Genomic DNA, 144,179 nt, shown 5'->3' on the forward strand with positions numbered 1-144,179 from the left:
CACGAGCGCGTGCGCGCGCGCGCACACACACACACACACACACACACAAACACACAGGTCATGTACATATTGTACAGTATGCTGCTGTAGCTGAACAATAGTGCAAGTCAAGACTGTACAATAGTTATCCTGGTTCAGAGTCATGTCCTCAGTCATTGTAGTGGTGTGTCTATAACCACTAGATGGCAGTCTCTTATCATATCAAAGACCAGAACTAACCAGATGCTAAAAAACCTTCTTTGCCATTAGGGTGTTTATTTATCCAGGAGAATGATTCATGATGTTTCTTATTTTCTGTCAACAAGCTGTTGTAATACTTGAGAAAGGAGTGCATTGGTGGGTATGGGGAACAGGGAAGGTGGTTCTCACAGCCAACAGTCTCATGTATCTTATGGACTTGGAAAACCTCGACAGTAGCGACCACAGAGACCACAGACAATCACACTGAGATCATGTATGTAACTAACCTCATGGGGATACAATTAGGTCAGAGCGCACGCAAGCACACACACACACACACACTAACATGATGTTCCTGTTTCTCACATTCACCTTGCATTCATCACTATTAGCAGAGGAAAAGGAGAATGAGACAGAGTCACTGTTGTGGTCACTGCCTTTTCCCTTTAACTAAAACCATTAGGAAATAGACAATTCTTCTCCATGTCAACAAACACTTCACTGATAGAAACAAATGTCTGAATAATGGTTCAACAGGACACAGGCCAGGAAACATGATTGATAGGCACATTTCCTGTGACAGATCTCATCTGAAAGAGAGATAGAGATGTAAACTGTTCTTAGAAAGCTGAGGGATGGTATGTACATACGGTGCTGCTGGGTGGTTGAAGAAAAAGCCTAGATAATCTTCTAGAGAAACAGCATTGTCTTGTAAATTAAACCCACCACCTGCAATATTAAATGTATACCCCCAACAAGTACTAGAGATCAAAAGTCTGAGCTGAAATGCAATCTACATTATGTCCAGACCAGAAACAACCTATACTGTATAATCAAATTTTTGCTCTATAACAGATACTCAACAATAGTGTATTGTTACAGTACATGACAACAGGTTGTTTAGCAAGACCATTGGCTGTATTGTGGTAGGATTTAGACAGCATTATTGGCCTTTTCTCAGAGCTTTACAGACGGTATAACACAGTCATCCTCTGTGAGTCCTTTAAACATGGAGCTTGGCTGTCTTGCTGTGGTTTAATTTTAGTCTGTTTGTTTTGGGCGGGCTCCAGCTTATGCTGCAGATGGACGCATTCTCACAGAACAGCTCCTCGGCCTGGAGGCTGGAGATTGTTCCCACTCTCTGCCCTCCGCCCTCCACCCGGTCTCGTCTGGTTTGGGGCCCCGGCCATGCTCATGCCCCCTGGACCCGCTGGACCCGCTGGACCCGCTGGCCTACCAAGATGTTGTGTTGTCTAGTATCATGTCTCCGTGCCCCAGTCATATACCGTCTTATTTTTGTGTTGTCTCTTTTTCTCAACCTCAGAGTGCCTGAGACATACAGACAGATTCTGTAATTTCTCGTATGTGTGGGTGTGTGTGAACTGCATGCGTGCGCATGTGTGTGTGCGTATGTGCCACAGCCATACTTAATTGCAGTTCTGTACCATTCATATTCATATTTCCTCTTCCAAACACCCCAAGGTTGTCTAGCACAACAACATGAATAAATCACTCATTATAGTGGAGTCTGGTGGCCAATGAGTTGTCTCGTCCTTGTTTTAAAGAAGGGGATTATAATTATAAACAGGGGCTGGCTGGAGGGACTGGGGTTCTGGGGCTGAAGGGACTGAGGCTCTGGGTCTGGTGGGATTGGGGCTCTGGGACTGGAGGGACTGGAGCTCCGGGGCTGGGTGGACTGGGGCTCTGGACTGGATCTCTGCATCTGCCTGGTCCCTTGTGGCCCTTATGAGGTTCCATAGTGAGGAGCCGAAAGAGACTAATGGTGGAGCTTTTCACACTAACAGACTACAGCATGTATCCATGTATGACACACACAGATCTGAGACGAAGGATTAATCATACTGGTTTAATGATCCTCTCCCATTAGTGGGGTGTGGGGAGGGAGGGAGGGCAGTTAACCAAGCCGGTTTTTGAGACTAAACTGACTGGAGATTGATTTTCTACAGTGGATAGATGTTCATCATTCAGACTGGGAGATACAGTAAGAGGAACGAAGAGGGAGGGAGGGAAGCACCTTGCTGAACAGCAGACCACCGACACCAGATACCCCACCATGGTTACAGCCAATAGCCTAAGCCCATCATCCAGTAGCTGCAGACAGTTGGAAACCCAATATGAACATCACTAACCATCTGGAGAAAGGACAGCAGTGGACTTCTCACATATGCTTTAGACCTTATCTGTGTACTGAAATACTGCCAGAATGTCTTTCAACTCCCGCCACCCCCATGTACTGTATGTAACCATGCAGATCAGGGCAAAGAGACGACAGGTCAGCGATTACTTTGTGAAAGGGAAAGGAGGGAAGGGAACTGTTTTAGCGGCTCAGTGGGAGCATGAAAGGGCTGCTGGCCCCTTCCCCCTCACAGAGGCCTCCTGGGCACCATTAACGCCCTAAGAGGGGGGCATTTCCAAAGTTGGGTAAGGGTGGAGAATATACAGCATCTGGAAAGCATTATGTTGTTACTGCCCAGGGGTGAGACATAGGAGGAATAAACGCATAGAGAATGTGTGTGTCTCAGTGTGTGTGTGTGTTTCTCAGTGTGTGTGTGTGTGTGTGTCTCAGCGTGTGTGTGTGTGTCTCAGTGTGTATGTGTGTGTCTCAGTGTGTGTGTCTCAGTGTGTGTGTTTGTGTCTCAGTGTGTGTGTATGTGTCTCAGTGTGTGTGTGTCTCAGTGTGTGTGTGTCTCAGTGTGTGTGTGGGTCTCAGTGTGTGTGTGTGTGTCTCAGTATGTGTGTGTGTCTCAGTGCGTGTGTGTATGTGTCTCAGTGTGTGTGTATGTCTCAGTGTGTGTGTGTGGGTCTCAGTGTGTGTGTGTCCTGTAGCTCAGTTGGTAGAACATGGCGCTTGCAACGCCAGGGTTGTGGGTTCGTTTCCCACGGGGGGCCAGTATGAAAATGTATGCACTCACTAACTGTAAGTCACTCTGGATAAGAGTGTCTGCTAAATGACTAAAATGTAAAAATGTGTGTGTGTGTCTCAGTGTGTGTGTCTCAGTTTGTGTGTGTCTCAGTGTGTGTGTGTGCGTCTCAATGTGTGTGTGTGTGTGTAGTTTTACTATCCTTGTGGGGACATTTTACCAGTCCCCACAATAAAAAAGTATTTTTTGATTAAGTTTAGGGTTAGTGTTACAATTCGAGTTAAAGTTAGAATTACGGTTAGTGTTAGGGGTTAGGGGTTAGGTTTAGGTTAGGGTTAGGAGTTGGGGTTAGGTATAGTTTTAGGGTTAGGTTTTTGGGGTAGGGTTAAGGTTAAGAGTTAGGGTTAGGGTTAGGGAAAATATTGTTTGGTCCCCATCAGGATAGTAAAACACGTGTGTGTGTGTGTATTCAGTTACATTTGTGGGTCAGAGAATATATGAGTAATTTTCAAAAGACAGAGAGAGAGGAGGATGGAGGATGCTGAGAAGGAGAGAGGGTGGGGAGAAATGGATCGAGGGATAGAGCGATAGTGTGTACATAGGCAGTGAGAATGTGCGAGTGTGTGACCTAGCGCCATGCAGTGTACTGTATGAGTCTTTTTTTTCCTGCTAGTCGTTTGAAGACTGGACCTTTTCACTGGGAGGCAGGATGTAGAGATCAAGATCCTTGGCAACAGAACAGTTCCATCTGGGTCTGGGCTAGAAACAAAATGGCTTTGTGTGAGCGTGTTAGAGAGAGAGAGACACCCTTATCCCATCCTCACCCCCAGCCAGCCCGGCCCAGCCTCAGGCAGGGTACACAAGGTGCTCCCCCCTAAACAGTCGTCCCAGCAACCCAGGCCCAGCCAGCTGCCCTGGGCCTGGGGAGAAGGAACAGAGTAGCTAATGGCTCACACACAGCACATGACCTTCACTGAGACACATGCAGACACAGAACAGGTCCCACTCCAATCAGCAGCACACACTTATATTATCTAGAATTTCATGGAGAGGGGGATGCCAGCTGATTGAGAACAGATTGTGATACAACAGGTTACATAGGGGTTACACGGGACAGGGAGGGACATTTGACGTAATACTCATTTTAGTTAGTGTACTCTTTTATTCAAAGGAACTATTGTGGGGATTTGGGTGTTGTCAGGAAGATATTCTAGGTTGGTTCAACATCGTCAGATACGAATGAAGCAGGCCCCAGGGAGAAATAGAGCATGCTGGATTTTGGAGTATACTGATCCATATCTCTCCCCATAGATCATAAGACTGATCACAAAGCAGATACTCCCCTAGTCTCCATTCACAGAGCAATTTACTGTTATAGAGCCATCTGTGATAAATGATAAAAGGAGAGTTTCTCGGCCAACTCTGGAACTCGCTCCCCCATTTCGTGAGATTTTCCTGGCTGTGGAGCATTCACACCCCCACCCCCTTGGAGTACATTTTTAAGAGCAAGCAGAGCCTTCTCCATAACATGAGCACATGCTATGCTAGGCCAAGTGCCCGGGGCACACTGGAGACAGGCGCTGGACGTTAAACCTACCTCCCCCCCTACCCCTGCACCACCAGCTCACTCCCCAGCCACGCTCCACTACCACCTCACATCCCCTCTAGTCCTCTACCTCTCTCTGCCAATCCATCTCCTCCACTCCCTCTTTCTGCCCCCCCCCCCCCCCCCCCCGCCTCACTCTCCACCCCCTCCCTCTCTTCCACTTACCTCTTTTCTCAACCCCTCTCTCTCTCCTCCACCCCCTCCCTCTCTCCTCCCCTCCCTGCCATCCCTCGCTTGGGCTGTTATTGAGCAGGCATTTCACTGACACTCCCTTAGAGACCGGTGACCTCATCACTGGGCAGGAAGTCAGGGGTTCGTGTTCCTCCTTTTGTGAAAGTAATCCCACACTTCTCTCAATATTTTATTGAGGAGGGGGCTGAGCAGAGTGGAGAGAGGTCTGGGAGAGGGAGGGAAGGAGGGGGTGTGGAGGCCCCTAACTCAGTTGATTCTCAGTAGTGCTCACTGCTCATGCCACATCATCATGATCACTTGACTGTACTTATAGACTAGAGCTTTAACTGCATTGAAAACACAGGAGGCTGGTGAGGGGAGGACGGCTGATCATAGTGTCTGGAATGGAGTAAATGGAATGGTATAAAACACATGGAAACCATGTGTCTGATGTGTTTGATACCATTCCATTTATTCCATTCCTGCCATTACTATGAGCCTGTCCTCCCCAATTAAGGTGCCACCAGCCACCTGTGATTGGAACCAAAAGGCCCTCTGTGAAAAGCGTTTCTAGATCCAGGTCCAGGTGTCTTAACTCTCACAACTGGTCTAGACTGGACTGCAATGTGGAAGAGGAAGGACTGAAACAGAAAACAAAAGAGAAGACAGATTAGACATAGAGAAGTTGTAAATGAAGCACAAAATATCAAAAGGAATGGAGAACAGATTAGTCTGATGGCTTAGACACATGCTGTAGGCTACTGTATCTTTCTGTGAAAACCCAAGTCAATATGCTATAAAATATGTATGTTGAGCCAGGGTGTTAGTGTCTATGTTTTGTGTGGTAGGTTGTGGGTCTAGTTTGTATTTCTATGTTGGCCTGAGTGACTCCCAATCAGAGGCAACGAGTGTCAGCTGGTTGTCTCTGATTGGGAGCCATATTTAAACTGTCTGTCTTTTCATTTGTGTTTGTGGTTTCTTGTTCTTATTTGGTTTTGTGTTAAACCGTAGACATCACGTTATCGTCCGTTGTTTTGATCGTGTGATCAGTATAATAATAAATATGTTCACCTTCAACGCTGCGCCTTGGTCTCTCCCTGACGATCGTGACAGCAATGCTGATTCAACTCTTGTACAGCTGCTTCTCCTCAGGCAGCAGCAGCAACAGGAACACACCCACCTGGCCTGCTGCCTTATCAACAGAGGAGATGTGGGGGCAGTCATCAGCTCTTTCTCTCAGGGGGCCCTACTGTGGACTATGAAGATCACACACACACACACACACGTGCACGCGCACGCGGACACACATACGCACGTGCACATGGACACATATATACATTAATACATACACACACATCTTTGAAAATGTGAGGCTTTTTACAGCATTCTAGAAAGGACCTCTGTCTTCTGTCCAAGAAAACCATTCCCCATTTTGAGAAACGCTAGACCTGTAAAAAGAAGGATCATTCCAATCCATTCCAATTTTTAAGTTATTCTAAAGAAGAAAGGGAAAGTATATGACTCCATTTTTTATTTCATTCATCGTTGTTGTCTTTGAAGTGGCAGCAGTGGGTCCGCACCAGTGTGCACATTAGATTAGAGTAGATTCGATTATTCGTCACATTACATTAAAACTACCAACCTCTTAGCTTAGAACAAACACTGTCTGTAAAGGCTATCAAAGTCATTGGTTATTGTCATTTTGTCTATGACTACATTAGTGAGAGTGTTTTTTATTTTAATTTTAAATGTAAAGTATCAATACATACATTGCAATGGTTAGGCCTATTTAAATACACTGAGTATACCAAACATTAGGTCAAGCTCTACAAGATTACATTTCCTTTTCAATTTCTCACAATAAGTTTTATCTAAGAAAGAAGATAAGAGAGCGAAAAAGAACGAGAGGGAGAGAAAGGGAGCGGGAGAGAGAGAGAATACTGAGAAAGCAAACTTTTGATCAATGCCTACAGTGTGTTTCATCCAGCATGGTGCTGATGTGTGAGAGCTGAGAGCAGACATTCATGGCAGATCGATTCAGCACTGGGGGGGGCACAAACATCAGGATTCTGAGGCTAAACTTTGCACGCACAATCACTCACAAGAACAAAGTCAAACTGACACACACTCACCTATCATTTATACCACTTTCACAGACACACCTGCATTCCCTCCTTCCCTCAGTCTCCAGGGCAGTCATCACCAGTGAGTCTATACATGTCTGTTACCGCCAGGTCTGGCTTTCCGCTGACGGTGCACAAACACGCACACTGCAGCTCCAGAGGGGTGTGTTGGGGCCTGGCCACTCCCGGCCCGCACCACACAAAGACAGCAGCTCCACAGAAAAGGAGAAAAGCAGACAGAGCAGGCCAGGGGAAAGAGGGGGGCAGAGAGGAGAGGAGTGGGGGTGAATTCACTGAGGAGGCTGTGGAGTCTGAGCACTCTGCCTGCAGGGACATTGGTGGGTCTGTGCCCAGATGTGAGGGAGGGATGGAGGGAGGGATGGAGGGATGGAGGGAGGGATGGAGGGAGGGATGGAAGGAGGGATGGAGGGACACAGAAGTGACAGTAAGATCCAGTGTGTCTGAATCCCTGCCAATCCCTCCAGTCATTCTCATGGTCCTGCTCTGCTGCCTCTACAACAAATCTGTTATGTTTCCAAGACACTTCATCACCCACCCACTGCTGATTCTGGCACACTCTACCATAGAGCCTTCTCACATATTATAGTGTTGGAAACACACTCTTACGTACACACACACACACACACACACAGCGAGTTAGTGGAACAGAAGGCAGCAGCAACACATACTCTGTCGTCCTCTATCTTCCAGAGATAAATGCTAATTAGCAGTGACACAGTCGTCCAATGATAAGGAGATACTATAAAAAATAGTGCCTCATGTCTTAGGAAGTGAATGTCATCAGTTACGCTCTCAACCAGTCCTTTCTGCATTGTAGTCGATGTGGAGTCCCTGTGGTTTGATAGCATTTCTCTCCTCTCTCTCTCTCTCACTCTCTCTCTCTCTCTCTCTCTCTCTCTCTCTCTCTCTCTCTCTCTCTCTCTCTCTCTCTCTCTCTCTCTCTCTCTCTCTCTCTCTCTCTCTCTGTCTCTGTCTCTGTCTCTTGTCTCTGTGCCATGATTCATGCTGTAGGTGAAACAGAACATTCACTAAAGAGCTACAGGGATGAAATAATCAGCAAGAGAAAAGGGGGGTGAGTGAGTGAGTGAGTTAGGTGGGGAGGGAGGGAGGGAGGGCAAGAAAGAGAGCAGGTAACTGTGAGGAGAGGAGCAAGGTCAAGGGGGAGATTGGAGCGAGAGATAAGCAAAGGTTGGTGGGCGCCTGGTGGCTCCAGGTCACCGATGTCAGCCAGAGCGAGGAAAGGTGGAACGTCATGACTCATTGCTATGTGGGAAAGAAGGAGGGAGTGAGAGAGGAAATAGTTTTAGGTCTGTTTGGGATAATTGAAGTGCATCCCTCAGCTGGAGTTGCTTGTGGAGTGTGCGAGTGTAGGGAGAGACGAGAGGGAGAGGGAGAGAGAGAGAGAGAGAGAGAGAGAGAGAGAGAGAGAGAGAGAGAGAGAGAGAGAGAGAGAGAGAGAGAGAGAGAGAGAGAGAGAAGGAAGGAAGGAAGGAAGGAAGGAAGGAAGGAAGGAAGGAAGGAAGGAAGGAAGGAAGGAAGGAAGGAAGGAAGGAAGGAAGGAAGGAAGGAAGGAAGGAAGGAAGGAAGGAAGGAAGGAGAAAGGGAGAGAAAGAGACAGAAAGAGAGAGAAGGAGGGAGGGAGGGAGGGAGGGAGGGAGGGAGGGAGCGAGAGAGAGAGAGAGAGAGAGAGAGAGAGAGAGAGAGAGAGAGAGAGAGAGAGAGAGAGAGAGAGAGAGAGAGAGAGAGAGAGAGAGAGAGAGAGAGAGAGAGGGTTCAGTGCCTGGGCAGGTCTGGTTCTCATTAGACCAGAGGGTTTGTTTGTACATGCAGAACGTCCCATAGGAGCAGGGGAGGCAGAGGAGGGCTGATGATGTCACTCTGCCCCATTGGGCCACTACAGAGGGAATATCAGCTGCACTGGTTCACTCTCTCACCCTCTCACCTCTCCAATCCCCTCATCCCTCCATCCCTCCCTCCCTCCCACCCATTTGGAAATAATTGAATCAAAATGCTAACTTCTAAACTGTTTACGGATGTTCTCTGTTTGTGTGTTTTCATGAGAGCTGAGCTGAGAGTTCCTGTCATGACTCCTCTTCTCCTTGTCCAGAACAGAGGATCATCTGCTGCTGCCCTTTGATGGATGTGTCATTCACATGTGAACGAACCAACCTAGCCCTGCAGATTAATCAGCCTACTGCCTCACTGCGGCCTAATGGGCATGTGCAGACAGGTCTATCATTCACATGGCCCATGGGCTGGGTTGTATCAGAGCCAGTTACACACACATACAAGCACTCCTTTTACACATTATAATTACAGACCAATCAATTACTGATGGGACTTTCCATAATTTCATGAATCATAAAAAAAGTATCTTATGTGTGGGTGCTATTATTGAGAGCTATTATATTGCATGCTATCCCCCAGCTCATTTTTGATCACCGCTGAGCACCATCTTCATAGTTTGTTATTTTCACCATGACAACAATGGTTTCCTTGGTGTTTGTGGCCTAACTGTTTCTCACTTTTCCCTCCTGGTAGATGGCCGTTAGAGGTAGCAACAGCCTCAGGCACAGAGGGATGAATGGAAAGCACCACGGCTGATTGGGCCTATAAAGGAGTAACAACGACACTATGACTAACACGCAGCAGCATGAATATGTTAATAAGGCCTGTAGGGTCTGATTGGAGCAGCATGACTCTGACTCAACTATGGTGCAAAAGACAGACAGGAGCATAAACAGTTGTGGTTAGAGTAGAGACAGAAGAGGAAGCGAGACATCCCACTCACTCATTTTTTTCGGTTTCAACGTGAGTCAATGAACTAAGTAGACCAGACCCAACTGCTATCGCATTGGTGTCTATGGGAGAGCCACCCCTTAAGTAGACCAGAACTGACCATTTTTTCCAATGGTAAACAGCCTGAGTGAACTACCTTCATTTATCCACCATCTTTGGTTAGAGTGACTGTCTGAATCAAAGCTGAAGAGACACCGGGTGAGGTTGGGGTTAAGGAGTGGTTGAGGAAATCGTCTCAACTGGAGCGCGCTAGAACGTCACATAAGGTTGAACGGGGGAAAGTAGGGGGGATGTGGCGGGAGGGGTGATGTGTAGCACTGATTTATAGAGCCCAGACCAGAACTTCACTCCAACTTTTCCTGGAATTCGAGGCCTTTTGGGGGAGGGGGAGAATAGGCAGGGTGTTAAGGGGTGAGTGTGGTCCAAAGGCCAGGGAAGGAGCTATATTTCACCCATGGCCGTTAAATCAATTCTCCTCCAGATGGGTTTCAGGAGGTTGAAAGCTAATGAACAATCTCTTCCCCCTGCCTTCCCATTGCATAGAGTTACACACTTCCCCCTGTCTATCCCTATAGGGTAGATCTGTTTCTCAAAGATGGAACCCTACGGTTCAACTGTGTTAATTGAGCTAAGGGGTCAACAGTGCACATGATTAGGTAATTAGGTAACTATTTCCCTGGCTCAAACAGTCAGCTGAAGACAGTAGAGGATAAGTGGAGCGGTTTGTAACAGTCCAACTGATTACAATAGTTCAGAATGAACAGTGTCACGGATCCCCCGGTACTGCTGCTCACTCCGTTCACCAGCTCCGGAGGTCTACGTCACCGGCCTTCTAGGTGTCACTGAACTAGATCATTACCACCAACCCCGGACTGTCTTGTCTCATTACGCACACCTGGTTCCCATTCCCCCTGATTAGTATGTGTATAAATGTGCCCTCTGTTCCCCATTGTCCTTGTCGATAATTGTCCCATGTCCGTTGGTCTCGTGAGTACTTTGTATTACGGGTTACATACCGTGGGATTGGGCACTTGTTATTACGGGTCTCGTCCCGTTTATTATTTAGAGGTTTACACCTCGCTCTTTTGTTTGGGTTACATCCCTGTGTTATAAATTATATACACGTGTTTGTTTTGGGCTTCGTCCCCGTCGTTGTTCATGACGTACCTTGTGTTGGGTAGAGAAAATAAAACCCCTATTACGTATTCCTGCGCCTGTCTCCTATCATTATACAACGTGACAAACAGTATCCACATTGAGACAATGAATCAGCCACACTGTTGTTCTGTTGGCTGTGGATGCACATACACAGAGGCAAGCATATGTAACCTTATACGTACATAGTTTCTCTTGAGCATCTGCATATGAGTTTGTGTGTGTGTGTGTCTGTGACTTGTGTGAGTGTTTGTGCATGCACGTGTAGGTGTGTGTGTTAGTGTTATACAAAAAGGACAAGAGTGTATCTCTATCAGTGTACTGAGCTACCCTTTGAACCAGTTTCTCAATGAGTCACACCCGTGGCCAAAGAAGTTGTTGTCAGCACCAATACCTCCTGTGCAACAGAAAGAGGACAAACCCTCCAGCAAGTTAACAACACCCACACAGAGCCATGGCGTATTAGCATTATGAGCCTGTTGCTGTTATAGTTTCACCATGGAGTCGTAAAACTATCAGACCTATCTCAACCAATCTGCTTCAATTTAACATGATCACTGATAGCCCTGGAAAAGGGGTTTGTGTGAGACCTTAATTAAAGGCAGCTTTCTTTTTGTGTTAGCTAGCAGCAATGTTCGTCACTTTATGGAGCATTCTTCAGGACAGCTGCACTGTTGCCAAACTCTGACTTTCAAGATAAACACTGGATGTTTTCCAGCATTACGGCTCGGTCCATGGTCACGTAACACTTCAAAACAACCACAGCTTGTTAGACACACACACACACACACACACACACCTCACGCTCATGGGGTAGTGTAGTAGGGATCTGAGGCTGAACAGGCTTGGTTCTAACAGGGACCTAATGTGCACCCAGTCTCTTACAGTTCCCATAGGCCACCCCTAATTCCTAGTGAGGGAAGTTCCCATAATTCCTTGGAGGGATGACTGCTCTGCTCGGCTTGCCCTCCTCACAATGAACTCTGTCCCATGTGTCAGCTACTCTCTTCTCTCATTAACAAACCAGTCTTCCTGGTGTGTGTGAGTGTGTTGCAGTGACTGTTCTATCTGCTGCCCTAGATGAGCTTTGACTTTTGTTTGCCATTGAGTTAATGGCATGACTCACATCGTACTAAATCTCCAGGCATTACCCAGTCGGTCCAGCTGGCAGGCCTGGAGGTTGAAAGTGGGTTCTCAAACTAAACTACTTACAGTCTTCATCATGTGGAAACCTCAGTCACAGTCTCAGTGTATGCCAGGCAGACAGCTCTGTTTGACACCGTGACTCCCATCATATTATTCAATAAGAAATCTAATATGGCAGCCCACTCCGTTCATCCGTCATCATCTACTTAAGCTGGAAAAGTGTCGGCTCGGTCTGGCCTTCAGCGAGGAAAAATCGACGTATTAATGCAGTATTGCCAGAGTCAGCTTTCCTCATCAATGTTCAATATGATTGAGAGACGCCCAGGGTGTTAGTTTTGTGTAGCCCATGTGTTGGTGGAATCTTAGCTTTGAGTGTTTAGAGCACACTGTGTAATAGATGAGTGTTTACAGTTAACATTGTGTTTATACAGTGGTGTGTATAGTGTGTGTAGTAAGGGAGCTGGCGTTCAAATTTCTATTCTCTGTGCTCCTAGTCTTTCACTCCTTTTCTTTTAATTAGCAATGTGTTTTACCGTTTTGATTGGCCGTGGCCGCCGTGTTATTTTAGTTTTGATTGGATGTGGCCGGCGAGGTCATAATGTAATTACGACACAGCTGTAGCAACATCACCAAACTTCGCCAAAACCCTCCTTCCTCCCCTTCCCCTCCTCCATCCATCCCCCTCTTCCATCCTCCACTCTGGTCTCCCCTCCCCTGGCCTGGCCTGTTCTGGTCTGCAGCACAGAAGAGCCTTGTCCTGCTCAAGGGCTTCCTGCTCCCTGCTCACTGTCTCAACACCCAGTTTCCAGGTCAGGGGGAAGAAAAGAGGAGTGGAGGCAGCAGGAGGAACAAGGGAGGAGAATCAACACAACAGACCCAACCTGATGACGACTGTGGAGACAAGGTGGAGAGAGAGAGAGAGCAGGAGAGAGAGAGAGAGAGAGAGCGAGCTGGAGAGAGAGAGAGAGAGAGAGCACGAGAGCGAGAGAGAGAGGGGGGAGCGAGAGAGAGAGAGAGATGATCTCCCACCGTCCCACGCTATAAAAACTCCTGACCGTGGTGCAAAAAATAAACAGTGCTATTAGTGACTATGAAAATAGCCGCTATCCCAGTGAGATGGAAAATGGGTGGCCATAAAACACTTAAATCAAATCAAATCACATTGTATTGGTCACATACACATTTTTAGCAGATGTTATTGTTCCTATCTCCAACAGTGCAGTAGTATCTAACAATTCACAATAATACACACAAATCTAAAAGTAAAATAATGGAATTAAGAAATATATAAATATTAGAACGAGCAATGTCGGAGTGGCATTGACTAAAACCCTCCTGTGACTGCGTAAAGAAGTGAAATGAAAACGGGAGTCGGAAAAGATCATGACTTATTTGGCCACCAGCAGCGGTAGTTTGTTAGGGTGACCGTAGTGGTGACCGTGGTGACCGTGGAGACAGAGGTCTGGGCGAGTGGAGTGGAGAAGTGTTCAGTTCCTGTCTGCAAGCCCATTATAAACATGGGAGAGGGAAGTGAAGTGAGATGGCGAAGGGAAGAATGTGTAGGAGATCAAAGTACCAGACCCCAAGGTGGTGGTTGTGGTGTGTTGTGGTGAGCAGCAGGGGAGCTACCGCTGCACAGTCAGTAAATCTCTGCTCAATTTTAAGTATGTTTCAAGTGTGATTTACAATAACAACACCACTCCCAGCTCCCTGGTGGAGGCTAACTAATGTCATGGTCCCTTTCATGACAAACTGCTGAGTGCCGAGACATGCACATCAAAAGACAAATCTGCACTGAAAATAATGTGAAATGATATTTTATATACAGCATCAACTTATCATAGACATGGATGGTAAAACTGAAATAGCTGTGTCATGGACGGTCTCAGCTGGACAATTGGTGTCCTTTGTGGCCATTTTCTTGTCTAGGTGATTGTGAATGTCTGGTGTTGTGTCCAGCTCCTGCAGTGTGTCTGAGCTGTCTATAGACTGCAGTGCTCCAGGCTGTGTCGGCAGCGTGTGAGATTTAGACCCTCACTGTCTCCCTGTCATCTCCTCTCACAGCCTTTGTTATTTTACGATACGCACATTCCACCACCCTGTCACTCTGTCTGACTTGCTGTCGATCACACAAACAAACATAGACACACACTCACAGATATCCCTTAGTCATCTTCACATTAGTTTTCCCTCTTCACTGAAGTACTCTTGTTAACCTACTGAGCTGAGCCGAGCTGTACTTCACTGGCCTGGTTACCATCCATCACAGTTGCTGGAACTGTGCTGGAAAGGACAAAGTGGGAAGAAAATATCCGAGCCAACACAGTACGATTCAGGATGGCACAATAGTGTGAAAAGGACCAGGGTGTGAAGGAGAGTGCATGGGGGACATAGAGGGGGTTTGTCTGGTCTGGACAGCAGAGAAAAAGAGAGGGAGAGGGAGCGGGAGAGAGAGAGGGAGAGGGGGAGAGATTAAAGCTGTGCTCTTGTTATGGCCTGACCCTGATCCTTGTTATCTGATGACCCCAACATTGACCCCTGCAGTCAACCCGCCAGTCCTGCCCTGAGGGAACAGAAGATAAGGGAGTGGAGAGGGGAGAGATGTGTGTGTTTGACACGTGTCGGCACAAACACTCTTTTGTAAAACCATTTATATAAACAAATACTGCATGCACAGTCATCCCATATGTGCACAAACACACACACACACACACACACGGGTGAGAGCAAGGTACACTGCCATAACCATTGATCTAAACCTGCAAGTGTATTAAGCATTTGAACTCACACACAGGTCAAAGAATTAGCTGGAAATGTCAGTGTTGGGTTTCTCTACCAATGACAAGGGGAGACACTGATGGCTGCCATATGGTTTCAGATTTTGCCCTTGTCCTCTCTGATGCCTCTGAAGATAATAGAACCCCATCCATGACATTCACCTCTCACGCTTAACTGACTCCTAAACTCAGTCCATTGTTCCGGTTTTCTGTGCTTGCTGCTCTTGTCAGTTTTAGGCTTGAGAAGTTGAGAAGGATGAATGAAAATTACTGGGGAAATAGACCTATTTTTATTCCAGCTGTTAGGAATTCCCCTTAATTACAGCACAATTGTGTCTTTGTTTACATCTCTGACGTAAGTAACGCCCTGGACCAGAGCTGTAAGGGTTGGTGTGAGGTGTGACCCAGGTGCGGTGCAGGATATACAGTAGGCAGTAGGCAGAGATGGTGAAACAAGGATCTTTACTGGTGGTCCCGAAGCCAGGATACTAAAGGATGGACTTATCACGATAAAACAAAGGTGGAGCAAATAAGTCTCCAAAAACTGGCTGACAGCCAAAATACGAAATACTACTTAAGACTGATACAAATAACGAAACAGGGAGAACACTTCTCAAGTACCTGTACACTTCTCAAGTATCTCCAATCAGACACTGAGTAGTACTGCTGGACATTGAGAAACTAGCAGAGAAAACTGAGCAAGGGAACACAGGGAAGTGAGGGCATAAATACACAGGTGAACAGGTAGACACAGGTGACACCAATAGGATAATGATTAGTCCAGACTGTGAGTGAGGAGGTGCCTAAGGTTGTCGAAGGATGACACCTAGTGGGTCGCTCCGGAACTGCGACCCCCTCCTGTAACACAGAGTTGGCTCGTAGATAGGTGACACACACAGAGAATGAGAATCTAAGCTGACTGACAAGAGTTGTATGACAGAACAAATGACAGGTCCTGTTTAGGAAAACATTATCTCTGAGTTATAATGTTAATAGAGCCTAGCGTAATAATGAATGTGTGGATTGGAATGTGTTTTCATAATGGTACTTGAGCAAGGCTCTGTAAACACAGGGCCTAAGCTCCAGGAAGCCACAAAACTCATGCCCCCCAACCCCTACCTCGTGTCCCTCATCTCCCAATCCCTGTGTCCGTACCGTCCCTCACCATGGAGCTCTCTGGACCTCCCTGCCCTCCTCATCTCTTTCTCCACCCTGTCAGAGGGAGAGAGGTGATGGCAGAGTCACACACACTGAAATGGAACATAATAGACATGACCCAATACACCAGTACAGTAACCAACACAGTGACCCATAACAACACATCCACATACTCACACGCATGCATAAAGTGGAACATGGGAACAGTCTATTTAGTCCAGACTATAATAATAGGGGAACTCTATACTCCTGTGAGAGATTCCTGGGCAGAAGGGGTGGAACCCTTTAACATTGACTACACACTGAGATCCACTGCACCACGGAGACATCTCACTCATACCCACAGAGAGCTCTGCTAGGAAAATAAATAGACAGATCATATGTTCAGAGAGACTCCCCTCACACAGCCACACAGAGAGAAAACACAGAGACACACAGAGAAAACACTAACACAGGACACGCACAGGAAGCAAACAGAAGATAGGTACTGCAAGGCCTGGCAGTTATTTTAAAAATGTATAATAATAATGTGCCTATAATTAAATCTGGTGAAATAAGTGACTTCACATGCCTTCATGTACACATCATGTACATAACTAACAAAAGTACATACGGTTTAATTTGTGTGGGGGGAAACAAAGCGCCCTGCATGTGGTGTAGACAATGAGGTGAACCTCACCTCACAACAAAGAGATCAAATATTTCTAAGAACTAGAAGTCTATTGTGTAGGTAAAAGAACACTAGATGATCAGGTTAGAGATAAGAGGGGACGGTAACACTAGAGGTCTTTATGGGGGAGCGGGAGCAAGGGGGACCTGTTTAACCACATAACCTGTGAACAACAGACAGACAGACAGACAGAGACAGAGGCAGAGAGAGAGAGAGAGAGAGAGCGAGAGAGAGAGAGAGCAGAATTAGGCCAATACCCGCTAATTATCAAAATCCAGAAAAGAGCCGTTAAATTCTATAACCACTTAAAAGGAAGCGATTCCCAAACCTTCCATAACAAAGCCATCACCTACAGAGAGATTAACTTGGAGAAGAGTCCCCTAAGTAAGCTTGTCCTGGGGCTCTGTTCACAAACACAAACAGACCCCACACAGCCCCAGGACAACAACAACAACAACAACACAATTAGACCCAAACAAATCATGAGAAAACAAAAAGAGAATTACTTGACACATTGGAAAGAACAAACAAAAAAACAGAGCAAACTAGAATGCTATTTGGCCCTAAACAGAGAGTACACAGTGGCAGAATACCTGACCACTGTGACTGACCCAAACTTAAGGAAAGCTTTGACTATGTACAGACTCAGTGAGCATAGCCTTGCTATTGAGAAAGGCCGCCGTAGGCAGACCTGGCTCTCAAGAGAAGACAGGCTATGCGCACACTGCCCACAAAATGAGGTGGAAACTGAGCTGCACTTCCTAACCTCCTGCCAAATGTATGACCATATTAGAGACACATATTTCCCTCAGATTACAGCGATCCACAAAGAATTCGAAAACAAACCCAATTTTGATAAACTCCCTTATCTACTGGGTGAAAAACCACAGTGTGCCATCACAGCTGCAAGATTTGTGACCTGTTGCCACAAGAAAAGGGCAACCAGTGAAGAACAAACACCATTGTAAATACAACCCATATTTATGTTTATTTATTTTCCCATTTGTACTTTAACTATTTGCACATTGTTACAACACTGTATATATACATAATATGACATTTGAAATGTCTTTATTCTTTTGAAACTTCTGAGTGTAATGTTTCCTGTTAATATTTATTGTTTATTTCACTTTTGTTTACTATCTACTTCACTTGCTTTGGCAATGTTAACACACGTTTCCCATGCCAATAAAGCCCTTAAATTGAATTGAATTGAATTGAGAGAGAGAGAGAGAGAGAGAGAGAGAGAACGCCATTGTAAATACAACCCATATTTATGTTTATTTATTTTCCCATTTGTACTTTAACTATTTGCACATTGTTACAACACTGTATATATACATAATATGACATTGAAATGTCTTTATTCTTTTGAAACTTCTGAGTGTAATGTTTTATATACATAATATGACATTGAAATGTCTTTATTCTTTTGAAACTTCTGAGTGTAATGTTTACTGTTAATATTTATTGTTTATTTCACTTTTGTTTACTATCTACTTCCCTTGCTTTGGCAATGTTAACACACGTTTCCCATGCCAATAAAGCCCTTAAATTGACATTGAATTGAATTGAGAGAGAGAGAGAGAGAGAGAGAGAGAGAGAGAGAGAGAGAGAGAGAGAGAGAGAGAGAGAGAGAGAGAGAGAGAGAGAGAGAGAGAGAGAGAGAGAGAGAGAGAGAGAGAGAGAGAGAGACAGAGAGACAGAGAGACAGAGAGAGAGACAGACATGTGTCATGACCAACACTTAAGCCACTAATGGGTGATTTGGAGAGAGGAGAAGATCATCAGACATCCAAGAGCCAATGTTTACTCTGTCTGTTAAGGAGTATGGGGGGAACAAAAACACACGGCAATGACACACACACACACACACACACACACACACACACCTCCTCTACAACCAGCAGCACACACAGCCTGCTGTCTCCATTGATTGAATCACATAGAGCCTCAGGATACTTACTGATGGTTAATGGCACAGGTTTTAGTGATTTTTCACAGTGGCTGGAAGCAGCTGTAGCTGAGGCCTCTGGCTGGGATTCCTGTTCATCTACAGTAACACTATTGATTTGAACATCCAGAACTCATATTGACAATTCTCAGAACATGCCCTATGCTGTATTCATAAAATAGAGTGCAGAATATGGTGTAGAACCATGATCACATGCAAGCATGCAAAGCCCTTTTAGCTGTGTCCTGTTCTCTCATGTTCTGACTGTTTGCAGCACTACCCTAGTACCAAGATAGAACCAAAAATAGGGGTATTGTATGTAGTATAACTGCTTTGAGGTAAAGCATATTTGCGCTAGAAAAGTAACATGTTTCGAGTTACTGGTAAACCTAAACTAAAATGAGGCCACGAGATAATGCTAAAATAACCCTGCGCCCCTTCTGTCTCAATCCTCAGTTGGTGACAAATATGTCACTCTGGAGACTAACGGTGACAAAAGTGTTACAGAACCAAAATGAGCTAATTTCCCCATCCTTTGACCTGAATGTGAATACTCAGAGTATCATTATGCATGTCATTGTGACCATCAGGTCTCATTGTATCACAAGAATGGGTTACAGATGCACATGACTTAAGAAACATTCACAGCGCTAAAAATATAAAGTCTAACTTGAGGTACTTTGAAGCATCTGTGGAGGAAAGAGGAAGGCTTATGTCCAGGCTTTGTGGCGCTACTCTCTAACTTCAAATAGAGGAAGTGATGGGAGTAAGAGATCCTTCCCCTGCTTTTCTCTACATCTGTAGTTATATATTTATTTCAAATCCAAACAAGGTAATATTAACAGGAATATACAGTGGATTTCACCCAGCGATCCTCATGCAGAATAGTAACAGCATATTTTCTTAGTGTTGTCTTGACTGCTCTTTGTGCAAAGGAGGAAAACTAGACCTTGTGCATTCAGTGTACAGTAAATGATGGTCCCCCTTAACTAGTTTAACCCTAATTGAAATTCCCGTACATGACGTTGACAACAGCCTTGCATCTGTAAACACCGTAGAAAATAGGTTAAATGTATACCATTTAGCCATGGAAAGTCCCCTTTCACTGAAATAGAGCATGAGAACAGTTATGCTTGACTGTTGTGATAACTTCCCTAGTGAAGGCTGGCCAGCATCTAAAAGTAGAAACAAAGGAAACTCAGATCCTATCTCTAATACCACTTTGCCTTGTTGGGTCTGAGAGGAGGTATGGAGATGAGTTGAGAGTCACAATATCTGCTCTTACACAATGGGACATTTTGCTTGCTGTAAGGGTTGGTGTGAGGTGTGACCCAGGTGCGGTGCAGGATATACAGTAGGCAGAGATGGTGAAACAAGGACCTTTACTGGTGTTCCCGAAGCCAAAATTCTCAATAACGGACTTATCACGATAAAAGAAAGTCGGAGTAAATAAGTCTCCAAAAACCGGCTGACAGCCAAAATACAAAATACTACCTACGACTGAAACATATAACGAAAAAGGGAAAACACTTCTCAAGTACCTGTACATTGGTCTCCGATCAGACACCGGGTAGTACTGCTGGACATAGAGGAACTAACTGAGAAAACTGAGCAAGGGAACACAGGGAAGTGAGGGCATAAATACACATGTGAACAGGTAGACACAGGTGACACCAATAGGATACTGATTAGTCCAGACTGTAAGTGAGGAGGTGCCTAAGGTTGTCGGAGGATGACACCTAGTGGATCGCTCCGGAACTGCGACCCACTCCTGTAACAGTGGTGGAGGCGACGGAATGTTGTTATCAGCCCTGGTTCCAGAATTTCCCTCCTGGGCACCCAGGACAGCTCCTCCGGCCCATAACCCTCCCAGTCCACCAGAAATTGGAGACCCCTCCCCACCCGCCGGCAGTCCAGGATCCGGTTCACAGTAAACGCTGGCTGCCCTCTGACGAGGCACAGCGGGGGAACAGGACGAGGAAGGGGAGCCATGGGACAGGTAGTGACGGGCTTGAGGAGGGACACATGGAATGTGGGATGCACCCGCATGGTGGGGGCAAGTTGCAGGCGGTAGGCCACTGGGTTGACTTGCCGGACCACTCTGAATGGCCCGACGAACCGGTGGGATAGCTTCCTGGACTCCACGCGGAGGGGAAGATCCGCGTGGAGAGCCACACCCTCTGTCCCGGGCGAAAAACCAGGGCCGGGCGACGCCTGCGATTGGCCTGATGTGACCTAACTGAGGCCCGCTTAAGCGCCACACGTACCTGCCACCAGGTGCGGCGACATCGACTGATGTGGGCCTGGAACGACGGGACCACCGCCTCCTCCTCTTGCTCGGGGAATAGGGGGGGTTGGTACCCGTATTGGCACTGGAAGGGGGACAGGCTGGTGGAGGAGCAGAGAAGGGTGTTGTGGGCATACTCCGCGGAACGCCAGTCGCTGACTCCACGTCGCTGGGTTGCTGGAGGCGTAGCACCTCAGCACCCCATCCAGATCCTGGTTGACGCGCTCCGTCTGCCCGTTCGACTGGGGATGGAAGCCGGAAAACAAGCTGACGGAGGTGCCGAGTCAGTTGGCAAACGCCTTCCAGAACCTGGAGGCGAACTGAGGGCCCCGATCCGACACCACATCTTGGGGAAGGCCGTGGACCCGGAAAACGTGTTGCACCACCAATTTAGCTGTCTCCTGGGCCGACGGGAGTTTGGGAAGGGGAATGAACTGGGCAGCCTTCGAGAACCGGTCCACAACGACCAGGATGGCTGTGTATCAATCAGAGGGGGGTAGGGCGGAAATGAAATCCAGAGAGATGTGGGACCAGGGATGCTTGGGGATAGGAAGAATACCAGCCCTGCCGCGGGCTGATGTGAGCTCTTCGTGCGTGCGAACACCGGGCAAGCAGCCACGAAGGCACGCGTATCCCCTTCAGTCGATGGCCACCAGAACCTACGATGGCTGGTGAGGTGGGACGTGTGCGCCCACTGAAGCAGTCGCAAGCGCGCAGCCTTGTGTACGTACATCCTCCACGATGGACCTCCGCCCGGATCGGGCTCCCGCCGTAGCGCTGCTCTGACCAGCCTATCGATTACCCACAAAACTGGTGCAGCAATCAGGGCCTTGGGGACAATGGGGTCGTCCCTCTCCACCAGGTCCACGGGGTCGAAATGGAATGAGAGAGCATCAGGCTTGGTATTCTTCGACCCCGGACGGTATTAAATGGTGAACTGGAACCTGGTGAAGAACAACACCCACCTGGCCTGGCGCGAGTTGAGCCTCTTGGCCCCCTGAATGTTGGCCTCCTGCTAAGTTCTTATGGTCAGTCCATACGACTAATGGATGGGCGGCCCCCTCTAGCCAATGCCTCCACACCCCCAAGGCGAGATTGACCGCTAGCAGCTCACGGTTCCCCACATCGTAATTCCGCACCGCCAGGGACAGCCAACGGGAGAAAAACGTGCAGGGGTGAGTCTTACCGTCCGTGAGGAACCGCTGGGACAGGATTGCTCCCACCGCAACGTCTGAAGCATCCACCTCCACAATGAACGGCAGAGACGGATCAGGATGCTCTAGGACCGGGGCCGGTGTAAAGCGCCACTTAGGCACATCAAATGCGTTCCCCGCTTCCGGGGTCCAGGCAAAGGAGCGCACGCTCGTCTGGGTGAGGGCTGTCAGGGGAGCGGCTAGGGAGCTAAAATTGCGAATAAATCACCTATAAAAATGTGCGAACCCTAAAAACCACTGTAGTTGCTTGAGGGATGAGGGCTGGGGCCAATCCAGTACTGCGCTGACCTTGGCTGGGTACATCCGTAGGTCCCCCTGGGTGACGATGAACCCCAGAAAGGAGACTGTCTCTGTGTGGAACACGCACTTCTCCGCCTTGACGTAGAGCTGGTGATGGAGAAGCCGTTGGAAGACCTGCCGAACGTGCTGCTGGTGTATATTAGGATGTCATCCAAATACACGAAGACGCTATAGTCAAGGAGGTCCCGGAGCACGTCATTGACCAACACCTGGAACACCGGAGGCGCGTTGGCTAAACCGAACGGCATGACTGAATGCCAAGCGTCACGTCTGGAGGAAACCTGGCACCATCCCTACGGTGAAGCATGGTGGTGGCAAGCATCATCCTGTGGAGATGGTTTTCGGCGGCAGGGACTGGGAGACTAGTCAGGATCGAGGGAAAAATGAACGGAGGAAAGTACAGAGAGATCCTTGATGAAAACCTGCTCCGGAGCACTCAGGACCTCAGAATGGGATGAAGGTTCACCTTCCAACAGGACAATGACCCTAAGCACACAGCCAAGACAAGGCAAGAGTGGCTTCAGGACAAGTCTCTGAAAGTCCTTGAGGGGCCCAGCCAGAGCCCAGACTTGAACCCAATCAAACATCTCTGGAGAGACCTGAAAATAGCTGTGTGTCACGCCCTGACCTGGAGAGACTGTTATTCTCCAGGTAGTTTGGTCAGGGTGTGAAAGTCTAGGTTTTGTATTTCTATGTTTGCCGGGTGTGGTTCCCAATCAGAGGCAGCTGTCGCTTGTTGTCTCTGATTGGGGATCATACTTAGGCAGCCAGTTTTCCTGCCTGGGTTGTGGGATCTTGTTTGTGTTTCGGTGAGTTTGGCTTGTTTGTGTAAGCCTTCCGACGTCACGTTTCGTTGCCTTTTGTTGTTTTGTCAGTGTTTATCCAGTTTAATAAACATGTTCGCATACCACGCTGCACCTTGGTCTGACCCGTCTCTCAACGATCGTGACACTGTGCAGCGACGCTCCCCATCCAACCTGACAAAGCTTGAGAGGATCTGCAGAGAAGAATGGTAGAAATTCCCCAAATACAGGTGTGCCAAGCTTGTAGCGTCATACCCAAGAAGACTCAAGGCTGTAATCGCTGCCAAAGATGCTTCAACAAAGTACTGAGTAAAAGGTCTGAATACTTATGTAAATTTGCAAACATTTCTAAAAACCTGTTTTTGCTTTGTCATTATGGGGTATTGTGTGTAAATTGATGAGGGGAGACAAAAATATTTAATCCATTTTAGAATAAGGCTGTAACATAACAAAATGTGGAAAAAGTCAAGGGGTCTGAATACTTTCCAAATGCACTGTATATATACAGTACCAGTCAAAAGTTGGACACACCTACTCATTCAAGGGTTTTTCTTTATTTTTACTATTTTCTACATTGTAGAACAATAGTGAAGACATCAAAACTATGAAATAACACATATGGAATCATGTAGTAACCAAAAAAGTGTTAAACAAATCGAAATATATTTTATATTTGAGATTCTTCAAAGTAGCCACCTTTTGTCTTGATGACAGCTTTGCACACTCTTGGCATTCTCTCAACCAGCTTCATGAGGTAGTCACCTGGAATGCATTTCAATTAACAGGTGTGCCTTGTTAATTTGTGGAATTTATTTCCTTCTTAATGCTTTTGAGCCAATCAGTTGTGTTGTGACAAGGTATTATTCTACAATGTAGGAAATAGTAAAAATAAAGAAAAACCCTGGAATGAGTATATAAAATATATATATAACTTGCATATATCCAAATACTTTTAAGTAGTATTTGATTTTCTGGGATGTATTCAAAATACTTTTAAATGTGATTTGTTTTTTCTGAAACCTATATTTGAATATCAAAGGAAATAATTTCCTTTAGGCGATTCTCTAATTCTGACTACCAATGGACTACCTTGAGTATTTGAAAAAGTTGGTATTTTCTAATAAACTACAAAATACAACTATTTTCTGCTCAGGTCTGCTTGCTAGACATTACGGAAAATGGTTTTGTTTCTCTCCATGTCTGTCTGTCTCTCGCTCTCTCTCACTTTCACATAACTACATATGGCTAGAGACAAGTCAAGTAACCACAGACTGTGTCACAACAATCCATGTTCACTTACAAGAAAGACATTTGACATTTACATTTTTTTGTCATTTAGCAGACATTCTTATCCAAAGCGACTTACAGGAGAAATTAGGGTTGTGCCTTGCTCAAGGGCACATTGACAGATTTTTCACCATGCAGGGGCCGTAATAAAAGCTGCCAGATGTGGGGAGTCCCAAGAGCCCAGTCACATTCTCACAGACAATGGAATGCTTGTGAGTAGCCCCAACAGGAAGTGAGGTCAGGGCTCTTGACCCCTCCCCTGAGCTAAGTGGGAGCTGCAAGGTTGGGGGTTCCTCTCTCCTCTGAGGCTCTGCAGTGCACTCTCTCTCAAACGTCTTGTCCCATCATAAACTCTCTGACAATGTGCAGTCAGTCCATAATGAGTGCTTGCTAGACATCCAGATTACTCACTGTCCATTCAAACTGCCAATGCTTAAGTGGAGGACGTCATTCACATGGAGGTACGAAAAGTATTGGTTTAGAGGGTAGGTACGCCATCATGTTGAAGAACCTCTCTCAGTTTCCAGAGACACAGAAAGTTTACTTTGAGTCTCTTTTTGATTTCTCCTAAACGTACAGTATTTCTATTTAAGATCATTTCACAATTCCCCCTCTTCTGAGAGAACCCCTCCCACGCAGCTGGTGGAGGAGGAGAGGTGTTAGGAAGAAAGGAGGGAGGGGTGACTACAGTTAGTGGGTGGGGGGTTGCCCAATCACTGCCTGTCTCCTCTTACTATGCAGCTCTATTCACTTTCAACTCACTCACCAACACAGGGTGAAAGCAGACAGACAGTATATGGACTTTATGTTTCATCTGTGTGCGTTTCATTACCTGGTTTCATTTGCCACCAAGATGTGTGTAATGTGTCATGTGGTGTGTGGCTGCCATATACAACACCATTACATTGATGTCACTCTGCATCATGGTACAGTAGCTAGGCTAGACTTCTGGCTTGATAATGACTGACAGAACATACCCAGACTCACCTCTCCCCTACCTTCTTGACTGACAGCAGACCAAATGCCAGGATGTATTGATTAAAGACAAAAACAAGAATGAGTCAACATGAAAAACTGACTCAATGCTTATTTACATGTTTTGCTATGAGCCATATCATAGTTAAAACGCAAATACATTGGTCAAAAAGTCCCTTCCCTTATGGTAAAATGAAATTAAAAATAATGTATGGGAAACATTGAAATTCTTCAGTATATGAATAGCCTGTATCCTTTTGGAACAGTATAACATTGATACAGAATGCGTGACAAGTTTTTGAACAGCAGTCGCCATGGAATTGATCAGCCCCAGAGACAGTATTTGCATTATTGTAGTCAGTCGGAAGACTCCTGGGATCTCTGGCTAGTTTAGATTTAGAGAAGCACTGGACTCACGTTCATCCAGGGAGCGCGAGGGCTCCGGAAGTGAGGTGGTGGAACATTAAGGACGAAAACATCTGGACTTCATTTGTACACTGGAGAGAGAGAAAAATTCACAATGCACAAATCCTGTAAATCTAATTAGTGACTATGAATAAAGGTAGAGGATTCATCTGAGCATTCTAAGTGAAAACCATTAGCCCGCAAATGGGAATGGTGTTCGTTCATATTCTGTAGTAGGACGTTTTTCTACAGTGGTTTTGAGTGGGGTAATGTGTGTGTGACCGGCGCGTAATGTGTGCGCGCCTCCCTGTCGTTCCATAGCCCGTGGAGCTGTTGTTCTCAGAGTTGGAGAAGGGACAATCACACGGACACTGGGAATAGAGCAACAAAAGAGAAAGTATGAGCCTAACGAAAAGTCGTATGCATTGTCTTTAAAATCTTTTGTATTGGGAATCATTCAGTCTTCGCAGTATAGAATTTGATTTCGGATTTTTTTTGTTAGGCAGTTGTTCCAGCTATGGATTTACCAATGACTAGACAAGCAACACTGTCCAGTCGTCATCGGAACTTTTGATTGTCCTCATTGCCCTCGACCCAGAAGAAGACCGCGCTCACAAATCAAGTGAACTTTTTGAAAAGGCATTTGATTTGGAGATAGGTAGCCACACGATAAAACTTTGTCGACAACAACCACAACTACATAGGCCTACTTTGGTTTTGCTGCACCCGCCGACTTCGCACATGGGGTAAGTGGTTTTATCCGTAAACCTACTAGCTAAATTGTACAATTGTGGCGAGTGTACACTCTACACGTGCTGTCGTTGAAAAACAAAGAAACTATCAATCAACGAACAATGTGAAGCGAGTCTGCAACACACGAGGGCGGTTATGAACAGAGCCTACTTTGGGAAAACATAGCCTATTATTTTATATTAGACTACCCAAAGACCAATTGCACTTATTTATTGGCAACCACTGACATCTAATCACACAGGATACTTTTAGTAACCTTAATGGTATTAGAATTGGGCAGCATGAATGTTTATCAGGATGCAGTCAAACGTGTTGAGAGGTTATCTAATATATACACAGTAGATAGTGTAAAAGGGAAACCACACACAAGTTCTAAGAGAAGCTTATGGGTGTCTTGGGGGATGCCTTATCAGTGTTTCTCATGGTTGTAAATTATATGGTTAATCAAACAACCAGAAAATTATCCGTCAATAAATGTATTGTTTTTATTCTCCTAGAATGACAGATGTTTTGGAACGCTGTGTTTAATGAGTAACATGTTCCATTAAATATTAACAAGCCACCGTGCCCGCTGCTGGCGGATTCACTGCTGCGCTATGTGTATTGTAGTTTGTCGAGGGGTGGGGGCTGTGCTCCCCTGGCTCTAGCCTCGCAGGGGGGCTCCTATACGTCTTGTAGCCGTTGCAAGATCCGCTGTTACCCCCTCGGGTGTTGTCGAGGTCCGCTCATCCGTCACTGTAAAGGGCGCATTGTCCTGAAAGGATGTATTAATAAGACAAAAGGCTCCATTATACCATCTCACCGGAGCGGAGTTGCTTGGTGTGCGTCCGCGGGATCGGGGTTCCCAGTGCCTGGTCGATTAAACCTCATTTCCATTCTAACATGTTTTTAAGTGTTCCAAAATGAATAAAGACTAATATATTTTTTAGCAACACTCTTCACTTCCATCTTAAAAGATAAAGAAACTGTTCATAATTCTATTGTAAAAGCTCTGACCTACTTGCCTCACACTTTCACAAACCATTACATTAGGCTATAGAAACCTATTTATAGTTGGCAGCCTAAGTCTCATTGTCATACTGTAAAATACACAATGAGTAACGATAACTTGGCTATATAAACGGGGTATCAGTACAGAGTCGATGTGCAGGGGTACGAGGTAATTGAGGTAGATATGTACATATAGAGACTAGGCAACAGGATAGATAATACATTTTACATTTTAGTCATTTAGCAGACGCTCTTATCCAGAGCTACTTACAGTTAGTGAGTGCATACATTTTTCATACATAAACAGTAGCAGCAGCGTATGTGATGAGTCAAAAGAAAGGGCAAAAGGTTCAATGCAGATAGTAGATATTTGGTTAACTATTTAGCAGGCTTATGACTTGGGGGTAGAAGCTGTTCGGGGTCCTTTTGGTTCCAGACTTGGTGCATCGGTACCGCTTGAGTCTTTGACAATTTTTAGGGCCTTCCTCTGACACTGCTTGACATAACAGTTTAGTGTGTTGAATATGTGGATTAAGATGTGTGGAACAGGATATGTCACAATTGTCTGGGTTGTCTGGATTGAGGTCAGTGTCGTGTTGTCTATTATGGTGTGTTTATGACCCATTCTGCACCTTGGCCAAGATGAATGAAATGGTGTTTGTTAAGAGCACAGTTTTGGGTCACAATTACAATTAAATGCATAACGCACCCTGCACGTCTCTGCTCTGTGAAAGAATAGCATTATGCAAAAACACCTTACACAGACACCCCCACACAGAATGAGGGTGTCGGTAATCTAGTCATGGGTAAGAGAAACACAGAGATAAGCTGATAAGGAGGAGGAACTAGTGTTTATTACCCTGATTAAAAACACCCATCCATCATTCTCTCTCTCTCTCTCTCTCTCTCTCTCTCTCTCTCTCTCTCTCTCTCTCTCTCTCTCTCTCTCTCTCTCTCTCTCTCTCTCTCTCTCTCTCTTAATTTCAATTTAAGGGCTTTATTGGCATGGGAAACGTATGTTAACATTGCCAAAGCAAGTGAAGTAGATAGTAAACAAAAGTGAAATAAATATTAACAGTAAACATTACACTCAGAAGTTTCAAAAGAATAAAGACATTTCAAATGTCATATGTATATATACAGTGTTGTAACAATGTGCAAATAGTTAAAGTACAAATGGGAAAATAAATAAACATAAATATGGGTTGTATTTACAATGGTGTTTGTTCTTCACTGGTTGCCCTTTTCTTGTGGCAACAGGTCACAAATCTTGCAGCTGTGATGGCACACTGTGGTTTTTCACCCAGTAGATAAGGGAGTTTATCAAAATTGGGTTTGTTTTCTAATTCTTTGTGGATTGCTGTAATCTGAGGGAAATATGTGTCTCTAATATGGTCATACATTTGGCAGGAGGTTAGGAAGTGCAGCTCAGTTTCCACCTCATTTTGTGGGCAGTGTGCACATAGCCTGTCTTCTCTTGAGAGCCAGGTCTGCCTACGGCGGCCTTTCTCAATAGCAAGGCTATGCTCACTGAGTCTGTACATAGTCAAAGCTTTCCTTAAGTTTGGGTCAGTCACAGTGGTCAGGTATTCTGCGACTGTGTACTCTCTGTTTAGGGCCAAATAGCATTCTAGTTTGCTCTGTTTTTTTGTTTGTTCTTTCCAATGTGTCAAGTAATTATCTTTTTGTTTTTTCTCTCTCTCTCTCTCTCTCTCTTTCTCTCTCTCTCACTTACAAAAGTTCAAAAATAATAAAGACATTTCAAGTGTCATTATGTCTATATACAGTGTTGTAATGATAGTTCAAGTACAAAAAGGAAAATAAATAAACATAAATATAGGTTGTATTTACAATGGTGTTTGTTCTTCACTGGTTGCCCTTTTCTTGTGGCAACAGGTCACAAATCTTGCTGCTGTGGTTGCACACTGTGGTATTTCACCCAATAGATATGGGAGTTTATCCAAATTGGATTTGTTTTCGAATTCTTTGTGGGTCTGTGTAATCTGAGGGAAGTATGTGTCTCTATGGTCATACATTTGGCAGGAAGTTAGGAAGTGCAGCTCAGTTTCCACCTCATTTTGTGGGCAGTGTGCACATAGCCTGTCTTCTCTTGAGAGCCAGGTCTGCCTATGGCGGCCTTTCTCAATAGCAAGGCTATGCTCACTGAGTCTGTACATAGTCAAAGATTTCCTTAATTTTGGGTCAGTCACAGTGGTCAGGTATTCTGCCACTGTGTACTCTCTGTTTAGGGCCAAATAGCATTCTAGTTTGCTGTATTTTTTTGTAAGTTCTTTCCAATGTGTCAAGTAATTATCTTTTAGTTTTCTAATTATTTGGTTGGGTCTAATTGTGTTGCTGTCCTGGGGCTCTGTGGGGTCTGTTTGTGTTTGTGAACAGAGCCCCAGGACCAGCATGCTTAGGGGACTTCTACAGGTTCATCTCTCTGTAGGTGATGGCTTTCTTATGGAAGGTTTGGGAATCGCTTCCTTTTAGGTGGTTGTAGAATTGAACGGCTCTTTTCTGGATTTTGATAATTAGTGGGTATCGGCCTAATTCTGCTCAATTTGGTGTTTGTCCCATTTTGTGAATTCTTGGTTGGTGAGCGGACCCCAGACCTCACAACCATAAAGGCAATGGGTTCTAAAACTGATTTAAATATTTTTAGCCAGATCCTAATTGGTATGTCGAATTTTATGATCCTTTTGATGGCATAGAAGGCCCTTCTTGCCTTGTCTCTCAGATAATTCAAAGCCTTGTGGAAGTTACCTGTGGCGCTGATGTTTAAGCCGAGGTATGTATCGTTTTTTATGTGCTCTAGGGCAACGGTGTCTAGATGGATTTTATGGTCCTGGCAACTGGACCTTTTTTGGAACACCATTATTTTTGTCTTACTGAGATTTACTGTCAGGGCCCAGGTCTGACAGAATCTGTGCAGAAGATCTAGGTGCTGCTGTAGGCCCTCCTTGGTTGGGGACAGAAGCACCTGATCATCAGCAAACAGGAGACATTTGACTTCAGATTCTAGTAGGGTGAGGCCGGGTGCTGCAGACTGTTCTAGTGCCCTCGCCAATTCTTTGATATATATGTTGAAGAGGGTGGGGCTTAAGCTGCATCCCTGTCTCACCCCACGGCCCTGTGGAAAGAAATGTGTTTTCTTTGCCCATTTTTACCGCACACTCTCTCTCTCTCTCTCTCTCTCTCTCTCTCTCTCTCTCTCTCTCTCTCTCTCTCTCTCTCTCTCTCTCTCTCTCTCTCTCTCTCTCTCTCTCTCTCTCTCTCTCTCTCTCTCTCTCTCTCTCCTCAGCTCACTCTCTTCAGTGTGCTGGTCATTAAGCTGAAAGCCTCTCTAAAATGTTAAAAGCTCCTGATGACATTAGCTCATGCCTAACCAATGGCAACAGAGTGCTAAACTAACTGAATGCTCAAATACACATGGGAGCCACTACAGACACAGAACACCAAATAAAGACGAGCAAACATTTCTCCTTGATAACATCAATTGAGAGGGGTGGTAGGCGGGAGAGGGGGAGGAAGCCGGTACATACACTGAGTATACAAAACATTAAGAACACCTGCTCTTTCCATGACATAGGCTGACCAGGTGAATCCAGGTGAAAGCTTATGATCCCTTATTGAAGTCACTTGTTAAATCCACTTCAATCAGTGTAGATGAAGGGGAGGAGACAGGTTAAACAATAATTTGTAAGCCTTGAGACAATTGAGACATGGATTGTGTATGTGTGCCATTCAGAGGGTGAATGGGCAAGACAAAATATTTAAGTGCCTTTGAACGGGGTATTGTAGTAGGTGCCAGGCGCACCGATTTGTGTCAAGAACTGAAACACTGCTGGGTTTTCAATGCTCAACAGTTTCCCGTGAATATCAAGAATGGTCCACCACCCAAAGGACACCCAGTCAACTTTATACAACTGTGGGAAGCATTGGAGTCAACATGGGCCAGCATCCCTGTTGAATGCTTTTGACACCTTGTAGAGTCCATGCCATGAGAAATTGAGGCTGTTCGGAGGGTAAAGGGGGGGGATGCAACTCAATATTAGGAAGGTGTTCTTAATGTTTGGTATACTCAGTGTATGTAGGTAGAGAAGAATATCAGGTGTGAAGGGTCTGTCAGCAGGTTCATTACTGGGGATGTTGTGGGAGTGCTGTGGGTTGTTTGGGGTGTGGATGGGAAGCCTGTGTTCAGGTGCTACCGGGGTGTTATGTTCTCCAGTAAACACAGATTTAAACACTCCCTGTGTGTGTGGGGGGGGGGGGGGACTGATCGGCGGCCGGCCGGCCAACAGGCTAGAGATAGAACCTGATCCAGGCGGCTGGCCGTCTGCGTTGGGACCATGTGACCTCACGGCTCATTACACTAGAACAAAACCCACCACGCCGCCACCGCTGACCGCTGACAACCCTCTTCACACACGTTCCCTTCACACACTCTCATCTCTGGCCCAAGTGACAGAGTCCTGGGGTGCTGCTGTTAACAAGCTCCAACACACCAGCAGTCAACCAGACAGACATGACAGCAGCATCCACACAGTGTAACCAGGCAGACTTACTGTTAAAAACAAAACAAAAGATTTAAAGGGATTCATAGGATCCCATGCTCTGGCTCTGACACATGTTTTTTGGTTTAGCAGTCCATATAGAGTGACTGTAAACTCCATGATGTCAGACTGCTCTCTGGTTAAATCCAGCAGATCATGACATCATCGTGTTGGGGTCAGGAGTTCTCTGGGTGCTGTTACCCAACCAGGCCCCTGCCCTGCTCAGTCACCAGTTCATCCCTCATGAACTGAACACCCCCCATGAGCCTCAGGGTCACCAATGTAATATAACCAAAGCCTATTGAATGGAGGAAGACTGTGAGGAGAAGTAGTGCGTGAGAAATGCAAGTCAAATCAATGGGCGAATAAATAAACCGATGTAGAAAGTAAACGGATGGATAAATAAATGAATGAGAATTGGGAACTGGACGTATGGGATTATTTTTGGGCCAGGCCGGGAGCTGGGTCACATGGGGGTTGAAGTCTGAGGGAGATGTGTGGGTGGGGTCGTCCCTGAAGGATGCTCAGGTTTCAGCTTCGGCCTGGGAGAGAGAGGCCGCTAATACGAAGCTGTGAGAAGGCTTTTTCCTTGGGGACGCTGAAGCCTCTTGTTGTCTACTCTACACAACCACTTTTACTTTAGGCAGCCATTTCTAAAGGAGTACAAACATCAGAAAGATCAGAGAAGGGAACAACGGATGCCTGCCAAATAGTCAATAGCATTCTGACTTGTACAGACAGGGTTAAAAGGAAACAGTCATGGGTCATGTGTCATTCCACTACTTCCAGATAAGAGCAGCAGCACTGACAAAAAATGTATCATACAAATCAATGTGTGTAATGCATTTGCTCATTTGGTTATGGGCCGGGCCGGTCTTTCCTCAATTAAATTAATAGAGCTGCTCTGTGGAGCCAGGGACATCTGGCTGACTGACTTTAGCTGAAAGAGCTCCCCCTTGCCTTTCCTTGGGAGATTCTCAAGTGGTTTTGCTAACTCCTCCGTCCTCTCCTCTCCTTTTTCTGAAAAAGGTCAAAGGTAATCGAGGGGAGGAGAGGAACCAAATGTTCTTGAATTAAATTAGACTCGCATTCTCCACTCGCGTGTCATCAGGCAAATTATGTTTACAGGGGTGGAATCCCAAAATAAATGTGTGAATTGATCAAAACAAATGTAGTTAGTTGTGCTAGACATGTTATAGATAAAAGGATATGTAGCGTATCGTTTGTAAATGTGTGCATGCTCTTCTCCTTCGAGAAAACAACAGCTGATTCAAAGGGGGTGTGGCCGGTATTAAAACACTTCTGTGGTGAGGACAAGTGGAGGCTGCTGAGAGGACGGCTCATAATAACGGCTGGAACGGAGCGAATGGAATGGCATCAAACACATGGAAACCATCTGTTTGATGTATTTGATACCATTCCACAAATTCCACTCCAGCCATTACCACGAGCCTGTCCTCCCCACTTAAGGTGCCACCAACCCCCTGTGGTGTGGATACCCTTGTGCATCCTCTGTCGAAGTTGGTAATGGAGGAGGGGAGCAGCCTCCTTCGTTCGCCTACTAACGAATTGACACTCTCCTCGACCACATATCGGTTTCCGGGTCACGGAGGAGAGAGGAAGGAGAAGTCAATGAGCGGAAGGTCTTTTGCCCAAATGAGAATCTCTGCTTGCCTGAAAAACACTTTTCCTGGGTGTGGCAGCTGTAGCAAAATACGTGCCTTCTGTTCGCAGGCTGCAGAAGTACAAGCCTTAACAAACAGCCGACAACATGTAGCTTTCTGATACACAGCCAAGAACTGGGAGTGTCTTCGATCAGGAAATATATGGCCTGCTCTGCTTTTTTCCCATTCCCAACCTCTTACACACACACACACACATACACAGACACACACACATGAAACTATTTCAAAACATAATCTGTCTAACACACCCGGACTCACTGTCAGACGTGCTCTTAGGAATACTTTATAAATATTTAGTTGAGCAGACATTTGGAGGAGAGAAAAGGTTTGGGCAATTTCAGTCCAGGATGATGTTTAAATTCCTTACCCAAATCCAACAGCTTTAAAAGGTCATGTTACATCTCCCGTCTTCTCTAATCACTTAACCATAAAAGTATCCATGGTTACGCACCCTAATATCCTCACCAACATACCAGCATGCCTGACATATCATCAAAGGGATTTGGTTCAAATCATCCTGCACAGTTGTGATAAAGGCAGCATGTCTGTATCATACAGTATTTTTAACTTCACTGTGGACCACCCATATATTTAGAGAAACTTTCTGCAAGTCTAAGTAATTAGGCTAAGAAAGGTTATTGGATTGCAATATTGGATCTTTCATCCATGGCACATAGAAGTGTTACAGATCTTTTTGAAACAATGACAAACCACCTCAACATTTTCATTTTGGTTTTGTGGCTTTCGAAGAAGGCAACAACACTTTGAAAACTGTACAGTGTACAAACACTATTCTACTGTGATTTATGGTAGGGAGGGAGTGGAACAAGCTCAGAGCTCCTGCTACAGCTGTACGGTTAATCAATGTGGTCAGATTGTGGTTTCCTGGTGTCTGGTCAATCCCAGTCAGTGGTCATGTTTCAGTGATGTTGGAGCAGGTACACATGGAGATGTGTGGTTTGGAACCCCCCTCCCTCCTCCTCATCCCTCTTTTCTGGCAGCCATTGTTATTCTGAGCTGACTTTGTTTGTGCAGCTGAAGAAAATCTGTGCTTCTTCAACCCTCCACAGGGAGAAGGAGGGAGACAAGGAATTGGAGTCAGGCCTTTCAGGATTGTTCAAGTGGGAGCAGCTCAGATGAAAGTTCTTAGAGCAGTGTTGCACCCACTTACTGAGAAGGTCTGCCCCATTAACAACATATTGGAGATACAGCTCTAATGTGTGATTATGAATAAAGATGGATGTGGCAGACTGACAGACTCTGTATTGGCTGGCCTACTTCCTCAGAAATAGATGGATGACTGTTTACTCTGTAGTGCACTGGCATTGAGTTGTCTCATTTAATTGACTGACATATTGAAATTGGATTTTAAGTGAACTGCACAAAGAAAAACACACTACGAGTAACTGAACTGGAGTGAGGTCATGCAACAGTTCAGAATGCTTTATAGGAGTTGGCAGATCAATTGGAAATGGACGATGTTTGTCTCAACTAAGATCAAATGTTGTAACTCTTGTGAGATCATCTCTCTGCTCCCGGTCAAAGTCAAGTAGCCGTTCCCTCCCTGCCCTCAGAACATATCCCTACAGCCCACAGCATGACAGAGTACTGTCAGACCTGCTCACAATATTACACCATACATACACAAATATACACATGTATACAACTGTTCCATCAAGGGACTTTTACAGAGGTTGCAAGGCAGTGAAATAGTCATAGCATGGCTCAAAAGCCCCCAAACTCCCAAACCTCTTGGGTTGTTTCCATACAGCTCACTCTGCCTCTGTATGTGGTCTGCTTTTACTATGTACTGTAAGTTACATGAGTACTTCAGTTTGTGTCCAGTCTCAGCGGGGATTGGCGCTCTTATATGTCAGCGCCAGGGAGGTCTCTGGATGTTGAAATATCCTTGTTGTTTTTCAGAAGACACATTGGCTAGCTCTTGTTAGTATTTTTATGAAAATGTCAATCCTGTCTAAAACTTTGTTGAATGTTTGTAGAGAGTGTTCTCTCTCTAGGCAACCATGTATTTTTCTGACGGCAAAGCTCTGAATACAGGTCTGTATTAATAAAAGATGGAAGGCTTCAATGCAGCATCTAATCAGAGGCTAAAAGCAATCAGAACTGCATTGTCCTTCTCTGTTCACCCCTACAGATGCTATCATATTTCTTTATGCACTTCTCATCTCTTTCATTGGCACCATCCCCCTCTCCTCTATCGTGGCCTACCAGCTCTCTGTCCCGTGACAGTCTGCTGTTATTGATGCATAGAAAGATCACAGGAACATCAGAGGAACAAGCATGCGGTTTGTAGTGTCACGGTCACCGCCTGCACCCTCACCATCAATTTGTACACACACACACACACTCTATGTGTGTGAAATAACTAATATTGCACACACATACAGATGCGTCAAAGCATTTGGCATCTACTTCTATAGTGCTTACATTCATTAACATGATGCATACACACACATGGAAGATCACATGCATGCTGATGCTGTGCCCTATCCCATACCCTCATTACACACAATATCCTAGCCAGGCAATAGAATAGAACCTGAGTAGGGGTGGAGTCCAAGTTCTAGCATCAGAGCAGAATAGGAGCTGGAACAAAGAAAAGGTGAATGTGCATTCAAAGCCTATTCATTAAGGGATACCTCACTGTGTTAAACGTAACTTGTGGAATAGACACTGGCTGGAATAAGCGTTTAACCAATCAGCATTCAGGATTAGACCCACCCGTTGGATAATAAGGGATACCTCAATGTGTTAAACAACAACACAGTGTGAGAATAGCAGCACTGCTGAAACCTGAAACTATCACACCTCATCCTCCCTTGAGCATAGAGCTCAGCTGTTAGTTCCATATCTGACCCATAATGGAACACATTGTTCCAAACTAAAGGGTTCTGATCCAGACCAACCGGTTATGTTCAGGTCCAACAGCAGAACAGAGCTCCTTGGTCCCCCCACTGCTCTGAGCGAGCCAGGATACTGGTTCACGACTGACTTTACTGACTCTACTGAGCCTTGCGCTCCCATTCATTTCAGTTTCAGAGCTAGATAGAGACAAGCAGACCTCCCGGATGAGTGTAAATCCAACCGAGCCTTGCCTCTGTGGTTTACCAGTGATGTGTGTGTACGTGTCTTAGTGTCGTGAGAACATTAGCATACTGTTAGCTTTTACCACCACGCTTTCTTTGTGACACTAACCACATTTCCATCCACAGTTGTTATGCAAGTAAAGTCATACCTTATCAAAATAAATCACGACAGCTATGATGGAAACAGAAAGTTTTGGTAAATTTGTTTTAAATGCAGACAGATTATTTGTTCGTTCGGCATGGTGGGATCTTTTTGTGTCTGTAAAATGTATTTTGCGAGAAATGGCGGTGGAAACACCTTAATGCGCAAATATTGATATAATAACCATCATATCAAAGTAAACTCAGTCACGCGATGATATGGTGTGTGGACCTCCCATTACGACTCGGGAAACCATTCAGTTTATTAGGCTACTGATTAAATAAGTTATGGTGAACTTCACAGGGTGGTGAAAGTGCACGGTGATCTTGATACTCCTTTCCAATAAATAACAAGGGTCTGATTCTGGTGACATGATGATCGATGCTTGACTGCTGTTTGACAAATACAAATATTCTCGCTCTTATCCATAATAATCTCATCATGTAGACTAGCCTACCCACACTGTATCTGTATTGGCTAGAGTGCATGTGCCAAGACTAGAGTAGGAACATTTGCTATTTAACAAGAATTTTTTTTTTGACAAACCTATTGGTAGAGTTGAAAATGTAATAGAAACCCATTGAACTTTTAGATTTTTATTTGGTACAAGCAAAAAACTAAGTCATCACGCACTGATTTTTATCCGCAACAAGTCCGTTTGGTTGAAACACACCACTGGTGTGAACATTTGCATATTTTCTTTATACCGATGTTAGACTAGTCGCATGAAACTCTGTCGCCAATTGGATGGAAACCTAGTTACTGTGATATCTTGAGCATGGTATAACTGCTCAGGATTATGCATAATTTTCATGTGAAATGAATGTTGAAAACCTATGGTGTTAAGACAGCTCAGGGTGTCCAATTGAAACAGTTTCTGCATGGTGCTGCTGATGAGACTTACGAAGAGCCTCAAACCAGAGAGTGGTTCCTTTATATAGAATATGGAGTAATGAGGCCATAATACGGAACTATAAGAACATATCTGCTCCAGATGTGTACTAAATCTAAATAAATCCTTCCTGATGGGGTTTTAATCACCTCTTTGTGCTTTGATCTCTGTGGTAAGTTTAAAGTATACCAGAGGAGGAGGGGGCACGCGGATTACATTTTAGTCATTTAGCAGACGCTCTTATCCAGAGCGACTTACAGTTAGTGAGTGCATACATTCTTTTCTTTTTCATACTGGCCCCCCGTGGGAATCGAACCCACAACCCTGGCGTTGCAAACGTCATGCTCTACCAACTGAGCTACATCCCGGATAGAGGGGAGAGAAATGTGGTTCCTTCAAATCAGGGTGCCGAATGAAAGAGAAATATGCAGAAGTGCTACTTAAGAATATGAATAATTTGGCACTGTGCCCTGTGAGATGGGTTGACAGGAATGGTCTGAGGGTGAATGTATTACAGTAATTGCCTCAAAGGTGCCACCCCCTCTGAGGCCTTGCCCTTCCCGTTGGGCAGATTGGGAGGACTGTCAATCATGTGGGCTACCAACCGCTGCCGGGGGCTCCACTGCACGATGCCCCTCTTCACTTGTCCCTTTGTTCCCTCTCCTCTCACTCCAAAAAACCCACCAGCACATCAACAGCTGCCATAAATAAACAGAGGAGAGAGAGAGAGAGAGAGAGAGAGATCACTTTGACTGGTACCTGGCATGAAGCACACATCCAGTGAAAGTAAACATTGCCCTGCCATCTTCTTGACTGAACTGTGCAGACAGACATACATACAGACAGAGACTAGACCCCCAAAAGAGTCTGTGCTCAAACTGTCATCTGCTGATGAGGGGAAGGTTAATCCCTAATTACAAGATTACCCGTCATTCTGTTTTTATTTTTACACTTCCTAAATAATCTGCCAGCTTCAGCAAGATTTTAACGAACCTCCCAGAATTATGAAATCCCCACACCATACGGACAAGGGGAAGAAGAAGACACATTCTATCTTTGAAGCTAAAAAACATGTGTGCCTTTCCAGGGAAGTAGTCAGCATCTCTGTAAATAAGAGTTCTGTACCAAACAAAAAACAGAAGTGGATGTCTAGTCACAGTATGTAACAAAATGTAATAATGTTATTTTTTCTGCATCACTTTAAGTTATGCCTATCTGACTCTACTACTATAGCTATGCAGTGATAACGCATTAATGTAAATATGGACTCAATGATCATTACTGGACTAATATTTCACTACAACTAATCTAAACAATACGTCCCAGTAAAGAGCCAGAGAAATGTGAATGTGTATGTCTTGGACATGGTTTGGCAAGTTTACACATAGCAAGCAACAAAGACATTTATCTAGCAGGTTTTTTTCATCTTTCTCCAAATGTGCACTAAGTTCCCCTGTGGAATTCCTCTTAAAGCTTAAAACTGAGATATTGCAGGCTTCCATCTCATATCTCTGGTCCGTTCAGCCTCTCTACAGTACAAGTCACAGATCGACACAGAAACAGCCTCTCTTCCTCTCACCCCCCAACCCACTCTACCCAAAACCACCCCCTCTTTACCTCTCTTCCACTCACCCCCCAACCCACTCTACCCAAAACCACCCCCTCTTTACCTCTCTTCCACTCACCCCCCAACCCACTCTACCCAAAACCACCCCCTCTTTACCTCTCTTCCTCTCACCCCCCAACCCACTCTACCCAAAACCACCCCCTCTTTACCCTCTGGTTTTTTTCATTTAGCTGCCTGGCGGTCATATGAACAGTGCATGTCTTCCAACAACAGAGCCTCTTCTCTCTTGAGCCTGAGTTTCACTCCCCCACAGTCAGTCAGCCCACGCTGTAGCCAGCTCCACAAAGCCCAGTGCTACAGTACTGTATGTCGAAGGTCAAATCACAGACAGACCAAGTGATTCCCTCTCACTCTCTAGTCCAAAGTCCAGAGACTGCTCGTGAAGATTTCACCACAGCCATTTCCTTTGTTTAGGAAGTTGAGCTCTAAACAGTAGTGAATATCAGTGTCAAAGAGGTATGCATATAGATAAGATTATGCTGGTGGGTCTGTGTGAGTGATATTATTTATCTTTTGACATTTTGTATGCGTCTTTGTATATCTCTGTGTGTCTGGTCCACTAGCAGACAGACATGTTAAACTGTGTGTTGTTGTGTATCGTTTCAGTGTCGGCTGTGTGTGTGTTTATCTTCTGGTGTGGGTTTCAGTCCTGGCTGCATTGCTGAGAGGTTGTGGGTGTTATCAGCCTACCTGTCAACACTGAGCCGTGTAGAGGAGATCACAACAGACAGGAAGAAGGCCACTAGGCCAGGGGAAGATCTCTGCAATCTCTCTCTCTCCTCACAGATCATCGCTGATACCACCACCACCAACCGACTGCATGACTCATACCCTAAAGACTTACCCTGGGTTCATGTAGGAGTTATTGTATGTATGCCTCACAATTGGGTTGTTAATGTTGTATCTATTTTCCCTATGGAAAACCCCCCAAGATAAAACCCCTTCTGTTTGTGACTGCATATGGAACTCAAAGACCTATCTATCTATAGTGCATTTGGAAAGTATTCAGACCCCTTCACTTTTTCCACATTTTGTTACGTTACAGCCTTATTCTAAAATTGATTAAATTCTTTTTTTCCCTCATCAATCTACACACAGTACCCCATAATGACAAAGCAAAAATAGGTTTTTAGATATATCACATTTACATAAGTATTCAGACCCTTTACTCAGTACTTTGTTGAAGCACCTTTGGCAGCGATTACAGCCTCAAGTCTTCTTGGGAATGACGCTACAAGCTTGGCACACCTGTATTTGGGGAGTTTCTCCCATTCTTCTCTGCAGATCTTCTCAAGCTCTGTCAGGTTGGATGGGGAGCGTCTCTGCACAGCTATTTTCAGGTCTCTCCAGAAATGTTTGATCGGGTTCAAGTCCGGGCTCTGGCTGGGCCACTCAAGGACATTCAGAGACTTGTCCCGAAGCCACTCCTGCGTTGTCTTGGCTGTGTGCTTAGGGTTGTTGTCCTGTTGGAAGGTGAACCTTCCCCCCAGTCTGAGGTCCTGCGCGCTCTGGAGCAGGTTTTCATCAAGGATCTCTCTGTACTTTGCTCCGTTCATTTTTCCCTCGATCCTGACTAGCCTCCCAGTCCCTGCCGCTGAAAAACATCCCCACAGCATAATGCTTCCAGCACCATGCTTCACCATGGAGATGGTGCCATGTTTCCTCCAGACGTGACACTTGGCATTCAGGTCAAAGAGTTCAATCTTGGTTTCATCAGACCAGAGAATTGTGTTTCTCATGTTCTGAGTCCTTTAGGTGCCTTTTGGCAAACTCCAAGCGGGCTGTCATGTGCCTTTTGCTGAGGAGTGGCTTCCGTCTGGCCACTGTACCATAAAGGCCTGATTGGTGGAGTGCTGTAGAGATGGTTGTCCTTCTGGAAGTTTCTCCCATCTCCACAGAGGAACTCTAGAGCTCTGTCAGAGTGACCATCGGGTTCTTGGTCACCTCCCTGACCAAGGCCCTTCTCCCCCGATTGCTCAGTTTGGCCGGGCGGCCAGCTCTAGGAAGACTCTTGGCGGTTCCAAACTTCTTCCATTTAAGAATGATGAAGGCCACTGTGTTCTTGGGGACCTTCAATGCTGTCGACACAATCCTGTCTCGGAGCTCTACGGACAATTCCTTCGACCTCAAGGCTTGGTTTTTGCTCTGACATGCACTGTCAACTGTGGAACCTTATGTAGACAGGTGTGTGCCTTTCCAAAACATGTCAAATCAATTGAATTTACCACAGGTGGACTCCAATCAAGTTGTAGAAACATCTCAAGGATGATAAATGGAAACAGGATGCACCTGAGCTCAATTTCGAGTCTCATAGCAAATGGTCTGAATATTTATGTAAATATGGTATTTCTGTTTTTAATTTTTTATAAATGTGCTAAAATTTCTACAAACCTGTTTTCACTTTGTGATTATGAGGTATTGTGTGTAGATTGATGAGGAAAATAATTAATGTTATCCATTTTAGAATAAGGCTGTAACGTAACAAAATGTGGAAAAGGTGAAGGTGTCTGAATACTTTCCGAATGCACTGTATACACTGACCACGGTTACGGTTTATGATGAGTCCTGCACGTGGCTCTTCTGCTCTGTGACCACTCACCTAGCTGAGTTTTTAAGGTCACACTTTTTGGATAGTCCGAATAGTCCATCTGTAGATTCTCTACAGATTATCTTACTATCAACAAACTATCTGTTGATAAGCAACTGCTTGCTATGGTTAGGTTTAGAATAAGGGTTAGGTTAAGGGTTAAGTTTAAGGTTAGCTAGAACAAGGGTTAAGGTTAGGGTTAAAGCTAGGGTTAGAGTTAGTAGATAGTTAGTTGAAATGTTACTGATAGTCTGTAGAGCATCTACAGATGGACTGTCCAAATAAAGTGTTTCTGCTTTTAACCCCCCCCCCCCCTCTCTGGTCCTGCTGGTTCTGTGAACTTGAATGCTCTGCCTCAGCTTCTGCCTCGCGCTCTTGCTCTGGGAACTGGCTGAGGACGATCAATGCTGCTGTTGCTGCAGTGATGGCTGTGAAATCACTTCATGTCATGGATGGAGCCCTGGGGCTCAGGGATGTGGAGAGAGAGAGAGACAGAGACACACTGCTGCCACCTGCTATCACCAGCAAAGTCAGTCACACTGCAGAATGACTGTGAAGCTAAGCTCAGTGTTTGGCTGATGGGCTGGCGGGGGCTGCTTAGTCATTGTGCTGTGGAGGGCTTGTCCTCTGTACTTTACTTTACTATTTATATTTTTGACAACTTTTACTTTTACTTCACTACATTCCTAAAGAAAATAATGGACTTTTTGCTCCATACATTTTCCCTGACACCCAAAAGTACTTGTTACATTTTGAATGCTTAGCAGGACAGGAAAATTGTCCAATTCATGCACTTATTTATTTTTTTTTTTTTTTTTTTAGTCATTTAGCAGACGCTCTTATCCAGAGCGACTTACAGTTAGTGAATACATATTTTTTTTTTTATACTGGCCCCCCGTGGGAATCGAACCCACAACCCTGGCGTTGCAAACGCCATGCTCTATCAACTGAGCTACATCCCTGCCGGCCATTCCCTCCCCTACCCTGGACGACGCTGGGCCAATTGTGCGCCGCCCATGAGTCTCCCGGTCGCGGCCGGCTGCGACAGAGCCTGGATTCTAACCAGGATCTCTAGTGGCACAGTTAGCACTGCGATGCAGTGCCTTAGACCACTGCGCCACTCAGGAGACTCAGGAGACTTATCAAGACAACATTCTTGGTCCTTTCTACTGCCTCTGATCTGATGGACTCACTAAACACAGTGTTGTAGTGTGCCCCTGGATATCCGTAAATTTAAAAAAAATAAACTAAAACTGTGCTGTCTGGTTTGCTTAATATAAGTAATTAGAAATTATTTATACTTTTACTATTGATACTTAAGTATATTTTAGCAATTACATTTACTTTTGATACTTAAGTATATTTCAATCCAAATAGTTTTAGACTTTTACTCAAGTAATATTTTACTGGGTGACTTTCACTTTTACTTGAGTCATTTTCTATGAAGGTATCTTTTTACTTTTACTCAAGTATGACAATTGGATACTTTTTCCACCACTGGAGTGAGGTACAGTAGAGACAAGGGGTGTGTGTCATTCATCTGATTCGAAAAAGCATATGCAAATGTTACTGATAGTCTGTAGTAAATCTACATATTTGTATCCAAATGGTTTGTATGCATATTAATTTCCATTATTTTGGAATGAGATGTTCGAAGAGCATGTAGTGGTCATGTAGTGTACACTACCTAAGTTTGATAGTTGGTATTCAGCAGTCATAAAATAAAAGTATGCCTTATTTACTTTGAAGAACTACTATAATATGTGACTTCGTCAGACAGCATAAGCAGCAGCTCTATAGAGATAAGATGTTGACTTGGAATGAAATAATGAAGTCATAAAATAGGCCTAAAACAAATTGTAATATACACAACAACTGATTTTTTTTTATAAAGTAATGTGAATAAATTCTGGTTAAGTGATCAGCGGTAATGGGCAGTCACTACCATCATTGGACTTTTGTTAGTTGTTTTATTCTGTGTTACAGCATTCAATCCACATAATGCTTAGTGCATAAAAATAAATAAATAGGAAACTGTGATTTATTTAGTAATAATCTAACTGAAACTAAACCATAGCGCTCTCTTATTCACTCCAACGTGGACGGGTGTCTGACAGGAAGAGGTTTTGAGTGAGCTGTTTTTTTAGTCTCTGCGGCTGTAGGCTTTATGTTTTATAGATCCATGTCATAGTGTGTTTATGTGTGCATCTATTATAGGTCTACAATGGGTCAACAGAAACAACGTCATAGCAATACTTGCTCTAGATACGCTATGTAGGATGTATGTTGTACGCCTGTTATCATGTATGTTGCAAACCCCATTGCTTCCTGACTTTGATATTCAGTGCATTGTGTCTAACGGTCCTGCTGAGATATAAATCTCTCTTCCTTCCTGCACTGACATCTTTAATGCATATGTGTTGATACCGCAGACACTCTTAGCATTTGGCGTCATGGGTGAAAACCTGTGGTCAGGGACCGGGGTGGGGGAAGGAGTGCAGAATAGAACGATCCTCCTGACAGCTAGCAGAGCTCTCACAGAGTATGCTCACAACACTCACAACCCCATTAGAGGGGCCAAAAATGGAACCCGACAAGGCGCCCAATCACAGCAGAGATAGGTCCTACCCAGCGAGGGACTATGATGGATAATGATAACCCATAACCCTCTGGCTTCTCTAAAAGCCTGAGAGAGATTAGCTAGTAGGAGGAGAGAGTTTGCTCTACCCCAGAGGTAAGAATGCGTCTGTCTGGTTCTATGATGCCAATACAACAGCTTTAATGTGATAGAGAGAGAGGGAGTGTGAAGTAGAGGTCTTCTCGGATCCTGAAATTTAGATCCAAATTGAATTGGATTCGTGAAATTCCCATCTGACATTTTTTGGAAAATCAATACCCCATCCTAAAATATGTCAGAGAATCGGATCCAAATTGGGTCGGGTCTGTATCGTACCCAAATGGATCCGAAAGATCAAGAAATGTAGCTTTATTACTGCGCAAGCCAGCAGAATTTCTTTGACTTGACAGGCAGACAGTGAACGTTAACACTCAGCGCGCCGGAATGCCATAACTACTAGAATGTAATTCTGACCGTTGATATTTCAATTGTATAAATATTCCATAATAAATAATTAATTGCTAAATGAATGCACTTATTATGTTAAAATAGGCCATAAGAAACCTCAGGACACCAAATGCAAATTATAATCAGTCAGAAAATGTATTGATTTGTCCAGAAGCGCATAGACTGTAAATACAAAAAAAAGATGATAGTGTATTTTCAAGACTGTAAGACAAGTTGCCTTCCCACCTGGCCTGTCCAAACTACACCTAAACTATATTGAAACTAATTTCACACCTATAATAATAATTATTATTATTATGGACCTCTGTAGGATGATATGGAAGAAGTGCTATTTGGTAAGCTCCTTGCTTCTTTGTCAATGCACGCTGTCAATGCAAATACCCATCCCCGTGCTGTGAAATGCATCTTGCTGTTTTGCGTTAATGATAATATATTATTTTTTACATGTAGCCTACAGGAACATAAACTAATGGTAATGTTATGTTCATTCAAATATTTACATTTTGTATTCTGTTACCTAACACCTTCATAAACACAACCAAATGACATTGGCACTACGGGGGGTCCAATGAGGCCAGGTTTTTCTAGTTTAATTGATTTATTAGACTGGTGGCTATTGGTACTCCTCTAGGCCTGGCTATTCTACTGTTAAATATGCATATGGTCATGTTGACCTTCATGGCGCTTTCAGGATGAAATGCTCAAAGTTTTTGTCTGTTATTTGTCTGAAAGTACTGCTAGAGTGTAAAATACACATATTTAGGAAAAGTCAGGTTTAAGGTTTATATTGAAATTAGGTTATTGAAATGACAAAACTGAAAATGGTCAGAATGACTGTGTTGGCAGTTCTAGTGTTAATGTTTCACATTCATTTCCTGTTGTAGGCCTTTCTAAAATAATGTAGTTGTTGCCTACACACTACAGCCTCGTATTATCATAAATGACATCCCTAATTAAAAATGTCTACACAAGAAGGGAATGGGTGTGTGGCAACAACGCACTATAGGCGCGTCCCTCTCCAGAATACGCTCTTTGTTTCACACTAATTTGTGCGCATTCATTGTTTCATTGTGTGACTTGTTTGCCCTTTGTTTGTTTCCTTTGAACATGCACAGTACCTGGCCTGAGCGCAAATGAAGGCCTATAAAAGTTACAATTTGGGGATGTCTGATAGTAGGCTATTTCTGATTGTCTAAACTCACCACCACTTATGAACTGCGGAGATTCTCAAAGTATTTTTTTCGTCACCTCACACATAAAGCCAACAGAGTGTTGTACATCCATTGCGAATGATGATAGTTCCTCACTGTATTTGAAAAATCTTTCCAACACTCTCCTTCTCGATAGGCTTAAGTAACCTCCGCGCCTAGGTGTGAAATAGCAACAAATTGCTGATCCAATATCTCCAGTGAAAACGTCATGAAATAGGCTACCTGAACACTTCTCCCTTGCCCAAATACAGCAGTGTCTGTTCCGAGCTCATTGGCGCGGGAAACAGTGAGGGCCCAGTTGAAACAAGTTAGTCAACAAGGGTCAGCATCCCTGTGGAATGCTTTCGACACTTTATAGTCCATGACCCGACGAACTGAGGCAGTTCTGGGGACAAAGGGGGGTGCAACGCAATATTAGTGTTCCTAATGTTTTGAACACTCAGGGTACTGTATATGTATGTGTGTCCATGTGACTGAGTGCAGTTATACAAGACGTTGTTGTGTCTGAGTTATCTCAAACACTGATGTCTAGGTTCAGTGGTTTCCCCTGCAGCAGGAGAAAGTGATGCTGGGTAGCTGTGAGTGCTGCAGTGACAGCAGGTGACACTTAGCCTAGCAGGTGGGTAATGGAACAGCTACCTGGGAGGGGAGCAGCATGCACACACACAGACACACTGCTAATTGGGGCTTATCAGGTGTTGCTGGGAAAGGGAAAACACCACCTGGGGCTTTTGTGAGAGCAGAGCAGGGAGCCATCAGTTTGTCACATGACCGCTGGCCCGGGAGGGGGTGGACTTTGTCTCAGTGTGGGGTTAGGAACCAGATAATTTTGTCCACCAGCCGGCTCTCTCTGTCGAACCGTCTGGTTTTACAGCGCCTCAGAATGGGACTTGACTGGAAGTCTATGTCAGGAGCGGACGAAACAACCGCTGGTTTTAATTGGCTGATCTCTCAGTCCATCATCATCTAGCATAACCCTTAGAACCTCCCCCCTACGTTGAGTAATGCAAGTGATGTAACTAAGGAAGTGAGTTCGGAAAATCTGAAAGTACGCATCTTAGAAATAGTTTTGACATATAAAATGTATATGACCGAAGTCAGAATCAATTGGGCTTCCCATAAATAATATGGTCAATGAGAGAGAACATTTATTTTGATTGCCGATTTTCACATTTTTTAAAAGTCCCATCTAATACAGCTTGTAGCAGGCTCGCTCCCTCAATTTTAACCACACCCCTTTCAAATCCCACTTTGTTGCAGTGTTACCACGCTCTATGCACCAGCAAGTCGAGCCTGAAGAACCAGAGGATAAGGTTTCAGGACATCTTTACTATTCAGACTCCTGAATATTCAGCATGGCTCATTTGAATATTGTACTAAATACACATTGCGCGTTAAACTTCGAGCAGCTTTGGTTATGTAAGACGGATATTGATATCTGGTTGTTTTAGTTCTGATCATTTGTGGATGTAAAACAACCTTGGTATTGGAGACAAACTAGATATGCTACATGGTGACAAACTACATAGCTTTGATAATGACCCCATATCTAGGCTATGCAGCATACACGTTTGGTGATGCATCTTCGGCTCCTCTCTCGATGCAAATGTGCTCCCTGAAGCGTTTTTTGATTTCCTGTCTGAATGACACCTGAGAAACATATGTCTGGTGCTTGTCTTCCTGTCTCTCGCTGCTGCCTTTTACCTCTCATTTCCTCTCACTCTCTTTCCATCCATCCATCCATCTCTCTCTCTCTCTCTCTCTCTCTCTCTCTCTCTCTCTCTCTCTCTCCATCTCTCTCTCTCTCCACTCTACACAGACTCTACACACTCACAATGGAGACACCATTCTCCAGCCTGAACTGTATGGCCGAGACCCCTGGTCCTGCAGTAGACCGTTTAACACTAATGTGGGTTAGAGTAGGGCCTTCAGCCATGGAAGTACAGAAGCCTGAGGCTTTAGGTTCTTGCACCAGGGTAAAACCTGTCAGTGGAACCACATAAATCTCACATAGCACACAGACTTGTTCTCTCATTGGATCTAGGCCTACCCCTCAGTGTAATCGAAAATCTCAGTCACTCTCATCACGTCCTGTTGTTGAAGGTAGGGATGGAAGGAAGGAATCGTAGCAGGTGTGTTTCGGGACTACAGAGCAGTGGAGCAGGAAGTCTGCTGCTCTCATGTCCTGTCTATCAGCTAGTTGCCGTGGATACGTCTGGGCCTGTGTGGCGCAGATCAGGGGAGAGACAACAGCACTGCAGGTAAACCAGCCCATCAGGTTTCGCACACTGTCAAATCCCCTGATCACAGAGATGTCATGTGGGACACTAAGGTCTCCACGGTGACGCACCGTCTGACGGGGCCTTGAGCTGCCGTCTACGAGCAAAGTCGGAAAACAGTCGGGAAACTCTCCTTAGAAACCTGACTGAAGAGAACTAACTGAAAGATGAGCTGAGAGGTAGGAAGAAGCTGCTTCCAAAACATCACATCATCTCCTCTTGCTCTGTTCAGTCTCAGCAGTTTTTAGAGAGCTGGTTTATTTTGACTCCTCCAATAACAACAACATTACCGTCTGCAGTAGTAATGTAACCTAATGTAATTACACTGGTGCGGCTGGCAAAGCCACTTAGCCTCAAGCCCTGATTTCTCTCTAATTATGGGCCCAGGAAACCGGGGGAAGGGCGGAGACCTGATGCTATGATTCTGATAAGGAAATAAGAATATATGAATTGAATTGAATCAACTTTATTGATCACCAGAGGGGACATTGGTTTTGACCTCAGCATAAAATGGGCATACATCAGCACACGTCCAATGGCTAATACAGTTGCAGTAGCCCTATTGGCAGTAGTCTGTCCCGGCAGGGAGTGACTCCAGCATGGCTTGGTGTTGATGTGTTATTGAGGCTGAAAGGCAGAGCTCCTCCAAACTGAAGGAGACTATTGTTCTTTTGTTCCTGCTTGAGGAAACAGCAGAGCATGCTGGTTATTATTGGTAGCCAAGAGCAGCTGTGTGTGCAGCTGGACTCGTGTGCTGCTCTCCTCAGCTCTCTGTGTGTCGAGTATATACACTTAGGTGTGTGTATGTGAAAGAGTGTATAGGGATATGTTCAGTACATTTCATTCTTGTGTACAGTGCATGTACAGGCACATGACGTTCAAGCCTTCCATGACGGCTTATATGTGGGGGTCTGTGTGTGCTGGTATCAGTGGGTGTTTTTGTGGGTGTGTGTGCACGAGTGGGTGAGGGGGTGTGTGTGCGTCACAGAGATGTCTCAGATTCCTGCCTTTGTGTCCAGATGCCATTCCACATGGGCACGCCGCACTTTCCACTCTCCCCAGCCCAGTCCCTCTCTCACCCTCACTGAGGTTTGTCCCAGCCCAGTAGATAGGATGGCAGTTAGACTACCTAGCTAGCTACCCAAACCAGCAGTAAAACTGTTTAGAATAGGGAAGTGTAGCAGGCAGAGTGGAGGGGAGTGGTGGAAGTATCAGGATCAGGTTACTATGAGCTGCTCTTCAGAGGCATCTCATTACCGTCGAGATATTTAAGAGACCAGCTCAGATTCTAATTAGCTTTCCAGAAGCTTCCCAGAACCTCTTTAAACCTCCTTACTGCTGGACAGCTTTTATTTTTGTTTTAACAGACCCTCCTTTGCTTTCAACGCTATTTTGACTTTTGACTACTGATTCCAAGCTTTCTTTATGGACAAGTGTGTGTGTGTGTTATTTTCATACATTTGATTTGAAATTAATTATTTAAACTGTATCATTCAAATGAACAAACAAATGTTGCTCAGTCCGGACAACAATGGTGTGACGGAGCAGAGTGTTGACAGCAAAGTGCTTAGAAATGGTGAGCGGAATATCCTCGGTAGACAGACAGACCTAGCTGCTATCTGTTCTAGCCTGACAGAGCATTAGGTCCTGAGGCTACAGTCTACAGGTGATCTCTGTCTACAGAAATATCTTGGCTACTGTTCTGGAAGAAAAATGTCTGTTTCCTATTTTTCCTCGTACTGATTTTCCTAGGAATTACAGTTCCAGATTGGTCAAAGAGTGTAACTCTTCATGATAGGTTATTATGATGACGTAAACCTTGCCCTGGAGTCTCTCAAAGCTCAACACTAATACACTATCTCTCTACTGCCATTCCAATCCTGTTGCACAGACAAAAGGAGTAGTACACAGTGTCTGCCTGTGTGGGTGTTTAGCTGGAGATGAAGCAAAGGGACACAGTACACAGTGTATTTGCAGCAGCAGCACATGTGGTCACACACAGTCCTCTCTGTGTAATGCTCAGGGGAGAGTTGTGCCTGAAAGCAGATGCCAGATCTGTCCAGATTCTATCTATTTTTGGACCCTAAGATATGTCTGATCACCCCAGGTCCACAGGCCAAAGCAGGCGCTATGGCAGTAAGAACCAGTCACACACACACACGTCACACATAACTGCTCTGATTTGTGTCTTAAGCAAGTCCTTTTATAAACTATTTCACTGTAACACAGGCCAACTCATTACTGTATGTCTCCCCTAGATGAGTTGACATTTGAATTAACCCTTTTCCCTCATTAAAATGTGTCTTTAAAGGGATTTTTTTTTAATGTTCAACTTCATATTCACTATCTCCAGCACCACCCCAACATCAACATATGTGAAAATTGTGCATTTCTATGTTTTGTAGTAAAAAAATGTTTCCAATGACATCAACCAATTAGTAGACAATTAGTAGGCAATGGCTACTCAAATTGGTTAAAATCACACGATGGACACCGATGATGTCCATTATGTGCCCTGTTAGTAATCCTGACCATGTCTCTCTGTTTCTCTGCAGGTGACCCAACGAGGCTTCCTGGGCCACTGAGACGTGATTCTGGGACGGGCACAGTCTCTCCCTCAGCCTTCCTGCCCTGCGTCCTGCCCCTGTCTCCCAGACTTCTCCTCTTGAGAGAATGACCATCGGCCCAGACCAGCTCTACCGCCACCATACCACTGTGTGAATGACTCTTTGCCGAAAAGCCACCGTGCTCTGCCACCCCGTCGTTGCCATGAAGAGCAAGTATTCCCAGTACTACAACCGGACACTGATCCATGCCCACTATGTGTTTGCCAAGGACATGACCTCGGAGGAGCTGGAGGAGCGCACGAAGGGGAAGGCCCAGCTCAGCTCCCTCAACATCGTCTTTGTCATCATCTGCAGCATCATCATTCTGGAGAACCTGCTAGTGCTCATTGCCGTGTTCCGCAACAAGAAGTTTCACTCCGCCATGTTCTTCTTCATTGGGAACCTAGCCTTCTCCGACCTGCTGGCCGGCTCCGCCTACATCGCCAACATCTTCCTATCAGGGTCAATGACCTTTGAGTTGGTGCCGGTGCAGTGGTTCATCCGGGAGGGCACGGCCTTTATAGCGCTGGCCGCCTCCGTCTTCAGCCTGCTGGCCATCGCCATCGAGCGCTACATCGCCATCACCAAGGTCAAGGTGTACGGCTCCAACAGGACGTGTCGTATGTTCCTGCTGATCGGGACGTGCTGGGTCACCTCCATCCTCCTGGGGGGCCTGCCTATCATTGGCTGGAACTGCATCAACAACCTGCCTGAGTGCTCGGCCTTGCTGCCTCTCTACTCCAAGAAGTACATCCTGTTCGTGGTCACCATCTTCAGCATCATCCTGCTCTCTATCGGCATCCTTTACGTGCGCATCTACCTGATCGTGCGCTCCAGCCACCAGGAGGCCACCAACTCTCCGGCCTACGCCCTGCTGAAGACAGTCACCATCGTGCTGGGCGTCTTCATCGTGTGCTGGCTGCCCGCCTTCACCGTCCTCCTCCTGGACACCTCCTGCCGCCGGCCGGACTGCCCCGTCCTCTCCAAGGCAGACATCTTCTTCGGCATCGCCACGCTTAACTCAGCACTCAACCCGCTGATCTACACGCTACGCAGCAAGGACATGAGGAAAGAGTTCCTGCGTGTGCTGTGCTGCTGGGGGCTGCTGACCAGCGGGCGCCCCACCGACCGATGCCTGGTGCCCCTCAAGAGCTCCAGCTCTATGGAGCACTGCACCAACAAACACGAACACCAGACCACACCCATAATGCAGGCAGAGTGCACCACCTGTGTCTGACTCAATGCTATAATCACACAGTGTGTGTTTCTGAATGTGAATGCGTTTGTGTGCGTGCGTGTCTGAGAGACAGATGGGTGTGTGAGAGGGATAGTGTGTGTGATGGGGCTGTGTGCAGGTGAAGAGACTTAAAGATGAAAGCACACCTGTGAACCCTCAACCCCCATCCCCACTCCAGACCTGTGACACTGAAGACCATCTGTCTGTTTGTCTGGAGAGATGTCACAACATAGTTGACTCATTACAATCATACCTGTGTCAATTCACAATCAGCATTCAACCGATTCACCACAAGAGCGTGATAACACAATCATCCTCGAGTGAATTCACTATTATTCAATGAATTTACAATCGTAGCTGAGACTTTTTTTTACTTTTTTTTTTTTTACAATGTTTTAAACATTTTCTTAGGGACTCTCAACTATCACAGAGTGAAGTCACAATCTTTGTTGAGACTCTTATTGAAAGCCAAATCCACAGACACCATATACATAATACATCATCGTGATGCTGAGTTGTTGTTGGGGTGTTTTACAGCTCCCTGATAATGGAAAGCTTTCAAATATTGCACTTTGTAGACATGTAAACATTGTGTGATTGTTCATGGCTGTCACCCTCTTGAAAGGTTAAACCACAGAAGCCTCCCTGGGTGAATTATATATGTATTCATACATACAGTACTCATAGAGAGACGGGAGGCACCCAGGCAGTGACTAGTCCTAACTCAGTACTGCTCTCCACGCAGGCCAAAACCCTTACAAGTACCCCTCTAAACCAGGGCTATATATCCTCATATATAAACATGGATAGATCCCTTTGATTAACTGCAAAAACAAAAGTACTCTGCTTATGTATATTGCATGACATTCTAACTCCTTTGTAAGAACTAATGTGTATTGGTGTACTCCAGTAAATTCAGCTTGATCATTAACATGCTTTCCCTCTCTCTCTCTCTCTCTCTCTCTCTCTCTCTCTCTCTCTGCCCACTTTTTAATCTATCCCTCTCGCTTTTACTGTTGTCTTTTGTAACTAAAGTTTCCTAAGAGGAAGGCCCAAACAGAAAACACACTTCCTGAGAAGGCACTGATAAATTTCACTCAATGACAGCTACCCAGCAGCCCATAACCAACAAGACTGTTGTCTTAACGATGTTGTAGCAACGCAGTGGCAGAGTGTGCTTTCTGTTAATATTGGGCCTTGCTCCAGGGGAATGGGCCTGAATGTAAGTATGAAGTGTTTGGAGCGAGACCGCTCTATTTTTGACAGTATTATTAATCATTGACTTGTCATTGACGTGCAGAGAGTGGGATTAAACAGGGTAGGTCAATCTCACTGTGATGTCTTAAAAACAGACCACAACAAATAACAGCAACCTCACCACCAAGCCAGTCCAGGTAGAATGGTTGAAAATAAGTACAGTCCTGTTCAACACAGGAAGACATGGGATTATTCCAGAGTAGACATGTCTCATCTTCCCCAATCTCAATAATGCCTCTTCCCCTCCATAAATGAGAGAAGATCCAGTTTCAAGGGGAGCGGGGTATTCTCTTAGACACCTAAATAATATCTACTTCCTCTAACCACAGGAAGTCCTGTGTTTCATAAATCGGTTCCTGTTGTTCAAGATTAACTTCATCTGCCTTTGTCCAGACACACACTCACTCACACTTGGCCACGCTTCAGGTCCTCATCATATTTCCATGCAGGTTTTTACAGCCTGATAGTTAGACAGCCAGCCCTAGCCTGGAATCCAAACTGATATGCTCTGTTACACAATTGTTTCACTTCACAATAAACTGAGCCTATAAATGTAGATTCCAGGCTAGGCCAGACCAGTAGGAATAGTGAAAGCACTTTGGCAGCTTCCATATTGCCTGATTGCCTGCTCTCTCCCGGGTTTTAAAAGACAGAGATGTGTTTTAGGCTGTGCAGACATACCTATCACTTCATTCATGTGTTGCCTAACCCTGTATAATTTTTATAAATATATGAATAACTATGTATGTAAGTATGTACAGTATGTATGTATGAACTGTGTTCATGTATGGAATGTCTTGTGTGCAATAGCTTTGTGTGTCCAGTAGCACGCTACCTGTGTCAAACCGGTACATCTTAAACACTAATAGTGGTACATAATTTGTTTTTTTTTAAATGCATTCCTTTTTATAAAATAAATAAACTATCAAAAGAGTCCAATGTGTTTTGTGTGTGTGTGTGTGTGTGTTTTTTTAATCAAGTGAATGTGTGCACACAATAGTTCATATTTGTGCATGTATTGTATGTGGAAAAATGCTTACAGGGTTGAATTAATTGTCCATCGACATGTCCTGATACGCTTCACTTTCCAGGCCTATTGCCATCTTACAAAATCCCACATGGCTGCATGAGGTGTAATCGAAAACTGATATTTAATCCAAACATGCTCCAACAAAGTATAAAAAATACTTGTTTCAACATGAAAAAGCTCTATGCAAATGTTGCCATTAAACTTTCACCATTTAACCTTGGCCTTCACATCTAACAGCAAGGTTTTAACTGCTTCCAGACTTACATGAGAAAGAGGTCATTTGTTGTGTGAAATGTTAGGGGTGACCATGTGGGGGTGGGGCGAGAGGTCAGGGAGGGAGAGAAAGAAAGAAAGTGGGGTGTGGCAGGCAGTTTTGAGAAATTGTTATTTAGGAGAGAGAGTGGCTGTTTCTCTGGGAGCTCCATGAAGATTGGGGACAGTCTTGGGAGGGAGAGGTTCCTGGCAGGCCTCAGGGGCGTACTCTGGGCCAAGGCCCGGGAGAGGCTGACGGAGTGTGGCCTTGAAAGAGAGTCTGGCCTGGTTGCTGTCAGAAGTCCAGGATTCCTGGGTGGGAACATTGGCTAAATCAGCCCCAGGAGGCTGCGCTGCAGTAATGGCTAGAAGGGATCCAGCATTTGTCAAATAAAAATCCGATTTGACTTTTTGTAGCAGGTTATGAGAATTTACGCAGCAGGTTAGGATAATTAACGTAGCAGGTTAGGATAATTAGGTTAAGGTTAGGAAAAGGGTTAGGGTTAGGTAAAATGCTAAAAATTTCAACTTTTGAAGTTAATTTGACAAAAGCTGGATCCCTTCTAGCCATGACCCTGCGCTGCTGGGAACGTGGCCAATAATTTCCAGCCTCAGCAGCAGGATATGACATCTGTAGGTGAAGAACACAAAAGGCATAAAGGGTTACGCTGTGTGCATAAAGCTCAACTGAAACAGCTGCATATGCTGAAAAAGACATGAACACACTCACAACCCACAGACACACCCACAAACAGGCATCCACATTGTAAAAAACAAGACTGCACACTTCCGAGTTTAAGACATACAGGCACTTGGAGTCAGCTTAAAAAAAAACACATACAAAGGAGCTCATGCTCTCAGCCTCAAGAAATTCACTGCACATCAACCGTAATGAAATAGTGCCACCTTGTGGTGAAACAGCCTTTTTAATTTTACTTGTGCATTTCACTTTCATTCACAGTACTAATTTCTATCATAATAAGTATGATGTGTATTATATGATGAGTATTAATATAGTGATATATATTTTTTTAAATCATTCTACTTTGTATTTCTACACATTCAATTTGTACTTTTTTTTTCGGTTGCATAATGCAAATAACAATATATATCTATTCGTTCCATTTGTCCGACCCAAAATAAGTATGAAGAGATGCTGGCTTATGTTATGTGCTCAATGGTTCTGTGATTAATTGAATTACATTTTACTGCACACACTTGCAATAATGTAGGTTTGTTTTTAGACAATAGACACAATATTGCTATTGTGTACTGGGTTCAACGAAATGAGTCCCTTTTGCATCCCTTTGATATTTTAAGTAGAAATTGTGCACCAATATTACATTTTAAAAGCCTGTTATATTAAATTTAGTGCCCTTTAATATAGAACACATGTTGTTTTATATCAATAAAGACTTGCTAAAGTGCTCAAATTGAGCATTTTGGCATGTCACTCTGTGCACCCACTGTGACTTCTAGGAATATTTTAACCCAAGTTTTCACCATCGTTGTAAAGCCCTCGTTATTTTGATGCTTTGACGAAGTAATTTCTGGAGATTATTATTTATTTCATGTGATTAGTTATTCATTTTAAGGTAAAACATTAATAAATAAACCTGTCCCTCATTCTAAGGTCAACCCTGTTATGTGAACTGAACTCTCGTTTTAATATGGTGAAACTATTCCTTTTTAAATACGTTTTCTAAAGAAACATTGGACATTAATAGTAAAATCAAAGCAGGTGAGCTGGTTCTGCTCTTTTGTGCCATTGTCTGGTGTTTTGTGGTGGAAGATTGAGCGTAATCTTTGTAACATTCTGCTTAGCCTTATGAACGAAAAACATAACTAGGCTACATTTGTATCCAGTACCTATAGCTAGCTACATAAATATGGCGCAATTTCATTGCCAAGATAAATTGTATTTGAACTCCATAATTGTTTATTTGTATTAGGATATTGAATTTGAATGTAGCCTAATATTTTTTTTATTTGTAATGCACAAATTGAATCATTGAATTCATAAATTTAACTAGTTTTTCATGATTTGCATTCAATTTTAAAAGAATATTCAAATTCAATATTTATATATGGTAGATATTGCATTCGTTGTTTGTGTATCAAGTTTACAAACTATAATTTCAAGTTGATCAAAGTTTCATATACAGTACATTCGGAAAGTATTCAGACCCCTTGACTTTTTCCACATTTTGTTATGTTACAGCTGTATTCTAAAATAGATTAAATTGTTTTTTTTCCCCCTCATCAATCTACACACAATAGCCCATAATGACAAAGCAAATACAAAAACTAAACTATCACATTTACATAAGTATTCAGACCCTTTACTCAGTATTTTGTTGAAGCACCTTTGGCAGCGATTACAGTCTTGAGACTTCTTGGGTATGACGCTACAAGCTTGGCACACCTGTATTTGGGGAGTTTCTCCCATTCTTCTCTGCAGATTCCCTCAAGCTCTGTCAGGTTGGATTGGGAGCGTCGCTGCACAGCTATTTTCAGGTCTCTCCAGAGATGTTCGATCGGGTTTAAGTCCGGGCTCTAGCTGGGCCACACGAGGACATTCAGAGAATTGTCCCGAAGCCACTCCTGCATTGTCTTGGCTGTGTGCTTAGGGTCGTTGTTCTGTTGGAAGGTGAACCTTCACCCCAGTCTGAAGTCCTGAGCGCTCTGGAGCAGGTTTTCATCAAGGATCTCTCTGTACTTTGCTTCGTTCATCTTTCCCTCGATCCTGACTAGTCTCCCAGTCCCTACCGCTGAAAAAAATCCCCACAGCATGATGCTGCCACCACCATGCTTCACCGTAGAGATGGTGCCAGGTTTCCTCCAGACGTGATGCTTGGCATTCAGGCCAAATAGTTCAATCTTGGTTTCATCAGATCAGAGGATATGGTTTCTCATGGTCTGAGAGTCTTTAGGTGCCTTTTGGCAAATTCCAAGCGGGATTTCATGTGCCTTTTACTGAGGAGTGGCTTCCGTCTGGCCACTGTACCATAAAGGCCTGATTGGTGGAGTGCTGTAGAGATGATTGTCCTTCTGGAAGTTTCTCCCATCTCCACAGAGGAACTCTAGAGCTCTGTGAGTGACCATTGGGTTCTTGGTCACCTCCCTGACCAAGGCCCTTCTCCCCCGATTGCTCAGTTTGGCCGGGCGTCCAGCTCTAGGAAGAGTCTTGGTGGTTCCAAACTTCTTCCATTTAAGAATGATGAAGGCCACTTTGTTCTTGAGGACCTTCAATGCTGCAGAAATGTTTTGGTACCCTTTCCCAGATCTGTGCCTCGACACAATCCTGTCTCGGAGCTCTACGGACAATTCCTTCGACCTCATGGCTTGGTTTTTGCTCTGACATGCACTGTCAACTGTGGGACTGTATATAGACAGGTGTGTGCCTTTCCAAATCATGTCCAATCAATTGAATATACCACAGGTGGACTCCAATCAAGTTGTAGAAACCTCTCAGGGATGATCAATGGAAACAAGATGCACCTGAGCTCAATTTTGAGTCTCATAGCAAAGGGTCTGAATACTTATGTAAATCAGGTATTTGCTCAAATTTGGGGTATTGTGTGTAGATTGATGATGAAAAAACATGATTTAATCAATTTTAGAATAAGGCTGTAACGTAACAAAATGTGGAAATAGTCAAGGGGTCTGAATACTTTCCGAATGCACTGTATTCAACTTTTCAGAGGCATTCAGATTCAGTTTTCAAATTCAGTTTTCTAAATTCAGATTCAAAACCAGAGACAACATCCTGGTACTTGATAAGCAAGCAGCATGTAGTCATTTACATAAACTTCCTGAATGTATCCCTATAGAGTACCACAGTATGAGTCATAATACCCATAAAAACCTAGCAGTCAAACAGGGAAATGGTTCCAATTGTTTTTCCACCGTTCATTTTTCCCATAGGGGATTTTAGAAACACTTAAAATAAGGGCTGTGTTTCGTGTAGGCTTACCCTGGTGTGACGTTTTGATAACTGTGTAAATCTCTCTAGGACAAGGTGACATTTATCAATATATTTGCATGTATTTAATCCCCCAAAATGAAATGCTAATTAGCTGCTCATGTGGCTATAATAAAGGACTACAAATGCCATGATGAGACTGCCTAATCGAGGCAAAGTTAAAAAATCTCTGGATTAACTATCATGTAAGTAATGAATAAATTGGCAAAATATCTTTCATATCTTTCTGTGAACTGTCTTGTGCAAGTTTTAAATTGATATGATGTCTACTTTGATGCTAATTAGCTTTTTCGAATCTGAGAGTAAACAGAGCCAATTATATTGATAAAAGTCACCTTGTCCGAGAGAGATTGACATGGTTATCAAAATGTCATGCCAGGGTAAGCCTACACAAAACACAGCCCCTATTTTAAGTGTTTCTAACATTTTAAGTGTTTCTTTAAATTGATATGATGTCTACTTTGATGCTAATTAGCTTTTTCGAATCTGAGAGTAAACAGAGCCAATTATATTGATAAAAGTCACCTTGTCCGAGAGAGATTGACATGGTTATCAAAATGTCATGCCAGGGTAAGCCTACACAAAACACAGCTCCTATTTTAAGTGTTTCTAAAATCTCCTATGAGAAAAATTAATGGTGAAAAAACGATTGGAACCGTTTCCCTGTTTGACCGCTAGGTTTTATGACACCTCCACTGTTGAGCTCTATAGGCTTTAGCTAAGTGTGCTAACACAGTCTTTAATCTGTTCTCCTCTACCTTTCCTGGCTGGCAAAGTACCAGTGCTTGACTTGGGCAGGAGCTCACCGGAGCTGAGTACTGGCATTTCAAATGTTCTACTGCTTGAGCTCCTGTTCCTTTGATAAAATATTAGCTCAAAAGTATTGTGGAGCACCAGGATGTTGTCTCTGATTTTCAATCTGAATTTATAGAACTGAATTTGAAATCTGAATGCATCTGAGAAGTTGAATATATGAAACTTTTATCAACTTGAAATTATAGTTTGTAAACTTGGTACACAGACAGTGAATGCAATTTCTACCACATTGAAACTGAACATATAAATATTGAATTTGAATATTCAATTAAATTGAATTTTAAAACAGAATGCAATATTCATTCAATTCTGTTTTAAATAATGAAATACAAGTTCAATTTATGAATTTAATTTGTGCATTACAAATTATTTTTTAAAATTCAATTTCAATGTCTTAATACAAATAAAAAAGTATGGAATTCAAATACAATTTCTGTTGGCACTGAAATTATCCATAATAAACAAACCACACCCCCGCCGCCTCCACGTGTGCGTTTGCCAAGTTATGCCCCATGTCCACCAGATGTATATGCGTTTTGAAAATATTGAACGCCTGGTACACAGAACGCACCGCCACCTTGTGCGGAATCCCCAACATAGCGTTGGTACTGCTTCATTGACAGTGAATGACTTCCGCCGAAACACAAAGAGTTTGGAGGCATCTCGTGGACATGAAGCGTTAGTTCTACAGTAGGTCACCATAACAAATAACTTATAAAAGCCAGCTATGTCCATCCCTGACAAGTCAAAAAAGATCAACATTATCACTAGCAATCCGATTGCATTTGTATTGTTCCTCGATTTCCCTCGAAAAATCATGTCCATTGTTGTGAACGAAGTTTCGTAGTAGGCAAATCAATGGGGGTGTCAACAATTTACAATATTCCAGAGAGATTAAAAAATAGTATGAAACAAACAAGCAATGCTATGAATGTATCATTTAATATAACTATAAATGTAAAAGTTGTTCAAAACCTTAATCAATACATGTATTAATGAAACGTGATCCCATATTCTCCATGCTTTTCACCTATACATCAACGTAATGGTAAAGCCCAAAATACCCGGGTTTCCGCGCGAAAAGACGGCCCGCGCGCCTGAACTGCACATAGCCAGCCCACAACAGATGCCACACACGCATTGTTGTTCAGAGAGCTCTGGTTTTAGCACATTGTTTTAACTATTCATGGTTTTATTTTCTTGGTTTTATCTAATCGAATTTTGTATTTTAGTCTATCACGCTCACACTTCAAATGCCAGCCAATACCTCCTTGGCTCTGCCGGTGGATGTCAGGAAAAGGTAACGTTACAAGCTAGCTAGCGCAAATGTAATGTTGCAGTGCTGTCATGTTCGGCTAGCTAGCAGCGCACTGAATTCAGTTTACCCTTTGTCCTGTCAAATAAGCACACATGCATGACATTGGGTAATTATTATTCTCACCGCATCACACGATCCACCATTACATGCGTGGTGATATGTGGCTCGTGCACAATACTGCACATCTATTTTGCCACGCTGAAACCGCTCAGCTAACTGGATAACTAGTTAGCATCTTCCACACAGTTTGCCTATGCAATGTCTAGTTAGCTGTACCAACATTGCGCCGTGCGTTGAGCTGGGAATAGATTTGGCGCCAAATAATACATTATGGCTCATGTCAGCTGTTGCCTCTCACTTCAATATTGGATGCATGCATGTTTTTATTTCATAGTTAGCTAAATAATGATAACATTCGCGTTATCGCTCAGAAATTGTTAGCTAGCTAGCTATCATCTAACATTTCGCAAGTAGTCGCTAGCCGTTTTGAGTTGCTATCTACATCGTCTGTTTACAGCATAACGTTACACTAGCTATACTTGCTAGCTGGCTTATCTTATTCGATGCTTGGTACAGTAACGTTAGCTAGGTTAGGAATTCACAATCAAGTCAGGTTCACATGTCCAGTTAACGTTAATTAGCTAGAAAGCTTTAGCATTTAGCGTTAGCCACCTGCCAACCAGTTGTGCCATGCTGACATATTAGATTTGACTATGTTCCTGTTTAGGTCATTGTAGCAAGTGGGTGACACTTTTTTGTTGTTGTTTACAGGCTGCAGGTGTTGGAAAAAGATGAAGATGGGATCTCAGATGAGGTGAGTGACCTGAACTACTAAGTTGGACATCTGGTTTCCTTTTGTTACGGTTGCTGAATACTTATTTACGTTTTCTACAATGTTATTTCGTCGTTGACTGATGCCCAGAAAGCCGATCATGAATATCCTTTTGTCAAGTTTTATTAGTCTTATGTACAAGATACACATGGTATATACATCGTCCAACGAAATGCTTACTTGCAGGGTCCTTCTCGACAATGCAACAATAAAAAAGAATACAAGAGAAAGTAAATGGCTCAGACTAGAATAAACGTTTTAGCATAAGTATAATACAAGAATGCACAATTTATAGTCCAATATTTACACGTGTTTTGGGGAAGGGGGGGGGGGATTGGGGGGCAAGTGTTTAAATTGTGCATTATTTAGCAGAAGTGTAGCATGAAAGCATGTGTGGATGAGTGTATATCTGTGTGAGTACATATGTGTGTGAAGAGCTGGTTAATGTTCAGCAGTCTGATGGCTTGTAGCTAGAAACTCTTGGCGCCTATTGGTATCAGACCTCATGCTCCGATAGTCTTCCTGACGGTAAGCGAGTGAATAGCTCGTGGCTAAACACTTTCAATAACTTAGATGGGTAGAACCTTCCAAAGCATGTCTTAAAACAGTTTCTTTTCCTCATAGGACCGTGTCAAAGAAAAGTTGACGTTGGTGCAGGACTTCCTGCATGCGGATGCCCAGGACCAGCTCAGCAGCCTTAAAGCCAAGATGAAAAGTTCAGAGATCTCAATGGTGAGTTGTGGCTGCATCCTGTCAATCTAACTAATCCACTGCCTCTTCACTCTGGCTCATCACTCACTCCATAGAGTCTTTGGGTTTGTCCTAAATGGCATCTTATTTCCTATATAGTGCAGTTCTTTTGACCAGGGCCTGCATGTTCCCCTCAGGATGGCTACCTCTCTAAGGTGAAGGCCCTATTGGGACGTGAGCTGTGTGTGGAGAATGGCTCACATGGTGATGTGGAGCAAAACTGCAAGAATGGCAAAACAAATGGCTCTGCAGCAAATGGCGACTCTCACAAGGAAGAGGATGATGAGGGAACCATGGACACCCAAGAGGCTGATGCCATGAAGTCTCCTTCAGCCCCCAAAGGCAAGGGAGGACGGAAGAGCAAGTCAGACTCTGAGCCTAAGAGTGAGTAGGAGTGGCTGGGAACATCAAATGTCTCCCTGGATTAATCTATACAGTATCCCTTTTCTGTGACGTCTCATGCTCAAAGATTTGTTCAGATGTCCATCTCCTAATTGTTTGACCAAGCAACTTGTAAAACACCACACACATTTTAGAGAAGACTGTACATTTTGGGAAATGACCAAGTGTTGAGGCACTTGGATGCATGTGAAATCGATTCCCAATCCTTAAATAATGCAACATTGTTTCTTACATTTGTCCAGAATCTCCTGGTTCCAGGGTCACAAGAAACTCTGCCTCTGGGAAACAACCCACCATCTTATCAATGTTCTCCAAAGTGTGAGTAGGAACTCTACTCCCCTGCACTAGATTCATATATGTTGCTTCCCTTAATCTTTCAAGTTCTTATGCATTCTGCTCATAAGTAAACTTTCCCCCTGCTCCGTTGTAGTCAGAAGCGCAAGTCTGAGGTGAATGGAGAGGCTACAAATGGAGAAGAGAAAGTGGAGCGGGACACAGAGGAAGAGGAGGTGAGGTGATCTTATTGTGACACCTGTCACTCAGACGTCTTGTGATCTACTCTTATTGATCAATGCACCACCTAATCAGTCCTTTCTGTTGTAGACACGGGAAGAGAAGCGTTTTAAAGTGGAGCCAGACAATAAGTAAGACCTTTCACCTTTTAACCCCCTCCCTTCAATTAGCCACACCCTTCCTCCAATTTGCATTGACTGTCTCCATCCTCTATTCTCCTCTCAGGTCAGTTGCAGAGGACGCCACTAGTGAGAAAATGAAACCAGTGGCTGCAGCTAAGGTGAGGCCCATTCCTGCACTCAAGCTGTTATATAATTTTGGTGCCGAGTTGCCATGTCAGTATCACTGATGCTCGTCTCCTGTTTCAGACTCCACCCCCTAAATGTCCAGACTGCAGGCAGTATCTAGATGACTCGGACCTCAAGTTATTTCAGGGAGATCCTGATAATGCGGTGAGAAACTCAAGGGTGTAATACTAAGTGTGTAAGGTGACATTTTAACGTGTCATTAGGGCCAACTGGATATTTGCTGAATGATTTGCACAAAATAGGATTTTATAGATTAAAACAATATGGATCTATTCTAGTTTGGTTATTGTTTCATTGATGTTTCTACCAGTCAATGTGAGTCTTCTTACTTATGTTGTATACTTACAGCTGGATGAGCCAGAAATGTTAACAGACGAGCGCCTCTCTCTGTTTGACTCAAATGAAGACGGCTTTGAGAACTACGAAGAACTACCCCAGCACAAGATTACCAACTTCTGGTGAGTGGTCCCTTCAAAATTGTATACAGCATCAGCCTTTTAGTGCATGTTCTTTGCTGTCACCTTGGTAAAAGTGAAGTGTTTTTTTTGTTGCAGTGTTTATGACAAGCGTGGCCACCTGTGTCCATTTGACTCTGGGCTCATTGAGAAGAACGTTGAGCTGTACTTCAGCTGTGCAGTCAAGCCCATCTATGATGACAACCCCTGCATGGATGGTATGGCCCTGACCTTTTTCACAGTAACATGGTTGGATGAATACATGTGAAGTGTATATAAACAATTGTAAAGCAACTTTCTTTACTAAACCATTTTGTGAGATATACTTGAGTGATGTACCTATGCCTAACTACTGTACTGCTGTTCTTCTAGGTGGGGTTCCTGCCAAAAAGCTTGGTCCCATCAACGCCTGGTGGATCACTGGTTTTGATGGAGGGGAGAAGGCCTTAATTGGATTCACTACAGGTAATCTCATCAAGATCTTCCTTTTAGGTTTAAGTGGATTGAACTTTAAAACATTAGCCTAATGCCTATACTCATGGTGTATATAATGACTCTGACCTCTAGCCCATGACTTCTTCCCCATCTCCAGCCTTTGCTGACTACATCCTGATGGATCCCAGGGATGAGTACGCCCCCATCTTTGCTGTGATGCAGGAGAAGATCTACATGAGCAAGATGGTGGTGGAGTTCCTGCAGAAGAACCCTGACGTCAGCTATGAGGACCTCCTCAACAAGATCGAGGTGAAACACTAACAAGAACATTTGGTGTAGACTCTTGACCAGGGTTGTGTTCATTAGTGCAAAATGTTTCAAAGTTATGCAACAATTAAAGTTTCTTATTGAATAAGTGCAGGTAGTTCTTTTTCTGTTTGGAACCTAATGAACATGGCCCAAATCTTCACGCACCACATGGCAACATCAGTTGCAGCACTGACTTGACTGACCACCTCTCCTTTTTGCCCCTCAGACCACAGTGCCTCCTGCTGGGCTGAACTTCAACCGCTTCACAGAGGACACGCTGCTGCGCCACGCCCAGTTTGTGGTGGAGCAGGTGGAGAGCTACGATGAGGCCGGGGACTCTGACGAGCAGCCCATCATCGTCACCCCCTGCATGAGGGACCTGATTAAGCTGGCTGGGGTCACCCTGGGAAAGAGGTAGTGATAGGACCTGGTACTGTCTGATGTTGCAACACTAGACTGGCCGTTATGAGCGCAACCCCCCCCCCCTCCCCCCCCCCCCCTCCCCCTCCCTGTCCTTCCCCTGTAGTGCTGTCTGCTTGTCAGAGTCCTAACTCTCTTAGCATTAAGTTACAATTGCAGAGTCAGTCAATAGCTGGATTGAAGGTGCGATTCAGTCTTAATTGGCTGTGGTTATTTTATGTTCAAACCATAAAGCTAAAGGTCCAGCCACCAGAGCTGTGTATGTTCCCATGTTGATTTGTGTTGTGGGACAGTAAGGGGCAATGTTTGTCTCACTGCTGCTCGTTCCCTCTGATCCCCGGTGTTTAACACTCCTCTTGACATTCCCTAATGCAGCATGCTGTTGTACTGGTAGGTATTCTACAGCCCTTCGGTCTGAATATATCCTTGGCTTGTTTGTTTGGTGTGCATTGCAACAAATTTGTCATGGAACAATTTGGTGAACCTTAAAGCTCATCCCAATTTGATGTCTGGTGTTTGTCATAAAAAAATATATCTACTGCATGGCTTCTAAAAGCACGGCTGCTTTGGTTGTCAAGAGCTTGAACACCGCATTACTAACAATATTTATTATAATAATCAAATGCATTAGCACTAAACACCCAACCACCTGCTTCTTTCCCTTCATAGGAGAGCTGCTAGAAGACAGGCCATCCGCCATCCCACCAAGATTGAGAAGGACAGCAAAGGAGGGCCCACTAGAGCGACTACCACCAAGCTGGTGTACAAAATCTTTGACACTTTCTTCTCTGACCAGATTGATCAGAATGAGAAGGATGGAGGAATCAAACGCCAGCGCTGTGGGGTCTGTGAGGTGCGTTACTAAGTGCCAATCTGAATACAGTTGAGCCAAGGCTTGGAGGGAGCCTTTTATTTAATTGCCCTTTTGAGTAAGCGCAAACATTCTGCTAAGCAAACTAGCTAAACCTTTATGCAACTAATTGGAAAAGTATTCTGTTCATAATTGAAGCATGTAGTGCTCTAGAAATGCCCTAGTCTAAAACACTCATGTCATGGTTATGCTCATTCTTCTGTCTCCAGGTTTGCCTTGTTCCAGACTGTGGCAAGTGTTCAGCCTGCAAGGACATGATCAAGTTCGGGGGTAGCGGTCGCAGCAAGCAGGCTTGCCAGAAGAGGAGGTAAGTTAGCTGATCTTTAGTGCCTCTCTTCCACCTGCCATGGCTGTTTCTGAACAAACTCATTACATGTGGTCCTCTGTAGCTCAGCTGGTAGAGCACGGCGCTTGTAACGCCAAGGTAGTGGGTTCGATCCCCGGGACCACCCATACACAAAAAATGTATGCACACATGACTGTAAGTCGCTTTGGATAAAAGCGTCTGCTAAATGGCATATTATTATTTGTTCCAGAACACTGTTCCTTCCTATGATCTCATTCTGAAAAACACTAAACAGTTCTGAAACTCTGTTAACTAACTCCAGACTCTCTTAAAAAACAACTGACAGTGTCAACTGGGCCTTGAGGTGGGATAGGGGGCTATGCTAGCCAGCTAATGAACATCTTCAGAGTCCTTTATTTTAGGGCTTTATTTTAAATTGAGCTCTTATGTTGTAGGTGTGGTGACTTGGGAAGCCGTTGGTTAATGTGGTCTGCTCCCTTATCAATGACAATCCCCCCCCCCCCTGCGCAGATGCCCCAACCTGGCAGTAAAGGAGGCTGAGGATGATGAGAACATAGAGGAGGAAGAGTTGTTGCCTGTACAAAAGGCCCCTTCAAAGAAGGTGTCCAAGGCAAAGACCAAGAAGCAGAGCAATGGCAAGCTGACCTGGGTTGGAGACTCTATCAAAGTATGTACTCATTATTGTGGGAAGTTCTTAACCTCAAACTGATCAAAATATCCCTTAGTACACCAGACTTGTAATGTATGTAATTTGACTGACTTGCTGCAAAGCAAACAGCTCTTGGGGATAAAGGTTCTCACCTCTCCCTCCTGTGTTCAGACTGAGGGGAAGAAGCAGTACTACATGAAGGTGTGTGTGGACAATGAGGTGCTGGAGGTGGGAGACTGTGTTTCTGTCAGTTCTGATGACCCATCAATCCCACTCTACCTGGCCAGGTAGGTTCTATAACAGTTTAAGAATCTTGACTTAGCCTTTTATTTTACCCCTTTTTTCTCCCCAATTTCGTGGTATCCAATTGGTAGTTACGGTCTTGTCCCATCGCTGCAACTCCCGTATGGACTTGGGAGAGGCGACGGTCGAGAGCCGTGTGTCCTCCGAAACACAGCCAAGCCGCACTGCTTCTTGAAACAATGCCCGCTTAACACTGTACACCTGGCAACCGTGTCAGCGTGCACTGTGCCCGGCCCACCACAGGAGTCGCTAGTGCGCAATGGGACAAGAATACCCCTGCCGGCCAAACCCTCCCCTAACCTGGACGACGCTGGGCTAATTGTGCGCCGCCCCATGGGTCTCCCGGCTGCGACAGAGCCTGGACTCGATGCAGTGCCTTAGACCACTGCGCCACTCGGGAGGCCCGATTTAGCCGTTTCTGTATGGGTCAGGTGTTGACGGTCTTGTCTTGGGTCTCCAGGATCACATCCCTGTGGGAGGATAACCAGGGGAAGTGGTTCCACGCCCACTGGTTCTGCCGCGGTACAGACACTGTGCTGGGGGAGTCCTCTGATCCTCTGGAGCTGTTCCTGGTCGATGACTGTGAAGACATGCAGCTGAGCTACGTGGAGGGCAAGGTCAACGTCATGTACAAGGCCCCCTCAGACAACTGGTTCATGGAGGTAAGAATGATTTGGCTTTATCACTCTTTAAGCTGAGTCTCTAGCCTGGTCCCAGATCTGTATGTGCGGTCTTTCCAACTCCTACAGTGATTGTCCTGCCAAATGTCTATACAGCTACTACTCAATGCACCTCGTCACTGATATATTTCGTACCACTGTGTTTTCAGGGTGGTATGGTGGAGGACATCAAGGTGATTGACGATGACAATGGGAAGAATTTCTTCTACCAGCTGTGGTATGAAGGAGACTGTGCCCGCTTTGAGACCCCGCCTACCTTCACACCCCAAGAGGACTGCAAGTACAAGTGAGTCATAATTGACATTTGACAGCCCTATCAGTACTTGAAGTACTTACATTTGGAGCTCTGAAAATCAAGTACTGGAATACCTTAAAGCTGACATTTCTCAGTTTGGTTCTTAAAGTCCTTTTTGAAATTGTTGTAGGCAAAAACAATATAAGCCTCCTGCTCCAATGATTTAATTTCTGATCAGTTTGTGAGATGTAGACTTTAGTTTATTTTCTGCAGTTTCAATTGACTGGTTTTGCAGTAAAACCATGTACGGTTATTATGAGGACATCAAATGTTGTCTTGAACTTGGCTTGCCATACAAAGCTTTCCATTACAAAGGGACATTTTGGGGGTTTTCTCGTTTGAAAAACATGATACAATACCCTTAATCTCAAATGGCAAATTATTTGAATTCCAATGCATAGTGCCATTGGAAAAGCTTGTAAAGTGGTAGTGCAGTTTTTTCCCCAATACTACAACAATTAAATACAAATTGAGGTCTTCAAATTACAATTGTTCTTAAGTCCTTGAATTTTATTTTGCTATGTCTACAAACCCTGTATACGTTTGAGGTTTGGTAGGTGGATTAATAAATTGGTCTTGGCTTACCGTGTTCCCTGTATTTCAGCTTCTGTGCCAGCTGTAGTAGGGCTGAGGAGAAGGAAGAACAGGAGACTCCTCGAGTGTTTGAACCCATAAAGGATGAGGACCACGACTCCAAGGCCTTATATGGTCTGGCCTGCCTGAAGGGAGAGCAGTTCAGGGTGGGAGAAAGCTGCTACCTGCCCCCTGATGCGTTCAACTTCAGGTGAATCTGTTTGGTCACCAAGGCAACCACTGTAGTTAGCAAGTTTACTAGCTATCTACTTCAGTGGATGTTGAACACATTTCTTGTGGCAAATGTGTTCAATGATAGCCTTGGTATAAAAGGGATAATCAACTCAGGAAAATAATGCAACTCCGTGGAAGCTTAGCTCGGCTATGCTAACACATTGTGGAACACCTTCCACGTTCATTATTTTCCATAGAACGCAAAGCCCCTCGTTGATTCTTACATCAGTGGTATTTAAAGTCGGTCATAGGTGAATTGCAGTGGGCTTGCCGCATAAAAAATAAATACAAAAAAATAAAATAAGTGGAACAAATTAAGAGTACAGGTTATTGTATGGGACAATAGATAGATGTTTTTGGGAAAGATGATCTGATAAGGGATAAATCTAATGAATTGAAGGTCATTTGTTGATGTAAATCTAATGTAGCGATTTAAGGTAATTACATTTGGAGGGGTGGGTCCCCCAGACATTCTGGTGTAAAAATGTGGTTCCCACTGAAAGTTTCAATACCACTGCATTACATAGGCAGGGTCTCCATTGGGGGACAACTAGGCAAATCATAGTGTTGGCAAATTCGACATCAGCTTTTAACAATTTTAAATATCTCCCCCTACCATAACATTATTTTATTGTGTGCTCAGTGTGAAGGCAGCCAGTCCAGTGAAGCGTTCTCACAGGAAGGAGGACGTGGATGAGGAGTTGTACCCAGAGTACTACAGGAAGCATTCAGACTACATCAAGGGCTCCAACCTGGACGCCCCTGAGCCCTTCAGAGTGGGACGCATCAAGGAGATCTTCTGCCACAGACGCAGCAACGGGAAGGCTGACTTGTCTGAAGTCAAACTGCGCTTGTACAAGTTCTACAGGTGAGCACCCAAGTCAAATGTCATGGTTGAACTGCAAAGAAGGACCCCTTGGATCATGCTAATTTCAGTAACTTTTTACAATGAGAATTTCAGGTTAAATGCATTTTCACTGTAGGGGAAGTGATCTGGTGCCAATATGTGCATGTCTGTTCTTTTGTCTTCTGTAGTTTTACTGTACGCTTAATGTTCACCCTCTGTCAGGCCTGAGAACACTCACAAGGGGGCGAAGGCAGGTTACCACACAGACATCAACCAGCTGTACTGGAGTGACGAGGAAGTGACGGTCAACATGTCGGAGGTGTTGGGCCGCTGTCATGTGGAGTACGGAGAGGACCTGAATGAGACCGTTCAGGACTTCTCCTCAGGCGGACCTGACCGATTCTACTTCCTCGAGGTGAGGCTGGACTAGAGAAGCAACTTTAACTTCCCATATAAATCTCACACACTAAGTAGCTGAGATGATGCTCGTTCGAGGAAGTTTGCTCAAGATGGTAATCTCGGTTTCTTTCTCACCCAAAGGCTTATAATGCTAAGTCCAAGAGCTTTGAGGACCCACCCAACCACGCACGCTCTGCTGTGAACAAGGGCAAGGGGAAAGGAAAGGGCAAAGGTAACTACTCTCTCCTCTGTGGTCCTTATTGCCAGTCACACAGTTCTCTCATTTTAAAAGAGGCTTCTCCGACTAGTTGTAACTGTGGATCCAAACCCCCTGCCCTCCAGGTAAAGGCAAAGGGAAGTCCTCTGCTGCTCAGGCTCCAGACCAGGAGCCTCAGGACCCCAAGGTGCCCAAGCTGCGTACCCTGGATGTGTTCTCTGGCTGCGGCGGGCTCTCTGAAGGCTTCCACCAAGCTGGTTAGTAGTTCTTTCTTCACTTCAACAGCTCAGGAAATGTCTAGTTAGTTGTGGGTGACCACAAGGGAACGTTTCTAATATACAGGTAGATTTTCTTACAAGAATAAAGTTAAGAGTTCGTCAGGTAACAAACATAGTGATTGCAATTTGTGTTGATGCTCCTACCTGTCAGGTATCGCTGAGACTCTGTGGGCCATCGAGATGTGGGACCCAGCAGCCCAGGCCTTCAGGCTGAACAACCCAGGCACCACAGTGTTTACAGAAGACTGCAACGTGCTGCTCAAGCTGGTGATGTCTGGAGAGAAGACCAACTCCCTGGGCCAGCGGCTGCCCCAGAAAGGAGACGTGGAGATGCTGTGTGGAGGCCCTCCTTGTCAAGGCTTCAGCGGCATGAACCGCTTCAACTCCAGAACCTACTCCAAATTCAAAAACTCTCTGGTGGTCTCTTATCTCAGGTCAGTAAAACAGATTTGCACATTTCCATACAAACATATGTATGCAATGACTGGCATTCTTCTGTGTGAGTATTATTGATGTGTCCAAGTACAGAAGCTCCAGTCTAAGTGATTGGTGTGTAATGATTTACTTAGCCCCTACTAACGTATATTGTCCTCCCTCTTTTAGTTACTGCGACTACTACAGACCCAAGTTCTTCCTGCTTGAGAACGTGAGGAACTTTGTCTCCTTCAAAAGCTCCATGGTCCTGAAACTGACTCTTCGCTGTCTTGTCCGCATGGGCTATCAGTGCACCTTCGGAGTCCTTCAGGTGAGTTATTAGTAAACTTAAGCTGGCATGTTTCTTTCAGATTGACGAATCCAATAGTCTGCAGTATTACGCAATGTTTTTAGATATGGTACTATAGGCTGTATGTTATTGTGGAAGTCATTGATGGCATATGCCTGACCTCTGCTGTCCCCTCTCCTCCCAGGCTGGGCAGTACGGCGTGGCTCAAACGCGGCGCAGGGCCATCATCCTGGCGGCCGCCCCTGGGGAGAAGCTGCCTCGCTACCCAGAGCCCCTGCATGTGTTCGCTCCCCGCGCATGCTCTCTCAACGTGGTGGTGGACGACAAGAAATATTTCAGCAACGTCACACGGTAACCAGCCACCAGTCTATGTAAAAGCATGTGTGGTTGTATAGCTTGTGAAGGGTAAGGGTTGAAGTAGTTGTGTGGTTTGTCGAGGTTCTGACTGTTCCTTCCCGTTTCAGAGGTAATGGCGGTGTGTACAGGACCATCACAGTCAGGGACGCCATGTCTGACCTGCCAGAGATCCGCAACGGAGCGTCTGCTCTGGAGATCTCCTACAACGGAGAGCCCCAGTCCTGGTTCCAGAGGCAGATTAGAGGCACACAGTACCAGCCCATTCTCAAAGACCACATCTGCAAGGTACAGCTGCTGCCTCTTACAGTTAGTCATCTGGTGGCTTAGCAGTAACTTGTTAGAACATCCATAGGTGTGGCTCTGTCTTTGGAGTCTCTTGGATACTTTATTCAGCTATTAGACCTCTGTGCTCAGCATCGCAGCTTAGTGAAGAGATGGTTGGTTTTTACAGAAGCAGAGAGCACCACACTTGGGCAACAGATTTGTTTTGCCTCGAATGCTTGTGACATTGGTTAAATTAATGGCACATGGTGACTGTCTAAATGGGCATATCAAAATGGGAATATCTCTGAATTTAAAACTAGGAGTAAAAATGGTTGCTTCTCAATGGAATTATGCAATGAGAACTGTCATGAGGGTGGTGTGGACAATAGTTTGTTTCAGGGAAAGCTAAATCCCTCTTTGGTTCCCAGGACTTGAGTGCCCTTGTAGCGGCCCGTATGAGGCACATCCCCCTGGCGCCTGGCTCTGACTGGAGGGACCTGCCCAACATCGAGGTCCGGCTGAGAGACGGGACCACATCCAAGAAGCTCCGCTACACCCACCCAGACAAGAAGAATGGCCGCAGCAGCTCTGGAGCACTGAGGGGCGTTTGTACTTGCTCAGGAGGTACTCACCTTTATGGATATTTAGGCCATACAAATGTAAATGGTTTTCATTTTTTGAAGTGCGCTAATCCTTTATTTTTGTAGACCCTCTTGTTTAAATACGATAGCAATCTTCAACACCTAGCAACCTAATCAGTTTAGCCTCTTGGCTTAAACAGTGGGTGCTTGGAGTGTTCATAACTCTGACAGATGGCAAAATAAATAGTCTTAAAGTGCTATAAAAATGAACAGATTTTTCCAGGTCAGATGGCCAATGTAATTTGGATGGCAAATCCAAGGTGGTCTGTAGACCTGTTCTGAATTACATCCTGTCCTCTAGGGGTGCCCTGTGACCCTGCCGACAGGCAGTTCAACACTCTGATCCCCTGGTGTTTGCCCCACACGGGGAACCGCCACAACCACTGGGCCGGCCTCTACGGCAGACTGGAGTGGGATGGCTTCTTCAGCACCACAGTTACCAACCCTGAGCCCATGGGCAAGCAGGTAAGACCTAATACTGTACCAGCTCTATCAGAATTGTTGTTGAATGGCTAGGACCATTTCACCTCAGGACACAGCCATGTAATAACATAGTTGTTGTAGTTTGCTGTACAGATGACTAGTCTACAGAAATGTATTGTGGCCCCTCCTGTGATGTTGGATGCTTTGGGTACTAAATGTCCTCTTGTCATGTTTCAGGGTCGTGTCCTGCATCCAGAGCAGCACAGAGTGGTCAGTGTGAGGGAGTGTGCGCGCTCTCAGGGCTTCCCTGATACCTACCGCTTCTTTGGGAACGTTTTGGACAAACACAGACAGGTACTGGACTTGGTTTCTGTTCTCAATCCCCTCCCAGAAAATGCCTTGGGGTGACATACTTTTTTTCTTATTCCCCTCTCAGGTTGGCAACGCTGTTCCTCCACCACTCTCCAGAGCCATTGGACTAGAGATCAGGAAGTGTGTCCTAGAGCGGATCAAGGAGGAGAATGACAATCCAAAAGAGAATGAGAAAGGTTAGGCCTGCTCAAAGGGCATCTTGTTGAAGGGGCATTCTGCAGTATTTAATGCTGCTCATTGGGCATTTCAATGAATTACTGATTGTGGCTTTAATGTGGATAGGAAGCGTGTCATCAGCATCCATACTGTGAATGTAATTTTCTTCCCTCAGAAAACGGGAAGCAGGAAGAGAATCTCAAGCAGGAGAAGATGGAGTTGTCAGACTAGTGCCCTGCCTTATTCCAATCCCCTTTCCACTGAGAATCATCAAATTCCCTGGAGCTCCTGAAGCCCATCAAGCCTCAGGAGCTCCTGTTTTTTAATAATGTTCACTGACCACGTGGCCTCTCTGGACAGTCTGTGCAGTACCATTCCATGTTTATGATTTTCTAAATGTGATTTTAACTATTTGCAAATATCCGCTTGGAAAGTGGAAAACTGTAGTTTTTATATGTCGTAATATTTCAAATAAAGCTCTTAAATGGCAGTTCCTTCTCCTTGTAACATTTCTTACCAGAATCATCTTGGCCTCTAGTTTATTACATCAATTTGTGTGATTTTTAAAACTGCAGCAAAAACATCAGTGCATACCCAGAATGGCATGTAATATAATACTGTCACGACACTTGATTGAATTTGTCATAGATATTCGTACCACGAGTGAATACCAGTACATGATAGGACGTAAGCAGTTTGCATTCTCTAAGTTAACTACAGTGTCTGCAATGAGGATGTGAGCCCAAGAGATGTGAACGATAAGCATTGACTATCACAATTATCAAATTAACATTCTATTCACAATGGGTAGAAACATCTAAAGTGAGGTTCCCATGTAGAAGGGTCAAACATGTTTTACATTGCGCCCCATTTACCACCCATGCCAGGCTTAAGTATCTTAATTTGCCTACTGGATCTCCTGTTGCTCACTGCCTTCTCTACATCCCCTGCCTCATCTGTCAAGTGTGGAAACTCGTACTATTGGGAGAAACTACTTGTGCATTCATGTGCTTTGACCTCGAACACTAATGGCTAACAAGCTGCTTAAGTACAGCTCATGTTCAAAAACCAGTTTAAATGTCCTGCATTTAACTGCCAAATGCTGTTGGAGGTAGTTCCCTTAGGTGATGTTGAAGATGTCTGAGCTCAAGGATAGACTAATTTCCCACTAGTAGTTGGGAGGGGTGTTGAAGTGGATATGCTCATATTTGCAGTGCTACCTATGTAGCCTGATCTGCCATAACCCTCAGCTCATCTGTTCTGCTTTCACCCCCCCACCCATTGAATTCACTCATCTTATGAACAATGAGTCATTCCAAGTTAGTATTCAATGAAAGGGTTTGTATTCTGTAGAAGCTTACAGCGTATGAATGACAACATACCAGGATTTAGCTACAAACAAGTGACACAGTCTGATACAGTGAATGACAAGTGTTTTTCATCACTGCTTTATTTAGACAGCCACATTCCTACATGAAGAATAACCTCCTGAAATATCTTCATCTCAGTTGTTTGATGGTCTGGGGGGAGAAAGATGGTTGAATTAAATGGATCCAATAGAATATCTGATGCAATTTAGTGGTGAAGCGTCTAGATTCTAAACAGCCACTGATTTCAATGCATATGGAATCTATTATAGTTCCTGATGGGTGCTCCATCTACTACACCCACCACTCTACAAACATGAACTCATCACAAGTCCCCAAAAATACTCACTTGGCCCATTCCACATTGAGGATAAGATGATCGTATCCAAATCCTGACACTCCTGCGATGGCTCTGGCTGCGTCCTCCCTGCGGTGGAAACTGATAAAGGCAAAGCCCTGAAGGACCGAGTCAAACAAAGAGGCCGTTAGAATGCAAACAAACCAAACACACGACAACCAGTTTAACTTCTGAAAGGAAGACCGGTAAAATGCTCCCGCAATTTTCAATAACTTTTTTTTTTTTACCCTGCACGAGCAAGTTAATGGATATGCATACACTACTTCTAAACTAGTAACCATTTCAACTTCTACTACTGCTCTCACCTTGGACTGGCCTGTGTTTTTGTCCTTGGCCAGGTAGATCCTGGAGATGGAGCCGAACGGCCTGAAGAGCTCCTGCAGATCCGTCTCGCGGGTGTCCTCAGACAGGTTGGTCACACGGATGGTGGCGTTGTCATCAGCTGTGGAGGGATAAACACACTGTTTGTTACAGTTTAGGTCTGGGTTTGTGTTATCCCACCCCCAGCCATTTAGACATCTTACCAAAATGCCTGGCTTTGTTGGAATTTCCCAATGAAATCAAGATTGGACTGCTCCATGCTGAACCGGGACCATGAGTGTTGTCCAGACATCAAGATACTTCTCAAACGAGACTACGGTGTTGAGGTCTGGTAACTCTAGACTAGTATGCTCCTTATTCTAGGAAACAGAGTGGAAGAGTCAAATCATACGTACATGCACCACGGCGATTGGGTTGCATGGACTCTCCTCTACGTGTGCTGCCGTCCCTCAGGCTGGGGGGCACATACTTCCCAGTCTTGCTCCCTGCAGCTGGTGCGGCAGGCTCAGGCTCGTCTGAAACAAAGTTTCAAAAATATCCATTAGTGATGTCCATTTAACAAAATCATGAACCACAAATATGACTGTGTAAATGTACAGCACAATATAACTTCTAAGCTATGGGCAAATATGACAATACCTCCTGCAGTCTTCGTCGGGTCTCCAGTGGACAGGCCCAGCTGCTCGGCCAGCTCCTTCTGCATGGGGCCCAGAGTGTCCTTGTAGGGGCAGCGGGTGGTCCAATGGTCTCCTTTACAGATTCGACAGGACACTATCTTCTGTCCCTTCAGCTTGTTCATGGGGTCCTCTTCCACATCTTGGGCATTCAGGTCCTGAGAGAAGGATTCAGATTATTACATGGCATCAACACAGATTCATACCAGAACTAAAGGTGACAATGAACTAGGATCATACAACTACATCATACAAAAACAAATTAACTGGTGGATTGTTGTGACTGAAGAGGCAGTTACTTCCCAGACGATCTCTGATGGCTCAAAGAACAATTCTAGATCAGCATCTCAGTGGCTCCTCACCTCTTTGCTAGAGATGAACACCATAAAGACATCATCACTGACTGTGGTGTCAGCAACATTGGGACCTGGTGGGTCATACTCTGAGTTGCCAAACTTCTTCCAGTTCTGATTGGCGGGGATAGAAAAGCAATGATAAGTTAAATCAAAATACCTTCACATTTTAACCCTTTACACTCGTGGGAATTGGCCTATATGGATAGGGCTAAATTTAAATGTGAATAAGCATATGAATAACCATGGTAGCAATTCAAAAAGGGAACAGTTTGGAGATTATGGGTAAATTATTAGACTAAAGGTGAGGACACAACCGTTCACCTGACACGACTGAATCCAAACATTACACTGTTGATGTTATGTGCATTTTAAATTTACTGTACTTTTTGCCGCATTTGTTGATAATGAAATCTGAAAATACTATGGATACATTTTGGGTAGGTGCAACAAAGAACAAATCAATTACTGGGGTTTGAGTGAGAGGTCTAACTGGTGTTTCCAAGTGGCCACACACCTCTCCAAAGTGTGAACAGTTCCTAAGCAATTTCAATGCACTTTTATGACTCAAAGAACATTCTTCAACTATAAGGTGCTTTTTTGAGCTCTCCTAGCTGTGCTGTTGAGGAACTAGAGGAAGCACACTTGCAGTTATTTTGTTTGGAACACAGCCCTGCATCCCCGCCTTTACCCAATTACTGTTGTTTATGCAATACAAAAACAGTCCGTTATAAATCAAAATATGGGTCAGGTGGGCATAATTTGAAAGCTTGTTCTATTGCCAACATGACTAGCTAAATTATTAAATATGATCTTAATGTTAGGCTTTCACAAGGCAATTCAGAGAAGCAGATAGTAATTTTGGTGTCATGAGTGCATTCAGATGCGTGTTCAGCACAACATTTTCTTCACAATACATCAACCGTAGGCTCATTCTGTTCAGGATGGGGGGGTTTAACACCATGTCATCTTGTAACTGTACATCAAACAAAGGAATCATAAACATTGACAGTGTATATTACACGAGTCTTAGGATATGGAAATGTGAAGTACCCATTTGGACTCAGGTGTGTTTGGCTTGCTTGTATGACATCAGTGATATTTACTATTATCCTTAACGTCTCATCTTTCAAAACACAGAGTCCTCGTAATTTATAGCATTTCCCTCACTCAGACAAAACATTTCTAAAGTTACCCAATTAGCGGGACAGATGGGAGCAACTTCTTGTCACATGCAGTGCTCAACTTCAGAACAGCTGTCAGTCAAAACCCATACAAAGCTGTGAAGAGGAGACCCTGAGCTCTGACGTCGTGCATAGCATGTTACTGTACAGCCACTGCCTTCCAATTTAGGTGCTTATCAGTGTCCAAATCTGCCATTTTCCACCCATATACAGGTAGGAGTGTAAAGGGTTAATGTACAATCCTGTTAAACTCAATACTGAGGTGTTGTGCAACAAAGGTTAAGATTGTGCTAAGTTCCCAAAGAAAACACTGACCTTTCTCCTGGCAACAGCTTTGGAGGCCTTCCTAGTCTCAATCTTGAAGGTGCGAATAATCTATAACACAAATGACAAATGTTTTTCATTTCTTAGTTTGTTACATCTGATTCACAGACATCATGGGCAGTAGACTTTGTGGGAAGGAATCAAGAATCCAGCTCTCCTATTTGGATGAGCATAAAAGAAAAATCACCTTGACCTTCTTTCCATCCTCATCGATCTTGTATTCCGTGATGGTTTTAATATTTCCTTTGACGGTTTCTTTTGGAGGGGGTAGGGTACCTAGTGGTGGGGATGACAACACACAAATTAAGTCCTGATAGTTAACAATAATATCGATACTGTCTGTTAGTAGATTGTTAGCTGCCTGCTAACAAGGCAGGCCAACTACATCATGACGATTAACAGTTGACATTATTTTCCTGACAGACTAGTTAGCTCCCACCAAGTTTACTTACTAGCTAGCTAACCAACTAATGTTACATGGGGGGGGGGGGGGTCTTCTCCCTGTCAAATCACAAGTATGACAGAGAAACAAACGACTAAAATGAAGAAAGAGTACACGTGGAAATCGCCTGCTTTAGCTAGCAAGTTAATGTCAATGCTAGCAAGCTAATATTAGCTAGTTAGCCAACTTCTTACCTTCGTCTCCCTCCTCTTCAACCTGATCGGCCCAACTGGGCTTGGAACTAGAAAGAAGGATTAACACACAGTATTTGAGAATTCAAACACATGATATATACGATAATCATCATATTTGTATTGAAGAACTCACTCGTCGTATTCAATCGACGGCATTCTGTCAGTGTGTGCAGCAGCCAGAGAACAAGGAAAGCTAAACGAACGACACAAACTGAAAAGCTGACCAAATAGGTTAGCTAGAGCGCCACCAACCGGTACGGAGGCTACTTAATGCAACTGAAATGATAAGGCACAAGATCTTCTTCGATGAGGTTTACCGGCGGTTGGCATCCAATAAATGATGCATTACCGCCACCTACTAGACTGGAGTATAACTCCCTTATACTTTGCTTGAAATAAATAAATAAATGAACAAATACCCTACCATCTAAACCTACACTTCACAACAAAAAAATATAATAATAATAAAAATAGAAACCTCCACCCTACTCCACTATTTAAATCTCTTTAGTCCTACCTCAGGCCAACAGCCTGAAAGGATGGGACACAACATTTGTACATTTTAGCAGACGCTCTAATCCAGAGGGATTTACAGGAGCAATTAGGGTTAAGTGCCTTGCTCAAGGGCACATCGACAGATTTTTCACCTAGTCGGCTCGGGGATTAGAACCAGCTACCACGTGTCTCTCTATTTTACGTGGGAATACTTGGGAACAGAGTTCTTAAATTAAAATCACTTGGAGCTGATTTCCTGGTGTTTTTACAGTCCTTTATGTCCAACAATGAAACATTTTTGCCCAGAAAACTTGGGGGGTCAAATTAAACTACCAGCATGCCAAATTCGACCCGCAGGCTGCCAGTTGGGGAACCCTGACCATAAGCTTGACACCTGTAACAACGTAATGTATTCGGCACAAAAGCTCTTACAGGATAACTTATATATCCTAGGGCCTCCCGAGTGCTGCAGCGGTCTAAGGCACTGCATCGCAGTGCAAGCTGGGTTACTACAGATCCTGGTTTGATACTGGGCTGTGTCGCAGCCGGCCGCGACCAGTCTGGGTTAGGGGAGGGTTTGGCCGGCTGTGATCTCCTTGTCCCAGCGACTCCTGTGTTTGGGCCTGGCACATGCACGCTGACACATTCGCCAGGTGTACGGTGTTTCCTCCGACACATTGGTGCGGCTGGCATCCGGGTTAAGCGTGCATTGTATCAAGAAGCAGTGTGGCTTGGTGGGGTGGTGTGCACAGCTCTTGACCTTCGCCCTCTCCTGAGTCCGTATGGGAGTTGCAGCTATGGGATAAGACTGTAACTACCAATTGGATATGACGAAATTGGGGGGTTAAAAAAAAGATATATACATATATAATAATAATTATAACTTATATATCCTAACATACAGGATAACGTATATATCCTAACATCAAAGACTCAACATCAAAACTCAAAAGAACAGACAATGATTATTCTGTTTCAACGCTCATGCCACCCTGTCTGCGTCGCACCAAACGACCAGCATCACAAACACCGGGAATCTTCCCCTTTAGTCAGTGTTGCCATGTTCGCAGTTTTCTTTCCTAATTGGGATACATTTAATAAGATGTCGCGGGTGAAAAAATATTGGTCCCGGGTGGCTGGTTTTTGGGCTACTTCTAAATTGCACCGTGGCCGCCATGGCATTTCTCTTAGAATATATATTTAACTGTAACCTGACTATCAGGCAGTGAGCAGGCTGTTACTGAGTGAGTGAGTGAGTGACTGAGTGAGTGAGTGAGTGAGTAAATTCGCTCAGAGGTGGTTTAAAGTAAACTGCATTCAAATGTCGACTTTTCATAAGGATAACCGTGTCAAGCGAAGGGTTTTACTCATGCTCAGTTCTGGGGTCTAGATCGTAGCGCGAGTGGACATTTAAAATGGAAGTTATGGAACTCCCTCGCGTGCTTCTTTTATGGGGAAAAAGTCCACAATGAAACTGACATTAAATGTGGAGAATGATAGGCTACATTTGCATATGTGGGCCATCAAGTAGGCTATTAATTTCTATGCCATTGTAGGCTACTGTAGTCTACCATTTGATACAGTACAATAAATATGTTGAAATGAAGATATCACTGGAGTCATTGCAAATCAATTTGTGCCACTTGTGTAGCCTACCTGGAGCTGGCAAAAGGATTTAATACATATAACTCCGTTTTTGTTGTAGCCTTGTTATTATGCAATTCTTAATGGCCATGTTTAGTTAATTAAATTGGAAGTTATCAATTGTGATCATGGTCACAGCTCTATCGCGAATGTATCATTTTCCACATTTAATGTCAGATTCACTGTGGACATTTCCCTGAAATTAGATGTTGGCCTTTCAGGGGCTATAGGCTACCTGCATCTAGCTCAGCAAACCATGGCAAAGTTGAATTGCAATTATAAACCCAGATTTTAGTCAGTAGCCTATGCCTAATGAAATTACAAGTCAATCTTGCAAATAGGCCATTTATAACGGTTTGTAGTCTTAACATCTGGCACATAAGGAAGGCATAATTGCCAGAAAATAGCCTAACATTCGTTTTTTGAAGTTCGTCCAAGTGTTTCTTGCACAGAGATTGAGATCATCTGTCCAACTTTCATCACTCAAACTCTCCTGTCGGATTTATCTATAGTTAAGCACATGCACAAACAGGATTTATTTAAGCAATAAGACCGGAGGGGGTGTGGTACAGGGCCAATATACCAAGGCTAAGGGCTGTTCTTAGGCAAGATGCAATGGGGAGTGCTAGGACACAGCCCTTAGCCATGGTATATTGGCCATATATCACAAACCCTGAGGTGCCTTATTGCTATTATAAACTGGTTACCAACATAATTAGAGCAATAAAAATAAATGTTTTGTCATACCCATGGTATATGGCCAATATACCACAGCTAAGGGCTATGTCCAAAGAACAGCCCTTAGCCGTGGTATATTGGCCTTATTGTAGTCAAAACAAGTTAAATTGACATCCATTGATGGAAATGATCTGGGGAGTTTAATAAGCGCAACATATTCTTAAACTTGCAAGAATTATTATTTTGATGGAAAACCGAATTTTGCTTCATAGCCTACGTTGTTAAAAATGACGTAGATATTCCTTCTTAATTCGCTCTATAATGTTATGGAAAAAGGGTTTTATGGATAAATGTGGTAACTCCTCTCTTGTTGCGAAAAAATGTTTTGGGGCTCGTTTTCAGGCCTTGTGGGCAGGTATTCAGAGGTCATTGGGCTAGACATTTTAGCTGGATCTGGCAACACTACCTTCAGTTGGTCAGCTTTCACATTTACCGCTACCACAGTAATCACTCCTTTCAATGGCACCCTTTTCTTGAGAGCAAAGCAATTCACATTTCTTGCCCCCATTCGTTTAACGCGGAGCGCCTGAAACACAAACAATTATCACAAGACCACTTCTGGTTACCTTCACCGATTTCACAGCACCCAACTCTGTTTTCACCCACCCTGAAACCACAAATGGATCAGCCAAAAGGCAAGTGTCCACTTTTTCCCAAAACTTCACTCCTACTGTCACAGACTCATCTTTATCTTGAACCTCGGTGCAAGCCTCGGGCTCCGAGAACTTCACCACACCTACCACCTCCACAGTGGCGATTTTAGCATGTCAATCTTGGTGGGGCAAACTCCCCCCAAAATGTTTTATGCATGCCAGCAAAGCCACTACACTACACTACACTACACTACACTACACTACACTACACTACACTACACAACACTAAACAATACATTAATTACACTATAACTGTGAAAAAACGGTGCCCAACAACTGTTAGGGCCTACATAAAGCTGACCCAACAGCAGAGCTTTCTTTTCAACACCATGGAGTGAATCCTTACCACCGCTACACCTGGCTATCAGCGTAGCCTTTTCTGGCAGCGAAACAGTTCATTCAGCCTCATTTGCTGCCTTTTTTAAAAACATAGCTGATATGGCTGACTTGGGTAAACAAATGTGTTTTTTACTGACAATTGAGATGTACAAACTATGGCATAAGGAGCGATGGGCGGATAAGAGGGAATCCGTAATTTCGATTAAGACATTAATGAGTGAGCTAAGACAGATGTATTCAATATAACTATTTGTTCAGCACTTTTGAAATGTATAGCGACAGAATCAGAACATGGGCCGTTCTTACAGTATTCTCCCTGTACACCAAGTCAGAACTGTAGGATAAATAAAGGGGGCATATAAGCAGACAATGAAAGCTCTTACAATATTCAATGATGACATTTCTCTAAAACAGGCTATAGGCTACATGTGCACCACCAAGTCAGAACAGTAGGCTAAGTTATGAGGGGGAAAGGGACCAAATTATTAGGGTGAGGCAAATTGACTACTAACAGCTTACTACACAACATACACGTATAATTACTTTCTTAGCTACAGTATACATACATTACCAGTCAAAAGTTTAGACACACCTACTCATTCAAGGGTTTTTCTTTATTTTTACATTGTAGAATAATAGTGAAGACATCAAAACTATGAAATAACACATATGAAATCATGTAGTAACCAAAACAACTGTTAAACAAATCAAACTAGATTTTGGATTTGAGATTCTTTAAATAGCCACCCTTTGCCTTGATGACAGCTTTGCACACTCTTGGCATTCTCTCAACCAGCTTCATGAGGTAGTCACCTGGAATGCATTTCAATTAACAGGTGTGCCTTCTTAAAAGTTAATTTGTGGAATTTCTTTCCTTAATGCATTTGAGCCAATCAGTTGTGCTGTGACAAGGTTGTCACAAGTGTAGAGAGGAGTAGGAAGGAGGCAGTCGCAGGTTTAGAACTACTGAATTTATTAAAGCACCATAGCTTAAAGCGGGACGAAACCCACAGTGCAAAATTATAAAGTACTCAGGAAATAGTAGGAGAGATTCCTCTCAGGAAAACAAGCAACATATACAATGACCGCAAAGACAAATAAGCAAAGAGAAATGACAGTCCATCATTACTTTAAGACATGAAGGTCAGTCAATACGGAACATTTCAAGAACTTTAAACGTTTATTCAAATGCAGTCACAAAACCATCAAGCGCTATGATGAAACTGGCTCTCATGAGGACCGCCACAGGAATGGAAGACCCAGAGTTACCTCTGCTGCAGAGGATAAGTTCATTAGATGATGTAATATGCCAGGGATATACAGTACCAGTCAAACGTTTGGACACACCTAGTCATTCAAGGTGTTTTCTTTATTTTTTACTATTTTCTACATTGTAGACACATATGGAATCATGTAGGAACCAAAAAAGTGTTAAACAAATCAAAATATATTTTTTATTTCAGATTCTTCAAATAGCCACCCTTTACCTTGATGACACCTTTGCACACTCTTGGCATTCTCTCAACAAGCTTCACCTGGAATGCTTTTCCAACAGTCTTGAAGGAGTTCCCACATATGCTGAGCACATATGTTGGCTGCTTTTCCTTCACTCTGCTGTCCGACTCATCCCAAACCATCTCAATTGGGTTGAGGTTGGGTGATTGTGGAGGTCAGGTCATCTGATGCAGCACTCCATCACTCTCCTTCTTGGTAAAATAGCCCTTACACAGCCTGGAGGTGTGCTGGGTCATTGTCCTGTTGAAAAACAAATGATAGCCCCACTAAGCCCAAACCAGATTGGATGGCGTATCGCTGCAGAATGCTGTGGTAGCAATGCTGGTTAAGTGTGCCTTGAATTCTAAATAAATCACAGACAGTGTGTCACGGAATCAGCCGAGGCTGCCCCTCCTCCTTGCTCGGGCAGGCTTCGGCGTTCGTCGTCCCCGGAGTACTAGCTGCCACCGATCTATGTTTCGGTGTTTGTCTAGTTTGTCCTGATTGTTTGCACCTGTTTCCCATTATGTTATATTGTATTCCCTTTATAAACCCTGTCTCTCATTGGTTATTGTGTGTGATTGTTTTCCGTTAGGTTGGCAGTGCTGGTTGTATGCGTTATTTGTTTCCTCCCTGTTTGGAGGTTTGTTTTGTACTTTCTTTACTGTGTTAAGTAAAGTACATTCTGCCAGTGGTTCAGTGTCCTGCGCTTGACTTCGTTTCCCGCATACACCTTTCTATGAACAGCGCCGGAGAAGATGGCTGCCGTTTTACAGCCCTCTAACCATTTGTACTATTATGTGTGTTTTTCCGCGTTATTTGTAATTTATTTTGTACATAATGTTTCTGCCATCGTCTCTTATAACCAAAAAGAGCTTCTGGATATCAGGACAGCGATTACTCACCTCGTCTTGGACGAATATTTTTTCTTCAACGAGGCGGCCGCGAAGGATATCATACAGACACCCGACAAAGCCCAAATCCCTGTCATTCGCGTGAGGAAGAGACAGAGATATCGTGGACGTAGATCGGGGTGCCTTGTAAGGATCCGACGGCGAGCGGGTAAACTGCCTCTTCCATCAATCCTATTAGCCAATCTTCAATCATTGGATAACAAATTGGATGACCTAAGATTACGGTTATCCTACCAACGGGACATTAAAAACTGTAATATCCTATGTTTCACCGAGTCGTGGCTGAACGACGACAATGATAACATACAGCTAACGGGCTATACGCTACATCGGCAGGATAGAACGGCTGACTCCGGTAAGACAAGGGGTGGCGGTCTGTGTATATTTGTAAACAACAGCTGGTGCACAAAATCAAATACTAAGGAAGTCTCTAGGTTTTGCTCGCCTGAGGTAGAGTATCTTATGATAAGCTGTAGACCACACTATTTACCAAGAGAGTTTTCATCTATATTTTTCATAGCTGTCTATTTACCACCACAAACCAATGCTGGCATTAAGATTGCACTGAATGAGTTGTACAAGGCCATAAATCAACAGGAAAACGCTCATCCAGATGCAGCACTCCTAGTGGCCGGGGACTTTAATGCAGGGAAACTTAAATCCGTTCTACCTAATTTCTACCAGCATGTTAAATGTGCAACCAGAGGAAAAAAAACTCTAGACCACCTTTACTCCACACACAGAGACGCATACAAAGCTCTCCCTCGCCCTCCATTTGGCAAATCTGACCATAACTCTATCCTCCTGATTCCTGCTTATAAGCAAAAACTAAAGCAGGAAGCACCAGTGACTCGGTTAATAAAAAAGTGGTCAGATGACGCAGATGCTAAGCTACAGGACTGTTTTGCTAGCACAGACTGGAACATGTTCCGGGATTCTTCAGACAGCATTGAGGAGTACACCACATCAGTCACTGGCTTCATCAATAAGTGCATCGATTATGTCGTCCCTACAGTGACCGTACGTACATACCCCAACCAGAAGCCATGGATTACAGGAAACATCCGCACTGAGCTAAAGGGTAGAGCTGCCGCTTTCAAGGAACAGGACTCTAACCCGGACGTTTATAAGAAATCCCGCTATGCCCTCCGACGAACCATCAAACAGGCAAAGAGTCAATACAGGGCTAAGATTGAATCGTACTACACTGGCTCTGACGCTCGTCGGATGTGGCAGGGCTTGAAAACTATTACAGACTACAAAGGGAAGCACAGCCGCGAGCTGCCCAGTGACACAAGCCTATCAGACGAGCTAAACCACTTCTATGCTCGCTTCGAGGCAAGCAACACTGAAGCATGCATGAGAGCACCAGCTGTTCCGGATGACTATGTGATCACGCTCTCCGTAGCCGATGTGAGTAAGACTTTTAAGCAGGTCAACATTCACAAGGCCGCAGGGCCAGACGGATTACCAGGACGTGTACTCCGAGCATGTGCTGACCAACTGGCAAGTGTCTTCACTGACATTTTCAACATGTCCCTGACTGAGTCTGTAATACCAACATGTTTCAAGCAGACCACCATAGTCCCCGTGCCCAAGGACTCTAAGATAACCTGCCTAAATGACTACCGACCCGTAGCACTGACGTCTGTAGCCATGAAGTGCTTTGAAAGGCTGGTCATGGCTCACATCAACAGCATTATCCCAGAAACCCTAGACCGACTCCAATTTGCATACCGCCCCAACAGATCCACAGATGATGCAATCTCTATTGCACTCCACACTGCCCTTTCCCACCTGGACAAGAGGAACACCTACGTGAGAATGCTATTCATTGACTACAGCTCAGCATTCAACACCATAGTGCCCTCTAAGCTCATCACTAAGCTAAGGATCCTGGGACTAAACACCTCCCTCTGCAACTGGATCCTGGACTTCCTGACGGGCCGCCCCCAGGTGGTAAGGGTAGGTAACAACACATCTGCCACACTGATCCTCAACACGGGGGCCCCTCAGGGGTGCGTGCTCAGTCCCCTCCTGTACTCTCTGTTCACCCATGACTGCATGGCCAGGCACGACTCCAACACCATCATTAAGTTTGCCGACGACACAACAGTGGTAGGCCTGATCACCGACAACGATGAGACAGCCTATAGGGAGGAGGTCAGAGACCTGGCCGTGTGGTGCCAGGACAACAACCTCTCCCTCAACGTGACCAAGACAAAGGAGATGATTGTGGACTACAGGAAAAAAAAGAGGACTGAGCACGTCCCCATTCTCATCGACGGGGCTGTAGTGGAACAGGTTGAGAGCTTCAAGTTCCTTGGTGTCCACATCACCAACGAAGTATCATGGTCCAAACACACCAAGACAGTCGTGAAGAGGGCACGACAAAGCCTATTCCCCCTCAGGAGACTGAAAAGATTTGCCATGGGTCCTCAGATCCTCAAAAAATTATACAGCTGCACCATCGAGAGCATCCTGACTGGTTGCATCACCGCCTGGTATGGCAACTGCTTGGCCTCCGACCGCAAGGCACTACAGAGGGTAGTGCGTACGGCCCAGTACATCACTGGGGCCAAGCTTCCTGCCATCCAGGACCTCTATACCAGGCGGTGTCAGAGGAAGGCCCTCAAAATTGTCAAAGACTCCAGCCACCCTAGTCATAGACTGTTCTCCCTGCTACCGCACGGCAAGCGGTACCGGAGTGCCAAGTCTAGGTCCAAAAGACTTCTCAAAAGCTTCTACCCCCAAGCCATAAGACTCCTGAACAGCTAATCATGGCTACCCACACTATTTGCACTGCCCCCCCACCCCATCCTTTTTACGCTGCTGCTACTCTGTTAATTATTTATGCATAGTCACTTTAACTCTACCCACATGTACATATTACTTCAACTATCTCAACTAGCCGGTGCCCCCGCACATTGACTCTGCACCGGTACCCCCCTGTATATATAGCCTCCCTACTGTTATTTTATTTTACTTCTGCTCTTTTTTTCTCAACACTTTTTTTGTTGTTGTTTTATTTTTACTTTTTTTGTTAAAAAGAAATGCACTGTTGGTTAAGGGCTGTAAGTAAGCATTTCACTGTAATGTCTGCACCTGTTGTATTCGGCGCATGTGACCAATAACATTTTATTTTATTTGATTTGATTTGACAGAATCACACACCACTCATGGAGACAGCAGGAGCGGCGGTGCCAGCTGGATCAATGGAGGAACGCGTCGAACACCAAGCGGCCATGATCCAGGCTCTCGGCACCGCCATGGAACAGGTGGTGAGCACTATTGGGCGATGGGAAAGAGAGGGTCTGCCTACGCCTTCTCCAACGATACCACCACCATCGGCGATGCCCATCGCTTCACCTCCGGGGTCCAGTGGGATTCAGCTCTCGCTCCCGAGGGCTTATGATGGCACAGCGGCCGGGTGTCAGGGTTTCCTGCTCCAGGTTGAACTCTACCTAGCAACCATCCACCCGGTGCCCTCGGGATACGAGAGCGTGTCCGCCCTCATCTCCTGTCTGTCCGGCAAGGCGCTGGAGTGGGCCAATGCCGAGTGGGGGGGAATAGACGCCGCTACTGTCAACTATGCGGAGTTCACCCGCCGCTTCAGGGCAATATTCGATCATCCACCAGAGGGTAAAGCGGCGGGTGAGCGTCTATTCCACCTTAGACAGGGGAGGAGGAGTGCACAGGAGTTCGCGCTGGACTTCCGGACGCTGACTGCCAACGCGGGATGGAATAAGAGGGCCCTCATCGACTACTACAGATGCAGCCTGAGGGAGGACGTTCGTCGGGAATTGGCCTGCAGGGACACCAACCTCAGCTTCGACCAACTGGTGGACATGTCAATTCGCCTGGATACCCTGTTGGCTACCCGCGGACGTCCGGATTCAGGGCCGCCCATTCCATCCCCCAGCACTTCCGAGCTGACCCCTATGGAGCTCGGAGGTTCTGGTGCTAGGGAGACATTTACATTTACATTTTAGTCATTTAGCAGACGCTCTTATCCAGAGCGACTTACAGTTAGTGAATACATTTTTTTTTATACTGGCCCCCCGTGGGAATCGAACCCACAACCCTGGCATTGCAAACGCCATGCTCTATCTACTGAGCTACATCCCTGCCGGCCATTCCCTCCCCTACCCTGGACGAATTGTGCACCGCCCATGAGTCTCCCGGTCGCGTCCGGCTGCGACAGAGCCTGGATTCGAATCAGGATCTCTAGTGGCACAGTTAGCACTGCGATGCAGTGCCTTAGACCACTGTGCCACTCAGGAGACCAGGAGAGAGACCAGGAGGGAGGCCGTCCCCTGCACCAACTGTGGCCGCAGAGGACACACTGCTGGTCGGTGCTGGGGAGGGTCTCCTAGGAATCGAGGCGGTAGGCAGCGCACTGATGAGTCATTCCAGGTGAGTAGGCACCCAACTCACCCAGAGCTCTCTGTTGCGCATATGTGTATTAAAGTTGTGTTTCCCGAGGTTTCTCCTCACTCCCAGCATAAGGCGCTAGTAGATTCAGGCGCAGCTGGGAATTTTATCGATCGCCAATTCACCTATAAGTTAGGGATTCCTATTGTACCTGTTGATGTGCCCTTCCCCATCCATGCCCTAGATAGCCGCCCTTTGGGGTCAGGATTGATTAGGGAAGTCACAGCGCCGCTCAGGATGAAAACGCAGGAGGGTCATGAGGAGATACTACGTTTGTATTTGATTGATTCTCCTGCGTTTCCAGTGGTGTTGGGGCTTCCCTGGTTAACATCTCATGACCCCAACATTTCATGGCAACAGAGGGCTCTCAAGGGATGGTCTGATCAGTGTTTCGGGCGGTGTGTAGATGTTTCCGTAGGGGCAACGACGGTGGAAAGCCCGAACCAAGTTCCCACCATGCACATTCCACCTGAGTATGCCGATTTGGCACTCGCCTTCTGTAAAAAGAAGGCGACTCAATTACCACCTCATCGACAGGGGGATTGTGCGATAGACCTCCAAGTAGGCGCTGCGCTTCCGCGTAGTTATGTGTATCCTCTGTCTCAGGAGGAGACGGCGGCTATGGAGACATACGTCACCGAATCTCTGAGACAGGGATACATACGGCCGTCCACTTCCCCTGCGTCCTCAAGTTTCTTTTTTGTGAAGAAGAAGGATGGGGGTTTACGCCCGTGTATTGATTACCATGGTCTCAATCAGATCACAATCAAATACAGCTATCCTCTCCCTCTGATTTCTAGTATGACGGAGTCATTACACAGGGCGCGATTCTTCACAAAATTGGATCTCAGGAGCGCATACAACCTGGTGCGCATTAGGGAGGGAGATGAGTGGAAGACAGCATTCAGTACCACCTCGGGTCACTATGAGTACCTCGTCATGCCATAAGGTTTAATGAATGCTCCTTCAGTCTTCCAATCATTTGTGGACGAGATTTTCCGGGACTTGCATGGACAGGGTGTAGTGGTGTATATTGATGACATTCTAATATACTCCGCTACACGAGCCGAGCATGTGTCCCTGGTGCGTCGAGTGCTTGGTAGACTGTTAGAGCATGACCTGTATGCGAAGGCGGAGAAATGTCTGTTCTTCCAGGAGTCCATCTCCTTCCTGGGACATCGGTTGTCCACGTCAGGGGTGGAGATTGACCGCGTTTCTGCCGTGCGTAATTGGCAGACTCCCACCACGGTGAAGGAAGTGCAGCGGTTCTTGGGTTTTGCCAATTACTACCGGAGGTTTATCCGGGGCTTTGGACAGGTAGCAGCTCCCATTACCTCCCTGCTAAAGGGGGGTCCGGTGCTTCTGCAGTGGTCGGCTGAGGCGGACAGGGCATTTAGACATCTGAAGGACCTGTTTACCTCGGCTCCGGTGCTGGCACATCCGGATCCCTCTTTGGCGTTCCAAGTTGAGGTGGATGCGTCCGAGGCTGGGATCGGCGCTGTGCTGTCTCAGCGCTCGGGTACGCCACCAAAACTCTGCCCCTGTGCTTTCTATTCTAAGAAGCTCAGTCCGGCGGAGCGCAATTATGATGTGGGGGACAGGGAGCTGTTGGCTGTGGTTCAGGCCCTGAAGGTGTGGAGGCATTTGCTTGAGGGGGCTAAACACCCTTTTCTCATTCTGACTGACCATCGTAACCTGGAGTACATCCGGGCAGTGAGGAGGCTGAACCCTCGCCAGGCAAGGTGGTCTATGTTTCTATCCCGATTTGTATTTAAGCTCACCTATAGACCAGGGTCACAGAACGCTAAGGCAGACGCCCTGTCCCGACTATATGACACAGAGTAGAGGTCCATTGAGCCCACTCCCATACTCCCGGAGTCTTGTCTGGTGGCACCGGTGGTGTGGGAGGTTGATGCGGACATCGAGCGGGCGTTACGTACCGATCCTACTCCCCCACAGTGTCCAGAGGGTCAGAGGTACGTGCCGCTCGAGGTTCGCGATCGATTGATATATTGGGCTCACATGTCACCCTCCTCTGGTCATCCTGGTATTGGTCGGACAGTGCACTGCCTTAGTGGGAAGTACTGGTGGCCCACTTTAGCTAAGGACGTGAGGGTTTATGTTTCCTCCTGCTCGGTGTGCGCCCAGTGTAAGGCGCCTAGACACCTGCCCAGAGGGAAGTTACAACCCCTACCCGTTCCACAACGGCCGTGGTCTCACCTATCGGTGGATTTTGTCACGGACCTTCCCCCCTCCCAGGGGAACACGACGATCTTGGTCGTTGTGGATCTGTTTTCGAAGGCCTGCCGTCTCATTCCTATGCCAGGTCTCCCTACTGCCCTACAAACTGCTGATGCCATGTTCACACCCGTTTTCCGGCACTACGGGGTGCCTGAGGATATAGTGTCTGATCGATTAGCCTTACCTCAGGTTTTCACCCCGAGAGTAACGGGCAGGTGGAGAGAGTGAACCAGGATGTGGGTAGGTTTCTGAGGTCCTATTGCCAGGACCGGCAGGAGGAGGGGTCAGGATATATTCTCTGGGCAGAGATAGCCCAAAACTCACTCCGTCACTCCTCCACTAACCTTACGCCTTTCCAGTGTGTGCTAGGTTATCAGCCGGTCCTGGCACCTTGGCATCAGAGTCAGATCGAAGCCCCTGCAGTGGACGAGTGGTTTCGGCGCTCGGAAGAAACCTGGAACGCTGCGCATGTCCATCTGCAGCGGGCTATCAGGCGGCAAAAGGCGAGCGCCGATCGCCACCACAGTGAGGCTCCGGTGTATGCACCGGGAGATCGGGTCTGGCTCTCGACCCGAAACCTGCCCCTTTGCCAGCCCTGCCGGAAGCTGGGTCGGCGGTTTGTGGGGTCATTTAAAGTCCGGAGGAGATTGAACGAGGTATGCTATAGGTTACAACTGCCCATTAATTACCGCATTATCCCTCGTTCCATGTGTCTCTCCTCAGGCCGGTGGTGGCTGGTCCACTCCAGGAGAATGAGATACGAGAGGCTCTTCCGCCCCCGTTGGACATCGAGGGGGCTCCGGCGTACTCAGTCCGTTCCATCTTGGATTCGAGGCGTCGGATGGGGGGCCTGCAGTACCTCGTGGAGTGGGAGGGGAACGGTCCGGAGGAACGGTGCTGGGTCCCTAGGAGGGACATCCTAGATTCCTCCATGTTGAGGGACTTCCACCGGAGTCATCCGACTCGCCCTGCTCCGCGTCCTCCTGGCCGTCCCCGAGGCCGGGGTCGGCGCACGGCTGGAGCCGCACGTCAAGGGGGGGTACTGTCACGGAATCAGCCGAGGCTGCCCCTCCTCCTTGCTCGGCAGGCTTCGGCGTTCGTCGTCCCCGGAGTACTAGCTGCCACCGATCTATGTTTCAGTGTTTGTCTAGTTTGTCGTGATTGTTTGCACCTGTTTCCCATTATGTTATATTGTATTCCCTTTATAAACCCCTGTCTCTCATTGGTTGTTGTGTGTGATTGTTTTCCGTTAGGTTGGCAGTGCTGGTTGTATGCGTTATTTGTTTCCTCCCTGTTTGGAGGTTTGTTTTGTACTTTCTTTACTGTGTTAAGTAAAGTACGTTCTGTCAGTAGTTCGGTGTCCTGCGCTTGACTTCGTTTCCCGCATACACGTCACCTTGACACAGTGTCACCAGCAAAGCACCCCCGCACCCCCACACCCCCACACCATAACACCTCCTCCTCCATGCTTTACGGTGGGAACTACACATGCTGAGATCATCCGTTCACCCACATCGCATCTCACAAAGACACGGCGGTTGGAACCAAAAATCTCAAAAAGGACACATTTCCACCTGTGATATTTAATTCACTTAGCTAGCTATCTACAGTATGTAAAGTTGGCTAGATAGCTAGCTAGCTACGTTGCAGACCATTTGAGTTAGCCTGCACGGTAGCTAGTTAGCTAATAATACCTTTTTTTTTTTACATTTTCTAAATGTATTTACTTACTTCAATAGGTTCTCCCAGCCATGTGGAGGATTGGAAACAGGGCCACAAAGGTTGTTTGTCACCAGAGTGTTTTAGAGCATAGGACTATTTACATTTACATTTACATTTTAGTCATTTAGCAGACGCTCTTATCCAGAGCGACTTACAGTTAGTGAGTGCATACATTATTATTATTATTATTTTATTTTTTATTTTTTCATACTGGTGTTACGTTCCCCAGTTTCTATGTTGTGGTTTGTGTATTTTCATGTAGGTATTTCAGGAAATGGGTTCCTGAAATTCCCCAACAAGCAGCTGATTGATTGGATGAACATTGATGATTGGAGAGCTGACCCCGCGCCCTCGTCAGGACGCAGCTGTCTCCAATTACCCAGTTGCTCAGAAAAGGGGGGAACCAGAATGGCTGAGAGTTACAGCATTTTGGTTGTATGCTAAGATTTTGGTATGTACTGTGTAGTTGTTGCTGTGAGAACCAATTGTAATGTTTTGTGTTAGTTTGTGGCTCAGAGAGTGTCTTTAATGTCCTGAGTTAGTTTTTTTCTCAGGTTTTGTTGTGAACCAGTTTGTGCAATTTTGTTTCATTTGTTCCCAAGGGGGGAAGGGGAAGGCACCTAGGGAGTGCTTAGGTATGAGGCCCGCGGGCATACATTACCCGTAGAAGTATATTGTCTATGCACACTAGGAAAGACCTGGGCGGACCATCCCTTGTATTTTGGTTAGTGCACCAGGAGGTGCTAGTTAAGTAAGTAGTGGGTAGGCAGGTAAGGTAGGAGAGGGGGATTTGATATTTACTTTCTTTGCTTTGGTTCCGTCCAGCCCCCTTTCCCCAAACTTACCGTGCGAAGGAATAAATTCCCTGTTAACGGTATTCTCTGCCTTTTGTCATCCTTACTCACACCTACAGTCCCATACCTCTTTCACAGCACGGAGAGTTAAGTTGTAGCAGGGTGTTGCGTTCCCTCTTCCGAGAGGAGTGCGTAACACTGGCCCCCAGTGGGAATCGAATGCACAACCCTGGCGTCGCAAACGCCATGCTCTACCAACTGAGCTACATCCCTGCCGGCCATTCCCTCCTCTACACTGGACAACGCTGGGCCAATTGTGCGCCGCCCCATGGGTCTCCCGGTCGCGGCCGGCTACGACAGAGACATTTACCTGTGAATAAATAAATTAAATGGAGAATGGATTAAACTATTTACGAAATCTTGACGCACAATCAAACGTGCTGCTATATGCTGCCACCACGCCCACAAGCGAGCCACTCCAGGCGGCCTAAGCGGCACGCGGCAATTTACTGCGTACTAGTGTACACAAGCCGTTACTTTCTACCATTCTTCTTTAACAAACCATCTCCCTTTTCCCCGCCATTTTTAACCGACTCAAGCTCACCCTCTTCCTCTCTCTCTATTAGACCTACTCTGCCTCTCTTTTTCCCTCCATTCCTCCTCCATGTTCCAAGTACAGTGGGGAAAAAAAGTATTTAGTCAGCCACCAATTGTGCAAGTTCTCCCACTTAAAAAGACGAGAGAGGCCTGTAATTTTCATCATAGGTACACGTCAACTATGACAGACAAAATGAGATTTTTTCTCTCCAAAAAATCACATTGTAGGATTTTTAATGAATTTATTTGCAAATTATGGTGGAAAATAAGTATTTGGTCAATAACAAAAGTTTCTCAATACTTTGTTATATACCCTTTGTTGGCAATGACACAGGTCAAACGTTTTCTGTAAGTCTTCACAAGGTTTTCACACACTGTTGCTGGTATTTTGGCCCATTCCTCCATGCAGATCTCCTCTAGAGCAGTGATGTTTTGGGGCTGTTGCTGGGCAACACAGACTTTCAACTCCCTCCAAAGATTTTCTATGGGGTTGAGATCTGGAGACTGGCTAGGCCACTCCAGGACCTTGAAATGCTTCTTACGAAGCCACTCCTTCATTGCCCAGGCGGTGTGTTTGGGATCATTGTCATGCTGAAAGACCCAGCCACGTTTCATCTTCAATGCCCTTGCTGATGGAAGGAGGTTTTCACTCAAAATCTCACGATACATGGCCCCATTCATTCTTTCCTTTACACGGATCAGTCGTCCTGGTCCCTTTGCAGAAAAACAGCCCCAAAGCATGATGTTTCCACCCCCATGCTTTACAGTAGGTATGGTGTTCTTTGGATGCAACTCAGCATTCTTTGTCCTCAAAACACGACGAGTTGAGTTTTTACCAAAAAGTTATATTTGGGTTTCATCTGACCATATGACATTCTCCCAATCCTCTTCTGGATCATCCAAATGCACTCTAGCAAACTTCAGACGGGCCTGGACATGTACTGGCTTAAGCAGGGGGACACGTCTGGCATTGCAGGATTTGAGTCCCTGGCGGCGTAGTGTGTTACTGATGGTAGGCTTTGTTACTTTGGTCCCAGCTCTCTGCAGGTCATTCACTAGGTCCCCCCGTGTGGTTCTGGGATTTTTGCTCACCGTTCTTGTGATCATTTTGACCCCACGGGGTGAGATCTTGAGTGGAGCCCCAGATTGAGGGAGATTATCAGTGGTCTTGTATGTCTTCCATTTTCTAATAATTGCTCCCACAGTTGATTTCTTCAAACCAAGCTGCTTACCTATTGCAGATTCAGTCTTCCCAGCCTGGTGCAGGTCTACAATTTTGTTTCTGGTGTCCTTTGACAGCTCTTTGGTCTTGGTCATAGTGGAGTTTGGAGTGTGACTGTTTGAGGTTGTGGACAGGTGTCTTTTATACTGATAACAAGTTCAAACAGGTGCCATTAATACAGGTAACGAGTGGAGGACAGAGGAGCCTCTTAAAGAAGAAGTTACAGGTCTGTGAGAGCCAGAAATCTTGCTTGTTTGTAGGTGACCAAATACTTATTTTCCACCATAATTTGCAAATACATTCATAAAAAATCCTACAATGTGATTTTCTGGAGAAAGAAAAGCTCAATTTGTCTGTCATAGTTGACGTGTACCTATGATGAAAATTACAGGCCTCTCTCATCTTTTTAAGTGGGAGAACTTGCACAATTGGTGGCTGACTAAATACTTTTTTCCCCCACTGTATATGTCTCCTTATGATAATACTGCACTTCTCCTGACATACCCCTTGTTCTTGCCCTCTCAAGGGACGCCATTTAACCGGCTGTCACAATCGCTGTTCAATCAGCATGAACCCCTCTGGATGTAGCGCTCAACAGTGCATCCCACTTGTAAAGCAGCTGCTTTCTTTTTCATTATCTACCACGACTCTTTTCCATTTCAAACATGTGCGCTCTTCCAACCACCATCCACTGTTTCCTAGGGCACAAAATGGTGGTTATAACTTTTTATCATGTGCTTTTGGCGTCCATGTACAGTGTACAGTGAGAGACAGAATAACAACAAAAAAATCCAGAAAAACACATGTCAAAAATGTTAGAAATTGATTTGCATTTTAATGAGGGAAATAAGTATTTGACCCCCTCTCAAACAAATCAATTTATAACATTTTTGTTGTTATTCTGTCTCTCACTGTTCAAATAAACCTACCATTAAAATTATAGACTGATCATGTCTTTGTCAGTGGGCAAACACAAAATCAGCAGGGGATCAAATATTTTTTTCCCTCACTGTATTTCTCATCATGTGAAAACTGTAAGTTATTATGTAGGAAGGTAGCTACATTTCAAATAGTTATTTTGTGTTCAATTTGTATTATCTGATACTGTAATAATGAATATGGAAGAGGATATAGTTTAGACCAGGGGTGTCAAACTCATTTTAGCTCAGGGGCCACATGGAGGAAAATCTATTCCCAAGTGGGCCGGACCGGAAAAATCATGGTATTTATAACTTAAAAACAACAACTTCAGATTGTTTTCTTTGTTTTAATACGATCAACATACAACATAAAGCTGGAGCCTGAGGACAGTGTGTCCAAAATAGTACAAGCACAACATCACTATTAATCATAAAACACGTCAAGTTTATTTGAAAATTCTAAAGAAAAAGAACACACAAACACACAATGCCTCAGTGATTAACAGAACTGTTTCACAGATCACAGAACTATATCAGGGTGTCATTTCTCAGGCAGAAATGTAGATAAAAATAATGAAATCCTGTTCCCCAAACAAGTGCAAGAACCACAGAGTCAAGAATAGGTTAAATATACAAATAAAATAAAATCAATTAAAAACAATAGCACATCAACATAAAAACATATAAACATAAAACTGGAGCCTGAGGACAGTGTCCAAAAGCACAACATCACTATTAATCATAAAACACCTCAAGTTATTTGAAAGTTCTGAGGACAAAGAACACACAAACACACAATGCCTCAGTGATTAACAGAACTGTTTCACAGATCACAGAACTATATCAGGGTGTCATTTCTCAGGCAGAAATGTAGATAAAAATAATGAAATCCTGTTCCCCAAACAAGTGCAAGAACCACAGAGTCAAGAATAGGTTAAATATACAAATAAAATAAAATCAATTAAAAACAATAGCACATCAACATAAAAACATATAAACATAAAGCTGGAGCCTGAGGACAGTGTCCAAAAGCACAACATCACTATTAATCATAAAACACCTCAAGTTATTTGAAAGTTCTGAGGACAAAGAACACACAAACACACAATGCCTCAGTGATTAACAGAACTGTTTCACAGATCACATAACTATATCAGGGTGTCATTTCTCAGGCAGAAATGTAGATAAAAATGATGAAATCCTGTTCCCCAAACAAGTGCAAGAACCACAGAGTCAAGAATAGGTTAAATATACAAATAAAATAAAAACAATTAAAAACAATAGCACATCAACATAAAAACATATAAACATAAATCTGAAAGCGTTGCTCAAACTCCCGTAACAGTCCCGTTATTTTATCTTTGAACCGCTTCATGTCTGCCACATGTTGGGTCACGCACACATTTTTCAGACAGGGGAAGTGAGCTGCATCACCACCGGCAAGTTGCGTCTCCCACAATGACAGCTTCAACTTGAAAGAACGTATGCTGTCATAATACTGCGTGACAACTTTGTTGCGCCCTTGCAGCTGTTTGTTCAAGTTATTCAGGTGCTCTGTAACATCCACCATAAATGCAAGGTCCTGCATCCATTCTGCGGAATGAAATTCTAACACTGGTTTGCCCTTTTCTTCCATGAACTGTTCAATTTCTTCTCGTAAATCAAAGAAACGCCTCAGCACAGCACCTCGGCTTAACCATCTTACCTCAGTGTGGTATGGCAGGCCATAGATGTGGTCTTTCTCTCTGAGAAGGCTGTCAAACTGACGGTGATTCAGGCTTCTGGATCGGATGAAATTAACAGTTTGGATGACCACCTTCATGACGTTATCCATCTTTAATGACTTGCAACACAAAGCCTCCTGGTGCAAAATACAGTGAAAAGTCAAAAAATCACGTCCTCCATTTGCAGATTGCACTTTCTCTCTGAACTTTGTCACAACGCCTGCTTTTTTCCCGATCATTGAGGGCGCACCATCTGTAGCCAGGCTGACAGCGCGGGACCAGTCCACTCTGACCCTGTCCAGCGCGCCGACGAGTGCGGTAAAAATATCAGCTGCTGTCGTTGTATCTGTCATCGGCACCAACTCCACGAACTCCTCGGTGACGGTCAATGTGTCATCAACTCCGCGGATGAAAATGGCCAGTTGTGCAACATCTGTAATGTCCGTGCTTTCATCAATTGCAACCGAAAACGCAATAAATGACTTTACTTTTTGCTTCAACTGGCTGTCCAAATCCACTGAAAGATCGGAAATCCTGTCTGCAACTGTGTTTCTTGTCAGGCTGATATTTACAAAAGCCTGCCGCTTTTCAGGGCACACAATCTCTGCTGCCTTCATCATGCATGTTTTTACAAATTCACCCTCACTAAATGGTTTTGAAGCCACTGCGATTTCATTAGCAATGAGGTAGCTAGCTTTCACTGCAGCGTCACTGATGTCTCGGCTGTGAGTAAACACAGACTGCTGTTTCTTCAGACCCGCCAACAGTTCATTCACCTTCTCTCATCTCCGCTGTCCTTGAAAGTTGTCATATTTGTCGGCATGAAGACTCACATAGTGGCGACGAAGGTTATATTCTTTCAGCACTGCAACATGCTCTGAACACACCAAACATACAGCTTTCCCATTCAATTCCGTGAATAAATAGGAGGATGACCATTTTTCTTGGAACACTCTGCACTCTGCGTCCACTTTTCTCTTTTTTGACAGAGACATATTGGGGCAATGAGGGTGCCAAAGCACATAATGTTAAAAGTAGAAGCCGTAATAAATATCGCGGGCAAAACAAAGTAGCTCATTGGCTGCACGTGCTTGACCTACTTGCTCTGCACCGGTATAAACAGTTTGCTTGCTTAACACAATTGCTATTGCGCCATCCAGTGGACGCAATTGGAACAGCAGTTTATTTTATTGAAAAATTGCAGCGCATTTTTATACTTTACAACAAAAAAAAAATCTTTTTTTTTTTTTTATAATCTCGCGGGCCGGATTAAACCTGGTTTAGACGTTATGAAAAGAAACATGACCATCAAAAACATCTTACATCAGAACATTGGAAGGAAGTGCATATTATTTACAGAAAAGTAATCAACTGTGACACTTGCTTATCAGAAACAACATCAGTGCAAGCATTGAAAGAGCAGAGAGAGCATGATTTTGTTCATGTAGTATACATTGCCATATCTGCAGAGCTCCTTCCACAGCAGGCCACTCTGATGCTATCAAACACAGCCATGTAGAGCAGTGGATGGATGCACATGTTCAGTGTAGCCAGTCCCTTGGACACCTGGTAGGCCTTGTGCACCCAGTCGCAGACAAAGCCAAGTTTAAACTTCCGGTAGAGATAGTAGCTCTGGAGGAGGTGATAAGGCACAAAGGAAATGGCATATAGCACCACCACTGCAAACACCATCAGGACCACCTTCCGTTTCTCTAGGGATGTTATATTTGCATTCCTCCACACCACCCTCAACACTGCGCAGTATGATGTAAATGTGACCAGGAAGGGAATAAAACACCCAACCACAGACAGAAACATTTTGTAAAACAAGTGAGAGTATTCAACTGTAACCTCATGACTGGTGGTGCAATAGGAGTAGGATACACAATTGGTTTTGTTGCTTCCATTTGGACATGTGGATGCAAACTTCAACACAGGGGAGGAGATGGCTGTCACAAAGATCCAGATGATGACACTGGCAGCCTTGGCTTTAGTGGGGTTCACATGGTTGCGGGTGAAGAAGGGGTACACAATGGCCACATAGCGGTTCACACTGATACACATGATGAAGTAGATGCTGACATACAGGTTGCAGGTGAAGAGGAAGCGTTCTATCTTACAGCCCGCGATCCCAAACATCCAGTTCTTCTCCTGCATGTAGTAGACTATGAGCAGGGGCAGGGTGAGGACATAGAGCAGGTCACTGATGGCCAGGTTACAGGACAGCACCACACCAGTGTGCCAGTTGTTCCTCTCCCTGGTTGCCAGGAGTCTCAGGGCAAACAGGTTACCAACCAACGCCACGCAGAACTCAACACCATACATTGAAGGCAATAACTGCACTTGGAACTTGTCACTATGACAAGAAGAGTTGTGATCAATCATGTTTGTTCTGTGTTGACAAGAAAATAGGAGGGGAAAAGGCTGCGCAAACTGGCTCCCAAAAGTGGTATTTGTTCATCTCTGTTGAAGAAAAAGGATAAAGATATTCATTATATTCTGAAGTGGAGAGCCATTCTTTTACGCAGTTCATCCTGATCCCCTAAGGGGAACTTTGCATTGTGTCAGCCAATACATCAGTCACAACAGTTCATTTAGCAGACACTCTTATCCAGAGCGACTTACAGTTAGTGAGAGCATACATTTTTCATATTGGCCCCCCATGAATCAAACCCACCCCATGGAGCCTAAAACAATAAGTTAAATATTATTTCTCTAAGAAAAGACACAAGACAGATTCTGATGTCACTTCTCTAGTCTATTCAGAGACAAAAACCTGAAGTATGCACCAGTATTCTAAAACATTAACAGGTGGTCAATTATAACGGTCCAATTTTACTCCATTTTGTCCATACACTTTACAGATATACATTTAATATATATATAAATAATGGCAATGATCTCAGAATGAAGCCAGATTAGTACTTACTCATTGACACTGACAGATAAGGCTATCAACCCATTTGTAGGTTTTTTCAAGAAGTGTGACTAACACTGCCTGCACCCTGTTCTATTTGTAGCACAGTACCAAATGCAAATGTCACAACTCGAGTTTCATGGGTGCCAGCTCGGCTCCAGTTTACGCTCACGCTTTGAGATGAAAGCCTGTGGCAGAGGCTACATGTGAGTCAGCCCCAAGAAAAAAAGGCTACACACAATTGAGCTGTACTTTGCATGCAGCAATTTATTTGCCAATGCTTATAACATTTTTATAAACATCTTCATAAGGAACAAAGCTACATCATTGCATTTTCATCCAGTCCTCCCGCTGACTTGTGGCAATACCATTGTCCTTTCATGAATTAATACATTCCTGTTCATGTTGGCATTTTGATCAGTGATCAGAAGCTGCAGTGACAATAGTGAGTCCATACTGCCACCTGGTGTTCTACCACGGTACTGCGTCCAGCATTAATCAGTCCAGGCTTTCAGAGGGTTGTGAAGCTCAGCTCTTCCCCTTCCTCTGTTTGAAGCCCCCCTTCGCCCCTCCAGGACCCTTCTTCAAACCACCATGATGAGGTTTGCCCTTAAACTTAGAACCCCTATCACCCCCAAATGTATTTTCCCCAAATTTCTTTCCCCCCTCAAACTTCTTCCCTCCAAATCTCTTGTCGCCATCCCCAAATTTCTTCCCTCCAAACCTCTTAAACCCCGGTGACATCATTCCAAAAGATTTGCTGCATCCCCAAATGTTGTTCCCTCTTTCCTGTCCCAATCACCCCCCATTCGGTCTCTGGGTTTCCCTCCTGGACCAGACCTATGAGGTGACTTGGAACCATATTTGTTTTTACTGTCGTTGCCAGAAAAGGGTCCGCCGAGAACAGTAGGCTAAGTTATGAGGGGGAAAGGGACCAAATTATTAGGGTGAGGCACATAGACTTACTACAGAACATACACTTAGTATGACTTTCTTAGCTACAGTATACATACATCCCTGGCATATTACATCATTTATGCAGCAGCATACAATACAGTTTTTGACTCACCTTGTTGTGCTGTGCTCACTTGAACAGGACAGTGGCGCGGCGTTCCTTCTTGTGGCCAAATGTTGTCATCAAAGTTCGGCATTCTCTGGATTTATGGTGCGTTCAAGACAACTGGGAACTCTGAAAAAAACAAGGTTGAATCATGACAGCAGTGATCTTCAGGTCGGAGCACTAGAAAGAGGCCCGAGTTCCCAACTTGGAATTCTGAGTTGGATGACCGTTCAAAACGTATTTTCCCAGTGGGAGCTAATTTTTTTTCAGAGTTCCCAGTTGTCTTGAACTCACTGAAGTCTGAGATTTCCCAGTTCCGAGTTTCCAGTTGTTTTGAATACGGCAGGAGTCATGCTGGATTGACAGTATGGCCAATGTATTCAACATTTTCTGGCCCATGGTGTTGCATGTGAATGTTTATCCTTTTAAGCTTGGAAAAGAGACCCTTAAACCCAGGCTTGGACCACCCACCCACTCCACTGAATAGCAGGCTAGTGATTGCTTTGCAATGCTTGCAGTTAGCCACTGATTCCTTCCAAACCACTCATTGTTAAATTTGCGATTTCCAACTTGTTGTGTAATGTTTATGTCCAATGGCCGATGAGCACCGATACATTTTATCTATAATTTATCTTCATATGACAAGGATTGAAAAGGATTTGCCAGTAGATTGTCGACTTGATTCATGATGACTGCGTGTCTAGCTTGCTAGCTAAGATTTTGAAAGTATGATGTTGACATGATCAGAGCTACGGTAGATATACCGTGATTTGACTTCATTTTATCTGTGGGAAATGACCTTGAGCCTTCTTGGATGGGCACTTCTAATGTAAATCTATGGCAGCACCCAAGGGGCTTGAATTTTCGAGCTCTACCCATAGATTTTGCGGTGATGTAGTGTCCCCATGAGTGACAGAACACTGAGCCAATCACGGCGCAACTAGAGAACATTACCAACCCATACACTCTGTATTTTCTGCTGGCTGCCCCACCACCACAGAAAGCACTGAGTTAGGCTGAAACACCTGCATTTTGGCGCTGCCTTACTCAAGAAAGCAAAAAAGAGACAATGTTTGTATGCAGCTTTATTAACTAAATTATTATATTTTCTATTTTATTTTTACATTTTTTGCAAACTGATATGTGACACATATTTATTTGTCCATTCAAATAAAATTGATCAGAAATACAGTGTAGGCATTGTTCATGTTGTAAATGGCTATCGTAGCTGGAAACGGCTGATTTTTTATGGAATATATCCATAGGCGTACAGAGGCCCATTATCAGCAACCATCAGTCCTGTGTTCCAATGGCACGTTGTGTTTGCTAATCCAAGTTTATCATTTTAAAAGGCTAATTGATCATTAGAAAACCCTTTTGCAATTATTACGGTGCGGCAGGTAGCTTAGTGGTTAAGAGTGTTGTGCCAGTAACCGAAAGGTCGCTGGTTCTAATCCCCGAGCCGGCTAGGTGAAAAATCTGTCGATGTGCCCTTGAGCAAGGCACTTAACCCTAATTGCTCCTGTAAGTCGCTCTGGATAAGAGCGTCTGCTAAATTACTAAAATGTAAATGATGTTAGCACAGCTGAAAACTGTTGTGCTGATTAAAGAGGCAATAAAACTGGCCTTCTTGAGACTAGTGGAGCATCAGCGATTGTGGGTTTGATTACAGGCTCAAAATGGCCAGAAACAAATAACTTTCTTCTGAAACTCGTCAGTCTATTCTTGTTCTGAGAAATGAAGGCTATTCCACGCGAGAAATTGCCAAGAAACTGAAGATCTCGTACAACGCTGTGTACTACTCCCTTCACAGAACAGCGCAAACTGGCTCTAACCAGAATAGAAAGAGGAGTGGGAGGCCCCGGTGCACAACTGAGCAAGAGGACAAATACATTAGAGTGTCTAGTTTGAGAAACAGACGCCTCACAGGTCCTCAACTGGCAGCTTCATTAAATAGTACCCGCAAAACACCAGTCTCAATGTCAACAGTGAAGAGGCGACTCCGGGATGCTAGCCTTCTAGGCAGAGTTGCAAAGAAAAAGCCATTTCTCAGACTGGCCAATAAAATATTAAAATGGGCAGTCTGAGATATGGCTTTTTCTTTGCAACTCTGCCTAGAAGGTCAGCATCCCGGAGTCGCCTCAATCCTATAGAAAATGTGTGGGCAGAACTGAAAACGTGTGTGCGAGCAAGGAGGCCTACAAACCTGACTCAGTTACACCAGCTCTGTCAGGAGGAATGGGCCAATATTCACCCAACTTATTGTGGGTAGCTTGTGGAAGCGTTTGACCCAAGTTAAACAATTTAAAGGCAATGCTACCAAATACTAATTGAGTGTATGTAAACTTCTGACCCACTGGGAATGTGATGAAATAAATAAAAGCTGAAATAAATCATTCTCTCTACTATTATTCTGACATTTCACATTCTTAAAATAAAGTGGTGATCCTAACTGACCTAAGACAGGGAGTTTTTACTAGGATGAAATGTCAGGAATTGTGAAAAACGGAGTTTAAATGTATTTGTCTAAGGTGTATGTAAACTTCCGACTTCAACTGTATATATATTTTTTTTTTGCTAAACAGATGGGGCTACCTGCCATAATGACAAGTCGCCACTGCACCTCTGATACTTCGCCCTCATTCACTTCCATTTCTCCTCCTGTCTTCAATCCGGCAAACAGCTCACTCTGCTTACAATTTCTACCATTCTTCTTTAACAAACCATCTCCCTTTCCCCGCCATTTTTAACTGACTCAAGCTCACCCTCTTCCTCCCTCTCTTAGACCTCCTCTGCCTCTTTTTCCTCCTCCGTATTCCAAGTATACATCTCCTTATGATAATACTGCCCTTCTCCTGACATACATCTTGTTCTTGCCCTCTCAAGGGACGCCATTTAACCGGCTGTAACAATCTCCGTACATTTAGCACGAACCCCTCTGGATGTAGCGCTCAACAGTGCATCCCACTTGTAAAGCAGCTGCTTCCTCTTGATGTGCCTCTTTATCAATAACTACCGCATCCTTTTCCATTTCAAACAAGCGCATTCTACCAACCACCATCCACTGTGTCCTAGGGCACAAAATGGTGGTTATAATAACTTTTTTTTCCTGTTCTGTAAGCTCATGTGAAAACTAAGTTATGTACGAATGTAGCAACATTTCAAATAGTTATTTTGAATTAGTTCAATTTCTATTGTCCGATACTGTAATAATGAATATGGAAGAGGGCATAGTTTAGACTTTATTGAAAAAAACACGACCATCAACAACATCTTACATCAGAACATTGGAAGGAACATTAGCTGCAGTTATTTACAGATAATTCATCAGCTATGTGTAACACTTGCTTATCAGAAACACCATCAGTGCAAGCATCCAAAGAGCAGCAAGAGCATCATTTATTTCATGTCCTCCTCATTGCCATATCTGCAGAGCTCCTTCCACAGCAGGCCACTCTGATGCTATCAAACACAGCCATGTAGAGCAGTGGATGGATGCACATGTTCAGTGTAGCCAGTCCCTTGGACACCTGGTAGGCCTTGTGCACCCAGTCGCAGACAGAGCCAAGTTTAACCTTCCGGTAGAGATAGTAGCTCTGGAGGAGGTGATAAGGCACAAAGGAAATGGCATATAGCACCACCACTGCAAACACCATCAGGGCCACCTTCCGTTTCTCTAGGGAGGTTATATTTTCATTCCTCCACACTGCGCAGTTTGATGCAAATGTGACCAGGAAGGGAATAAAACACCCAACCACAGACAGAAACATTTTGTAAAACAAGTGAGAGTATGCAACTGTAACCTCATGACTGGTGGTGCAATAGGAGTAGGATACACAATTGGTTTTGTTGTGGATGCAAACTTCAACACAGGAGAGGAGATGGCTGTCACAAAGATCCAGATGATGACACTGGCAGCCTTGGCTTTGGCGGGGTTCACATGGTTGCGGGTGAAGAAGGGGTGCACAATGGCCACAGAGGTTCACACTGATACACATGATGAAGTAGATGCTAACATACAGGTTGCAGGTCAAGAGGAAGCGTTCTATTTTACAGACCTCAGAATAAAGCCAGATTAGTACTGGTACTTACTCATTGACACTGACGTAAGGCTACAGTTACTGTGGTAGACATTCACACGGAGACCAGTAGAACTTCCCATGATACGTTAGTTACATGTACAACAAACATTTAAAGCAGTCACTTCCCTTTCTGACCTCTGCCTCCCCCATCAACCCATTTGTATGTATTTTGAAAAAGTGTGACTAACGCTGCATGCCATTGTTCAACTTGTAGCACATTACCAATTGCACATTTCACAACTTGAGTGTCATGCGCTTCAGCCTCGGCTCCAGTTCACGCTCATGCTTTGAGGTGAAAGCCTGTGGCAGAGGCTACATGTGTCAGCCGCAAGGAAAAAAAGGCAACACACAATTGAGCTGTACTTTGCATTCAGCAATTTATTTGCCAATGCTTATAACATGTTTAATAAACATCTTCACAAGGTACAAAACTACATCATTGCATTTTCATCCAGTCCTCCCGCTGACTTGTTGCAATACCAATGTCCTTTCATGAATTAATACATTCCTGTTCATGTTGGCATGTTGATCAGAAGCTGCAGTGACAACAATAGAGAGTCCATATTGCCACCTGGTGTTCTACCACGGTAGTGTGCTCAGCATTCATCAGTCCAGGCTTTCAGAGGGTTGTGAAGCTCAGCTCTTCCCCTTCCTCTGTTTGAAGCCCCCCTTCGCCCCTCCAGGACCCTTCTTCAAACCACCATGACGAGGTCTGCCCTTAAACGTAGAACCCCCATCACCCCCAAATGTCTTTCCCCTCTCAAACTTCTTCCCTCCAAATCTCTTATCTCCTTCACTGAATTTCTTCCCTCCAAACCGCTTGTCCCCATCCCCAAATTTCTTTCCTCCAAACCTCTTGCCCCCCGGTGACATCTTTCCAAAAGATTTGCCTCCATCCCCAAATTTCTTTCCCTCTTTCCTGTCCCGGTCACCCCCCATTCGGTCTCTGGGTTTCCCTCCTGGACCAGACCTATGAGGTGACTTGGAACCATATTTGTTTTTACTGTCGTCGCCAGAAAACGGTTTCCTCTTCTTGAAGGGTCCACCTGAGGGCCTTTCAGGTCTTTGCCTCCTCTTGGCTGCAGGGAACATATCTAGATGGGGGAGGGAGAAAAATAAATATAGAAGGTGATTGTCTGCCAAAGTAGCACAATAATATAGTACAACAAAACAGACTATAGAAACTTGGTTCAGTACATACCTTCATCTGGCTCCTCCCCTACAGCCTGTCTGTAGTACTCTGCCTCGTCGTCAGATTCAACAACCGGAGGCCTGTTATCCTGGTTCCCAGGATCCTCCACTTCAGGGTCATGCTCTTCCTCCTCCTGGCGCTTCCTCTTGATGCCTGCCATGCTTCTTTTCCTAACATTACAGAAACAAACATCACTGTTCCACTCCAACTCAGATAGAATGAAAAGCAGTTACAATGTGCTATAACACTCACTTGTTCTCCTCCCGTAACGCTTTCTTTTGGGCAACATCCTGCTCTTGTTTTTTCTTCCGTTCCTGCTTTTCTTTCATCTGCGCCTCTTTTCGGATCAGGATCTCCTGAAGCTCTTCCTCAGTCTTGGCGACTTCAGAAAATACATTCAGAGGGCCTGCATCAGCATTTTACCATGACCAATCAACAGAAACACCCATTCTCGGTGGATGTGTCAGTAAGCGTTTACTTTTTTGTTGTTGAAATATCACAGGTAATCATAGTTATCTTTTCATCATGTACATCCCACGGACAGCTAAATCAACAGGAAACTGACAGGTGTACTTACTGACTGCATGGTAGAGTATGTTTCCCTCTCCCATTCCCTCCTCGATCTTCACCAGCTGCATGGTGATGCGTGGGCCAATCTGAAGAGAAAACAAACCGATGCTGTAAAAACCTACCAGAAACTGGTTACAATGTCACATCAGTAGGATCAACTGCTGAAGGCACCATGGTGATAACCTCTGTCAGGATGTGTCAGTAAGCGTTTACTTTTGTGAAATATCACAGGTAATCATAGTTGTCTTCTCATCATGTACATCCCATGGACAGAAAAAGACAAGACAAACTGATGCTATAAACCTAGTATTTATAGTCACTGCCAACACAGACAACTCTATTGAAACACTGGTTACAATGTAATCCCAGCCACTCTAAGGCACCATGGTAATCACCTCAGTCAGTCTCACAGCGCTCTGTTGAGACTCCATGTTACCACGCCCGGAGTAGATCTGTGGCAGTTCCGTTATGTTGTGATCTCCATCTTGCTCGGCTTCACTTTCTGAAAGATTGGCCCCTCTGAAAGAAAGTTAGCAGGGTAAGAGAGCACATAACAGCCGGTCAAATGTAAACAACCATGCACTACACAGTAGGGTAAATCAGAATGACTTTGTAGGTAGATCACTTCACAGCCAACATAGACATGGTAGTATCACCCAAATAACATTATGAAACATTAGAAACAGCTAAAAATCGAAGCAATATTGAGAACCCAAACACATGCAGATAGACCAGCCTCAAGTACAGCAGGAGATAGTCTGCCGTCTGCTAGGACAACAACAGCCAGGGCTCTTACTTCATCAGCAGCTCACTGATGTCCTCAAACTTGCTCATGTTGGGGAACTTTTCCTGCATCAGCTTCTTCACTCCTCTACTCATGCCCACAGGGACTACTTTCAGACTGCTGCAGAGGGGGACAGGGAGAAGGACAAGGATGAGTGTGGACTGAACCATTTAGCCAGCTACAGGGGGGGTGGGGTTTCTGCATGATGGGCGCATCAGTGCGTTTACTTTGAATATACATCACTAAACAGTCAATTCACAATCTGTCATCCTCTGAGCCCTAGCAGTCTTCCTATAGAGTAACCAAGCCACCTTGAATTAAAATGAGTGCACAAAACATATTGTATACTTACTAATGGCGAAATTCAATTTCTTGAGACACTGGATCGTAGTTCAGCAAAACACATCTCTTTATGGCGTTGAGGGCTACCTACAAGAAGCAAATCTGTTAAAATGCATACTAACCTGATTCTCGTCAATCTAATACTAAAGGATAAAAGGATTGTGGGATATCAGAAAGCGTTTACTTTTGAGTGATCGTCACAGATAATCAGAAGACTATAATATCATCATATTTCACAAATCCTCAATCCAGCAAAAATCCATGTACTGGTACCTTTGACATACCTTGTGCACATTGATGGATGGGAACATGTTTTGGAACATGGTGGCCATAAGTTTGACATGCATGCCCTCTGAGCCAAAGTTATTGAGGACCAGCAGTGGATGATGCGTGAACTGCTGTTCATGCATTCTGTGCCTCTTCAGCGACGAGACCACATCTTTAATAAGAGAGTACTGAAAACGAGAAATAACATATTTAGGAAAAGCAATTGAAGCCCTAAACCCTATATTTGCTTGTTTCTAGTATTGGGGCTCATCAGTGCGTTTACTTTGAACATATATCACTGAACAGTCATGTCGAAATCTGTCATCCTTTGAGCCTATTTCTCCCATTAAGTCATATGGGTTTGTGTACTCACTTTGGTCACCCGGAAATGGAGCATAGGGCCTTTGGGCAGCCGAGCAAGCCTCTGGAAAGAGAAAAAAATATTTTAAAAAAATAAAAATTCACTCACTCATTTGCCATTAGGATCTGGTAAACAGCCCAACTGTAGATATTGATGCATCAGTGATAAAACATCTTAATCATGAATTCAGATATTCTCATAACTCATCATCTGCATCAGCAATTGGAATAACTAAGGAGGTGGCTGACACAGCATATACTTCATTGATCAATAGCAATAAATCATAAATATATTATCTTTGCCTGCCTTTGAAAGGCCAAGGGTTTAGAGAGCAGCTGTAAAAATAGGGACTGTGTCTACTGCTAAAACCCCTCATGGTACAGTAATGCAACAGGGGTGTTAACATTACGCCGATTCTGTTGCAAAACATTTAGTCTGTTGCAAAATAATTTGTTTACTCCAAACATAAAACGTTTTGACAACAAAAACAAGAGTTTTGTTTACTTAAGTTTGGTTCATAAACAGTTAAACGGTTTCAGTAATGAATACACCCCTGGTGTTTGCAGACATATTTACCATGTTGACACTGCTGGGCGTCTTGGTGAAGATCATGAAGTGTGTCACTCCAAGTGGTCCTGCTACAGCCACAAAGTCCTTCAGCACATTCTTCTTCCTCACCTGTCAATCACACGCAGGCAAGCCCTCAAATGCAATCCATTATGAGCACAAGATGCACTTGTATGTATACTCAGAGCAGTGGTTGAAAGTGCAAAATCACAGAATTATGATTCGTTTTTATAAATTCACAAAATATATTAAGTAACAAATGTGGCTTGAAGTAATTTCACTTTGATTCAAGTCAGTTATAAAGACCAGTTTAGAGTTTCATGACATGAACAAACGGACCTTAAGGGATTCTGCAGTGAATGGCTCCATGACGCGCCGCATGTCCTCCACGAGTTGACCGACATTCTTGCCGACTTGGCCACGGTGAAACACGAAGGAGTGAGGGACCGCACCGAACACCTCTTCCGCCACATGGTTCGCACTCAAACGTGATTTCTTCTGGTTTTTGGTCTGAAATTGAATTAACACGTTAGTTTAGCTGGCCAATATACTTCCCTATGTTACGAGCTAACGCCGGTACTGTAGCCGTTGTGGATGTAACCATTGTTCAGATATTCTCATAACATCATTTTTTCATCCACCTAGCTAAACATCCACATGCTGATAAGACAATCTTCAATATAGTTCCCAGTATATTCCGTTTACAATAACCTGAATCGTGTCAATAGCTAGCTAGCTAACCTAACGTTAGTTAGAAAACTTTAGTTAGCCAACAACTTCTTAACTGCTTACCTTGGACTTTCCCATACTGGCAGTTGAAATTTAACAAAACAATATAATAAATCCAATAATATAAAATGTGGCTAATGAACCTAGTTATCTGAATGTAAAAAGCGAGCAAATTCTGATACGTCTCTCCATGTCCTCCATTTCAATCAGATACTGCGTGACCGCTTTTCAACCACGTGGATCTTACTGCGCCGGCGCGTTCTGTGTCACATTGAAAAACGTTCGTCTTATTCAAATGCCTAACCAAACTTTTGTTCTCAGCTTCAAACGTGTGTATTTGGCAACCAACCTGGTGTTGCTAGAGGAATTTAAAGAAAATTTGCAAGATAAAGTCTAAAAGGTAAAACTTCATTTTAAGGGGTCCTTATTACATGTAACAGGTATTGTAGTTAATCGTAATAACTCATAGTTACAATATAATAACATGTAACTGGTGGTAATTGCAGTCTGTCATTACAGAGGTGTAACAACAAATGCTTGTGACCATGTTTGTTACAAATGGAGAAGTTTCCACTAAATTCACCAATTTAGTGTTTAGTTTCTTCTCAGCTGCATCCGAGTCAGTAATAACTGTCACAAGGTTGTAATCTCTTGTGGACAGATGTGCAGGGTGTCAGAGATTAGAAAGGTTGGAAGCTCAATAGGCTCTAGTTACCTTCCAGTCAATCCGCACTCTTCAAAATCTCCACTCAATGTTGTTGCTAGCACTTGCCCCTAAAGTGTACCATCTGGGTTACCTTGGTTGAGTTTACAAAAACATATTATATATAGGTCAACCTCACAGACTGGGATCTACCATATGGGTCTCATACCAGAATATAATTAAGCAATAAGGCACAAGGGGGTGTGTTACATGGCCAATATATGTGGTATATGTGGCCCCGTGTTGCTCAGTTGGTAGAGCATGGCGCTTGCAACGCCAGGGTTGTGGGTTCGATTCCCACGGGGGGCCAGTATAAAAAAAGAAGAAGTATGCACTCACTAATTGTAAATCGCTCTGGATAAGAGCGTCTGCTAAATGACTAAAATGTAAATGTAAAATGTGCCTTATTGCTATTATAAACTGGTTACCAACGTAATTAAAGCAGTAAAAATAAATGTTTTGTCATCCCCGTGGTATACGGTCTGATATACCACTGCTGTCAGCCAATCAGCATTCAGGGTTCGAACCACCCAGTTTATAATACAAAAATAATGTATAATTCATCTTTACATTTACATTTACATTTACGTCATTTAGCAGACGCTCTTATCCAGAGCGACTTACAAATAGGTGCATTCACCCTATAGCCAGTGGGATAACCACTTTACAATATCTTTTTTTTTTTTTTTGGGGGGGGGTAGAAGGATTACTTTATCCTATCCCAGGTATTCCTTAAAGAGGTGGGGTTTCAAATGTCTCCGGAAGGTGGTGAGTGACTCCGCTGTCCTGGCGTCGTGAGGGAGCTTGTTCCACCATTGGGGTGCCAGAGCAGCGAACAGTTTTGACTGGGCTGAGCGGGAACTATGCTTCCGCAGAGGAAGGGGAGCCAGCAGGCCAGAGGTGGATGAACGCAATGCCCTCGTTTGGATGTAGGGACTGATCAGAGCCTGAAGGTACAGAGGTGCCGATCCCCTCACAGCTCCATAGGCAAGCACCATGGTCTTGTAACAGATGCGAGCTTCAACTGGAAGCCAGTGGAGTGTGCGGAGGAGCGGGGTGACGTGAGAGAACTTGGGAAGGTTGAACACCAGACGGGCTGCGGCATTCTGGATGAGTTGTATGGGTTTAATGGCACAGGCAGGGAGCCCAGCCAACAGCGAGTTGCAGTAATCCAGACGGGAGATGACAAGTGCCTGGATTAGGACCTGTGCCGCTTCCTGTGTAAGGCAGGGTCGTACTCTCCGAATGTTGTAGAGCATGAACCTGCAGGATCGGGTCACCGCCTTGATGTTAGCGGAGAACGACAGGGTGTTGTCCAGGGTCACGCCAAGGCTCTTCGCACTCTGGGAGGAGGACACAATGGAGTTGTCAACCGTGATGGCGAGATCATGGAACGGGCAGTCCTTCCCCGGGAGGAAGAGCAGCTCCGTCTTGCCAAGGTTCAGCTTGAGGTGGTGATCCGTCATCCATACTGATATGTCTGCCAGACATGCAGAGATGCGATTCGCCACCTGGTTATCAGAAGGGGGAAAGGAGAAGATTAGTTGTGTATCGTCAGCGTAGCAATGATAGGAGAGGCCATGTGAGGATATGACAGAGCCAAGTGACTTGGTGTATAGGGAGAATAGGAGAGGGCCTAGAACTGAGCCCTGGGGGACACCAGTGGTGAGAGCACGTGGTGCGGAGACAGCTTCTCGCCACGCCACTTGGTAGGAGCGACCGGTCAGGTAGGACGTGATCCAGGAGTGAGCCGCGCCGGAGATGCCCAGCTCGGAGAGGGTGGAGAGGAGGATCTGATGGTTCACAGTATCAAAGGCAGCAGACAGGTCTAGAAGGACAAGAGCAGAGGAGAGAGAGTTAGCTTTAGCAGTGCAGAGAGCCTCCGTGACACAGAGAAGAGCAGTCTCAGTTGAATGACCAGTCCTGAAACCTGACTGGTTTGGATCAAGAAGGTCATTCTGAGAGAGATAGCAAGAGAGTTGGCTAAAGACGGCACGCTCAATAGTTTTGGAAAGAAAAGAAAGAAGGGATACTGGTCTGTAGTTGTTGACATCAGTGTTGGTTTTCTGAGAAGGGGTGCAACTCTCGCTCTCTTGAAGACGGAAGGGACATAGCCAGCGGTCAAGGATGAGTTGATCAGCGAGGTGAGGTAGGGGAGAAGGTCACCGGAGATGGTCTGGAGAAGAGAGGAGGGGATGGGGTCAAGCGGGCAGGTTGTTGGGCGGCCTGCAGTCACAAGTCGCAAGATTTTATCTGGAGAGAGAGGGGAGAAAGAAGTCAAAGCATAGGGTAGGGCAGTGTGAGCAGGACCAGCAGTGTCATTAGACTTAACAAACGAGGATCGGATGTCGTCAACCTTCTTTTCAAAGTGGTTGACGAAGTCATCCACAGAGAGAGAGGAGGGGGGGGGGGGGGGGGATTCAGCAGGGAGGAGAATGTGGCAAAGAGCTTCCTAGGGTTAGAGGCAGATGCTTGGGATTTAGAGTGGTAGAAAGTGGCCTTAGCAGCAGAAACAGATAAAGAAAATGTAGAGAGGAGGGAGTGAAAAGATGCCAGGTCGGCAGGGAGTTTAGTTTTCTTCCATTTCCGCTCCGCTGCCCGGAGCTCTGTTCTGTGAGCTCGCAATGAGTCATCAAGCCACGGAGCTGGAGGGGAGGACCGAGCCGGCCGGGAGGATAGGGGACACAGAGAGTCAAAGGATGCAGAAAGGGAGGAGAGGAGGGTTGAGGAGGCAGAATCAGGAGATTGGAGGGAGAAGGATTGAGCAGAGGGAAGAGATGATAGGATGGAAGAGGAGAGAGTAGTGGGAGAGAGAGAGTGAAGGTTGCGGCGGCGCATTACCATCTGTGTAGGGGCAGAGTGAGTAGTGTTGGAGGAGAGCGAGAGAGAAAAGGATACAAAGTAGTGGTCGGAGACATGGAGGGGAGTTGCAGTGAGATTAGTAGAAGAGCAGCATCTAGTAAAGATGAGGTCAAGCGTATTGCCTGCCTTGTGAGTAGGGGGGGACGGTGAGAGGGTGAGGTCAAAAGAGGAGAGGAGTGGAAAGAAGGAGGCAGAGAGAAATGAGTCAAATGTAGACGTAGGGAGGTTGAAATCCCCCAAAACTGTGAGGGGTGAGCCATCCTCAGGAAAGGAACTTATCAAGGCGTCAAGCTCATTGATGAACTCTCCAAGGGAACCTGGAGGGCGATAGATGACAAGGATATTAAGCTTAAATGGGCTAGTGACTGTGACAGTATGGAATTCAAATGAGGAGATAGACAGATGGGTTAGGGGAAAAATTGAGAATGTCCACTTGGGAGAGATGAGGATTCCTGTGCCACCACCCCTCTGACCAGATGCTCTCGGGGTATGCGAGAACACATGGTCAGACGAGGATAGAGCAGTAGGAGTAACAGTGTTTTCAGTGGTAATCCATGTTTCCGTCAGCGCCAGGAAGGTCGAGGGACTGGAGGGTAGCATAGGCTGGGATGAAGTCAGCCTTGTTGGCCGCAGAACGGCAGTTCCAGAGGCTGCCTGAGACCTGGAACTCCAGGTGTGGGGTGCGTGCAGGGACCACCAGGTTAGAGAGGCAGCAGCCACGCGGTGTGAGGCGTTTGTGTAGCCTGTGCGGAGAGGAGAGAACAGGGATAGGCAGAGGCATAGTTGACAGGCTGTAGCAAATGGCTACAATAATGCAGAGGAGATCGGAATGAAATGAACTAAACATCTGGGAAAGGAGAGAGTAAAAACCGCTACCCATTTACGCTACCCATTATGAAAACCTGAATCTCTTTGCCATGCAAGTAAGAGGATAAACCCACAAGTACACCACAGAGTACATTTAATAAGTACAATGCAATTACTAGGTGTTAGACAGGATTTAGCTAGTTGAAATTAAGTATATCTTGAGCAGTGGTGTAAAGTCGTTAAGTAAAAATACTTTCAAGTACTATTTAAGTCGTTTTTCGGGGTATCTGTACTTTACTTTACTATTTATATTTTTGACAACTTTTACTTTTACTTCACTACATTCCTAAAGAAAATAATGTACTTTTTACTCCATACAATTTCCCTGACACCCAAAAGCACTCATTACATTTTGAATGCTTAGCAGGACAGGAAAATTGTCAAATTCACACACTTATCAAGAGAACATCCCTGGTCATCCCTACTGCCTCTGATCTGGCGGACTCACTAAACACAAATGCTTCATTTGTAAAATGTCTGATTGTTGGAGTGTGCCCCTGGCTATCCGTAAATAAATAAAAAACAAGAAAATGGTGCCGTGTGGTTTGCTTATATGAGGAATTTGAAATGATTTATACTTTTACTTTTGATACTTAAGTATATTTTAGCAATTACATTTACTTTTGATACATAACTATATTTAAATCCAAATACTTCTAGACTTTTACTCAAGTAGTATTTTACTGGCTGACTTTCACTTTTATTTGAGTCATTTTCTAATAAGGTATCTTTACTTTTACTCAGGCATAACAACTGGATACTTTTCCCACCACTAATCTTGAGGGGTACTTACTTGTAATGAATGTGTACTTATATAGTATGTTACCCATCCTGACAACCTGGCCCTAATTTTAAAGCTTCTGGAAGCACCATCCAAGTAAAAAAAATGAACACACTAGTACTCCACAGAGTACATGTAATAGCTGCATAAGTACAATGTAATTGCTAGGTGTTACACAGGATTTAGCTTGTTAAAATGAAGTGTATCTTGAGGTATACTTACTTGTAATTATTGTGTACCTACAAAGTACGTTACCATTTCTGACAATCTAATCGTCAGCTTCTGAAAGCGCCATCCAAGTGAGAAAATAAACACACTAATACACCACAGAGTACATATCTGTAATATCTGCATAAGTACAAGGTTGTCGCTAGATGTTATACAGGATTGAGCTATTTAAAGTGATATGTAACTTTATATTTACGTATGAGCAATTTCTATATTAAGTATTACTCATTACCAAGTGAAAATACCTACAAACAAAAGATGAGCTTCTACTTTAGTCAACTTTATTGCAACATGTAAAAATACCTTACATTTCTTACAAAATAATAAGGATTTCTATTGTTAGATTAATAATTTGATTCATTATATTAAACAAAGATATAGGCCTACTCAATAACATAAAAATAACTATTCTAGTGGTGACTCAAATCAAATTTTATTGGTCGCATACACATACACTATATAGACAAAAGTATGTGGACACCCCTTCAAATTAGTGGATTCGGCTATTTCAGCCACACCCGTTGCTGACAGGTGTATAAAATCGAGCACACTGCCATGCAATCTCTATAGACAAACATTGGCAGTAGAATGGACTTACTGAATAGCTCAGTGACTTTCAACGTGGCACTGTCATAGGATGCCACCTTTCTAACAAGTCAGTTTGTAAAATTTCTGCACTGCTACAGCTGCCCCGGTCATTGAGAAGTGGAAACATCTAGGAGCCACAACAGCTCAGCCACGAAGTGGTAGGCCACACAAGCTCACAGAATGGAACCACCAAGTGCTGAAGCGCGTAGTGCGTTAAAATCGTCTCTCCACGGGTTCAACACTCACTACCAGGGGTGAAAAAAGTACCACATTTTCATACTTGAGTAAAAGCAAAGTTACGTTAATAGAAAATGACTCAAGTAAAAGTGAAAGTCACCCAGTAAAATACTACTTGAGTAAAAGTCTAAAAGTATTAGTTTTTTACATTTACATTTACATCATTTAGCAGACGCTCTTATCCAGAGCGACTTACAAATTGAATATACTTAATTATCAAAAGTAAATGTAATTGCTCAAATATACTTAAGTATCAAAAGTAAAAGTATAAAATGCATCCTGTTAGTTTAGACGCCAATCTGTTATGATGAGTTTCTGGTATCGAGAGGTTCAGGATGCAAGAGAGTAGTCGACACTCATATGGGGAGTTGATTCAGTCATTATTTAATGGTTACAATAATGGATTCAGTGACAGGTGGTACGGACGTAGCCTCCTGACACCTGAATGACTTCCAAACAAAATCTCTCAGTTTATATAATGCTCTCCCGATCTACTTCTGTCCAACATCTAGCTGCCAACCATCATTGAGTGTCACTCATCTACCACAATAGCATCCCCATACTTGGTATTGTCACCCTAGACAGGCCATTCCATCACATACTTTAGCACAAGTGTCCCCCAATCTATCTTGGCACGCAGACCTTCTGTCCCTCACCAGTGACCTCTATAACACATGGCGTGTCCTTTTCCTCTCTCCCTCACATACATCTTATGAGTTTTACATACATTAATGAATCTTGTATCACAAATCATTATAACAATCCCTCATTTTCTTTCTTCTTGTTGTTGCAAGAAGAATTCCATTAATATAACATTAATTGAACCAAACAAACCAAACATACAAATGAATTCCTAACCTCCTGACATCATCCCAGAAAATACATTGATTCATGACAACTTGTAAGCTACATGGATATTATAATATATTAAAATGAATATATCCCAATAAAAATAAATTCAGTCTTCTTCATCAATGTTCATTCAGATGAATCCCAAGCCTTTCTCTGGTCACTTGGGGCGCTATCTTATCGACTGAGTTAGTCTTGTTTCCACATCTTCAATCCTGTAAACCTTAAATTCCACGTTATACAGTTCCAACTTAACATTCCCCATTCCTCAATCAACATTATCAATGGACTCTACACTGGAATAAGATGATATAGATGAAGAATTAGTACTCTTAATAACTTCCTGTACGTCTCTAATATTTCCCATAGCTTTAGTTAAATTCCCAAGACCTTCCTATTCTTATGGCAAGCATGTACAACATGATCCTCCCCCTATAATCGCATACATTCCCCCTTTATCTACTATAATAGCATCCAATGCTATGCAATTATCAATTGCATATTGTTCAATGAGTAACATTTCAGACCCAATTGCTTGAAAATTCAAGACTGTTAATATTCAACTCTGTTCAACCCTGACTCTGTTCCCCTAATATGCCTGAGGAGAGATACACAGGATAACACTCTGTTTTCAGTCCCTGTTAAGTCAGTACACCCCTGAACTAGTTAGGATTGAGGAATTCAACCAAAAGTCAGATCAAATGAAAATAGCATAAACATTCCTATGTCTCAAATACCAAAACCTCATGATAGGAACCAATTAAGTTATTGCCTAGCAACAGAGATATGTACCACTCTAAACATCCCTATCAATACCACCCAATACTTCAAATGTATATAGTGACTAATATGTGAATACGGTAACTTAATAATCAACATGTTCATGATATCGTCACAATCCTTACATTAACTTACATGTTTCAAACAGTAAGATTCAAAAATGTCTACTCAAAATACATCACATAAGTGTATCCTAAGACATTACCATAATGTATCGCTGTTTTAACCATAATATCTATAGAAGACAGTTATCTCAATTGTACAAGCAATACCCCTCATGCTGAAAATAGTTAGTTACTAATATATACTAATTATTTACTTAAATCACTCAGTCATCTTATACATTATAGCCAAAACCAAATTACTTAACTCAACCTAATTTGGAATTACAATTCTTATTGATTCACTTGGCCCTTATCAATGAAAGTTAAAACCCTCAACTTTATCACCCATTACAACTGTCACAATGTACACTTATATTAACATACAGTATAAATATCCATAATTCTATTATGACCTTCCTCATCCTGAGAATAAATACAGATCATAATAATATAATAATATGCCATTTAGCAGACGCTTTTATCCAAAGCGACTTACAGTCATGTGCGCATACATTTTTACGTATGGGTGGTCCCGGGGATCGAACCCACTACCCACTACCCTGGCGTTACAAGCGCCATGCTCTACCAATTGAGCTACGAGGACCTCCTGCACCTCAGACTCAGACACCTCAGATTCCTGGAGCGGACCAGCCACCACCGGCCTGAGGAGAGACACATCTCAATGCATCCCTAGTACTATTAATTTAGCAGTGTATATACCTCCTACCCAAATTATGAAATGTAGATAAATCCAACCCCTTCCTTCTCCGGCACTTAAATCTTCTGGCGTCTCATCATTATGTTCTTCAGACAGCTTCATAGTTCAAAATGCATTGCCATGACAATGTCCCAACTTCAATGTCTCATCAGTCACCACCATCTCTACACCCCAAAGTCTTGTCCATTTGCCAACCATTATACTAACAACATGAGAAATGTTGTATTTAAACCGATCTTTCTCCATTCTCACTCAATGGTGGACTCCTGTCACACTCGCTCGATATAAAAACATGAGAAAATCAGTTGATTTGGAATACTCCTACAGTGGGACAAATAGATGCAGGTATCTCTCTCTGCTACTTTCCCCTCCATCGAAATAGCCAGCAACACCTAGTACTGACCTCCCCAACTGGATTCTGTCCATCTCTGACTTCTGTAATCTTTTACTGTCACATAGTCTCCAAGGCACAGAAAATGCTCAGATTCCCCTGTTAGGTTGGCAGAGAAGCCTTCACTCTTGGGAAGAAAGTCTTAGCAACATTGTTAGATGATACACCATATGTGTGATGAGGTGTGAATGACGGAGTCAGGCGCAGGAGGTAAAACACCGAAATCCAGAGTTTATTCAGTGTACATGAATAAAGCAGCTCAACCGAGCTACTCACTCTCACAATGAACAATCACTCACAAAGGACAAGGGGGCAGAGGGAACACTTATACACAGACTAATGAGGGAATGAGTACCAGGTGTGTGTGATTGACAAGACAAGACAAGACAAGACAAGACAAATGGAGTGATGATAAATGGAGCGGTAGTGGCTAGTAAGCCGGTGACGACGAACGTCGAAACCTGCCCGAGCAAGGAGGAGGAGCAGCCTCGGCTGAATTCGTGACAGTACCCCCCCCCCCCCCTTGACGCGCAGCTCCAGCAGACACCGGCCTCTGGGACGGCCAGGAGGACGCGGAGCAGGGCGAGTCAGATGGCGACGATGGAAGTCGAGGATATCCCTCACCAGGACCCAGCACCGTTCCTCCGGACCGTACCCTTCCCACTCCACGAGGTACTGAAGGCCCCCCACCTGGCGCCTCGAATCCAGTATGGAACGGACAGAGTACGCCGGCACCCCCTCGATGTCCAAAGGAGGTGGAGGGACCTCCTGCACCTCAGACTCCTGGAGCGGACCAGCCACCACCGGCCTGAGGAGAGACACATGAAACGAGGGGTTAATACGGTAATCAGGGGGGAGTAATAACCTATATGTGACCTCGTTGATTCTCCTCAGGACTTTGAACGGCCCTACAAACCGTAGGCTCAGCTTCCGGCAGGGCAGGCGGAGGGGCAGATTCCGGGTCGAGAGCCAGACCCCATCCCCCGGTACAAAGACGGGGGCCTCACTGCGGTGACGGTCAGCGTTGGCCTTCTGACGACGCACGGCATGTTGGAGGTGAACATGGGCAGCATTCCACATCTCCTCCGCGCGCCAAAACCAGTCATCCACCGCAGGAGCTTCGGTCTGGCTCTGGTGCCACGGTGCCAGAACCGGTTGATAACCTAAAACACACTGAAATGGCGTTAGGTTCGTAGAGGAGTGGCGGAGAGTTCTGGGCATATTCTGCCCATGGCAGGAACACCGACCACTCCCCCAGCCGGTCCTGGCAATAGGACCTCAGGAACCTACCCACATCCTGATTTACCCGTTCCACCTGCCCATTACTCTCAGGGTGGAACCCAGAGGTCAGGTTGACCGAGACTCCCAGACGTTCCATGAACGCCTTCCAGACTTTTGACGTGAACTGGGGACCTCGGTCAGACACTATATCCTCTGGTACCCCGTAGTGTGAAAACAGGGCCTCCGCAGTTTGCAGAGCCGTGGGGAGACCGGGCAGAGGAAGGAGGCGGCAGGCCTTCGAAAAGCGGTCCACAACGACCAGGATGAGGGAATGAGTGTGATTGACAAGACAAGACAAATGGAGTGATGATAAATGGAGCGGTAGTGGCTAGTAAGCCAGTGACGACGAACGCCGAAACCTGCCCGAGCAAGGAGGAGGGGCAGCCTCGGCTGAATTCGTGACAATATGCTACTATATCCTGTCTTCATATCAGTCAGTAGAAACCTTTATATTAGGAAGTGCACATTTTTGCATCTTGTTATAGGTCACTAGTTTCATAGACAGGCCTCCTCCACATCCTGCCTTATACCACAAATACACTTTCACTTTAAAAAATGTAATCTAACCCATAACACATTAATTACAACTGCTCATATTCTTAATACAATTTGCATATTTACCAAAAAGCCTCATGCGAGCAGTACTTCCCCCCTTTGGACACATGACTCACATCGTGACTCATGCGTTCAAAAACAAAACAACGACATTGTTTGTTAAACCAAAATAATAAATGACCTTAAAATGACAACATTTGATAATACCTAAACTTACTTGTATCCCATAAAGTAATTAAAGTAATATCAACATTGACTAGCGCCAGGTGTTCCTCATTCCGGACTAGCTCTCTCACCCTGACCTTATTATGGTCAGAATCATAGATATGACTATTGCCAAATTATAAACTTCTTCATAATTATTATTATTATAAATTACCCTCAACCCGATATAATAAATTACCTTAAATTCCTCATCGCATGCCTCTAGGCTTTCCAGTGTGGGTGATCAATTCACTCTAGAAAGTCAGGACAGAGTTCAGAGGTCATTCAAACCCTTCAAAGAAGTGTTCCATTCTATAGTATAAACTAATCATTAACAACAGTCAAAACATTTCTTAAATGTTATGTATCCCAAGCATACAGTAAGTCCTCATGACATTTCTTCTCAAAAGAAATCACGTGTTTACCCAAAACTTACTCATGACAGAAAAAACCTCAGAATGTTCCATATGTGTGTTCCTTTAATAGTTTATCTGTTAAGATATTGTGTCAGTAATATTTCTGTAGTGACCTCAGCTACAAGTTCCTATATTCCTCAGTTAATGTTGTCTTTCAGGCTCTACTCCCTTCCAACACTGCTTCATAATCCCTGGTGTTTTTTTGTTTAATACTCTATCTATTCTCTTTGTCCGCTTGCTTCACTTCCAATTAAGATAAGAGACTCGCTTCCCTGTGCGTCGTCCCTATACTATTATTATCCCCTATTATCAACTAAGATAATACCAATCCGCCATTACTAGAAGTCATCAGATCTGGTAACTGTCCAGTCTAAGGAGGCTACAAGTACCAAACCAAACACTTGCTGTAGTTGACAAGCATAAATTGAATTTATATCCATATTATCAATATCCAATTAATTGATAGACATTATGCCACCATTCTCAATCGTTTAATCTAGCATACCATTATGCAACCCCCAAAAAATTACCTGAAATACCTCGAAATCGTCTCGCTTTTCCTGTTAAATAAGTGAGTCTTTCCAATTGAACCAAGCACGCTACAAACCTTCAATTCTACATCACCAAACCAAATACTTTGTAGTATCTGTCTAAGCAACACATACCAACAGTAGAATTACACTCAGAAACCCAGATGACGTACGTCTACGTTTGGGTGAGCAAGTTAATACATACATAGCACTCTAATTATGATTTTCTCACTTCTCTAGTAATCGATTACACACATAAACTTAATCCTATTTTCACATCGTCACAAACTCCATATAGAACGTTAGAAACTTCTAGGTACTCACATCAAACAATCCCTTCGTGTTTTATTAACGATCCTCACTCAACACAAATCAACTTCGTCAAACATACTCCCAGCGGAACCAAAAAAACTGACTGTAGTTTCAAGGACACTGACCTTCCTGTCATTGGACCCTCACCAGTTCTCTAACCTTCAGGAAACCCCATCAAAGTCAAGCCTCTCATTAAAACATATACTTCTCCCCTTTTCTAAAAGAACCCACGTTCTCCATACCACTCCTTGATGTCATATGATGGGCATTGATGTACGGAACCACAATATAATGTTATATCAAAGCTTATTATCCAAACTTATATCAACTTATCATACATATTTACATTTACATCATTTAGCAGACGCTCTTATCCAGAGCGACTTACAAATTGGTGCATTCAACTTATGATAGCAAGTTATGATAGCACTTTTTTTCTTCTTTTTTTATGGGGGGGTGGGGGAGGGGGGGGGGGGGGGGGGGTAGAAGGATTGCTTTATACTATTCCAGGTATTCCTTAAAGAGGTAGGGTTTCAAGTGTCTCCGGAAGGTGGTCAGTGACTCCGCTGTCCTGGCGTCGTGGGGGAGCTTGTTCCACCATTGGGGTGCCAGAGCAGCAAATAGCTTTGACTGGGCTGAGCGGGAACTGTGCTTCTGTAGAGGTAGGGGAGCTAGCAGGCCAGAGGTGGATGAACGTAGTGCCCTCGTTTGTGTGTAGGGTCTGATCAGAGCCTGAAGGTAAGGAGGTGCCGTTCCCCTCACAGCTCCGTAGGCAAGCACCATGGTCTTGTAGTAGATGCGAGCCTCAACTGGAAGCCAGTGGAGTGTGCGGAGGAGCGGGGTGACAAGAGAGAACTTGGGAAGGTCGAACACCAGACGGGCTGCAGCGTTCTGGATAAGTTGTAGGGGTTTAATGGCACAGGCAGGGAGCCCAGCCAACAGCGAGTTGCAGTAATCCAGACGGGAGATGACAAGTGCCTGGATTAGGACCTGTGCCGCTTTCTGTGTAAGGTAGGGTCGTACTCTGCGAATGTTGTAGAGCATGAACCTGCAGGATCGGGTCACCGCTTTGATGTTAGCAGAGAACGACAGGGTGTTGTCCAGGGTCACGCCAAGGCTCTTTGCACTCTGGGAGGAGGACACAATGGAGTTGTCAACCGTGATGGCGAGATCATGGAGCGGGCAGTCCTTCCCAGGGAGGAAGAGCAGCTCCGTCTTGCTGAGGTTCAGCTTGAGGTGGTGATCCGACATCCACACTGATATGTCTGCCAGACATGCAGAGATGCGATTCGCCACCTGGTTATCAGAAGAATCAGAACAATTAATTGTGTGTCGTCTACGTAGCAATGATAGGAGAGACCATGTGAGGATATGACAGAGCCAAGTGACTTGGTGTATAGAGAGAATAGGAGAGGGCCTAGAACTGAGCCCTGGGGACACCAGTGGTGAGAGCACGTGGTGCGGAGACAGATTCTCGCCACGCCACCTGGTAGGAGCGACCTGTCAGGTAGGACGCAATCCAAGAGTGAGCAGTGCCGGAGATGCCCAACTCGGAGAGGGTGGAGAGGAGGATCTGATGGTTCACAGTATCAAAGGCAGCGGATAGGTCTAGAAGGATAAGAGCAGAGGAGAGAGAGTTAGCTTTAGCAGTGCGGAGAGCCTCCGTGACACAGAGAAGAGCAGTCTCAGTTGAATGACCAGTCTTGAAACCTGACTGGTTTGGATCAAGAAGGTCATTCTGAGAGAGATAGCAGGAGAGTGGGCTAGAGACGGCACGCTCAAGAGTTTTGGAGTGCAAAGAAAGAAGGGATACTGGTCTGTAGTTGTTGTCATCGGAGAGATCGAGTGTAGGTTTTTTGAGGAGGGGTGCAACTCTCGCTCTTTCAAATTAAAATTACTTTCTGCTCTTTGTTCATATAATAGCCTGTTGTTCCACATACCTCGATGCCATCTGGTGAACAAAAAATGGTTGCATCGAGTTTACTTAAAAGGTCTCTTCCCATCAACGCCATAGTAGTTGTAGCGTTTGTTATAAATGAATGTTGAAAATTAATATCCTACTAATCAATTTGTATGATGAGTTTCTGGTATCGAGAGGTTCAGGATGCAAGAGAGTAGTCGACACTCATATGGGGAGTTGATTCAGTCATTATTTAATGGTTACAATAATGGATTCAATGACAGGCGGTACGGACGTAGCCTAAATCTCTCAGTTTATATAATAATCTCCCGATCTACTTCTGTCCAACATCTAGCTGCCAACCATCATTGAGTGTCACTCATCTACCACAATAGCATCCCTATACTTGGTATTGTCACCCTAGACAGGCCATTCCATCACATACACCTTCTGAGATTAGCACAATTGTCCCCCAATCTATCTTGGCACGCACCAGTGACCTCTATAACACATGGCGTGTCCTTTCCCTCTCTCCCTCACATACATCTTATGAGTTTTACATACATTAATGAATCTTGTATCACAAATCATTATAACAGGTAGTAACCTGGAATGCATTTCAATTAACAGGTGTGCCTTCTTAAAAGTTAATTTGTGGAATTTCTTTCCTTCTTAATGCGTTTGAGCCAATCAATTGTGTTGTGACAAGGTAGGGTTGGTATACAGAAGATAGCCCTATTTGGTAAAATACCAAGTCCATATTATGGCAAGAACAGCTCAAATAAGCAAAGAGAAATGACAGTCCATCATTACTTTAAGACATGAAGGTCAGTCAATGTGGAACATTTCAAGAACTTTGAAAGTTTCTTCAAGTGCAGTCGCAAAAACCATCAAGCGCTATGATGAAACTGGCTCTCATGAGGACCGCCACAGGAATGGAAGACCCATATTTACCTCTGCTGCAGAGGATAAGTTCATTAGAGTTACCAGTCTCAGAAATTGCAGCCCAAATAAATGCTTCACAGAGTTCAAGTAACAGACACATCTCAACATCAGCTGTTCAGAGGGGACTGTGTGAATCAGGCCTTCATGGTCGAATTGCTGCAAAGAAACCACTACTAAAGGACACCAATAAGAAGAAGAGACCTGCTTGGGCCAAGTAAACACGAGCAATGAACATTAGACCAGTGGAAATGTGTCCTTTGGTCTGGAGTCCAAATTGGAGATTTTTGGTTCCAACCGCTGTGTCTTTGTGAGACACAGGGTGAACGGATGATCTCCGCATGTGTATTTCCCACCGTAAAGCATAGAGGAGGAGGTGATATGGTGTGGGGGTGCTTTGCTGGTGACACTGTCTGTGATTTATTTAGAATTCAAGGCACACTTAACCAGCATGGCTACCACATAATTCTGCAGCGATACGCCATTCCATCTGGTTTGTGTTAGTGGGACTATCATTTGTTTTTCAAAAGGACAATGACCCAACACACCTCCAGGCTGTGTAAGGGCTATTGTACCATGAAGGAGAGTGATGGAGTGCTGCAGCAGATGACCTGGCCTCCACAATCCCCCGACCTCAACCCAATTGAGATGGTTGGGATGAGTTGGACGGTAAAGTGAAGGAAAAGCAGCCAACAAGTGCTCAGCATATGTGGGAACTCCTTCAAGACTGTTGTAAAATCATTCCAGGTGAAGCTTGTTGAGAGAATGCCAAGAGTGTGCAAAGCTGTCATCAAGGCAAAGGGTGGCTATTTGAAGAATCTCAAATATAAAATATATGATTTGTTTAACACTTTTTTGTTTACTACATGATTCCATATGTATCATTTCATAGTTTTGATGTCTTCACTATCATTCTACAATGTAAAAAATAGTAAAAATAAAGAAAAACCCTTGAATGTGTAGGTGTGTCCAAACTTTTGACTTGTAGTGTATATATAAATATATATATACAGTGCATTCGGAAAGTATTCAGACCCCTATACTTTTTTGTTACGTTACAGCCTTATTCTAAAATGGATTTTACCAAGAGAATTTTCATCTATATTTAAAAAAAAAAAATCATACTGGCCCCCCTTGGGAATCGAACCCACAACCCTGGCGTTGCAAACACCATGCTCTACCAACTGAGCTACATCCCTGCCGGCCATTCCCTCCCATACCCTGGGCCAATTGTGCGACGCCCCATGGGTCTCCCGGTCGCGGCTGGCTACGACAGAGCCTGGATTCGAACCAGGATCTCTAGTGGCACAGCTAGCACTGCGATGCAGTGCCTTAGACCACTGCGCCACTCGGGAGACCACCACATCAGTCACTGGCAAAACTATTACAGACTACAAAGGGAAGCACAGCCGCGAGCTGCCCAGTGACACAAGCCTACCAGACGAGCTAAACCACTTCTATGCTCGCTTCGAGGCAAGCAACACTGAAGCATGCATGAGAGCACCAGCTGTTCCGGATGACTCTGTGATCACGCTCTCCGTAGCCGATGTGAGTAAGACTTTTAAGCAGGTCAACATTCACAAGGCCGCAGGGCCAGACGGATTACCAGGACGTGTACTCCGAGCATGTGCTGACCAACTGGCAAGTGTCTTCACTGACATTTTCAACATGTCCCTGACTGAGTCCCCGTGCCCAAGGACTCTAAGATAACCTGCCTAAATGACTACCGACCCGTAGCACTGACGTCTGTAGCCATGAAGTGCTTTGAAATGCTGGTCATGGCTCACATCAACAGCATTATCCCAGAAACCCTAGACCCACTCCAATTTGCATACCGCCCCAACAGATCCACAGATGATGCAATCTCTATTGCACTCCACACTGCCCTTTCCCACCTGGACAAGAGGAACACCTACGTGAGAATGCTATTCATTGACTACAGCTCAGCATTCAACACCATAGTGCCCTCTAAGCTCATCACTAAGCTAAGGATCCTGGGACTAAACACCTCCCTCTGCAACTGGATCCTGGACTTCCTGACGGGCTGCCCCCAGGTGGTAAGGGTAGGTAACAACACATCTGCCACACTGATCCTCAACACGGGGGCCCCTCAGGGGTGCGTGCTCAGTCCCCTCCTGTACTCCCTGTTCACCCATGACTGCATGGCCAGGCACGACTCCAACACCATCATTAAGTTTGCCGACGACACAACAGTGGTAGGCCTGATCACCGACAACGATGAGACAGCCTATAGGGAGGAGGTCAGAGACCTGGCCGTGTGGTGCCAGGATAACAACCTCTCCCTCAACGTGACCAAGACAAAGGAGATGATTGTGGACTACAGGAAAAAAAAGAGGACTGAGCACGCCCCCATTCTCATCGACGGGGCTGTAGTGGAACAGGTTGAGAGCTTCAAGTTCCTTGGTGTCCACATCACCAACGAAGTATCATGGTCCAAACACACCAAGACAGTCGTGAAGAGGGCACGACAAAGCCTATTCCCCCTCAGGAGACTGAAAAGATTTGGCATGGGTCCTCAGATCCTCAAAAAATTATACAGCTGCACCATCGAGAGCATCCTGACTGGTTGCATCACCGCCTGGTATGGCAACTGCTTGGCCTCCGACCGCAAGGCACTACAGAGGGTAGTGCGTACAGCCCAGTACATCACTGGGGCCAAGCTTCCTGCCATCCAGGACCTCTATACCAGGCGGTGTCAGAGGAAGGCCCTCAACATTTTGAAAGACTCCAGCCACCCTAGTCATAGACTGTTCTCTCTGCTACCGCACAGCAAGCGGTACCGGAGTGCCACGTCTAGGTCCAAAAGACTTCTCAACAGCTTCTACCCCCAAGCCATAAGACTCCTGAACAGCTAATCATGGCTACCCGGACTATTTGCACTGCCCCCCCATCCCATCCTTTTACGCTGCTGCTACTCTGTTAATTATTTATGCATAGTCACTTTAACTCTACCTACATGTACATATTACTTCAACTACCTCAACTAGCCGGTGCCCCCGCACATTGACTCTGCACCGGTACCCCCCTGTATATATAGCCTCCCTACTGTTATTTTATTTTACTTCTGCTCTTTTTTTCTCAACACTTTTTTTTGTTGTTGTTTTATGTTTACTTTTTTTGTTAAAAAGAAATGCACTGTTGGTTAAGGGCTGTAAGTAAGCATTTCACTGTAATGTCTGCACCTGTTGTATTCGACGCATGTGGCCAATAAAATTTGATTTGATTTGATTTGATTTGATTTGATTAAATAAAAAATCCCTCATCAATCTACACAGAATACCCCATAATGACAAAGCGAAAACCTTAGCTTATTTACATAAGTATTCAGACCCTTTGCTATGAGACTCGAAATTGAGCTCAGGTGCATCCTGTTTCCATTGATCATCCTTGAGATGTTTCTCCAACTTGATTGGAGTCCACCTGTGGTAAATTCAATTGATTGGACATGATTTGGAAAGGCACACACCTGTCTATATAAGGTCCCACAGTTGACAGTGCATGTCAGAGCAAAAACCAAGCCATGAGGTCCAAGGAATTGTCCGTAGAGCTCTGAGACATGATTTTGTCGAGGCACAGATCTGGGGAAGGGTACCAAAACATTTCTGCAGCATTGAAGGTATAATATAATATGCCATTTAGCAGACGCTTTTATCCAAAGCGACTTACAGTCATGCGTGCATACATTTTTGTGTATGGGTGGTCCCGGGGATCGAACCCACTACCTTGGCGTTACAAGCGCCATGCTCTACCAGCTGAGCTACAGAGGACCACAAGAACAAGAACACAGTGGCCTCCATCATTCTCAAATGGAAGAAGTTTGGAAACACCAAGACACTTCCTTGAGCTGTCGGCGGAGAAGGGCCTTGGTCAGGGAGGTGACCAAGAACCCAATGGTCACTCTGACAGAGCTCCAGAGTTCCTCTGTGGAGATGGGAGAACCTGCCAGAAGGACAACCATCAGAAGGACAACCATCTCTGCAGCACTCCACCAATCATGCCTTTATGGTCGAATGGCCAGACGGAAGCCACTCCTCAGTAAAAGGCACATGACAGCCCACTTGGAGTTTGCCAAAAGCCACCCAAAGACTCTCAGACCATGAGAAACAAGATGCTCTGTATCATAGTCCATGCAGCTCTAACATCGCTCGTCCATATATGTATATATTCTTAGTTAATTCCTTACTTAGATTTGTGTGTATTGGGTATATGTTGTGAAATTGTTAGATATTACTTGTTAGATTCTACTGCACTGTTGGAGGTAGAAGCACAAGCATTTCGCTACACCTGCAATAACATCTGCTAAACACGTGTACGTGACCAATACAATTGTATTTTATTTGATGAAACCAAAATTGAATTCTTTGGCCTGAATGCCAAGCATCACATCTGGAGGAAACCTGGCACCATCCCTACAATGAAGCATGGTAGTGGCAGTATCATGCTGTGGGGATTTTTTTCAGCAGCAGGGACTGGGAGGCTAGTCAGGATCGAGGGAAAGATGAACGGAGCAAAGTACAGAGAGATCCTTGATGAAAACCTGCTCCATAGCGCTCAATATCCTCAGACTGGGGCGAAGGTTCACCATCCAACAGGACAACTTCCCTAAGCGCACAGCCAAGACAACGTAGGAGTGGCTTGGGGACAAGTCTCTGAATGTCCTTGAGTGGCCCAGCCAGAGCCCGGACTTGAACCCGATCGAACATCTCTGGAGAGACCTGAAAATAGCTGTGCAGCGACGCTCCCCATCCAACCTGACAGAGCTTGAGCGGATCTGCCGAGAAGAATGGGAGAAACTCCCCAAATACAGGTGTGCCAAGCTTGTAACGTCATACCCAAGAAGATTTGTGGCTGTAATCGCTGCCAAAGGTGTGTAATGGGACATTTTAATTGTATGTGTCCACCTAACTGAGTATGTGACTAACCTTGTGAAACTGTGTGAAACTTTCCTATTATAATATCCTGTTCTTCTGAGTAGAAGTCTGTGTTGCAAACCAGCTTGCTCCTGTGTCCTTATATAGATGAAAGGAGAACTGAAAGTTCCCCCCAAGAATAGGAAACTATAAAGATATGTGCTTATAACCCACTGCGCTGTGTAACTCTGTTCCCTCTAATCTCAGAAATAAGAATCTTATTTTGACTTGGACTCCAGCAAATCCTTATTTTATAATATCCACCACAGGTGCTTCAGCAAAGTACTGAGTAAAGGGTCTGAATACTTATGTAAATGTGATATTTCCGTTTTATTTTACTTCATACGTTTGCAAAAAATTCTAAAAACCTGTTTTTCCTTGGTCAATATGGGGTATTGTGTGTAGATTGATGAGGTGAAAAAACAATTTAATCAATTTTAGAATAAGGCTGTAATGTAACAAGATGTGGAAAAAGTCAAGGGGTCTGAATACTTTACGAATGCACTTTACGAATGCTGGGATGTATAGACATTATGGACAGTATATGGATAGAATATGCAGTATATCTGAAGAATACGTAGTATAGAATAGTATATGTACAGCAATAGTTAAATAGGATAGGCCTTGACTAGAATACAGTATACAGTGGGGAAAAAAAGTATTTAGTCAGCCACCAATTATGCAAGTTCTCCCACTTAAAAAGATGAGAGAGGCCTGTAATTTTCATCATAGGTACAAGTCAACTATGACAGACAAAATGAGAAAAAGAAATCCAGAAAATCACATTGTAGGATTTTTAATGAATTTATTTGCAAATTATGGTGGAAAATAAGTATTTGGTCAATAACAAAAGTTTCTCAATACTTTGTTATATACCCTTTGTTGGCATTGACAGATGCACCATTGAGAGTGACAGTGACTAAAGTTCAGGGCAGGGTATTGGATGGAGGCCGGCTAGTGGTGACTATTTAACAGTCTGATGCCCTTGAGATGGAAGCTGTTTTTCAGTCTCTCAGTCCCATCTTTGATGCACCTGTACTGATCTCGCCTTCTGGATGATAGCAGGGTGAACAGGCAGTGGCTCGGGTGGTTGATGTCCTTGATGATCTTCTTGGCCTTCCGGACACCGGGTACTGTAGATATCCTCGAGGGCAGGCAGTGTGCCCCTGGTGATGTGTTGGGCAGACCGCACCACCCTCTGGAGACTGGAGAGCCCTGTGATTGCGGGCGGTGGTGATACAGCCCAACAGGATGCTCTCAATGGTGCATCTGTAAAAGTTTGTGAGGGTCTTAGGGGCCAAGCCAAATTTCTTCAGCCTCCTGCGGTTGATGAGGCGCTGTTTTGCCTTCTTCACACTGTCTGTGTGGGTGGACCATTTGGCTCGGGTGGCTGAGGTCCTTGGTGATCTCCTTGGCCTTCCTGTGACACCGGGTAGATGTCCTGGAGGGCAGGCAGTCTGTGTGGGTGGACCATTTCAGATTGTCAGTGATGTGTACGCCGAGGAGCTTTTCACCTTCTCCACTGCGGCCCTGTCGATGTGGATGGGGGCGTGCTCCCTCTGCTGTCTCCTGAAGTCCACGATCAGCTCCTTTATTTTGTTGACGTTGAGGTAGAGGTTATTTTCCTGGCACCACTCCGCCAGGGCCCTCACCTCCTCCCTGTAGGCTGTCTCGTCGTGTGAATCTGATGACACCAGCAACAATGGGAAAGAAGATGAGAATATTGGATTGTCCTCTGTAGCTCAGCTGGTAGAGCACGGCGCTTGTAACGCCAAGGTAGTGGGTTCGATCCCCGGGACCACTCATACACAAAAAAAAAATGTATGCACGCATGACTGTAAGTCGCTTTGGATAAAAGCGTCTGCTAAATGGCATATTATTATTATATTATTACTGTAGCTAAAGGTTGGATAAAGAAAGCAAAAGTTACAGTTAAGATGCCGTCTAGTAAAGCTACTGCTCATCCCACTACTTTCTTTATGGATATGAATATCATTATCTTCATGGTGATGTATATAAATTAATAGAGGATACATCACCATAAAGGTAGAAATATTAAATGTCCTTCTTTTGCATATTTGGGTATTCTACACACTGGCTATTCTTGTAATGTGCTCTGGCCCAAACAAGACCACATTTGGTTGGTCCCAACTGTGGTTTGTAACAACTATGATTTCCCATTGTAGCCAATTAAATTGCAGTAATTCCGTTACAGATTGTTCAGTAATTACATTAGCAATTTCATAACAGAATAACATCAGATTTTATTTGTCACATGCTTCGTAGACAACAGGTGTAGACTAACAGTGAAATGCTTACTTACGGGTCCTTTTCCAACAATGCAGAGTTAAAGATAAGATTTTATATATATATACACTGCTCAAAAAAATAAAGGGAACACTAAAATAACACATCCTAGATCTGAATGAATGAAATAATCTTATTAAATACTTTTTTCTTTACATAGTTGAATGTGCTGACAACAAAATCACACAAAAATTATCAATGGAAATCAAATGTATCAACCCATGGAGGTCTGGATTTGGAGTCACCCTCAAAAAGTCTGTGGTGCAACGTGGCGTTGGTGGATGGAGCGAAACATGATGTCCCAGATGTGCTCAATTGGATTCAGGTCTGGGGAACGGGCGGTCCATAGCATCAATGCCTTCCTCTTGCAGGAACTGCTGACACACTCCAGCCACATGAGGTCTAGCATTGTCTTGCATTAGGAGGAACCCAGGGCCAACCGCACCAGCATATGGTCTCACAAGGGGTCTGAGGATCTCATCTCGGTACCTAATGGCAGTCAGGCTACCTCTGGCGAGCACATGGAGGGCTGTGCGGCCCCCCAAAGAAATGCCACCCCACACCATGACTGACCCACCGCCAAACCGGTCATATTGGAGGATGTTGCAGGCAGCAGAACGTTCTCCACGGCGTCTCCAGACTCTGTCACGTCTGTCACATGTGCTCAGTGTGAACCTGCTTTCATCTGTGAAGAGCACAGGGCGCCAGTGGCGAATTTGCCAATCTTAGTGTTCTCTGGCAAATGCCAAACGTCCTGCACGGTGTTGGGCTGTAAGCACAACCCCAACCTGTGGACGTCGGGCCCTCATACCACCCTCATGGAGTCTGTTTCTGACCGTTTGAGCAGACACATGCACATTTGTGGCCTGCTGGAGGTCATTTTGCAGGGCTCTGGCAGTGCTCCTCCTGCTCCTCCTTGCACAAAGGCGGAGGTAGCAGTCCTGCTGCTGGGTTGTTGCCCTCCTACGGCCTCCTCCACGTCTCCTGATGTACTGGCCTGTCTCCTGGTAGCGCCTCCATGCTCTGGACACTACGCTGACAGACACAGCAAACCTTCTTGCCACAGCTCGCATTGATGTGCCATCCTGGATGAGCTGCACTACCTGAGCCACTTGTGCGGGTTGTAGACTCCGTCTCATGCTACCACTAGAGTGAAAGCACCGCCAGCATTCAAAAGTGACCAAAACATCAGCCAGGAAGCATAGGAACTGAGAAGTGGTCTGTGGTCACCACCTGCAAAACCAGTCCTTTATTGGGGGTGTCTTGCTAATTGCCTATAATTTCCACCTGTTGTCTATTCCATTTGCACAACAGCATGTGAAATGTATTGTCAATCAGTGTTGCTTCTTAAGTGGACAGTTTGATTTCACAGAAGTGAGATTGACTTGGAGTTACATTGTGTTGTTTAAGTGTTCCCTTTATTTTTTTGAGCAGTGTATATATATATATATATATATATATATATATATATATATATATATATATATATATAGTGGGGGAAAAAAAGTATTTAGTCAGCCACCAATTGTGCAAGTTTGTTGGCAATGACACAGGTCAAACGTTTTCTGTAAGTCTTCACAAGGTTTTCACACACTGTTGCTGGTATTTTGGCCCATTCCTCCATGCAGATCTCCTCTAGAGCAGTGATGTTTTGGGGCTGTCGCTGGGCAAAATAGGTTTATTTGAACAGTGAGAGACAGAATAACAACAACAAAATCCAGAAAAACGCATGTCAAAAATGTTATAAATTGATTTGCATTTTAATGAGGGAAATAAGTATTTGACCACCTCTCAATCAGAAAGATTTCTGGCTCCCAGGTGTCTTTTATACATTTACATTTACATCATTTATCAGACGCTGTTATCCAGAGCGGCTTACAAATTGGTGCATTCAACTTATGATAGCCAGTGGGACAACCACTTTTTTATTTATGGGGGGGGGGGTAGAAGGATTACTTTATACTATTCCAGGTATTCCTTAAAGAGGTAGGGTTTCAAGTGTCTCCGGAAGGTGGTCAGTGACTCCGCTGTCCTGGCGTCGTGGGGCAGCTTGTTCCACCATTGGGGTGCCAGAGCAGCAAATAGCTTTGACTGGGCTGAGCGGGAACTGTGCTTCCGTAGAGGTAGGGGAGCTAGCAGGCCAGAGGTGGATGAACGCAGTGCCCTCGTTTGGGTGTAGGGTCTGATCAGAGCCTGAAGGTAAGGAGGTGCCGTTCCCCTCACAGCTCCGTAGGCAAGCACCATGGTCTTGTAGTAGATGCGAGCCTCAACTGGAAGCCAGTGGAGTGTGCGGAGGAGCGGGGTGACATGAGAGAACTGGTCGAACACCAGACGGGCTGCAGCGTTCTGGATAAGTTGTAGGGGTTTAATGGCACAGGCAGGGAGCCCAGCCAACAGCGAGTTGCAGTAATCCAGACGGGAGATGACAAGTGCCTGGATTAGGACCTGTGCCACTTTCTGTGTAAAATAGGGTCGTACTCTGCGAATGTTGTAGAGCATGAACCTGCAGGATCGGGTCACCGCTTTGATGTTAGCGGAGAACGACAGGGTGTTGTCCAGGGTCACGCCAAGGTTCTTTGCACTCTGGGAGGAGGACAAAATGGAGTTGTCAACCGTGATGGCGAGATCATGGAGCGGGCAGTCCTTCCCCAGGAGGAAGAGTAGCTGCGTCTTGCCGAGGTTCAGCTTGAGGTGGTGAACCGACATCCACACTGATATGTCTGCCAGACATGCAGAGATGCGATTCGCCACCTGGTTATCAGAAGGGGGAAAGGAGAAAATTAATTGTGTGTCGTCTGCGTAGTAATGATAGGAGAGACCATGTGAGGATATGACAGAGCCAAGTGACTTGGTGTATAGATAGAATAGGAGAGGGCCTAGAACTGAGCCCTGGGGGACAGCAGTGGTGAGAGCACGTGGTGCGGAGACAGATTCTCGCCACGCCACCTGGTAGGATTGACGCAATCCAAGAGTGAGCAGCGCCGGAGATGCCCAACTCGGAGAGGGTGGAGAGGAGGATCTGATGGTTCACAGTATCAAAGGCAGCGGATAGATCTAGAAGGATAAGAGCAGAGGAGAGAGAGTTAGCTTTAGCAGTGCGGAGAGCCTCCATGACACAGAGAAGAGCAATCTCAGTTGAATGACCAGTCTTGAAACCTGACTGGTTTGGATCAAGAAGGTCATTCTGAGAGAGATAGCAGGAGAGTTGGCTAGAGAGGGCACGCTCAAGAGTTTTGGAGAGAAAAGAAAGAAGGGATACTGGTCTGTAGTTGTTGGAGGGATTGAGTGTAGGTTTTTTGAGCAGGGGTGCAACTCTCGCTCTCTTGAAGACAGAAGGGACATGGCCAGCGGTCAAGGATGAGTTGATGAGCGAGGTGAGGTAAGGGAGAAGGTCTCCGGAAATGGTCTGGAAAAGAGAGGAGGGGATAGGGTCAAGCAGGCAGGTTGTTGGGTGCCCGGCCGTCACAAGTCGCAAGATTTCATCTGGAGAGAGAGGGGAGAAAGAAGTCAAAGCATAGGGTAGGGCAGTGTGAGCAGGACCAGCGGTGTCATTGGACTTAATAAATGAGGATCGGATGTCGTCAACCTTCTTTTACAAATGGTTGACGAAGTCATCCACAGAGAGGGAGGAGGGAGGGGGAGGAGGAGGAGGATTCAGCAGGGAGGAGAAGGTGGCAAAGAGCTTCCTAGAGTTAGAGGCAGAGGCTTGAAATATAGAGTGGTAGAAAGTGGCTTTAGCAGCGGAAACAGAGGAAGAGAATGTAGAGAGGAGGGAGTGAAAAGATGACAGGTCCGCAGGGAGTCTAGTTTTCCTCCATTTCCGCTCGGCTGCCCGGAGCCCTCTTCTGTGAGCTCGCAATGAGTCGTCAAGCCATGGAGCAAGAGGGGAGGACAGAGCCGGCCGGGAGGATAGGGGACATAGAGAGTCAAAAGATGCAGAAAGGGAGGAGAGGAGGGTTGAGGAGGCAGAATCAGGAGATCGGAGGGAGAAGGATTTAGCAGAGGGAAGAGATGATAGGATGGAAGAGGAGAGATTAGCGGGAGAGTGATAGAAGAATTTGGTAATTACTAATTATTAATGACTAATTATTACACCCTGAAACTGTGTGAAAAGTGTTAGAATCATAAGACTATAATCTGATAATATGTGTAGCTTAGTTAGAAGTACAATAAGGCAGTCAGAATATTGTGAGAACGGCGATAACTAAAAAATGCAGCCTGCCCGAGCAAGGAGTATACTATGATAAGAATATGTGTGTGTGTGTGTGTGACCTGATGGTCAGGAGAGCAGAGGAAAACATGAGCTAAACCCATGTACAGTGGAAAAATACAGCCTGCCTAAAGTGGGGTGGGATTTTTGTATGACGTGTGTATAAAAGATGGACTCTGAAATTGTGATAACAGAATTCTCTGGGCAGAATTCTCTGAATAAAGACCTGGCTATTGCACTGAGGCTCTGTCCGTTTCTTGATCCAAAAGCCTTACAACCTTTTGGGAGACGCCCAGAGACACTGAAATAGTTAGTTAATAAATTATCTTAACAGAGAGAGAGAGCGAAGGTTGCAACGGCACATTACCATCTGAGTAGGGGCAGACTGAGTAGTGTTGGAGGAGAGCGAGAGAGAAAAGGATACAAAGTAGTGGTCGGAGACTTGGAGGGCAGTGAGATTAGTAGAAGAACAGCATCTAGTAAAGATGAGGTCAAGCGTATTGCCTGCCTTGTGAGTAGGGGGGGACGGTGAGAGGGTGAGGTCAAAAGAGGAAAGGAGTGGAAAGAAGGAGGCAGAGAGAAATGAGTCAAAGGCAGACGTAGGGAGGTTAAAGTCACCCAGAACTGTGAGGGGTGAGCCATCCTCAGGAAAGGAACTTATCAAGGCGTCAAGCTCATTGATGAACTCTCCAAGGGAACCTGGAGGGCGATAAATGACAAGGATGTTAAGCTTGAATGGGCTAGTGACTGTGACAGCATGGAATTCAAATGAGGAGAAAGACAGATGGGTCAGGGGAAAAAGAGAGAATGTCCACTTGGGAGAGATGAGGATTCCTGTGCCACCGCCGCACTGACCAGATGCTCTCGGGGTATGCGAGAACACATGGTCAGATGAGGAAAGAGCAGTAGGAGTAGCAGTGTTTTCTGTGGTAATCCATGTTTCCGTCAGCGCCAAGAAGTCGAGGGACTGGAGGGTAGCATAGGCTGAGATAAACTCTGCCTTGTTGGCCGCAGAACGGCAGTTCCAGAGGCTGCCAGAGACCTGGAACTCCACGTGGGTCGTGCGCGCAGTTCTATACAGGTAACGAGCTGAGATTAGACCAAAGAGCTCTCCAAGGATGTCAGGGACAAGATTGTAGACCTACACAAGGATGAATGGGCTACAAGACCATCGCCAAGCAGCTTGGTGAGAAGGTGACAACAGTTGCTGCGATTATTCGCAAATGGAAGAAACACAAAATAACTGTCAATCTCCCTCGGCCTGGGGTTCCATGCAAGATCTCACCTCGTGGAGTTGCAATGATCATGAGAACGGTGAGGAATCAGCCCAGAACTACACGGGATTGATCTTGTCAATGATCTCAAGGCAGCTGGGACCATAGTCACCAAGAAAACAATTGGTAACACACTACGCCGTGAAGGACTGATATCCTGCAGCGCCCGCAAGGCCCCCCTGCTCAAGAAAGCACATATACAGGCCCATCTGAAGTTTGCCAATGAACATCTGAATGATTCAGAGGAGAACTGGGTGAAAGTGTTGTGGTCAGATGAGACCAAAATCGAGCTCTTTGGCATCAACTCAACTCGCCGTGTTTGGAGGAGGAGGAATGCTGCCTATGACCCCAAGAACACCATCCCCACCGTCAAACATGGAGGTGGAAACATTATGCTTTGGGGGTGTTTTTCTGCTAAGGGGACAGGACAACTTCACCGCATCAAAGGGACGATGAACAGGGCCATGTACCGTCAAATCTTGGGTGAGAACCTCCTTCCCTCAGCCAGGGCATTGAAAATGGGTCGTGGATGGGTATTCCAGCATGACAATGACCCAAAACACATGGCCAAGGCAACAAAGGAGTGGCTCAAGAAGAAGCACATTAAGGTCCTGGAGTGGCCTAGCCAGTCTCCAGACCTTAATCCCATAGAAAATCTGTGGAGGGAGCTGAAGGTTTGAGTTGCCAAACGTCAGGCTCGAAACCTTAATGACTTGGAAAAGATCTGCAAAGAGGAGTGGGACAAAATCCCTCCTGAAATGTGTGCAAACCTGGTGGCCAACTACAAGAAACGTCTGACCTCTGTGATTGCCAACAAGGGTTTTGCCACCAAGTACTAAGTCATGTTTTGCAGAGGGGTCAAATACTTATTTCCCTCATTAAAATGCAAATCAATTGCGTTTTTCTGGATTTTGTTGTTGTTATTCTGTCTCTCACTGTTCAAATAAACCTATCATTAAAATTATAGACTGATCATGTCTTTGTCAGTGGGAAAACGTACAAAATCAGCAGGGGATCAAATACTTTTTTCCCTCACTGTATGTAGTGTACATATAGGTAGGGGTCAAGTGACTAGGCAACAGGATAGATAAAACAGTAGCACCACTCTGACACCACCTGGTATAGAGGTCCTGGATGGCAGGGAGCTCTGCCCCAGTGATGTACTGGGCCGTACGCACTACCCTCTGTAGCATCTTGTGGTCAGATGCCAAGCAGTTGCCATACCAAACGTTGATACAGCCAGTCAAGATGCTCTCGATGTGCAGCTGTAGAACGTCTTGAAGAGCTAAGGGCCCATGCCAAATCTTTTCAGCCTCCTGAGGGTTAAGAGGTGTTGTCGTGCCCTCTTCATGACTGTGTTGGTGTGTTTGGACCATGATAGATCCTTAGTGATGTGGACACCGAGGAACTTGAAGCTCTTGACCTGCTCCACTACAGCCCTGTCGATTTGAATGGGGGCGTGCTCGGCCCTCCGTTTCCTGTAGTCCACGATCAGCTCCTTTGTGTTGCTGACGTTAAGGGAGAGGTTGTTGTCCTGGCACCACATTGCCAGGTCTCTGACCTCCTCCAGATAGGCTGTCTCATCGTCGTCGGTGATCAGGCCTACCACCGTCATGTCGTCGGCAAACTTAATGATGGTGTTGGAGGCGTAGACTTTTGGAGGATGGCCTGGTGTCAAGAAGGGCAGCGAGGAAGACACTTCTCTCCAGGAAAAACATCAGGGACAGACTGATATTCTGCAAAAGGTACAGGGATTGGACTGCTGAGGACTGGGGTAAAGTCATTTTCTCTGATGAATCCCCTTTCCGATTGTTTGGGGCATCCGGAAAAAAGCTTGTCCGGAGAAGACAAGGTGAGCGCTACCATCAGTCCTGTGCCATGCCAACAGTAAAGCATCCTTAGACCATTCATGTGTGGGGTTGCTTCTCAGCCAAGGGAGTGGGCTCACTCACAATTATGCCTAAGAACACAGCCATGAATAAAGAATGGTACCAACACATCCTCCGAGAGCAACTTCTCCCAACCATCCAAGAACAGTTTGGTGACGAACAATGCCTTTTCCAGCATGATGGAGCACCTTGCCATAAGGCAAAAGTGATAACTAAGTGGCTCGGGGAACAAAACATCAACATTTTGGTTCCATGGCCAGGAAACTCCCCAGACCTTAATCCCATTGAGAACTTGTGGTAAATCCTCAAGAGGCGGGTGGACAAACAAAACCCCACAAATTCTGACAAACTCCAAGCATTGATTATGCAAGAATGGGCTGCCATCAGTCAGGATGTGGCCCAGAAGTTAATTGACAGCATGCCAGGGCGGATTACAGAGGTCTTGAAAAAGAAGGGTCAACACTGCAAATATTGACTCTTTGCATAAACTTAATGTAATTGTCAATAAAAGCCTTTGACACTTATAGAATGCTTGTAATTATACTTCAGTATACCATAGTAACATCTGACAAAAATATCTAAAAACACTGAAGCAGCAAACTTTGTGAAGACCAATACTTGTGTCATTCTCAAAACGTTTGACCACGACTGTACTTTCACCTTCCTGGGGAACATCTGGTGGGCATTCAAGGCTTGAAAGACAGTCTGAGCTGCATCTTAGATATTGCGGTAGCGCTTTTACATGCTCTGCTTTCCACTAAAAATACCTGTATGGGTTTTTGCATCTGTGTGGAGTGTCTGACTGTGATGTACTTGTTGGTGTACAATTACAGTTGTTTCAAATGGGGAAATGTTTACTGATTTAATACATTTCTACATGTTATAGATATAGAGTAGCATGTTTTATTGGGGGAATCTGCTAATGAATCTCTATCACTGCTTATTTCCATGGACAGAGGAGCAGTTGAACAGGTTGATGGAGAAGCAGCTGACTATTGGCCTGTCTCTGTTGCTGGGGCTCCTCCTAGTCATGTCTGAGGTGGAAAGGGGGGGCGGAAGGAGGAGTCCCAGAAGCACCCGTCCCACTCCTCAGAGCAAAAAGCAGGCCACTGCTCCTACACCTTCATCGTTCCCCAGCAGAAACTGAAAGGGGCGCTGTGTGTGAGCACCGAGTCTACCACCGGCGCCGCCAACCACTCAGAGATAGCGGCTCTGCGGGAGGAGTTGAGCCATCAGCAGGAACAGCTGGAGAAGCTGAGGGGCCAGCTGGAACAGGAGGGGGCCCTGGCTACGGAGGTATGGGCGCTACGGAAAGAGAGTGGCAGCATGAACGCCCGCATCGCCCAGCTCTACACTCAGCTGCTGCACGAGGTTATGTTCAAGAAGGACCAAGTGGTCGAACAGAGGCAGGTCGAGAACCTACTGCTCAACGTCACCACACAGGTAATCAGACAGAGAGCATTATGGGAACAGCTGTGTTCATAAGGGGGAAGTTAGAATCATATAACTGTATACCTGCTCCTACTATCTCTCTACTGTCTTAGCATCCTTTGCCTATCTATGACTGGCATGTAACACCTTTATAACATCCCTCATTGTCCCATTGTCCGTTGCTCGGTCATGGTGGACCAACATCCCAGATGCTGCAGATGTCCACTAGTTACAGGGATCTGGAGAAGAAGTATGGAGCCCTCACCTCCATGATGAGCAACCAGAGTCAGCTCATCACCCGGCTGGAGAAGCAGTGCCAGGCCACCAAGAACACTACCCCACCTCCACAGGTAGGGAAGCTCTGTATTTATCAAACCACTGGTATTGTTATCATGGGCCTTTCTCAGATTCACATTAAGACCAGTCTTAAGCTAAAGTTGTACCATAACATACTACAGTACCCATAATGCTCTGTACAAAAGTCTTTATATGTTTGTGTTGTATTGGACAGATGACCTCTGAACCCCGG

General features: G+C 44.8%; 5 protein-coding genes, 1 long non-coding RNA gene and 2 pseudogenes across 9 annotated transcripts in view; 3 read left to right on the forward strand and 5 right to left on the reverse strand.

Moving 5' to 3' along the window:
- The first annotated feature begins 26,229 nt into the window (after window positions 1-26,229).
- Window positions 26,230-54,860, forward strand: LOC311103371 (sphingosine 1-phosphate receptor 2-like). The gene is made up of 2 exons (XM_084144934.1): window positions 26,230-26,658; window positions 51,382-54,860. Exon 2 carries the CDS (start codon window positions 51,548-51,550, stop codon window positions 52,667-52,669), a length of 1,122 nt encoding a protein of 373 aa, XP_084001060.1. The 5' UTR covers window positions 26,230-26,658; window positions 51,382-51,547; the 3' UTR covers window positions 52,670-54,860.
- A 6,335-nt stretch (window positions 54,861-61,195) lies between these two features.
- Window positions 61,196-74,830, forward strand: LOC311104132 (DNA (cytosine-5)-methyltransferase 1-like). Its single transcript, XM_084145807.1, has 34 exons — window positions 61,196-61,309; window positions 62,099-62,141; window positions 62,784-62,891; window positions 63,047-63,293; window positions 63,554-63,629; window positions 63,742-63,820; window positions 63,915-63,955; window positions 64,050-64,104; window positions 64,193-64,276; window positions 64,481-64,590; window positions 64,687-64,805; window positions 64,960-65,052; window positions 65,180-65,331; window positions 65,558-65,745; window positions 66,421-66,604; window positions 66,832-66,929; window positions 67,440-67,596; window positions 67,750-67,865; window positions 68,342-68,543; window positions 68,711-68,847; window positions 69,461-69,640; window positions 70,307-70,531; window positions 70,733-70,925; window positions 71,051-71,141; window positions 71,252-71,383; window positions 71,556-71,838; window positions 72,008-72,149; window positions 72,313-72,479; window positions 72,593-72,770; window positions 73,178-73,373; window positions 73,692-73,855; window positions 74,051-74,167; window positions 74,250-74,361; window positions 74,517-74,830. The coding sequence occupies exons 1-34, from the start codon at window positions 61,263-61,265 to the stop codon at window positions 74,570-74,572; spliced, it is 4,572 nt and encodes a 1,523-aa protein (XP_084001933.1). The 5' UTR covers window positions 61,196-61,262; the 3' UTR covers window positions 74,573-74,830.
- Window positions 74,831-75,773: 943 nt separating this feature from the next.
- On the reverse strand, window positions 75,774-79,810 carry LOC311103506 (eukaryotic translation initiation factor 3 subunit G; the record flags this gene model as incomplete). 2 transcript variants are annotated; one of them, XM_084145080.1, is made up of 10 exons in its annotated part: window positions 79,692-79,810; window positions 79,559-79,605; window positions 79,110-79,198; window positions 78,914-78,973; window positions 77,424-77,528; window positions 77,027-77,219; window positions 76,783-76,902; window positions 76,372-76,508; window positions 76,058-76,164; window positions 75,774-75,861 (listed from the first exon to the last, which is right to left on the reverse strand). In XM_084145080.1, the coding sequence occupies exons 1-10, from the start codon at window positions 79,712-79,714 to the stop codon at window positions 75,846-75,848; spliced, it is 897 nt and encodes a 298-aa protein (XP_084001206.1). In that variant the 5' UTR covers window positions 79,715-79,810. The 2 variants fall into 2 exon arrangements, with proteins under 2 accessions (XP_084001206.1, XP_084001207.1); XM_084145081.1 differs by lacking the exon at window positions 75,774-75,861 and having other exon boundaries at window positions 76,054-76,164; window positions 79,692-79,751.
- Window positions 79,811-100,929: 21,119 nt separating this feature from the next.
- Window positions 100,930-101,874, reverse strand: LOC311103455 (P2Y purinoceptor 11-like; the record flags this gene model as incomplete). Its single annotated transcript, XM_084145024.1, has 1 exon — window positions 100,930-101,874. One exon carries the CDS (start codon window positions 101,872-101,874, stop codon window positions 100,930-100,932), a length of 945 nt encoding a protein of 314 aa, XP_084001150.1.
- Window positions 101,875-106,870: 4,996 nt separating this feature from the next.
- On the reverse strand, window positions 106,871-107,698 carry LOC311103897 (P2Y purinoceptor 11-like; annotated as a pseudogene). The gene is made up of 2 exons: window positions 107,684-107,698; window positions 106,871-107,524 (listed from the first exon to the last, which is right to left on the reverse strand). The product of its transcript is annotated as a P2Y purinoceptor 11-like (transcript).
- Window positions 107,699-107,900: 202 nt separating this feature from the next.
- LOC311103474 (suppressor of SWI4 1 homolog) lies at window positions 107,901-112,610 on the reverse strand. The gene is made up of 12 exons (XM_084145040.1): window positions 112,424-112,610; window positions 111,971-112,141; window positions 111,641-111,742; window positions 111,077-111,127; window positions 110,721-110,891; window positions 110,447-110,523; window positions 110,107-110,214; window positions 109,706-109,829; window positions 109,318-109,396; window positions 108,993-109,122; window positions 108,750-108,910; window positions 107,901-108,642 (listed from the first exon to the last, which is right to left on the reverse strand). The coding sequence occupies exons 1-12, from the start codon at window positions 112,436-112,438 to the stop codon at window positions 108,185-108,187; spliced, it is 1,647 nt and encodes a 548-aa protein (XP_084001166.1). The 5' UTR covers window positions 112,439-112,610; the 3' UTR covers window positions 107,901-108,184.
- A 9,046-nt stretch (window positions 112,611-121,656) lies between these two features.
- On the reverse strand, window positions 121,657-124,841 carry LOC311103796. Its single transcript, XR_014610121.1, has 3 exons — window positions 124,779-124,841; window positions 122,385-122,641; window positions 121,657-122,276 (listed from the first exon to the last, which is right to left on the reverse strand). It is a non-coding gene; the product is annotated as an uncharacterized lncRNA (long non-coding RNA).
- Window positions 124,842-143,195: 18,354 nt separating this feature from the next.
- The window catches only part of LOC311103961 (angiopoietin-related protein 2-like), a 4,186-nt pseudogene continuing 3,202 nt past the window's right edge, over window positions 143,196-144,179 (forward strand). The window contains exons 1-3 of the transcript XR_014615798.1: window positions 143,196-143,662; window positions 143,860-144,000; window positions 144,162-144,179. The exon at window positions 144,162-144,179 is cut by the window's right edge and continues 234 nt beyond it. The product of XR_014615798.1 is annotated as an angiopoietin-related protein 2-like (transcript). The remainder of the gene's footprint in view (window positions 143,663-143,859; window positions 144,001-144,161) is intronic.

This window comes from Coregonus lavaretus (genome assembly GCF_964263955.1).
Source record: "Coregonus lavaretus genome assembly, chromosome: 28".
Classification (NCBI taxonomy): Eukaryota; Metazoa; Chordata; class Actinopteri; order Salmoniformes; family Salmonidae; genus Coregonus; species Coregonus lavaretus.

Coding starts and splice junctions, on each gene's coding strand:
- LOC311103371 (XM_084144934.1), top strand. CDS start 51,548: ATGACTCTTTGCCGAAAAGCCACCGTGCTCTGCCACCCCGTCGTTGCC.
- LOC311104132 (XM_084145807.1), top strand. CDS start 61,263: ATGCCAGCCAATACCTCCTTGGCTCTGCCGGTGGATGTCAGGAAAAG. Junction 64,105..64,192: donor AACCAGTGGCTGCAGCTAAG/GTGAGGCCCATT, acceptor CTCCTGTTTCAG/ACTCCACCCCCTAAATGTCC. Junction 70,532..70,732: donor CGCTTGTACAAGTTCTACAG/GTGAGCACCCAA, acceptor ACCCTCTGTCAG/GCCTGAGAACACTCACAAGG.
- LOC311103474 (XM_084145040.1), bottom strand. Junction 110,524..110,720: donor CATCCATCAATGTGCACAAG/GTATGTCAAAGG, acceptor TGCTTCTTGTAG/GTAGCCCTCAACGCCATAAA. Junction 109,397..109,705: donor GCGCTGTGAGACTGACTGAG/GTGATTACCATG, acceptor TTTTCTCTTCAG/ATTGGCCCACGCATCACCAT.